Source organism: Muntiacus reevesi, chromosome 17 (genome assembly GCF_963930625.1).
Source record: "Muntiacus reevesi chromosome 17, mMunRee1.1, whole genome shotgun sequence".
Classification (NCBI taxonomy): domain Eukaryota; kingdom Metazoa; phylum Chordata; class Mammalia; order Artiodactyla; family Cervidae; genus Muntiacus; species Muntiacus reevesi.
Genome location: NC_089265.1, coordinates 10,339,180 through 10,481,558, shown reverse-complemented (window position 1 = coordinate 10,481,558; position 142,379 = coordinate 10,339,180). Strand labels below are relative to the sequence as shown.

Genomic DNA, 142,379 nt, shown 5'->3' with positions numbered 1-142,379 from the left:
CAGAGGGAGAGTTCTGTTTCTCGTCTTGGAAGGCTGCAGGCCTATCGGACTAGGGCCTCCCTCATTTAACCTTCACTGGGCTTCCCAGGGGGCTTCCCTGGTGGCTCAGACGGTAAAGAATCTGCTGCAATGCAGATCAATCCCTGGGTCAGGAAGATGTCCTGAAGAAGGAAACCGCAACCCACTCCAGTATTCTTGCCTGGAGAATCCCATGGACAGAGGAGCCTGGAGGGCTACAGTTGATGGGGTTGCAAGGAGTCGGACATGACTGAACACACATGTTCACGTGCGAACCTTCATTACATCCTAAGACCCTCACCCTAAGTACGGTCACAGTGAGGGTCAGGGTCTCCATAATCCTTTGCAGGGACACAATTCAGTGCCAGGTGCCCAGCGATGGTTACCATCCCATAAACACCAGGCAAACTCATGCTGGTGTTTATCCTACAGACTCAGGCTTTCTGAAGGACAGCATTACTCACCACTTCCCTCTGCAGATGAGCGGCCAGAACATGAGCTCCCACACACACACACCCACCCACCTTCCCTGCATGATTAGAGCCAGGAACGAGCTGGTGACTCACTTGGCTCCAAACACTTTGCTATTCAAGTCAGAAACCAACGGCTGAGAAGGGCCTGAGGGGCTTGTTGCCCAACAGGGATCAGAACTCTGGTGTCTGGGTTCCTGGGCAATGCAATTTCTCATGTCTCGGGTTTTTCAGCAACCTGGCTATTTGTTAGAACCACCAGGCAGCAAATGATGTACATCACCCAGAAAGTGCCCCCCCTACATACACACACACACACACACACACACACACACACACACACACACACACACACACACACACACACACACTCCCTCTCTCTGTCTAACACAGCCCTTCAGGGCATCTCATTTCAGCTTCAGTCAGTTCAGTTCAGCCACTCAGTTGTGTCTGACTCTTTGCTACTCCATGGACTTCAGCATGCCAGGCTTCCCTGTCCATCACCAACTCCTGGAACTTGCTTAGAGTCATGTCCATCAAGTCGGTGATGCCATCCAACCATCTCATCCCTTCTGCTGCCTTCAATTTTTCCCAGCATCAGGGTCTTTTCCGATGAGTCAGTTCTTCACATCAGGTGGCCAAAGTAGTGGAGTTTAAGCTTCAACATCAGTCCTTCCAATGAATGTGCAGGGCTGACTTCCTTTAGGATGGACTGGTTGGATCTCCTTGCAGTCCAAGAGACTCTCAAGGGTCTCCTCCAACACCACAGTTCAAAAGTATCAATTCTTTGGTGCTCAGCTTTCTTTATAGTACAACTCTCACATCCATACATGACTACTGGAAAAACCATAGCTTTGATTAGATGGACCTTTGTTGGCAAAGAAATGTCTCTGCTTTTTAATATGCTGTCTAGGTTGATCATAGCTTTTCTTTCAAGAAGCAAGTGTCTTAATTTCATGGCTGCAATCACCACCTGCAGTGATTTTGGAGCCCCCCAAAATAAAGTCTGTCACTGTTTCCATTGTTTCCCCATCTATTTGCCATGAAGTGATTGGACCGGATGTCATGATCTTAGTCTTCTGAATGCTGAGTTGTAAGCCAACTTTTTCACTCTCCTCAGGGCATCTGGACCATTGTAAATATTGCTAAAAATCCTAAGAGCTGACCACAGGGTCTGGTGGGGCCAGCAGTCAGAATCATAAAGGTTTGCTACAACCACTGTGAATCAATATGTTGTTCTGTGTGTAAACTTTGGAAAATGGATCTACCCACATGTAGTGGGGTGGTGAGGGGGTGGTGCTTCATGATGGAGTCCCTCAGTGAACGTGGAATGGAAGTGGGTTGTGGTTGTTCTCTGCTGGGTCCTCCATGTATCAGGGGACTGTCAGCCCAGCACTGCCTTCTCTGACCTCCAGTTTCTTGATCTGGAAATCAAGAGGGCATCCTGGGCTTGACTCCATCTGGCAGTCACCAGATATGGCCCGATTCCTGTCCTACAACTCTGACCAAGGGTTCCTCCTCCTGCCCTGCATGGTTGCTCTCCTGAGATAAGCCAAGTCCAAGGCCAAAGCAGGAAAATCTGAATCCAGACTTGGAGGTGATGGCAGTGGGGTGCAGTCAGTGGGCTAGAGTCATGGCCTTCACCATTGAGTTGCTTTCATCGCCACCAGATATACAAAACCTTGAAGAGCTCTGGGCCTTTTTCTAAGCAGAACAAGAGCCTTTCTGGAGGTCACAGGCCTGGGACACATCCCTGAGCACCTCTAAAAACCCCAGACTGGCCCACCTTTCCCCCAGGCAGGTGCCCCTCCAGCTGGGGTAGCACAGGGGTCTGGGCAGAACCCTGGGGCCTTCCTCCTGCTCCTTCTCCCCGGCCAGGGCTGAGCTGGCAACATCTCCCATGCCAGTCCTGGACACACCTGTCAAAACAGAGCCACAGGAGAGGAGAGCGGAGAGTGGAAAGCTGACAAAACACGATCTGACCATACCGTGTTTTCCAGCAGGGCGGGCCCAGCTAGCAAGGAGCTGCCTGGACACATAGGCGGGTGGTGCGCTGAGCAGACTCCCTGGGCATTTATTTTCCTTGCCTGCACCTGTTCAGTCCTTTTATTTTCTCTTGAATGCTTCAAAGGGCAAGGCTCTGTGTCTGATGGCATGGGAGAGACACAAATGCTGATGCCGTGCGCTCAGTGGGGACAACCACCTGGGAGCCAGTGAAAATGCAGACTGTGGGTCTGCACCCCAGACCCATTGCTTCAAGACCACAGAGATGGGGTGGGATAGGAGGAATGAGGGGGAGAAGTCTCTAGGGCATTCTGATGCCCCCATATAAAATTTGAGAACCAGGAATGTAAGAAATAAAGAAAGGGAAAAAATGTTTTTATTTATGCATATGTTGCTATTCAGCCAGCAAGTCGTGTCTGACTCTTTGCAACCTCATGGACTGCAGCATGCCAGGCTTCCCTGTCCTTTGTCCTAGGTCAACTCTATTGTTTCTGAAGTTGTTCCTTGTGACAAGGCAGAGCTCCCTTAAATGAAAGGAAGAAAGAATCTGCACATGATAATTGTATCCAGATTTATAACCTGACAGTAGCTTCTTTTTCTACCATCTCCCAGAATTTTCTCAAACTCATGTCCATTGAGTCGGTGATGCTCTCCAACCATCTCATCCTCTGTTGCTTCCTTCTCCTCCTGCCCCAATCTTTCCCAGCATCAGAGTCTTTTCCAATGAGTTGACCACAGTATCTCATTTAATCCTCAGGAACTAAATGTATTAACATTTAATAGGTCAGAAAACCAGCCTCAAAAATGTAAGTTGCTCAATGCCACAGAGATGTAATATGAATCCTAACCCAGGATTAATGGAAGCCAGCTATGCTGAGCTGATATCAACCAAGGTTCTTGGCTTTTCCCAAGCAATAGAAATAGACAAGAGGCCAGACAAGAAATTCAGCCAAGACTTTATTATGGCCCCTGCTGCCGCAGCAGCAGGGAGCAAAAACAGACAACAGTTTGCCCTGCTCATTCCCCAAGGTGGAGGGTGAGCTGGTTCCTCATATGGAGCAAGGATAGAGATGTGTCCAGGGGTCAGGCCAGAGGGTGGCTTAGGTGGTTTGTCCACCCCTCAAGTGATGTTGAGTGCCGGGGACATTTGCAATGACTGGCTTTTGCTCCCAAAACCCTGTTTTTGCTCCTGGCTCTTCAGAAGTGGCATGCATGAATGCTAAGTTGCTTCAGTCATGTCTGATTCCTTACAACCTCGTGGACTGTAGCCCACCAGAGTCCTCTATCCATGAAATTCTCCAGGAAAGAATACTGGAGTGGGTAGCCATTCCCTTCTCCAGGGTATCTTCCCAATCCAGGGACTGAACCAATGTCTCCTGCAGCTCTTGCATTGCAGGCAAATTCTTTACTGCTGAGCCACTGGAAAAGCAAGTTGGATAGCTTTCATCTTTTTGTATCTTTTTGTCCAGAATTTGCTCTAACGGTACATGCATGAAGTAATTTTTAGTCTCTTATAATTTCTTTATACTTTTTTCCTTTAGAAGATGTTTGTCCACATACAAGGACTGTAGCAAAGGGAGCCAGGTCCCAGCCTATCTCGGAGCTACTTCTTACAGAATGGTGAAATTGGGGATTCAGTGGGGCCTGAAAAAGCAGAGATCCACAGAAACCTCCCTATGGCCTTTTCCCTAAATCCAAGGTCTCCAAAATGGGAGCCCAGCCAAATCCTCCCGGGGGAGAGGAACAAACTTTTAAATATTAAACCATCTTCTTCTTGTGTTTTATTCATTCAAGGTCACACTTTGTTTTCACACGATCAGATTTGACCAAAAAAAGTATGAAATGATCAAAAATATAACTTGAAAATAAATTTAACTTTATTATCCTTGATGATAAACATCATTCTAAGTGCAAGTTTACTTTGAGACATTAACCAATAATAGAAACATGGAAAATAATTCATAAATAAATTTACATTTATTAGGAGATCAAAGAAATGATCCTCCAATTTTTTTTTTATTAATGGTGGGTGTGATCAAAACACTTGAACACCACTACCCTAAGCCAACGCTATTGTTTCTGAAGTTCTTCTTTGCAATGAGGCAGAGCTCCCTTAAATGAAAGGAGGAAAGAATCTGCACATGATAATTGTATTCAGATTTATAACCTGACAATTGTTTCTTTTTCTAAACTGTCAAAACCTATGCCCCCAAAGTTTATAATCTGGAACTTCCTTGCTCCCCATCATCCATCTTGTTCTTACTTCAGCTTCACAGAGCAACCTTCTTCCAGACATAGAAACATTTAGAAACTGAATTGGCAAAGTGGGCATCCCACTGAATTTGTTCACTCATTCAACATTTCCAAGCTGCTGCTAGCTGGCTGTACTTGCTAGCACTTACTTACTTGCACGTACTGTGCTCAGTACAGGAGGATGAGCTGCAGACTCACTGAGGCTTCCTGCCCAGAACGCTTCCAAACCACCCCCCAGAGAAGAGGGCCTGAACGGGCAGCAGTGGTCCCACAGGGTGGAAGAAACAGACGTCAGGGTTTGGGGTTGTCAGGGCAGCTTGGAGCCTGGTAGCAGACAGGAGTGCTGGGCAGGAGGCAGCTGAGCAGAGAAGGAGCCCTGGAAACCTGCACAGAGTTCCCCCTGAGTGGTTGGTTGGAATATACATGGCAATAATCCATGGGCATCTGTAGGTCGACTGTAAGCTCACTTTAGAGCCACAGCATCAAAGCCTAAAAGAATAAGTTCTTATTCTTATTCTTATCTCTTTTAGCACTCCTTAACGAATAAGCAGAAAAGCAGTAAGAATATATAAGATTTGAACGATACTACTTACAGCTCAGTTGGTAAAGAATCCACCTGCAATGCACGAGACTCTGGCTGGATTCCTGGGTTGGGAATGTCCCCTGGAGAAGGGATAGGCTATCCACTCCAGTGTTCTTGGGCTTCCCTTGTGGCTCAGCTGGTAAAGAATCTGCCTGCAATGCGGGAGACCTGGGTTTGATCCCTGAGTTGGGAAGCTCCCCTGGAGAAGGGAAAGGCTATCCACTCTAGTATTCTGGCCTGGAGAATTCCATGGGCTGTGTAGTCCCTGGGGTCCCAAAGAGTTGGACATGACTGAGTGACCTTCATTTTCACTTTTCATTCACCAGTTGGACCCAATGACATGAGAACACTGCAGCCAACAACCGGTGAATATTCATCCTGAACTGATATTATAATCACAAACATACCAACATTTGTTGGATGCAGATAAAGTGGTGCTTAGAAGGAAATTCAGAGCTTTAAATGACTATATTAAGATAGAAAAAAAGCTTTTTAAATCATTGATTTATGTCTCTGGCTTAAGAGCCTAGAAAAAGAAATGTAAAAGCATAGGACATTTCAGGAAAACAATGAAGCTTAAAGTCAAAATCAATAAAATAGGAAACAAACAATAAGGAAAATCAACATGGTCAAAAGTTGGTTCTTTGAAATATAAATAAAATTGATAAACTCTTAGTTAAACTGATGAAGAGTTTTAGGAATGAAAGAGGGGCTGTACTATGGATCCTACAGACAGTGAAGGAAATAAAGGAATATTTTGAGCGTGGTTATACCACTAAATTCAACAGTCTAGGTGAAATGCAAGAATCCTTTGAAAGACAAAAACCATAGAAACTAATATAAAATAATAATAAAAAATCTCCATAGCACTATAAATATTTTTAAAAATTGGATTCGTAGTTTAAATTTTTATCTAAAGAAAACTCTGGGCTTAGATGATTTCTTCTGTATTTATTTCAAACATTTAAAGAATAAATATCAATCTTACACAGACTTTTTCAAAAGAGGAGGGAAGCAACAAAGTATTGTAAGAAGAGATGAAATCATAGACCAATAATTCTCATTTATATAATGAATTTAAATGCAAAAAATTTTAAATTGAACTAGCAGTATTAGAAAATCAAATCTAGGCATATATAAAGAAGGTAATTTATCATGACTAAGTGGGGTTTATCACAGTAATGCTAGTAAGTTCAACATTTGAAAAGGTCACCATACATACAGAATAAAGGAGGAAAAATCATTTGATCATCTCAGTGGATGCAAAAACAATTGTTGAAATCCAAAAACAATTTAAAATTAAAACCCTTCGCAGAATAGGACTCAAAGGAAACTTCAAACTTTGATTAAGTCTTACAGAAATCCTTCAACTAACAACACACATAAAGGTGAAAGACCAAATGCTTCCTCTCTAAAATCAAAAACAAGACATGAGTGTAGACCTTCACCACTTGCATTCAACATTTAATTGAATGTCCTAGCCAGTGAAATAAGATAAGCAAAGGAAATATAAAGATTAGAAAAGAAGCAAAATTGTCTCTGTTTATAAGCATAACAATGCTATCTGTAGAAATGCCTAAGGAATTTACAAAAAAAAAAAAACTTTACTTTTACTAAAAAAAAACAAGCTTATCAGGGCAGAGTATACAAGATCAATATATAAAAATCAGCTGTATCTCTGTAGACTAGTTACAAAAAATTGAAAAGTGATATTTAACAAATCTCTTATGAGAGCACCAAAGAACACAAAATATTTGGGAATAAACTTAACAAAATATGTATAAAATATCTACATATAAAATTATAAAATGTTGCTCACAGAAATTTTAAAAGACCAGAATAAATGTAGAGATTACATGTTCACAGATTGGAAGACTCAATATCATACATTCTTCCTGAATTGATACACAGTCAATGCAATCCCAAACAAATTAGCAGCTGATGCTAAAAGATACAAGGAAATATAAATAACATAGAATAAATTATTGAAAAAAAACTAATTTGGAGGGCTTACATTGCCTGATTTCAGTGGTTACTATGAACATATAGTAATCAAAACAGTATGGTATTGTCACAAAGATAGACAGACAAATGGAACAAGAGTAGTCAGAAAAAAGTTCAATATTAAATGGTCAACTGAGTTGTTTTTTTTTGCAAAGGAACCAAAAGAAACCAATGAAAAAAGAAAGATTCTTCAACAATGGTACTGGAACAGTTGAATATCTAAATGGAAAAAAATATGTATCTTCACCCCTACTTCATATTATATACAAAATTAATTCAAGAGGATCAAGATCTAAAGATCAAAACTAAAATTATAGAGCTTCTAGAATAAAATGTAGGAAAATAAACTTCATGATCTTAGAGTGCCAAAGAATTACATTAACCATAAAAGAAAAATCTAATAAAGTAAGTTTCATAAAATTAAAATCTCACATTAAGAGAGCCAGTTAAGTAAATAATAAGGCATGTTACACATTGGAAGAAAATATTTGACAAATAATTTATAAATATATGCATATCTCTTGTAACTCAGTAACAAGAAGATAAACAACCCATAAAAATAGGTGAAATGCTTGCACAGACACTTCACAAAAGACATTAGTGCAAGAAATGATGATCAGCATGACTGCTGCTGCTACTAAGTCGCTTCAGTCGTGTCCGACTCTGGGCGACCCCATAGACGGCAGCCCACCAGGCTCCACTGTCCCTGGGATTCTCCAGGCAAGAACACTGGAGTGGGTTGCCATTTCCTTCTCCAATGCATGAAAGTGAAGTCATTCAGTCATGTCCGACTCTTAGCGACCCCATGGATTGCAGCCTACCAGACTCCTCCATCCATGGGATTTTCCAGGCGAGAGTACTGGAGTGGGGTGCCATGTAAAACCACCATGAGATATCACTACATGCCTGTTAGAATAGCTAAAATTAAAAAGACAGAACATGTCAAGTGTTAGGATGGCAATGCAAAATGATACAATCTCTTTGAAATACAGTTTGGTAGTTCCTTAAAAGGTTAAACATATACCTATTGTATGGTGCAGTCATTCCACTCCTAGGAATTTATCCAAGAGAAATAAAAACATATATCCAAAAAACATTTGCACAAGAACATTCATAAGAGGGTTTATTCATGATGGGCAAAAGGTAAAAACAAACCAAATATCCACTCTCAGGAGACTGGATAAACAAGCTGTGGTTCATCCATACAATGGAATACCATTCAGCAATAAAAAATGAAAACAATCATGCTGGGTCAAAGAAGCCATATCAAAGAAGAGAGGGAGAGTATCTCATGTGTGAGTCCCATTTATATGAAATTCTGGAATTGGCAAAACAAATCAAAAGTGGTAGGAATAAGCTTGGGGCTTCCCTGGTGGCTCAGATGGTAAAGGATTTGCCTGCAAATCAGGAGACCCTGGTTAGATCCCTGGGTGGGGAAGATCTCCTGGAGAAGGGAATGGCTACCCACTCCAGGATTCTTGCCTGGAGAATTCCACGGACAGAGGAGCCTGGCGGGCTGCAGGAATCACTGTAGTGTTATCTGGAGCAGAAATAGAGTGTAATTGGCTGAAAAGGAGCATGAAGGAATTTTGTGAGGTGATGGAAATATTGTATACCTTAGTTAGGGTTGGTGGTGATACAGTTGTAGACATTTGTCAAAACTCATCAAATTATATACTTTAAAATGTATGCATTTTATTGTATGCAAATCACACATCAGTAAAACTGATTTAAAAAAACAACTAGAATAGCACACTTTGCTCACTAAAGTAATTAAAATTAAAAAGCCTGGGACTTCCCTGACAGTACAGTGGATAAGAATCGGCCTGCCAATGCAGGAGACATGGGTTCAATCCCCGGTCTGGGAAGATTCCACGTGCTGCACTTAGCCGCAGCTAAGCCATGTCCCACAACTACTCAGCGCTCGCACCCTAGAGCCGTGATGGGCGAAGACAATCCACTGCAATGAGAAGCCCAAGCCCCACAGCAGAGAGTGGCCCCGGCTCGCTACAACCAGAGAAAGCCTGCACGCAGCAACAAAGGCCCAGCGCCACCAAGCATATAAATAAACAAATACATTTTTTAAAATACAAAGACTTAGAGCATCCAGTGTTAGTGAGGATGTTCCTGGTGGGAGTGTGAACATGGAAGAACATCTCTGGGAAACTGGCAGTTTCCTGTAAGGGCAAACAAGCACTTACTCTATGACTCAACACCTCCATGCCTAGATATTTGCCCAAGAGAAATAAAAACATATTCCACAAAAAGACTTACACAAAAACATTCATAGCAGCCTTCATCATAATTGCTGAAAACTGGAAACAGCCCAAATATCCACCGACAGGGGAATGGATAAATAAATTGTGGTATTTTCATGCAATGGAATATGAACCATTCAAAAGAAGGAGTGGAGAGAGGGCGTGGGATGAGGATTAAGACAAGGAGGAAAGGAAAGCAAAACAAAAAAAACTACAAGCAACATCATAGGAACACTAAAAAAAACTATATTGAAGCAAAAAGCTAGACACCAAAAAACCCATACAGTGTGATTCCATTTATAGTCAATTTTAGAAGAGGTAAAGCTGCTGCATGATGCTAAAAGATGAGAAGGGTTGCTGCCTTATGTTGTGTAGAGAAAAAGCATGTATTGATGCGAAAAGCATAAGGCAAATTTCTGCTGCCGTGGCCATGGTCTGTATATTGATAGATGTGTAATCTATACAGATTTATGCATTTGGTAAAACGTATATACACATGGTCTGTGCTTTTCACCAAATGCAAATTAACACCCATTTTTTAAAAAATCACAAAAAAGTAGAAATTCACTTCCAAAACCTCACGAGTCAAAAAAGAAGTTATAATAAAGATTGGGCTGAAATAAAGAAACTATTTTAAAATTATTTTATAATGATAAAGATTAAGTCACAGAAGTTGAGGGTGTAGCTGAGGCATACTTGGGGGGAAAATGAAGCGTCTTAAACATATATTAAATATGGAAAAAAAGACAGGCTAAAATTAACGAGTCAGTTGTCCAATTTAAAAAGTTTGAAGATGTACACAGAAATACAGATAAAGAGTGTGCTATGTGCTCAGTTGTGTCCAACTTTTTGCAACCCCAAGAACTGTAGCCAGCCAGGCTCCTCTGTCCATGGGATTCTCCAGGCAAGAATACTGGAGTGGGTTGCCCGTTTCTTCCTCCAGAGGATTCTCCCAACCCAGGGATCGAACCCGTATCTCTTGTGTCTCCTGCATTGGCAGGTGGGTTCTTTATCACTTTTGCCACCTGAAAGAAAGAAATAATAAAGGGCAATAATTAATGAAATTGCAAAAAGACAGTTGAATAGTGAAGATCTTTTAAAAGACTAATTAAATTGATAGACCCTAGGCAATATTGATCAAGGAAAATGGAAGAAGACATAAATAAAGAATATTAGGAATGAAGAAGGTGACATAAAGAGGAGGTATTATGAACATTTGATGCCAAAAAATCTGAAAACTTAGATGGAACAAATTCATAGAAAAGTGCAACTCACCAAAACTGACTTATGAAGTCAAAAGCCTGAATATTCAGAAACCATAAAGAAACTGAATCAGTGGTTTAAAATACCCTCCCCAAAGAAAACACTCAGCCCACGCAGGAAGACTTAGAGGCAAATTCAACGGAAACATTCAAAGAACATGCAATTCTATCCAACACAAACTCTTACAGAGAACAGAAAAAATAGGGAGAATTCCCCAATTTATCCTAGGAGGAGAGAAAATCTTGTTACCAAAACCAGAAAAGAACATAGATAAACAGATGCAGAAAAAGCATTTAGTAAATTAAGCATCCATTCCTGACTTAAGAAACCTTACCAAACTAGGAATAAAAGGGAACTTTTACACCTAAAATATAGTATCTACCCCAAAAAGTCTACAGCAAAATCTTTCACAAAGATTGCATTGAAATTATTCCCTTTAATATACGTTCAACTTGGAGAAGCAAATGGCAACCCACTCCAGTATTCTTGCCTGGAAAATCCCATGGACAGAGGAGCCTGGCTGGCTACAGTCCATGGGGTCTCAAAACAGTTGGACACGACTTAGCTACTAAACGACAACCATCCATCCATAGTCCCACCTATGTTAGAGGTAATTTGTGTTACTCTTTTGGAGTGATGCTAAATAACCTGTTTGTTAGCAAGTGAATTCAAAGCACTAACTGATTTGCTCTTGGAGCATCTGAAGCTTCCAGTCTGAGGAATTCTCAGGTTTCTCTAGGAAGAGGCATGATATATGAATCTGGAATGACAACAGCCAAGTCAAGAGGTCCCCCACGGGCCAAGGTCAGAGGGGTCAGAACCACAAGAAGGGGATCCTTGAGCAGATGCCCAGGATGGAGAGAGAGTCAAAGGGTGGACAGTACCCCTCCCCCAGCTGTGGCCACTGCAGGAAGGTTCCTGAGAGTCACAGGTCCACTAGCCTCCTGCCCATCCAAGTGACTGCTCTCAGCTGCTTTCTGCGAGAACAGTCTTAAATGGAGTCTCTGTTTCATAAACGATGGAATTCTGTAAAAAAAAAAAAAAATATATATATATATATATATATATATATACACGTTCAACTGATTCGCTGTGCTGTATGCTTGAAACAAACACAACAGTGTAAATCAACTATACTCCAATAAAAATTTTAATAAAGGAAATTATTCCTTTTAAGAGAATCAGATATTACATAACTCCTGATATGAGGCAACAGAAAGTACATAGTTCCACCTATAAAGCAAAGTTGCCAAAAAAAAAGAGAGAGAGAGAGAACAAGAAAGGAAGGAAGAAAGGGGAAAAATTGACCCTTACTAAAATCAAGCCTTTAGGTCCATCTCCCACATTACATACAATAGCTCTAAAGACACATGTTAATATTATCTACATCATCTTGAGATCCAGTCAAAGCCAGAATGACTCAGCTTCTTCAACAAATGGCTCAAGAAAAGTAAAACAAAGAGAAAATGTTACAGATTTTAAAAGACTTAAAATTCATCTTCAAGTCAAAGTGTAATGAAAAGAGAAACTCAAGAGACATATCAACTAATGCAATGTGTGGACTTCAGATTTTAGTTCAAACTAACCAACTTATAAAGACTTTTTTTTTAATCATAGAAATTTGAACACAGATTTATGATTAGACCATTGAAGAAATCATTACTTGTGATAATATATTGTAATTATGGTTTTCTTCAGGGGTACACATCTGAAATATTTAGAGGTGAAACGATCTGATGTCTGGGATTTGCTTTAAGATACTCCATGTGAGGGCCTTCCCTTTGGTCCAGTAGCTAAGACTCTGTGCTCCCAAGGCAGGGGGCCTGGGTTCGATCCCTGGTTGGGGAACTGGATCCCACATGCTGCAACAAAGAGTCTTATGTCCCAGTGAAGACTGAAGATGTTGTGTGCTGCAACTAAGACCTGGAGCAGCCAAACAAATAGATAAATAAGTTTTAAAAATACTCCATGGGATATGACAAATCAAACACTATTGGGAAAACACAGGATAATTGGAAAACTGGGTGATGCGAACATGGAGTTCACTGTTCAGTCACTTTACCTTTGTGTATGTTGGAAATTTTCTCTTTTTTTAATTTTTAAAAATTTTTTCTTGAAATAGCATTGATTTCCAATGTTGCGTTAGTTTCAGGTTTATAGCAAAGTGATTCAGTTAAAATTATACATGCATATAAACCTTTTTTAAGATTCTTTTCCATCATAGTAACTAGTACAAGATATTGAGTATAGTTCCCTACGCTGCACAGTAGGCCCTTGTTGATTATCTATTTTATATACAGGAATGTGCAGATTTTAACCTCAGACTCCTAATTTATGCCTCTCCCTATGCCAGTTCCTCTCCAGGAACCATGAGTTTGCTTTCTATGTCTATGAGTCTATTTGTATTTTGTAAATAAGTTCATCTGTATCATATTTTTGAATTCCATATATAAGAATACCATATGATATTTGTCTTTCTCTGTCTGACTTACTTTACGTGGGTGTGATAATCTCTAGGTCCATCCATGTTGCTGCCAATGGCATTATTTCCTTCTTTTTTTACAGCTGAGTAATAGAAAATCTTTGCTAATAAAAACTTAAAAGACAAATAATGGTGATGATGATAATGATGAAAATGTTATTTTAAAACAAACACAGAGGGCAAGAGGCCCTTCTCCTCCTTGGACATCGTGGGGCCTCATGAGCCATCATGGAGGCCCAGCCTGCTAGATAAACTGTCTCCAGTCCACCTCCAAGGCTGAAGCTTTTACCATCTCTTTCTCCCAGAATTCCTTTCCTGCTGGTCTCTGCAGGCTTCAACCTGCAGATTCAGCACCCCTGCTGCCTAGAGCACATAGCTGTTATGTTAGTTTACCGAGCACCCACTGCCTCTTGTTCAGGTAACAACACCCCTATCTTTCTTTGGATAAACACCTTTAATCACTCCATGTGGTTCAAATAGGGTTGACCACACCAACCGCATTCCCCCAGAGTGGACCAATGACTCAGGTGTGACCAGTGAGAATACCACTACTCTGGACACACCCTCTGCAGGAATGGACATGTTACCCAGGCAAGACTTATTCACCAAACAGCATCAGTACCCAGACTTTTGCTGGACATATGAGAAAAGAGGCACTTTCTCTTTATGGGGTAGCAAGGTCAGAAGACTGAAGAGCCTGGAGTGGCTGGGGCCATTTGCCTGAAAATGCAAGAAGATCCTGCCTAGGAAAGAAGCCATCATAAGACAGCAGAGACTCAGAGCCTGATCTCAAAGTCATAATCCCTGAATAGAGCCACACTCCCTCTCTGCAAAGCAGTTTCCCCCACAATTTTCCTGCACAGTAATCAACAAAACACCTTTTTTCTGGGAAGGGAGGAAGAAAAAGAGAAAGAAAGAATGGGGTGGGGGAGAGGGCAAGAGACTGCAATACGGGAGGCCTAGATTCATTCCCTGGGTTGGGAAGAGCCTCTGGGGGAAGGAATTGCAACCCACTCCAGCATTCTTGCCTGGGAAATCCCATGGACAGAGGAGCCTAGCAGGCTATAGTCCACGGGGTCGCAAAGAGTCCAACATGACTGAGTAACTAAATCATCACACAGTGGTCTCAGGGAAGTCCCTTCTGAGTTTCCTGTCAGAACTACTGGGTCAGTTATTAAGCTGTTGTCTTTTTGTTTCAAACTCTGCACTCTGCTCAACGCCTGCTGTGTAATGCTAGGACTCGCTTCCTCACCTGACTTCCAGTTATACTCTGCCCAGAGAGAGGGGCCACCAGACAGAGATGGAAGTCTGGAGAAGGAGAAAAGACTCTGTCTTCCCCATCTGCTTCCTGTGAGTTTTCGTTCTTGAATCTCCCTTCTTCACCAGTAACAGCAGCTGAATCCAGTTCAAAGTTTGTCCAACACAGAAACAGCCTGATTGCATTCCCCTCGCCTCTCCTGTTGGAAACACTGGTACCAAATGACTGGTAACCCTTCTCACAGATCTTGATCCTTTTCTCTGAGCTTGGAGATACCAGGTCAGCCGAACCAAGCCTCCTGCCCTCTCTTCAGACATCTATCTGCGTTTCAGCCTCATGGGCCCTTCCTCTAAGTTTCTGAGTTTCAGTAATTCAGTCTGACCCTTTGTTCCACCAGCCCTGCTTTCTGAAGTTGCTGCCTCGTGACACCTTTGGGTTCCCTCCTTGCCTTTTCTCTGATGGACCACTTTATACCAGTCCACACTTCCTTATATTAAATTCTATCTGAATAACCTGTGTGATTTCTGCTTCTGAGTGCATCCCCAGTGATACAGCAACTCAGGAAAATTTCATTCATTTAAAAATATTTATTGAATGCCCCTATCCTTCAGGAATTCTAACTAAAAATGATGGCCAGACCTGGATTCTGTGACCAGTCACTGTGTCTGTAATCAGTTACCTATGTGTGGTTTGCACTCTAAAATTATTTCCATCTACGAGAGTGGATGTTGTGTTGTGCTCCTGACGGCTGATGGTCGGTGATGACATATGACGAGGAAGGAGGGAAGGAAAGGGAGAGAAAAGACACAGGATAAAGGGAAAAAAGCTATAAAAGTCTCCAATAGTGGCCAAGAACAAATCAATCAATCAAAAATATTTTCCAAAAAAAAAAAAAAAATGCAAGGGGAAGATTTACCATAGAAAACCACTTCTCCCTCACCACACATTCTATTTGTGAAGCTTTTTTTTTTTTTTTTCTTACCTACAAACACTTCTTCCTAACACATCCGTGGACTAGCGGTCAAGGTCGGATGCGGGTTAAGTTCTGGAGTTTCAACATCTCGCGAGAAGATGTTGTGATTGGATGCTGCGAGTGTGGGGGGCGGGGCATTCTGGAAAAACAACATGTCGGTGTTTCTCAGGCTGGTTTAGGAGGAAAGGGCTTAGCTGAATTTCCACACGTGATATAGATAAGGGGGCGCCACAAGGGCGGCTTCTGGAGCACTGGCAATATTGTATACCTGTGCCTGGTGAAGGTTCCATGGGTGCTGGTTTTAATTTTAGTTTCAAGCTGTACATATATGTTTTTGTACTTGTCTGAACGTATGGTATAGTTAACAAGTTTTTCAAAAGGGGTGTGGGGAACTCTGTAGTTTAAGAGGCTTTCCTTGGCAGCCCCGAGGCCCTTCCTTAGAACCTGGAATTCCATGGGGAAATACTCTGAAAACTTTAGGACCAAACTGGCCAGTCAGAAAAGACTGAAATCAGAAACAGTGTCTAAAAGCAGTGTGCCCAGGCAACTAGAAATTTCTGAGTGAGAAATGTGGTAAATGAGTTCTGACAGTGTCAAGAGGAGACACTCTCTGAACTTGGGGTGCCTTCAGACATCCCCAGTTCCAGGCAAGGGGTTGACGTGGGGAGACACTGGGAACAGCTTTTGTTTCGTCAAAGTCTGGAAAGCTAATAGGTAAAGGGCTGTAAGCCAGGCTAGGGGTAGAAACTCCCTAAGAACACGGAAGTGAAACGGGGCTGCCCATTAAAAGTGTGATTATTCCCGTGGTGGTTCCTAACCAAACCAAGTGACCCAAAGCAATGAACCGCATCTTGTCTGTAACTCATCTTCCCACACTGCAGAGGAGGGGTTCTCCTGGCGAGGGCAGACTTCTAAGATCCCATTTCAGAACAAAAGTTCTCATCCAAAAAAGAGGGGATATATGTATATGTATAGCTGATTCACTTTGCTGTAGAGTGGAAACTAACAGCACTGTAAAGCAACTATACTCCAATAAAAAAAAAAGAACAAAAGTCCTCTTGCATTTGGATGTGGGTGTTTGGGCACTTAAAAGACACCCAAATGCTCTAGAATCTGGGGAATCCTGTGTTTGGGAGTGACCCAACCTTGAGGTCATCTCAGGACCCCAAGACATCACAGAACCTGGTGGGGTGGGAGCAGGCCCAGTGTGCTATCTTAGCTTTGCTCAAGCTGAGCTGGAACCTGCAGATGACCCCCACCCATGCCTAAGACCAGTCTGGACCAGAAAGCTGATTTAGGTTATCATGAAGGATGCACAGTTCTAAAGCCCTAGTAGCTCTATCCTTTCTCCAGAGACTTGCAACCTTTCCCAGTGCTAGGGTACCTGAGAGACTTATCTGAAGTTACTGGGTTACTATGGGATTGCTGGCACCTTGCTGAGCTCCACTTTCTTGGACAAAATACAGGAACGACTTGCCTCTGCACCTCACAGGATTGTTGAAAGAGCTGAAACAAAGGGCATGGATTCATATAATGGTATCTCTGATCGGTTTTCTCCCATCAGTCAGATGGCTTCACAAGTGAGCAGCCAGCATGCATCTCAAGAAGGGAGCAAACATTCTCTGTATTTCAAAACGTACATATCCTTTGATCTTGCACCTCCACTTCTAGGTCCTGCCTGTTCCCTCACACGCACACCAGACATACATATCAGACATGCACACACATATATGCACACACACAGGGTGATGTATGTTCAAGGATATTTACTGCCCAGTATGCAGTATACAATAGCAAAAGATTGGAAATTAACCTGAATTCCCAATAATAGGAAACTAGTTAAACTATGATACATCTAGAAGATAGACAACTATGTGGCTTTTAAGAAGTAATAAGGCAGTTCTCTATGAACTGGTAAGTAATTTCCAGGGACTTCCCCGGTGGTCCAGTGGCTAAGACTCCACACTCCCATTGCAGAGGGCCTGGTCAGGGACTAGGTCCCACATGCTGCAACTAAGGAATAATTTTTTTTTAAAATAAAAAAGTTAAAATTTGTAAAAAGCAAAGTTAAAAAAAACATGTACAGTGTGCTATTGCTTGTATGAAAAATATCAATATTTACATAGCAGTTTTTAAAACGCTGCAAATCTCTTTGGAAGGATCCAAAGAAGTCTGATAATAGGAGTTCCTCTGAAAAAAGGGCTGGGGAAGGGGGTGACAGAGGTAGTCAGGAGACCTATGTTTCTTTTGCACCTATATTCTTTTGCACCTTTTGGATCTTCTGCATGGGTTAAGCAATTATTTTTAATTTAAAATATGAAAAAATAAAGATGTTAGGCTGCCTTTCCAAAGTGAGGAGTATTTACATTTAATTGAGACTGGGGTTTTTGTTCGGTCGCTTAGTCATGTCCGACTCTTTGTGAGCCCATGGACTGCAGCATGCCAGGCTTCCCTATCCTTCACCATCTCCCAGAGTTTGCTCAAACTCATGTCCATTGAGTCGGTAATGCTCTCCAATCATCTCATCCACTCCAGGAGAGGGAGCCTGGGAAGAGCTTAGCAAATCACCAAGACTCGTCAGAATGCAGCTTTCTAGCCACCGTATGTTCGAACCTCCCAGTTTAGGCTCCCTTGACCAGAACAGCAGAATATCTGAGATATTCTTACTTTACTTTAGTTTCTTCTCTTTTTCAAACTCTCTAACTCCTTCCCTTCTTCTTGCACTCATCAGGACATTATGCTTCATTTCCTTAGACTTTCACAACATGCTAACATTTCTAACTAGTCCTCTTGTTTTATCCTGATTATAAATGATACTGGCACCCTTGCCAAGACCAGGAAAGACTGGTTCCACTCATCCAGTTCCTGTCTGTCCACGTGTGAGTGACTTCTGGGAAGGCTGTCTGCCTGCTCCATTAATCCCGCCCCCATGGATTCCTGTAAATTTCAGTATCGGATGACCTTTTGGTCACCCAAGGTTCTGTTCTCCTTCTGACCTCATCCTCAATCCCTTCTCCTCTTAGATTTTGGACCCATTTCCAAAATGTGAGTCCTATGATTCCTTTTCTGCAGTTTTCCATTACTTAAATCTCTGATTTCCTCAGCTAAATTCTCCCACCCTCCTTGCTCTCCTGTGTCTGATCACAAACCCTCAAAGATCACTGAGGTTCCAGTGGGAGATTATTAGAGAGGACTCCTAAATTCTGACCATTTCCATCAGGGCAATGCTGGACCACAAGTCTATTCCCTGTACGTCTTCCCTTCATTCCATCCCCAGGGGTCAGGGAACCATATACGCCCTTTGATCACTTAAGGCATCTTTCTAAATTAAAAAATTATTTATTTATCCTTTTGGTGGTGCTGGGTCTTCGTTGCTATGTGGGCTTTGCTCTAGTTGCGGAGAGTGGGGCTACTGACTAGTTGCGGTGCATGGACCGCTCCCATGCTTAGCTGCTCCAGGGGCATGTGAGATTTTTCTGGATCAGGGATTGAACCTGTGTCTCCTGCATTGGCAGGTGGATTCTTTACCATTGAGCCATCAGGGAAGTCCTTGAGACATCTTTCTAGGGAGAAAGTATTGTATAGGGAAAAGAACCCAGATTTGAGCCAGAGAGATGTTGCTTTGAATCCTTGCTCTGTTGATTGCCAGTTGCATCTTGGGGCAAGTTAAATTTACCTCATTGAGCTCCAGCTTTCCTTTGGAAAAATAAGTATTACGAATACTTACTTCATAGAGTAGTAATGAGGTTTAAATGAACTTTGTACGTAAAGGGTCTATTTTAGTGCTTTGACTCAGAGTCAGTGCTTAGTAAATAATAGTTCACTGCCTTTGGATGTTCTCCAACCTCACTTTGCCAACTTCATTCCTCAGAAATTATGCCACACAGGTTCTTACTGACAGAAACACAAACATCTCCCATCACATGTGTGTAAATCATATATAGGTATATGAATTTATTTATATAAGTACATGGAAATTGATTTAAACAAAGATATATAGATATTCATATAACCCAAGAAAAGAAAAAATATTTAATAAGAAATAGAGAACCTAGAGACTGTCATACAGAATAAAGTGTCAGAAAGAGAAAAACAAATATCATATAATATTGCTTATATGTGGAATCTAGAAAAATGATACAGATGAATTTATTTGCAAAACAGAAATAGAGACACAGACATAGAGAACAGACATATAGATCCCCGGGGGTGGAAGAGGGGTTTGGATGAACCGGGAGATTGAGATTGACATATCATTATATATACTGTGCTGGGCTTAGTCGCTCAGTTGTGTCCGACTCTTTGTGACCCCCTGGACTGTAGCCTGCCAGTCTCCTCTGTCCATGGGGATTCTCCAGGGAAGAATACCGGAGTGGCTTTCCTCCTCCAGGGGGTCTTCCCAAGCCAGGGATCAAACCTAGGTCTTCCGCATTGCAGGCGGATTCTTTACTGTCTGAGCCACGAGGGAAGCCCAGATATACATGCTACCATCTATGAGATAGATGAGTAGAGAGGACCTCCCATAGAGCGCAAGGAGCTCTACTCAGCGCTCTGTGGTGACCTCAGTGGAAGGGAACTCCGACAGAGTGGGGATGGATGTGTGCGTGGAGCTGATTCACTTTGCTGTACGACAGAAACCAACACAAGACTAAAGCAACTACATACAATGAAAATTAACCTAAAAAAGAAAGAGAGAGTGGGAAAACACGTACAGAATAAGAAAGGCATGAGCAGATGGCTGAGAAAATGAACAGCTCAGGAGAAAGGGAGGGGCGTGTGGGAATAAGAAGTAAATGGAGCCTCCATCAATAAGAAGCTTAGCTCCCTAATATGGCCAGTACAGGTTACTCGTTATCTAATTTGTGAATTCAACATGTAGGAGTAATGCAAGATTGTCTCAAAGAGAGAGATTTGTGCCTATTTATGAACTGCCAGGAGGTAATGCTGACCCAAAGGAATTAAACACATCTGTTTGTCACCTCAGGTTCCAGCAGGATCAGATCACCGGAGGCCAAGGCTATAACTGGAGCTCTCCTCCAGGTGGACTTCGTGATGTAGGGATGGAGCCCAGGCCTTCTGCATTGCAGACAGATCCTTTACCATCCAAGCCACCAGGGAAGCCGAAGGCCTATCATAGTTCCACCCTCAAAAACAAAAATACTAAAGCCAAGCTCTAAAAAATATCTAAGAGATAGGAGTTCAGAGGTTAAGGCCTATGAAGTTAGAGGACTTACACCTCTATTCAAATAAAAAGATAAATATTAGAAACAGAAATGTAAAAGTTGTCTTTACTCATAAACAGCATGGTTGCTTATGTAGAAAATCCTAGGGAATCAAATGAAAACAATTATTAATAATTGGATTTATCAGTGTCAAAATATAGAAGGCCAATGTATAGTCATTGCATTTCTATAATGAGGAGCAAAATAATTGGAAAAACAAAAATTTAAAAATGATTCAGTAACAGTATGAAGTCATAATATACATCGGAGAAATGTACAAAAGATGTGTATGATATTTGTGTTGAAAATTACAAAACATTGCTGAGAGAAATTTTATAGGATCTTTACAAGTGGATATATATATTATGTTCATATATAAGAAGACTCAATATTATTAAGATGTCCATTCTCCCTCTGATTCTATAGATTCTATACATTCCCAACAAAATTCCAGCACATATTTTGGTAGACATTGACAAACCAATGCTTAAAAATGTGTGTATAAATTGCAAAGGACCTAAAAAGCCAAAAGAATTTTGAAGAAGACTGAAGTTGTAGTCTTGATTTCAAGACTAAAGTAACAGTAATCAAGACAGTGTGATAACGGTGTAAAGATAAATATATACATTAAATGAACCAAATAGAGAATGCAGAAATAGAGCCACTTATATATTATCAATTGATTTTCCTCAAAGGCACCAAAGAATTACAATAAATAAAGAAAAGTCTTTTCAACAAATGATTGTTTTCCACAAAAATTTATCTGATACTGATCAAAAAGCTAAATGTTGGAACGAAATCTATAAAACTTCTAAAAGAAAACATGAGAGATAATTTTCACGACCTTGTGGCAAGCAAAGATTTCTTAATATAAAAATTAAAGCCCTGTCTTCTTCAAAATAAACCTTATAGAAAAAATAAAAAGGCAAACCACAGACAAGGAGGTAGTATTTGCAATAGATGTATCAGACAAAGGATTTGCACTCAGGATATATAAATAACTACAATTCCATTTTTAAAAGACTTACAGCCTGGTTTGAAAAGGGATAAAAGACTTGAACAGACATTTTGCAAAATAAAATAGATGAATGACATGGATGTACATGAAAAGTACTCAACTTCACTAATCACCAGAGAAATGCACATTAAACTATGATGAGATATTGCTAGAATGGCTAAAAATTTTTAAACTTACAAAACCAAATGTTGGTTGTGTAGCAACTGGGACTCTCAGATGTTGATGGTGTGAATGTAAAATAGTACAATAACTTTGGAGAAGTTGGAAGAATTTCTATAGATAGGAACATGCACTTAACAAATGATCCAGCCGTTCTACTTGTAGGTATTTACCCAAGAGACACAAAGACTTGTATGTATTATTCATAATGGCATTATTCGTCATAACAAAAAAACTAGAAACGATTCGGATGTTCATCAATTAGTAAATGGATAAACAAATTGTGGTATATCCATTGAGTGAAGCTCAAAAACATGATATTGAACAAAGGAAGTCAGACTTTAGAGTGTGACTCCTGGGACTTCCTGGCAGTCCAGTGGTTAAGACTCCAAGCACTCCACTGCAGCGGAAGCAGGTTCAATCCCTGGTCGGGGAACTAAGATCCCACATGCTGCTCAGCACAGCAAAAAAACAAAAACAATAAAGAGAGTGACTCCTTTTATACAAAGTTCTAGAACAGGTAAAACTAATCCGTGGGTAGGAGTCAGATAAATGCTCACCTGAGATGGGATGGAAAGAATGGGATTGACTGCAAAGGAGCACCAGGGAAATTTCTGGAGCGATGTAAATATCTGACAGATGTCACAGTTACATGGATTTATATATGGATAGGGCTTTCCTTGTGGCTCAGGTGGTAAGGAATTTGCCTGCAATTCAGGGGACTCGGGTTCGATCTCTGGGTTGGAAAGATCCCCTGGAGAAGGGAATGGCTGCCCACTCCAGTATTCTTGCCTGGAGAACCTACAGAGGAGCCTGGCGGGCTACAGTCCGCCAGGTTGCAAAAGAGCTGGACACAACTAAGCAACTAACACTTACTATTTGGATATAGCCCATCAGGCTTCTCTGTCCGTGGATTCTCCAGGCAAGAATACTGGAGTGGGTTACCATGCCCTCCTCAGAGGATCTTCCTGATCCAGGGATCCATCCCAATGTCTCCTGCATTGCAGGCAGATTCTCTACCTGCTGAGCCATCAAGGAAGCCCAAATATATATGGATATAGATATGGATATATAAATATATGGATACATATGTTATATATATGTGTGTGTGTGTTTAAAATATATATATGTTAAAAATATATGTATTTGTTAAAACTGCTCGAACTGTACATTGAAGTATGTACCTTGTGTTGTGTATAAATCATACCTCAATACAGTTTATTAAAAAAAGAAGTCCACCCATAGCTCCTAATTGCTCACAGCTGTCATCATGGTAAAATTTCCCAACTCTGGTCCTAAGAAGTAGCCTGTGCCTCCGCCGAGTTTCGTGCCTTCGTATGTCCTTCCTTTGGCCCCTCATGACATGCTATCATACAACTGTCGTTTCCAAGTCATGAGCTGCTTGAGGTGTGGGGCTAGCCCGACCAAGCCTCCAGGTATTCAGTACTAAAACTGAGAGTCCCAGGCAAACCAGGTCTCTTGATCACTTTACCTGGGACCTTGGGTTTAGCTTTATGCCAGGCATAAGGGTGTACACTCAGAAAACTTTCGCTGAACACCTAGAATGTTTGGGTTGAGGGGATCTCAAGGTTCTTCTTCTTCTTTTTAATATTTGTTTTTATTTATTTATTTGGCTGTGCTGGGTCTTCGTTGCAGCAAGCAGGATCTTCAGCTGTGGCATGTCAGATCTAGTTCCCTGACCGGGGATCAAACCCAGACCCCCTGCATTTGGAGCTTAGAGTCTTAGCCACTGGACCACCAGCGAAGTCCCTCAAGGTTTTTCAACTTGGTGCCCTCATGCAAACGGAGGCCCCGAGAGGTGAAGCCAGAGGCAGTGGATACGGGCCCAGATGCCGGGTTCACTTGCATCCTGCCCACAGTTCTGGCCTCTCTGCCATGCTGTGGGGTGTTCTGGAAGGCAGATAAACAAGCCTTATTTAAGTTTTAAGGAGCCTCGAGAGTCTCCCAGGGCCCCATCTCCAGGAAGCTCCCCTCCCCGCTCCGGTGAAGTCATCTGACCCCAAGTGGCCTGCGGTTTCCTCTCTCCCCACACCTCCCAAATCCGCCCTGAGTCCCAGGCTGCCTGGGATGAGGGCTGACCTTTCAGGGAGCAGTTTGCTCAGAAAGCGCTTTTATGTCAACAAAAACAGCTTTCAGGTCTTCCAGAGGCAGCCTTGTTTTGCTCCTTAAGTCCCAGGGGAGAAAAAACAACCAGCGGTAGGGAGGAGGGAGACCGAGAGAGTGACCCGCCTCCCCAGACCTTGGGCTCTGCTCTCCCAGGCCCTTGCTCAGGGCCTCCTTTGTCAGAACTCGGCTCTCAGTGGAGGGGAGAAGGGGTGTGAGCAGGGGATGGAAACAATGCCACCCTCTCTGGCAGCGGGAGCTGGACGCTTGACCTGATTAGGCTCAGCGAGAAGGAGACTGCAAAGGCAGGCTTGAAAATCCCCACCCGGGAGACGTTCCCTCCCCGCGTCTCTGCCAAGGCCGCTTCTTCAGTGAAGAGGCTCTCATTTCCCACTGGTCTCTGTCCTCTTCGCCTGGACAAACGCTTTGCCTCTCCGTCCCTCCTTCCCACCAATCGACTCCCAAACACAAAGTGTTTTTCTCGCTGCAGCTCTCCCTCCTCCGGGCCCCGCCAGGGCTCAGGAGTCCAGCTGGCATCCACATGAAAGCTCTTCCTGTCCAGAACCCACGTGGAACCCAAGGCTGCCCACACCCACAGGCCTGGCCCCTGGTCCCCACACGCAGGGCCATGGAAACTTGGCTGTAACACGCCAGGGAGCAGACAGCCCCAAGCCACCCAAAGAGGAGCCTCCCGGGGGCACTTGGTCCATGGGGCAGCTGGGCCTGGCAGAGGATGCTGAGCACGTGGACACAGCGCTGGGCCAGCACTTTCCGCCTGTTGGTGCAGGTGGAGGGAACACAGGAGCCCTGCTGTTGCCAAGGGCTTGGCAGAAAGAGCGAAAGCCCAGAAGTCAGGGTGGCTCAAGGGGATCAGAGGAGGTGTGTGGCCACGCCAGGAATCTGGGTCTGATCCTCGGGATGGTGGCTAAAGGAACAGGCTGGAGCTTTCTTGAGAGAATATCTGGTCTCTCGACCTGGGTATGATACCAACGGGCAGGGCCAGTCCTCTTCCTGAGATGACGGTACAGCCTGGGGACACTGAGCCCCCAACAGAAGGCCAGGGGGCTGCAAGTCACTCAAGGCCAGCTTCAGCTGCAGACTCCTCACTTCTAAAGAATCTCCTAGTAGATCTGGAAGGGTTCATTCTTACAGTGGGCTTCTCAGGTGTCGCAAATAGTAAAGAATCCATCTGGCAATGCAGGAGACACAAGAGATGAGGATTCGATCCCTGGGTTGGGAAAGTCCTCTGGAGGAGGAAATGGCAACCCACTCCAGTATTCTTCCCTGGAGAATCCCAAGGACAGAGGAGCCTGGTGGGCTACAGTCCATGGGCTTGCGAAGAGTCAGACACGACTGTGTGCACACACATACACACACACGTTCTTACAGCAAAGTCTGGGAGAACATACACCACCATGTCAAAGACGTGATTATGGAGGGGAACTTTAAGTTTTTGTTGTTGCTTTTTGTTTGGTTTTAGTCTCCCTGCACTTTCTTTCTTTCTTTCTTCTTCTTCTTTTTTTTTTTTTTTTTTTACAACAAGCAAGGATTACTCTTGTAAAACATTTAAAGAAAAAAAACTTTTGTTAAATGACACATTACCCATAAGGTGTTTAGCAAAATGAGAGGCTGGCCCCTCCTCACAGATAAATAAATGTTAGATGTTACTAGTTTAACATGAGAAGGAGATGAGAAGAAGAAGCCGAGGAAAAGAAAAAGGATGAAGAGGAATATACAGAATGAGGAAAGAATCAAAGGAAAAAGAGGAGTGAATGAAGGAAGAAAGGGAAAATGTGTGGCCATGCTCCTCTGCACTAGGGATTTCCCAGACAAGAATACTAGTGCAGGTTGCATTTCCTCCTCCAGGGGATTCTTCTCGACCCAGGGATCAGAACCTGCATCTCTTGCATCTTCTGCATTGGCAAGCGGATTCTTTACCGCTCACACCACCTGCAAAACCCCAAAATGTGTGGACATGAAGAGTTCACATTCCCCTCGCAGATTCCTGGGGCTCCGTGCTAGGTTCCCAAAGAGTAAGGCATTAGGGGAGCAGAAGAAATATTAGAGGAGGGCCGCTTCCCTTTCTGGGTCAGCAGTAAAGAGCCTGGGCTGAGCTGGGCTAGGGGGAAGCTTCCTGAACTGGCTGTGGCTATAGCTGCAGGGATTGCTCATCAATGCCTTTCACAGCCCCTGTGTGGGGTTTGTTTCCCGTCTCTGGTTTCCGGGCCTCTCTCTCACTCTCTCTCTCTCTCTCTTACACACACACACACACACAAACACCGGGCCAACTCCCTTCAGAAGCTCCATTCCTGCTTTGAAATGAATGTTTTTGTCTCCCCACTGAGGGAAGACGTGCTGGACATGGGAGTGGGATGTCTTTGCTGCCAGCACCCTACAGGCTAATCAAGCCATCTTGGGTGACATCATATGTTCTGAGTGGATGTTTGCTGCAAAAGCTGCAAAATAATCTGAACTTTCAGCCCCAGACTGTTCCCCAGAGGGCGGTATCCTCTGAATTGAGCCAAAATGGAACCCACACCTCCGCTCCTTAAGGGAGCGGTTAGTGAGGGTGCCAGGGGGCTGCCTCCCTCCTGCTTCCCAATTGCACATTCCACCCTTCACCTCACTCCCCACCAACTGCCACGAAAATCCTCATGGTCTGAGTCCCTCGGGGTACCAGAGGTAGAGAAAATGAGTGCTGAGGTGGGTTGAGGAGGGAAGGAAGGTGGGTCTAAGGAGCCTGGGACCGAACGAGGATGACCCCAACTGCCTCCTTCTGGGGCTGTTGTCATTTATCACAGGCACTTGGCTGCTGGGAGGCCACAGCAGGACCTTGTCAGACCCAGGCAGGAGCAACTGAGATGAGTGCTGGTGGTAATACAGAGAAGGGGAAAGAAAGCAGGGAAGTGTGAGAGGTCATGAGGGGAAGAAGCAGCAGAACTGGGGGACTGAATGGATCTTGCAGGAGAAGAGGAGGCTTGGATGCTGAGAGGTGTGGTAACTATTTTAGCACCAAGGAGGAGGAGAAATGTTCTAGTTGAGAATCTATGAGAAAAGAGCCAGTTTATTTCATAGGCCCTGGAGAAGCTCAGAACTTGAAGGAGGGTAAGGTGAGGTATGGGAGGAAAGGGGGGACATAAGTAGAAAACCTACCTACATGCAGAACACGAGCGGGCAGATTCTTACTCCTTAGGCATGAGACAGGATTTATTCTTAGGAGAAAGAGAACAGAAGAGGTTATGAACTTGGGGACTCCAGGCACCAAATTGTAGGGCTGAGATTCAGGGCTCAAAAGGAAGTATCAATTGACAGTCTGATGGGAATCTTTTCTCCAGGTGGAACAGTGGTAAAGAATCTGCTGCCAATGCAGGAGATGTAAGGGATGTGGGTTTGATCCCTGGGTTGGGAAGATCTCCTGCAGTAGGAAATGGTAACCCATTCCAGTATTTTGCCTGGAAAATTCCAAGCACAGAGGAATCTGGCGGGCTAGAGTCCATGGGGTCACAGTTGAACATGACTGAGTATACAAACACACACACCCACACACACACACACACACACACACACGAAAACAGGATTCTTTAGAGAAACTGAATAGTCCTCAAGAAAAGAGCCTCCAGATACTAATATTCAGAGGGAGCAGTCTTCCAAAGAAATAGCAAAGTCTCAACCCAGTCACTTTAAAGTGATAAGCAACACAGAGTTTCCAACCAACTTTTATAGTTTTTCATTGTTAAATATGAACAACCAATCTCATAAGTTCATAGAAACATGAAAGGCCATAAAATAAGAACAAGGTGCTATGAGAAAGGAATGATTATTTAACAGGAATGAGCTCTTGGAAATTAACAGATAAAATAAAACGTTCAATTAAAGGGTTAGAAGATAATATTGAGGACATTCCCCAGAAAACAGAACATAGGAGTAAGAAATAAGAGAGAAAAGATAAGAAAATCAGGGGATCAACCTAAGAGGTTCAAAGGCAAACAGAAATTCCAGAAAGAGATAGAGAAAATGAAAAAGAAGAAATTATCAAACAAATAATATAGAAAATGTTCCAAAAATTAAGGAGTATATTCATAGGATTAAAAGAACCTGCCAAGGGACAAGAACAAAAAATTTGAAAGACCTAAACCTAGGTCTTTGATCCAAAAATTCCAGAACGCCAAGTATAAAGCCAAGAATTTTAAAGCTTCTAGAGACAGAATAAAGTAAAAAATTACACACAAAGGAATAAGAATGACATTCGACTTCTCCTGATCAAATGTATTGACACCTTAAAATTATGACATAAGATTATTTTCAATCTATGTTTCTGTACCCAGTTAATTGATCAGCCAAGTGTGAGAGCAGAAATGTTTTCTAAACATGCAAAGACTCAGAAAATTCAGTTCCATTCACATTGTCTTGGGAAACTATGGGAGAATAGGTATCTGCAAAACAAAAAGGTAAACTCAGACAGAATCAGCACAAGTTCCCAGAAATGAAGTTGCAACTCAGAGGAGTATTGAAGAGACATCTAAAAGGATACTTTAACAGCACACCTAGGGAGTCACCTGTCCAGACTGGAGAAGGATGAAGGACTCTGAAAAGGAGCTCTCTAAAAAATACCTAGATTCAATAACATAAACAATATTGTTGATTATATGATGGAGCTCTTAGAAGTATGGAAGGACTTCCTGGGTGGCCCAGTGGTTAACACTCTATGCCTCCAGTGCAGGGGGCCCAGGTTCAATCCCTAGTAGGGAACTAGATCCCATGTGCTGCAACTGAGACCCAGCATAGTCAAATAAAAAAAGAAGGAAGTATGGAAAATTATGCTAGTAAAAGAAGAGCAATTATTAACTCCAGGGGAAAAAAAAAAAAACCTATATTGGAAAAAGAATGCAATCACAGTGTGCCACTTGACTTTGTCATAAACAAGATTTATAAAGTCTTAATGATGTAAACCCTGATTACTGCCATAAAATAAAAAATAGTGATTCATCTATATTGAGAGAATGGGGAGGGAACAGGTAGGTGGTGGGAGGAAAGCTCATATTCATATACTATCATAACAGAAAAATCAATAAATATGTCTAAAACTGAGAGAAAGCAGTATAAACATGTAATCTTCATATTATAGAGATAAATGCCAAAAGAAAGATAAAGGTGGTTATGTGGGTGATGGGTAGGGGGACAATTTTAGGAATGTGGTGAGAGGTAAACTCTCACTATTTTTCATTTACACACTTTAAAAACACACACAGATATTCCTTTTATACATTGTTTTAGCTTTAAAAAGTTAAATGTAAACAAAGAAGCCAAAAAAAAAAGTAAGTTCCCATCTCATCTCCCTCTCTTAGAGTGTGGGGAGTTCCCTATCAGAGTGGCCCTTGCATTTCAGAGTCAGGAAAAGGGAGAAAGGCAAGTTACTTGAAAGTTCATCTATAGTCCAGAGTTGTCTTCTGGGCAGGCCACACAGAGGTGACCTTGGTCAAGCACCCAGTATAGACTACCTCCTCAAGAAGTATCAGTTTTCCTTTCTTCCCCTACTTGAATATGCACTTCCCATATATATGGGTTTTTTGCCTTTTTTTTTTTTTTAAGTTAAATTAACACAGTTCAGAGAAAAGCAGAAGATCAGGCAGGAACAGACTCCAAAAACCAAAGTGAGACGATTTAGTGACCATTTGGAGGAGTATGTGGTTGGTTTCTCTTTTTAAAAAAAACATTTATGTATTTATTTGACTGTGCCAGGTCTTAGTAATAGTTGAGAAACTCAGGATCTGTGATCTTCACTGTGGCATGTGAGACTTTTAGTTTCACCATGTGAACTCTTAGCTGTGGCACATGGCTTGTTTTTGTTGTTATTTAGTTGCTAAATCACGTCTGACTCTTGTGCGACCTCATGGACTGCAGCACGCCAGTCTCCTCTGTCCAATTTCTAAGGCAAGAATACTGGAGTGGGTTGCCATTTCCCTTCCAGGGGATCTTCCTAATCCAAGCACATGAGATCTTTTTTTTTTTTTTTTTAGGTTTTGGCGTGTGGGATCTTTAATTGTGGCATGCGAAATGCTAGCTGCTGCATATGGAATCTGGCTCCCTGACTAGGGATTGAACCTGGGCCCCCTGCATTGGGAGCGTGGAGTCAGTCACTGGATCACCAGTGTAGCCTCAAGTGCATGGTTTCTAACCTGTATGATCAGCAGAGTCATTGAGAAGATTTCACAAAAGGTTTCTGGGCCCAACTCAAGACCTAGAGTCCCTGGGGCCCAGGGAGAAGTAAGTGACCAGGCCAGGAAGAAGCGTGACTGGTCGAGGCCCCAGCCCCCTGGCCACAGTACTGTGGCCTCCACACACCCCCTTGGGCCACTCAGGTTTTCTCTTTGATGTACCTACCCCACTTGGTCCAGGAAGCTCCAAGCAGGTATCTCGTTGGACAGGTTGAGATTCAGGGCTGGGGCAGCGGGTGCTTCAAGTCCCACGGAGTCCAGCTCAGACTCCCCTGCCCGCCCTAGGATTCCCCCAGACCCAGAGGAGTGGTGGAGGTCTGTGTGTGTCAGGTGGGCAGCTGCCTGGCTTCCCAAAATGCCCTCCAAAATGTGCCCAGAGGCATGGGATGTTGGCACAGGACTGGAGCCAGACAACTCAGCTGGCAATTGGGCGGCCAACCTAGTGTTGATGCCTGGTTCCAGCCAGCTCTGACTCATACACTTCATCGCCTGGACAAGATCCCATCCCCAACCTCTCCTTCCCTCCCTCCAGACCGCTCTCCCTGCTGGCGGTTGATGGACTGGTCCAGGCAGTCCACCCTAGGACACAGATATCAAGATCCCTGGGTCAGCAAGTTCAGTGGGTATGTGGCTGCAGAAAATCAAAGAGAGACTTCTCTTAGGCTTGAGTAATCCCATCATACTCGTTTTTCCTATATTATAGCTTGGGGCCAAGAAAAATTCTGTTTAGGAGAAGGGTTTGAAAATAAAAACAATCTTGCCTTACATTTGCATATCATTTTCTACATACAGGCTCTTTCGTATATATTTTCTCAGACATTTGAGCCTCACAAGTACTCTTTATTTATTGGGCTGTGCTACGCTAAGTCACTTCAGTCCTGTCTGACTCTGTGACCCCATGGACTGTAGCCCACCAGTCTCCTCTGTCCATGGGGATTCTCCAGACAAGAATATTGGAGTTGGGTAGCCATTCCATATAGTTTTAACTGTACAGACTTTTGTCTGCCAAGTGACGTCTCTGCTTTTTAATATACTGTCTAAGTTTGTCATAGCTTTCCTTCCAAGGAGCAAGTGTCTTTCAATTTCATGGCTGCAGTCACTGTCCACAGTCATTTGGAGCCCAAGAAAATAAATTCTGTCACTGCTTCCACTTTTTCCCCTTCTGTTTGCCATGAAGTGAGTTCTTTTTATCCTAAGGTATTTCCCACTAAGGGTGTACAGTCAAATTACTGTGTTAGTAATTAGGTAGTTTAAAGTAATTACTTTCAGTGTGGTTAAACCTCCAACTCAAAATGCAGTTGTATGCTATGCTTGTTAGTTAGTTGTTTTTTTTTTTTTTTTTTTTTTTTTTTGCATCTTAGGGATAATTAGAGGGAGAAATGGAAATGACAACCCACTCCTGTATGCTTGCCTGGAGAATTCTGTGGACAAAGGAGCCTGGTGGGCTATAGTCCATGAAGTCGCAAAGAGTTGGACACGACTGAGCGATTAAAACCCTTCTAGAAGGAAAAAAGAGATTTCAGTTGGTAATAATTTTTGGCAGAAAGAACAGGATGGGTGGAAGATAGAGGAGAGAGGTCCCAAAAGTTAGTCCTTTTCATAGAAAAAGATTGAAAAGCCACAAAAACCATACAATGTCTTTGGAAAGGAACTAACCAATATCTATCAATATGTGTTTATAAATTTAAGAAATGATTTGATTGGTTTATTTATTTTTGGCTGTCCTGGGTCCTTGTTGCTGTACAGGCTCTTCTCTAGTTGGGGTGAGCAGGGGCTACTCTCCAGTTGCATTATGAGTGTCCTCAGTGTGGAGGCTTCTCTGGTTGCAGAGCACAGGCTCTAGGAGCTTGGGATTCAGCAGCTGTGGCCCACGGGTTCAGTAGTCACAGTTCCTGGGCTCCAGAGCACAGCCTCAGTAGTTGTGGTGCGCAGGCTTAGTTGCTCGGAGGCATGTGGGATCTTAATTCCCTGACCAGGGATCAAATCTGTGTCTCCTACATTGGCAGGCAGAATCCTAATGACTAAGCCTCGAGGGAAGCTGTCCCAATATATATTGGATATTTCACCATTATGTAACACTTATCACCTACTGTAGACCCAAGTCTGTATGTAAAAAGACTTATTGAGCAAGATATACATGCTCCATCTGAGCATGGGCCATCTCAGAAAGTGAAAATGGCCCCAAAACATAGGTTGGTTAGTTTTTATGGGCTGCGTAATTTCATAGGCTAACAAGTGGGAGGCTAACTCCAACCACCTTGGAGAAGGGATGAGGATCTCCAGGAACTGGGCCACCACCCACTTTTTGGCCTTTTATTGTCAGTCTTGTAACTATCATAGCACCCTTGGGTGTGCCACTTAGCATATGCTAATATATTGCAATGAGTATATAATGAGGCTCAAGGTCTCCTGGAAGTTGAATCTTCCAGCACCTTGGGCCTCAGTGGTTCTCACCAGTTTATGTCACATCCTCAGGACTACATCATTCTTTTATAAGTTGTGCCCTGCCCAGTTCCCTCCTGTTTTAATCCCAGCACTAGTCAGGGCCTGCCCCTTCCTGGATCTCTCTAGCAATGCCAAAGGTTGTCACCCCTTCCTCTGGGAAGAAGAGAGATTTCTGCCCCCCCAAACAGGCCTATTTTCAACCTCTCCAGTCAAGTCCTTGCAGGTCCTTTCTACGCTGTGGTTGGAAATCTTGTGTTGTTCTCCAAGTGTAGGGCCTGGTAGGCCTGGGAGGCAGCTCAATCATGTATGGATGTGTGTATGGGGGAGGAGTGGGGGATGAGCATAGGCCATTCTGTCTGTGCCTACAACTGGTAGATCTCAGTTTGAGGCAGTCTGAAGCTGATACCATTTGCCAGGAGGAAGAACATAACCTTACAAATGCAAAAATTGACACAGACCTTGGAAGGGGCTCTGTGCAAGCGAGGTGACCCTACACAACATTGGTTTCATGGTGAGCTTTTCTCTGCTAAGACACACGCCACATCCTCCCCTCACTGTGGGCTGGGGCAGGGGGGTGGGGGGAGGGGAGGTGGGTGTGAGTTGCAGAAAAGAATAAGTATAAGCTTAGGACCCTGATTCTAGTCCAGTCTCTGCCCTGAATAGTCCAATCAGGGCATATCTCTATTCTGGCTGATCTCTAAGGTAATTTCCAGCTTCATTCCTTTATCATTTCAGGAAAAAGACAATTGAAAAATCAACCAAGCCCTTGTTCTCTTCTTTGGAAACTCTAGTCCATCTCACATTAAATAAATGTATTTAATTAAACATGCTGGTGGCAGCGGTTTAATTGCTAAGTCATGTCTGACTCTTGTGACTCTATGGACTGTAGCTCACCAGGCTCCTCTGTCCACGGGATTTCCCAGGCAAGAATATTGGAGTGAGTTGCTGTTTCATACTCCCAGGTATCTTCCTGACCCAGGAATCCAACATGGGTCTCCTGCATTGCATGCAAATTCTTTAGCGAGTGAGCCACCAGAGAAGCCCATTTAACTGGACATAAACCCATTAAATATATATTTGGCTGTGTAAATTTGGAAGTTGTTTTTACAAAGTGAAGTGTTTTCTTCACTTCAGGAAATGTCATTCATTAAGCATACATGTATTGCGAGGCCATGAGGATTCAGGCACTGTTCTAGATATGAGGGTACAGAGTTAACAAAAACCCCTGACTCTATGGCACCTATGTGGAATGGAGCCCAACAAGCAGATACAAAAATTAGATATTGTGGCACATGGTGGTAAGTGCTATGGAGAAAAATAAAGCAAGCGATTTAAAAGAAAAAAAAAAGGAAAAAAATTTAAAAATAAAGCAAAGATGGGGATGGGTACATGCCAAGTCACTTCAGTCGTGTCACTCTTTGTGACCTTCTGGACTGTAGCCCACCAGGCTCTTTGTTCATGGGATTTTCCAGGCAAGAATACTGGAGTGGGTAGTCATTTCCTACACTGGAAGATCTTCCCAACCTAGGGATGGAATCCATGTCTCTTGTGTCTCCTACAATGGCAAGCAGATTCTTTACCACTAGCAGCATCTGGGAAGCCCCCAAAGATGGGGCTGGGGCTGCAGCTGGTTCATTGCATATAAAGGCCCTGGGGTTTGGCAGTCAGTTTTGACCTTTGGTAATGACAGATGAAAGACAGCTGGATCAGCAGTGGCCTCTAATGATAAAAGTCAGGAAGACTGGGGGTCTTGCCAGCACACTCAGGACTCTGGAGCTCAAATCTCAATTCAGGCATGATTCAGATGCTCTTTGGCTTTGATTAACTCAAATAGTTTGCAGCTGAGTGTGATTTCTCAGTAATCAATGCACACTGCTAATTTAGGAGTTTGAAATGAAAAGCTTATATGCTATATCTAAGCATAAGGATGGCAACTAGTATTACATTTGTAGACATCAGTTAAACATGTATTCGTGTACTGGTTTCTATTTGAATTTGGGAGCCCATCCATGCTTTTTATTTTTTTTAAGACTTTTTTTGATGTGAACCATTTTTTCCCCCTAAAATCTTTATTGAATTTGTTGTAACACTGCTTCTGTTTTCTGTTTTGGTATTTCGGCCGCTGGGTATGTGGGATCTTAGCTCCCAAATCAGAGCTTGAAGCCGGCCCCTGCACTGGAAGGCGGTCTTTTTTTTTTTTTTTTGCATGTATTTTTATTAGTTGAAGGCTAATTACTTTACAATACTGTAGTGGTTTTTACCATACATTGACATGAATCAGCCATGGATTTACATGTGTTCCCCATCCTGAACCCACCTCCCATGGAAGGCGAAGTCTTAACCACTGGACCACTAGGGAAGTCCCACCCATCCATGCTTTCAAAGGCCTCATGCATTTTTGTCTGCTCTGGAAAAGTTGGCAGAATTGTGCTGAATGAGTGACCTTCCCTGATAATGACCTCCACCCATTGAGGCAGGTGCTCTGTGGACATGAAATTGAATGAAGACCCAGACAGGCCCTGGGGGCAGAGCCTTCACTGTTTTTTCTCACATCTACCCTGGGTTTCCACGTCTCTAGAAGGAAGATCCTATTTGTGGACTACCCCATAGGGGAGTTTCAGGCTTTAGCAACATCACTCCTGGTCCTCACACAGACCCCGCAACTTTTGATGCCTTCATGGATACTATCCAGAGTTCTTGGGGAAAAAACCCACCAGCTGCACTGTCACAGCCTGCAACTCACCGATGGGCCCCACCCCACTCCTAAAAAGCTGACTCCCAGAGCTGCTGTCAACAAGCGTGGCCTTCCGGCTTTGCCACCCAGAATGAGTTTTTGTTCACTCTCAAATCCTTCCTCTCCTTCGCCCTCCTCCTTAGCCAAAGTGGCTCTCCCCTGCCCGCTGGGGGCTTCTCCCACTCCCGTCCCTCTCCAGGGCCGTGTAGGGAACTCGGCCTCCACCCGTACGGCAGCCTCCAGGCCCATCACCGTCCTCTGCTCCTTCTCTGAAGTTCCCGCCATCTATTTCTGTCCTTCACTCTTTACGTCCAGCGGCTCTGGCACCTAACATGGGCCATGTGCCCTGACCTAGCCCACGATGCTCACCTGCCTGGGGAGGCCTCACCTGAGCCTGCTCCGGCCCTCCTGACGTCACTCCCTGGGGTGAACCTCAGCAAGAAGCACCCCTTTCGCGGACCGAAGCACCCCTTCCGCGGACGGAAGCACCCCTCCCGCGGACGGAAGCACCCCTCCCGCGGACGGAAGCACCCCTTCCGCGAACCGAAGCACCCCTTCCGCGGGCCACCTCACCACCCTACTCACTGTGTCCATCCGCCTGGGCCCTCGGGGGCTTCCCTGTCCTACCATAACCACAACCTGCTCACCTCTCCTCAGACCCCTGGTCATACCACCTGTCCCATCTCCCCACGTCCCCCGACCCAGCCACACCGCCTTCAGGCCATCTGATTTCCTTCCCCGGGGGGCTGGAACCTTTTGGATGGTGTCAGCCTTTTGGATGGTGTCAGCCTTTTGGATGGAGTCCTTGCCAATGGCCTTAACTCCTCTCAATTTGCCCCTCAGCCCCAAACTGTCCTCTCTTCTTTCTCTCCTCTCCTGGCCCTTGACTGATGAAGAAAGCTATCATTCCATGCTAAATGGACCAGCTACAAAATCATTTTAACTCTGCCACTTCCTTTCCGCAATCTGATCCCTTTCCCGCAAAAACACGCTTTTCATTACCCTGGGGCTAATCTCAACCTTGGCCTTCCACCCTCAAATTCTTAATACCTCTCCTACTGCCAATTTCTTAAAATTACTTCACCTACCACTTTCTGGAAGCCAGTCTTTAAGAGCTTTGTCTTCTTTCCTTCTTTGCAGTAAACATGCCTTTCTTATCTCTGGGGATCAGCTGCCTCTGAGTCCCTCCAAGTCTAACTTCCTGGTCCAGGTCAAAGGCGCTCCGGGTAATGAAAATGTGTGAAGCGAGGTCTCCTGGTGCAGTTTGTGGACTTCGAGAAATCATGGAAAGCAACAGATCAGAAAGCATACTTCTGGCTTTTCAAAGGTCGAAGGCAATTTCCCACAAGTATAGGCTTGGTGACCTTGCCCTCAACCTCATCAGTTCAGTTCAGTTCAGTCGCTCAGTCGTGTCTGACGCTTTGCAACCTGATGGACTGCGGCATGCCAGGCCTCCTTGTCCATCACCAGCTCCCAGAGTTTATTCAAACTCATGTCCATTGAATTGGTGATGCCATCCAACCATCTCATTCTCTGTTGTCCCCTTCTCCTCCCGCCTTCAATCTTTCCCAGCATCAGGGTCTTTTCAACTGAGTAAGTTCTTCGCATGAGGTGGCCAAAGTATTGGAATTTCAGCTTCAACATCAGTCCTTCCAGTGAATATTCAGGACTGATTTCCTTTAGGATTCACTGGTTGAATCTCCTTGCAATCCAAGGGACTCTCAAGAGTCTTCTCCAACACCACAGTTCAAAAACATCAATTCTTCAGCGTTCAGCTTTCTTTATAGTCCAATTCTCACATCCATACATGACCACTGGAAAAACCATAGCCTTGACTAGATGGACCTTTGTTGGCAAAGTAATGCCTCTGCTTTTAAATATGCTGTCTAGGTTCGTCATAACTTTCCTTCCAAGTCTTTTAATTTCATGGCTGCAGTGATTTTGGAGCAACCCCCAAGAAAGTTTGTCACTGTTTCCACTGTTTCCCCATCTATTTGCCATGAAGTGATAGGACCAGATACCATGATCTTAGTTTTCTGAATGTTGAGTTTTAAGCCAACTTTGTCCCTCTCTTCTTTCACTTTCATCAAGAGGCTCTTTAGTTCTTCTTTGCTTTCTGCCATAAGGGTGGTGTCATCTGCATATCTGAGGTTATTGATATTTCTCCCGGGAATCTTGATTCCAGCTTGTGCTTCATCCAGCCCAGCGTTTCTCATGATGTACTCTGCATATAAGTTAAATAAGCAGGGTAGCAATATACAGCCTTGACATACTCCTTTTCCTATTTGGAAACAGTCTGTTGTTCCATGTCCAGTTCTAACTGTTGCTTCATGACCTGCATAGGAGATATCTCAATCTCATACAAAAACATAAAAATCAAGACTGTTTTATGCCATTTAGAAAGCAGTAGAGCAATTACTCGTAACGAATACACATTTTGATGAGGTTGCTGAACTGGTAGATCAGGAAAATGCCATAAATATAGTTTATCTGGATTACAAGCAAGTTTTTTTTTAAACGAAGATCTAAGATATAGTTGATTTACAATGTTGTATTAGTTTCACTATGTGAAAGTAGTGAAACACACTTCACTGTGTACAGCAAAATCATTCAGCCATATATATATATATATATATATATATATATATATATATATATTCTTTCCCAGAATATAGCTTCCTGTGCTTTATAGTAGGTCCTTGTTGTTTACTTTATATATAGTAGCAAGGTGTTTTTTGATAATCATCTGAGCAAGTAGAAAAATAAAGTCTGAATTAAAGTAAAACTAGGAGAATTCATCACTGGGTGAGTATACTCAAAGAGTATTAAATAATGGATTCATCTCAGTCAGAAAGTATGTTTCTAGAAGTTTGCTGAAGGTACTACCCTGAGACTTACCCATTCAATATTGCCCCAGATTTTTTGGATGATAATATAGAAGGAATATTTACAAATACGTATATAATATTTACAAAGGGAATTATGTTAGAGGAAATAATTAAAGCCAGAATTAACTGGACTGTAACAAGATATCTGTAATTGGGAAAATTAAACACATAATATTGAGTGAAATAAGCAGTCATAGAAAAAAAATCACAATAAGATTCCATCTATATATAGTTGAAAATAGGTGGAACTTACCGATGTATTGTTTTGGGGAATACATGTAGGAGATAAAAACCATGAAGAAAAGCAATGGAATGATCATCAGAGAAGCCAGGAAAATTGGAAGGGAAGAAGGGATGTGATCAGGGAAAGGAACTAAGGGTCTGTAGGGGATACTCTGTAATTTCTTACCTTGGGAGATGGAGTGTTAAGTTGATTTGGTCGTGTCTGACTCTTTGCAGCCCAATGGACTGTAGCCCACCAGCCTCCTCTGTTCATGGGATTCTCCAGGCTAGAACTGGAGTGGGTTGCCATACCCTCCTCTAGGGGATCTTTCCAACCCAGGGATCAAACCCGTGTCTGTTATGTCTCTTGCATTGGCAAATGGGTTCTTTACCACTAGTGCCAGCTGGGAAGACCTTGGTGATGAAACACAGTATTTATATTATCTTTGCAAATGAATGCATTCTTTTGGGTGTTTGTTACATTTTACAGTAAAAAAATTTTTTTGAAAGGAATAAATCTGCAGTCCTCTGGCCTAAAAAACTACCCCAAAGTTCTAACAGTCTAATCAATGTGATGTATGGAAGAGTTAGGTGGCTTAGTTGATAATGGAAGTCAAAGACTCAGGTAATCGAGAGCCACTGACTGGGGTCCTGGCCAAGGACCATGCAGAGTCGAGGAGTTGCTCTTTCCCTGGGAGGAAGGGAATTTGACCCAGGAGATGTGAAGAGTCATCATCTCTCCTCAGATGCCTGCTTTTCCTGCAAATAGGAGTTTAGGAGGAGTCATGGGAATAGTTGACAGCTGCCTTCAAACCTTTCAAGCTGTTACATAGAAGAGGAATTCAATTTGCCCAGGTAGGCTCCAGAAGACAAAATGATGTAGAAGCCACTGGGAGGCTCCATCACGTAACTTTCTAACAGCCAGATGACTTTGAGAGGTCATGAACTTCCCATCTCTGGAGGCATTCATGCGGAGCCTGGGGGAGTTCTGTTAACAGGTGGTTGGAAAGGACATAGAAGAGGGTGATTGGTTTAAATGACCTTTCAGGTTCCTTGCAACTGCCGCAAGCTATGACTCTATGCAGTTCCATGATTCTGTGAGACTTGTGCATTATGCCTGGGAAGGTAAGCGAGAGGCTGATTCTAAACAAGAGAGATTTGTTTTCAAATATAAGCCCTGTGTTTTGACAACCACTCCCTTTTTATTTCTTTTATTCCATGACTTTTTAACCTTTTTGTTTTGTATTGGGGTATAGCTTATTAACAACGCTGTGACAGTTTCAGGGGGACCCCACAAGGACTCAGCCATTCGTATGCAGGTGTCCATTCTCCCCCAGACTCCCCTCCCATCCAGGCTGCCACATAACACAGCTGAGTTCCCTGTGCTATACAGTAGGCCCTGGTTGACAGACACTATCTTTTAAAATCAATAAATGGTATTGGTACCTTGCATTTCTCAGATTTCAGTGGCTAAGGGCATTGAGATCCTATCCCCACCAACAGAAACATCACTTTTCCAGATGTGCTTCAAGATTCTTGGTGTTGGAGAGATTCCTGAGGTCCTATGTCAACCTCCCATCCAGCTGCAAGAACACAACAGGGGTTCAGAGCGACCCCCGGAATCACACCTGATGGATGGAAGCTGGGCCTTGTGCTATTCTCTCCTGCCACCTGCTGGCTCTTCCCTTCACCTCCTGGAAGTGTCCATGTGACACCCAGAATTCCTTCCGGGAAGGGACCCTTCCTGTAAGGGGAAAAGCTTGGATGACTTCCAGTGCCTCTTACTAAATCTAGGAAAAGCATAAATTCACAGATGATGAGGGCTGGAAGAGACCTTAGAACTCTTCTAACCCAAAGCCTTCAAACTGATAGCCCATGGGTGATGGAAAGGCCTGATTGGATCCAGCAGTGGTGAATAATTTTGAGCTCTCATATACACATCTGGAAATTTGACTGAAAATGAGATTTGTAATGCCATTTGCTATTGGATATTCATGAAGTCTCAAAACTGAGAGCAGTAGGTAGTTGAGTACATCCACCTTCTAGATGCAAGACACTCCAGTAGCCAGTTTACAGTGGTGTTTATCCCCAAAGACCCTTCCCCTTGGCTGCTACAGAGGAAGCCCAAGCGCTAAGAAAGCCTCCTAAAATCTGTCTTTCTAACTTCGGCCCCACCCCTAGAGGAGCTGGCTGCTGGTGGCAAGGGGAGCATGGAGAAGCTGGAAGAGGCAGAGGGGAGAATCAGACGTGAACCAGAAGGTGGGCTGAAGTTTGGAATCTTATTTGTAATTAAAGTTTGGATTTAAATGAGACTGGAATTAAAAAAAATTTTTTTTATTGAAGTAGAGTTGAATTACAATGTGTTAATTACTGCTTGCAGCAAAGAGAGTCAGTTATATATATCTATACATCCTTTTTCATATTTTTTCATATTATGGTTTAATCACAGGATATTGAATATAGTTCCCTGTGCTATGTGGTAGAACCTTGCTGTTTATCCAGTCTATGCGAGACTGGAGTTTTTAATACATAAAAGGAAACTGCCATTTAAAGATGGAACTGTTCCTATCCTGGGAAGTAGGAAATCACAGAATCTGGCCTATTCATCCAAAGTAGAGACCAACAGTAGGGAAATCAAACCATTGTTGAAAATGGTGAACATAAAAAACCCTGGGACTTCCCTGGTGGGGGGGTTAAGCAGCTAAGACTCCACCTTCCAATGTAGGGGGGGCAGGGGTGAGGGTGGGGTTCATTTCCTAGTTGGAGAGCTAAGATCCTACATGGCTCATGGCCAAAAAACCAAATCATAGAACAGAAGCACTATTGTAACAAATTCAATAGAGATTTTAAAAATGGGCCACATCAAAAAAACACCAAAATCTTGTGGGGAAGGAAAATGCCCTTTCTTTTCCCTACACTGTCAAGTTCAACCCCTTCAATGAATCAGTTATTCATTGGCTTATCTTGTGGAACTCAATTTCCCCGTGACAACTCCCAGGTGGGGCTGAGCAGCAGCCCCACATTTAGAAGGGCTACCCACATGTACTGTGCACACACTTGCCCACCCCATCCCAGACGCCCAGAGTCCCATCACTTGCCTGCCCCCCACAGTGCTAGGATTGAGATTCCTTCCTTTGGTCCCATTTCTTTTCCCCTGGGCACCATAAAGCCCAGAGGGGACATGGGACTTGTCTAAGTCACACAGAAAAGGAACTGAGTTATGTCCTAGGACCCACACTCCTAAAGGTAAGATCTGGGATGGAAAGAGTGAATGGCTCCCCCTCCTTCACCCACACTAGATCTTCCCCGCCATCCTTTCTGCAGCAGCAAGCGGAGGCACTGGGGCGCCGGGTGGCTAAGGTATTAAGCTGAGGGCAGGACAGAGAACCAAAGTGGGGGCTGGGGCGCTGATATCACAAGACGCCTGAGGTCAGTCCTGTTCCCACCTCCTCCCCACCTCCAAGCATAAACCGAGACGAAGAAGCTTTCTTCATTTGTTTGTGCTCCACCAAGGGCAGACTTTAATTAGAACATGGGAGTTCACTGAGAGAGAACCTGTCCTGAACCTCCTTGTCCTGGCAGAGGTTGTTTCATGGGGGAGGGCACCAGGACACTGCCCACCCTCTGGTTCCTCTCCATTGCCAAGTTCCTGACCATTCCCTTGGCCCCAGCCAGGGGCGACCCTGGGAAGGGGTTGGGCATTTTCATTTGGATTAAATGCCCCAGGAGGCTAAGGCATAGAGAAGCACCCCCGCCCACACACACCCCTACACATACACACCAGACACACACACCATCTTTCTCTGAGCCCCCTGCTGCATCCAGTCAAGAAGCAGGCAGACTGAGCTAAGTCCAGGTCTAGACATTTGCTGTTAATTAAAAAAACAAAAAACAACAACAAAAAAACTGGTGCTACTGGTTGCCTCCAAGAAGGGGAACTGGGAACATTTATCACTGTATACCCTTTTCTTCTTTTAAATAGACTTTAGTTTTTAGAGCAGTTTCAGGTTCACTGCAAAATTGAGAAAATACAGAGATTTCCCATGTATTTCCTGCCCCAACACATACACAAAGCCTCCCCCACCATCAACACCCTCCCACACCAGAGGGTACATTTGCTACAGTTGATGGGCCTACAGGACTTGTCATTATCACCCACAGTCTACAGTTTACAGTTGGGTTCACTCTGGGGTGCACTAGGGGCTGGACATTCTGAGTTTGGACAAACGTATAAAGAGGTGTATCCACCATTAGAGGACTATCCAAAGAGTATTTCACAGCCCTAAAACACCTGTGCCCTTCTTTTCCTTTTAAATTCTGAATTTCTACTCATATCAAAGAAAACATTTTAAATATTCTTCCCAACTCAGAATCCTGGGAGATCCATGGAGTTCACAGTTGCTTGGAGGGACGAGAGGGCATGCTGAAGTGAGGGAGGGTCTGTATGTTTCCTTTACCCTCTTTGTTGTTGTTGCTCAGTCATGTCTAACTCTTTGCAATCCCATGGATTGCAGCATGCCGAACTTCCCTGTCCTTCACTAGCTCCTGGAGCTTGCTCAAACTCATGTCCATTGAGTCAGTGATGCCATCCAACCATCTCACCTCTGTCGCCCCCTCTCCTCCTGCCTTCAATTTTGCCCAGCATCAGGGGCTTTTCCAATGAGTTGGCTCTTCACATCAGGTGGCCCAACTACTGGAGCTTCAGCATCAGTCCTTCCAATATTCAGGGTTGATTTCCTTTAGGAATGACTGGTTTGATCTCCTTGCACTGCAAGGGTCTCTCGAGAGCCTTCTCCAGCACCACAATTTGAAAGCATCAGTCCTTCAGTTCTCAGCCTTCTTTATGTCCAGCTCTCACATTTGTACATGACTACTAGAAAAACCATAGTTTTGACTACACAGACTTTCGTTGGCAGAGTGATGTCTTGGCTTCTTAACATGCTGTCTACATTTGTCATAGCTTTTCTTCCAATGATAAGTGTCTTTTAATTTCCTTCTTTAATCCTTGATATATGAGTGGCTGTCTGAACAGATGTGAGGAAGAAAAAAAGTCCAGGTAACAGATGTTTTGTTCACCAAGGTTTTAATACTACAAAATCCTAATCAATAACTGGATTTAACCATGGCAGCTGAACCCTTTTCCCCAAGGCAGGAGGGCAGGACCATGCAGGGTCTCACCTAGTGGGTTGGAAGCAAGAATGGACTGCCAGCTCTCTTCTCGTTGAAAAAGGAAACATTTTCCAACCATCAGCACCAGTACAGCTTAAAAAAGAAAAAATGATTCCATAGCTCTAAATTTATTTTTATTTCTTGGCTATGCCACATGGCATGCAGAATCTTAGTTCCCAGACCAGGTTTCAAACCTGGACACCCTGCATTGGGAGCATGGAGTCTTAACCACTGGACCACCAGGGAAATCCCAGTACAGCTTTTTTTGTGATTAAATTTACGCCATCTATTTCAGACCTTTTCCAAAGACTTTTCAGATACTTTGCCAAAGACTCTTCTAAGGTCGGTGCTAGTTTTGAAATAAGTTCAGTCAGTTCAGTCGCTCAGTCATGTCCAACTCTTTGTGACCCCATGGACTGCAGCATGCCAGGCCTCCCTGTCCATCACCAACTCCCAGAGTTTACTCAAACTCATGTCCATTGAGTTGGTGATGCCTTCCAACCATCTCATCCTCTGTTTGTACCCTTTTCCTCCCACCTTCAATCTTTCTTAGCATCAGGGTTTTTTCAAATAAGTCAGTTCTTCACATCAGATGGCCAAAGTATTGAAGTTTCAGCTTCAGCCTCAGTCCTTCCAATGAATATTCAGGACTGATTTCCTTTAGGATGGACTGGTTGGATTTCCTTGCAGTCTAAGGGACTCTCAAGAGTCTTTTCCAACACCACAGTTCAAAAGCATCAGTTCTTCGGCGCTCAGCTTTCTTTATAGTCCAACTCTCACATTTATATATGACTACTGGAAAAACCATAGCTTTGACTAGGTGGACCTTTGTTGGCAAACTTTGTTGGTCTCTGCTTTTTAATATGCTGTCTAGGTTGGTCATAACTTTCTTCCAAGAAGTAAGTGTCTTTTAATTTCATGGCTGCAATCACCATCTGCAGTGATTTTGGAGCCTAAAAAAATAAAGTCTGTCACTGTTTCCGCTGTTACTTATTTATTTGCCATGAAGTGATGGGACCAGAAGCCATGATCTTAATTTTCTGAATGTTGAGTTTTAAGTGAACTTTTTCACTCTTTCACTTTCATGAAGAGGTTTTTTAGTTCCTCTTCACTTTCTGCCATAAAGGGTGGTGTCATCTGCATATCTGAGGTTATTGATATTTCTCCTGGCAATCTTGATCCCAGTTTGTGCTTCATCCAGCCCAGCATTTCTCATGATGTACTCTGCATATAAGTTAAATAAGCAGGGTGACAATATACAGCCTTGATGTACTCCTTTCCCTATTTGGAACCAGTCTGTTGCTCCATGTCCAGTTCTAACTGTTGCTTCCTGACCTGCATAGTTTTCTCAAGAGACAGGTCAGGTGGTCTGGTATTCCCATCTCTTTAAGAACTTTCCAGTTTGTTGTGATCCACACAGTCAAAGGCTTTGGCATAGTCAATAAGGCAGAAATAGATGTTTTTCTGGAACTCTATTGCTTTTTTGATAATCCAACGGATGTTGGCAATTTGATCTCTGGTTCCACTGCCTTTTCTAAATCCAGCTTGAACATCTGGAAGTTCATGGTTCACATATTGCTGAAGCCTGACTTGGAGAATTTGAGCATTACTTTACTAGCGTGTGAGATGAGTGCAATTGTGCAGTAGTTTGAGCATTCCTTGGAATTGCCTTTCTTTGGGATTGGAATGAAAACTGACCTTTTCCAGTCCTGTGGCCACTGTTGAGTTTTCCAAATTTGCTGGCATATTGAGTGCAGCACTTTCACAGCATCATCATTTAGGATGTGAAATAGCTCAACTGGAATTCCATCACCTCCACTAGCTTTGTTTGTAGTGAAGCTTCCAAAGGCCCACTTGACTTCGCATTCCAGAATGTCTGGCTCCAGGTGAATGATCATACCATCGTGATTATCTGGCTCATGAAGATCTTTTTTGTACAGTTCTTCTGTGTATTCTTGCCATCTCTTCTTATTATTTTTTGTTTCTGTTAGGTCCAGACCATTTCTGTCCTTTATTGTGCCCATTTGTGCATGAAAAGTTCCCTTGGTATCTCTAATTTTCTGGAAGAGATCTCTAGCCTTTCCCATTCTATTATTGAAATAAGTTATGTAAACCTTATTGGGTTCTGAGTATATTAACAAAAGAACAAAAATTTCAGAGTTCTGAAGGGATGTATTGAATAATATAATGAAGCAATGGGCATCATAACTGAAGACAATTCTGGTAAGGCTGAGCTGGATAAAAGACCGTTGCCTCGAATAATATTTCCCTTTATATTTCTCAGTCTGTAATTTTAACCTGTTGACCCTGCATTTTTACTAAGAGCTAAAATGATTCAAGATCAACAGACTAGCCCTCAACACCTGGAAAATCCTGTTCTCATAAGCACATCCCAGAAATCATAAGCAAATGTTGACCTTCCTTTTACAAGGCAAATTGCTGAGGCAGAAACCAAAATACCAGCAAGTATGCAGACAGCTAAGGCTTCATCTAAGCAGGATGTAAAATGTCAGGCCATTAATCTTATATTTTTAATGCAGTGGTTACAAAGGATGGGGTTGATGTGGGATTGAAAAACAATACTGAATTTAGAGAATTCCTTCCCCCTGCCACCGCCCCCTCCCCCTGCCTTTTTTAAGCCTTCAATACTGATACCTACTCACCAGGGTTGGGAACTAGCAAAAGCTACATGGGATTCCAGGGTGAGCATTCATTTCCCAGCCTTCATTCCTTGGCTGTCAACAAAGGCAGAAAATGCCCAGTCAGGGCCCATTGGCGCTTGCCAACACAGAGACCTGTTTCTTATTTCATTCGGCAGAGTGTAGAGCTGTAGTTACCATCACTAAAGTGGAGAGCTTGGCATCCCTCCAACAACTGATACTGTGAATTCAGCAAGACAAAATGAGGCAATCCCAGTTGTGAGACAGAAAAACAGGGGTGTGTATATTCTAATGGTAAGCCATGGTTAATATACAGTGTTAGACAGGTATTGGTATTTTGTGTACTCTTGAGTCCAGTAAGAATATAAATGAATCTCTACATTTTTCTATCTGAAAATTCTGATTCTACATTCCCCAGATAGGTTTACTGACTCAAAAACTGAAGCCCCAGAATTCTAGTAGCTAAGGCAGTTAAAACCAGAAGAATGAAGGTTTGCCTTGCCTAGTGAGAAACAGAACCCAGTATCCTCTAATATAGCGGTCCTTGACCTTTTTTGGCACTAGGGACTGGTTTCATGGAAGACAATTTTTCCTTGGACTGGGGTGGGGTGGGGTTGGGGGATAGTTTTGGGATGACTCAAGCACATTACATTTATTGTGCAGTTTATTTACAGTTCATGGAATTCTCCAAGCCAGAATACTGGAGTGGGTAGCCTTTCCCTTCTCCAGGGAATCTTCCCAACCCAGGGATCGAACCCAGGTCTCCCACATTGCAGGCAGATTCTTTACCAGCTGAGTCACAAGGGAAACCCCTCACTTATTTCTATATCAGCTCTACCTCAGATCACCAGGCATTTCATCCCAGGGGTTGGGGGCTGTTGAGTCCTGCGCCAAGGACACAGGTGCAAGGCTTTGCACCAAGGCCAGAGAAGTGGAGCCCAGAACCAAGGTCACCTCCAAAGCTGACTAAGCTCCTTTGTAATTATTGCCAAAAGCCCCTGTGATCACTAGCAGGCTTCCTGACTCCAAATTAAGCAAAAATGCCCATGCCGGTAGTCACCCTACAGCTCCTTAACCAACCAACTAATGCCATCCTTCCAGCAGGAATTTTGTAGAGGCTATAAAAATTGGTTACTAACCCATGAAAAGTGACGGCTCTCCCTGGTCTGTCAGGAGGTCAGCCTACTGCACTCACGGAGCCCACATTACCCCTGCTCTTTGTTCTAATAAACTCACTCCCTCCTGAAATGCTGTGTGTCTGGAAATTCTTTTCCAGTCTGTGCTTGGACTTCCTCATCGGGGGCCCCTACTTTAATAAACATTTAAGAAGTCACAGTTGGGAGAGAAGTCTGTTTCTGTGGTTCCTTCTATCCTGACACCTCTGCCAAAACACTGGGTAATGTGCGTTGTCAGTAGTGACAACACAGGATCCCAGAAGGGGTGGCTCTGTGAACAGAACACTGGCCCTGAGTTGCCACATTCATCAGGGATACCATTCCAGCAAGCCTGCGTGTTCACACCTCATCCAGGGGTCAGGGTCTCAGGCAGACCCCTAGGAACTCTAGTGGGGTGGGGAACTGAGTTGTAGACTTCACACTCTGGTGCACAGAGATCACGGCCCTGAGACTACGAGGTCTTCAGTTCTCTCCCTGAAATCCCTGGGCATCTCCCCTTTGCTCTAAGCTGTTCTTTTCTTCCTGCTAAAAGAGCAAAACTGATTGTTCGAAGGGCATCATCCCATGTAACCAAGAACATCCTTCCTACTTGCCTAAAGTAAGTTCACACAGCCCATCAATGAGACAGCGTCATGAAGCAGGAAATGAAAGCCCACACGCACACTTGGTTCTTCTCAAACTATAAGCTTTTATTCTATTTTATATGTCATTCATCCAGAACATGACGAGTATATGGGTGGCATCGTTCATACTCAATGTGAAATGACGCAATGCACTCAAGTCACTTGCCCTTTGCTGGGCCCACGTGCGCCAGGCAGGAAAGAGCGCTCACGAAGCCCACCTTGAACGGTGGCCTGCTGGGGTACTGGATGTGCTGTCCTCATTTCCCAGCTCTCACACGCTTCCTGGAGTTAGATGGGTCGAGATGGACATTTGGCTTGGAACTGAAGTTTCTAATTTTACACTGCTGAGTACAGCTGGACTGTTTCCCAGCCTACTTCAGAATCAAGATGCTGCCCACTCTCTCTACTGTGATCATTCTGTGTGGGATTTATTATTCACCACGCTGTCCTTCAAATCAAATAGAGAAAAGCAGGCCTCAAGACCACAAGTCAGGAAAAATTGGAAAGTGTTCCCTTTTTCCATCCTGCTGAGTTTTTCCCATAACCTGTTCCGGCCTGGAAGACGAGAGCTTCCCGTCTCTGATGGATACAAATGTGGGAGGAACAGCTTTGGTCTTAAACAAGAGGCCAGAGCCTTCTTCCTTCTCTAATCTTGCTACCTGTGTGCCTCACACCTTCCTTCCCAAACTGGGGGACCACTGGCAGTAAACAGTTCAAAGGTTCACCAAAATCGGGGCTTTAGACGATGTTCAACACAGCACAGCAGCAAAAAGATACTGAAGGGGCTCCACCACAGCTGAGCGCCTACTTTGCAAAGGTCAAAACCGTCCCTATTTTGGTAAACTTCCTAAAGTCTGCTCTACTCCACGCACTGTGACAAACATCCCTTGCCCAAAAGACTGTGACTCCGGGTCAAAAAAGGTGGATAAGAAGTAAATTCTCAAGCTACAGGAATACGATAGTTTGTTAAGTAAACCATCACGTGACCCTCACCTGCACACAGATCAGAGTGGGGAAACTGGAGGCGGAATGGGAAAGAGAAACGCTCATGCTGTGTGATTTGATCAAGGGCACAGCTCATAAAAATGCCAACAATCTGGAATTTCCCTATAAAAAGTTGAAGAAACATGCCAATAGTCAGAAATGAGATGACTTAAATGCCAACAGTTTGACCTGTTGGCACTGAGCCAATGTTCTCAGAAGAAAAGGAGGACACTTCCTCTGGGGCCAGAGGAGCTGGTCAAAAACCCCGCCTATCACACAGAAAGAGAGGGAATGGGGGCGATCAGCAAAGAGCAGCTGCAAAGGGTCGAGGGCCAGGGATTTGAAACCAGTGTCAGCTAAGAGTTTACCATGTGGGCCCCAGGATCTCTCACACTACAGTAAAAACAGCTGTATTCTTCCAAAGTTCTCCCTGTATGTGCTGCAACGTGGGGCTGAGATGAGGTTACACAGGCAATACCAGAGGTGGTCTCCCCACTCTAGACATCTGCAGTTCATTTACAGTAACCAGGTGGGAGGGCTATCTGACTGAAGAAGCACAGTTGCTGAATTACACTCAATCAAGAAGGTATCTGAGAAAGGTCATCCACTCTGGACCCCATGGGCATCTGGGACAGACACATCTGTCAGTGAGGGAGGAAGATCACCCCTGTAGAACCTGTCAGATTAAGCCCACATGACAGAGAAGGTTTTCATAGCCTGATCACCCTAAGAACCAGCTTGGGGAGGGAACTAACAAGCATATTCTAAGAAGTTATAGATTAGTGTCCTCCCAAATAAAACATGAGTCTTTATTGTTACATTTCCAACTCACAGAATTCCAGGCTATCATGAGACATATATACACAGATAATCACTAATCTATGCAGTCATCTTCTGCACCCTCTCTCAAAATTTGGCCCAAGACGTTTTCCAGTTCAACCCCACACACCAACTCGGAATAAACAGAAACGCTGAAGTCTTGTGGTTTAACCCTCTGTTCGAAAGTACTATTAGAGGTGGAATATCTGTTGGAGGAGGCGCTTTTGCTGGGTTGGAACAGAGCTGAAGACTTCTGGGTGTGGTTAAAGTGTGAACCTCTCTGCCTTCTGACCCACAGACTTCGTGTCTTTCCTCTTTGTTTTGTCTCTTTCCATAGCGGTTGGCTTACAGGTTGTCATAGAGATCGCTCTTCTATTCAGAATCACCCTGGAAGGCAGGTGGTTCAGATGAGCAGGACTGTTACCTATTAAGTTACTGAGTCAACAACTGAGGAATCTGAACTCTGGGATTACCACTCAAAATAAATATTATTTCAAAGTAAATAACAAACTACTTGGCTAGCAAGTGAAATGCCTAAGTCTTTCTAAACCATAGACTTGGGCTTTATGCTACATCCCAAGACAGAAATCAGGTAACCTACATCTTCAGAGGAATTCACAAAGCACTCCTTCCTGTTTCTTCCTTCAATGCTGAGAAATGACTCTGGAGCCGGAAGCAGTAATATACAACTTGGGACTCGGGTGAAAACTGCCCTAAGGCCCAACCCTGATTAACACCGACTATTCCTTTTCTTAAGTCTAATGGTGCCTGCGTGGAGGCTCTCAATGGGAAAAGGAAGGATGTAGCAGGTGGAAGCTTGGAGAAGCTGAGAGATGAGGGCAGATCCATTAACAAACTCGGATGGCACTATGGGACATGACCACTGAAGCCAGTTATCTTCTGAAAATATCACGATCACTTTCAAAACCCATATCTTTTTTTTTTTTCCTTAATCAGGAAGTCAGGGGTGAGAGGAACATTTGCTTATATTGCTCATCAACACATTCTTCTTAACAGAACTGAGACTATTTTAAGAATATTAGGAGCTTTTCAAGACATCTGTTTTCAGGACAGACTGCAGTAATAGAAATACTTTCCAGAGTTGGTTCGTTCTAGAGTCTATTCCAAGAACAGGGGCGGCCAACTTTCGTGAGGTTCCAAGGCATGTTCTGGCAAAAATATTTTCACTTTCCTAAAGTTATATGCTGTCTTAAAGTCCAACTATACTGTATACACATTTATATATACATATATATATATATATTCATCTGATCCTTTTCTGGCAGCAAAAAAGGGAACACTTTTTTTAAACTCCAAAGTTGGTAATATTTGTAGAATATTATGAAGGCAGAATTTTGGTTGGTTGTTTTTTTATGACTCAGAACATAGATGAAATGAAAACTTCTGCACACTGCCCCAAATTCACATCTTTAAAAGGTCCTTTTCTCCATTCACATGAATTCGTCTGAATCATTGCCATCCTGTAGGAGACAAAACAGTGAAACCATAAAAGCCTCCAAAATAAGTAACTCAGTATAAAAACTTTCATGTCAGTATTAAGGAACAAGCTTCCTTACGATGAACCATAGAATTCAATTAAAAAGTAAAATAATTAACTTCAGTCACTTCTCCTCCATGTTAAATTGTTAGTTGTTTAGAATGGCGACAGGAGCAGTTGTGTTCTCTAAGGTGTCATCACTACATGGCCTGGATTGCCCGGCAATGAGAGACCAGTGGGTCCCACACTGTGAAGTGAGGCCCAGCGACTTACCATAGGGTGTGGAAAACAGGACTCCTTCAACAAACAGACCACAGCATGAAACAAAACAAATACTGACTCGATGCTTTAATGCCAACAAAGCTATAAGTAGGCACAAATATTTTTGATCTAAATTCCATTATTTTGAGATTCGGGGGTATTATGTATTTATTATTTCACAAGGTGGCTTCTTTTTTTTTAATAGAAAAAGTCATCCAGAAGCTACAGGCTAGTTACCAAGTTAGCTGGCTTGCCAAGTTTTTGATTAGGAAAAAAAAAATCCTCACATGGCAGTGGTATCTGTGTAAGGACTGACTTTATTGTGTATAAACAAGCCCGGAGACCAAGCACAGAAGCGATCCCCGAAGCTCCTTTCTGGGCTTACCTGGTGGCTCAGATGGGAAAGAATCTGCCTGCAATAATGCAGGAGGCCCGGGTTGGAAGAGAGTCAGGAAGATCCCTTGGAGAAGGGAATGGCAATCCACCCCAGTGTTCTCGCCTGGGGAATTCTATGGACAGAGAAGTCTGATGGCTCCATAAAGTCCAGAGCATCACAAAGAGTTGGATACAGCCAAGCAACTTTCACTGTGAAGTTCCCTCCTGAGCTACTGCATACCCTAAGACAACTGCTCTGGATGCCAACATTCAATAATACTGTGAGTTCTGGTACATTTGCCTGAAAATGTCGTAAACTGAACACAACATTGTTCTGGCTTCTCTCTCTTTCCCATGCTTTATACCTGCCTTGATAGAGAGGGAGGGGACTTCGGCTTACAGGTATGTGACATGCTTTTCTCCTTAATAGCTTGTGTTAAAGATGGGCAGGGAAGCAGGGGAGAAAGTAGAAAACAGTGCTTTCTGGGAAGTCTGGCTTGATTTCCATTCAGCGGGCTTCTCTGTGCTTCTCTTCAATTAGCACAACGAATTGAGGCCACAGTGGAAATGCCTTGGATAATTGTACAAAACACAAACTACTGTTTGTAGTCTATCTATGCATGCGAACTCTGACTGCCCAAGAGTTCTACACTGGAATAATAGTGTCAGAGATGTTCAAAGAGTCATCCTATACTTCTGAAGGTCAGCTTGAGATCCCAAACACTGAGGATGTTTGTGTCCCCAAAACTCACTAAGATAATGTGGCTTGGTGCCAATCAAAGTGAATTACTCCCTACAAAACCTATGAGTTAGATCTGCAAGTTCCCATGTGTCTGGGGAACTGTGCTTTTTTGGGATTACAGTAACTTTTAAACGTATAACTGCAATCCAAGACTTGATTTGGACAATTTCTGTATTTTAGATTCCCTTTAAGAGTCAAAATATTTTTGGGGCAGATTCCCTGGAGAAGGGAATGGCCACCTACTCCAGCATTCTTACCTGGGAAATGACATAGGCAGAGCAGCCTGGTGGACTATAGTCCATGGGGTCACAAAAGGGTCAGACACGATTTAGCAACTAAACAAGAGTCAACATGCTTTTCAGTGCAGCAAAGCAGGTTTCTCGTCATCCACTTAGAAAGTGATAAGCGAATAAAATGTCACAAGAAATGGTTCATGGTTCCTGATACCAAATTTAGAAATTAGAAAGAAATGATAGATGGAAGAAAATTATTCTAAACAGGAGAGCAAAAATTCAAAATTAAACCCAACCTCAGGGTGGAAGACTAGTATTTTCCCTGATGAACTTGTGTAAGACACTAAGTTAAAACTTAAGTTGTGTCTCAGGTAAACACCAGTCTTTGGCTGAAAATAACTGACCAAGCTGTGGATTCAAAAATTTCTGTGTCCCCTTAATAGAAGATGGTTACAAGGAGAATGAAAGTCCATTCTTTAGAAGAAGGAGGAAGAGCTATGTGAGTCCTTGCACTGTGAGAGAAGAGAAACACCCAGCACAGAACTTCCTCGGAAATTTACACCTGGTTCCAACACGGGCCTTGGGAACAGCAGCAGCAGTGACAGAGGGAGAGGAAAGGCAGGAAGGTTAATAATCCTTTGGTCTACAAACCTGACTTTCTAATCCTGGAACTTTTAACATGTCACTAATTGGGTAGTGTCTGTACACAGATGTATATTTGTGTGTGTATATGGCCTGTTTCTTAATTCCAAAACAACATCCAAACTTTGAAAATCCATAATGAAAATGCCTAAGGTCATAACACAATATACATGCCAGATTTCTGCTGGGAAGTTGTCTCTAAATAACAGAAAACTTCAATAGCAACAACAACCACAGCAAAGACATCAGACCTGGGTTATGTTAACAACTTCTGCTCAACTGTTAAACTGTTTTCTCAGAGTAGTTTCCAGGAGGGATTAAATACACCTCATCTCTTGATACAGATGCTCTGTGGATAAATAACAACCAAAGACTATATGGATAAGAAATAATAATGACCATTTATATTCATAGTGTCTAAATCAAGGAGGAACTTTCACACACATGACTTTGTTTAAATTTTAGAACAACCCCATGAGATAACATGTCTCTCTTTACTGCTGATGAATTGTCCCTCGGAGAGGTTAAGTAACTTTATTAGTCCTATCCAATTAAACAGATGGTTTAAGTCTCAGAACTTCAAAGTCAAGGCTCTATTTAATTACCGAATACTACTCTGGAATTTTTCACGAATAAATTATAAAGGTACATCTCTGACTCATAAAGGAGCCCCGTAACTTTAGTTCTCCAAAGGGAAAGGAATAAGAATACTGTTCTTATCAATTTTTAGAAGGACATTTACAGATGAACAAGGTGCAAAATCCTACTAACAATTACAATTCACACACTGAATATGGGGTTTGGCGAGGTGACCTTTAAGGAAACTTAAGTTCTGTTACTTCTAAGCATCTAAAGCAGTGTTGCTTAACAGTATTTTTGCTGTGATGGAAATGACCTACCTCTGCACCATCCAATAGCACAGCCACTAGACACATGTGGCTAGTGTGACTGAGACACTGAATTTTTAAACTAAATCAAATTAAATGTAATTTTTTTAAAAAATGTAATTTAAATAGCCACATGCAAAGAGTGCCCAGTGCACTGGACAACACATCTAAAGCATCATATGCTATACTATAAACATGCAACATAGCAGCAAATACACATGTCTAATTTCGTTTTTTTTTTTGCACAGACTGTTTAATAATGGCCTAATTACGCTATCTCCAGCCACTTCAAAATAAATTTTGGGCAAGATAGCACTTGTGGACAGTAAGTCCCTGCCACGGTTTCAATAAAATAATGATGTGCTTGCTGATGCTAAGATGACCCCTTCTACACTATAACGTGAATCACCATCTCTCTTTATCTTAGGGCCTCAGGAACATGAAGACAATCAATGCTTGGTACTTAAACTACAGTTAAGATCTTTCATTTAATTTAACTGAAGGTGATAATTTTGTCCTCGCTCAATTAAAACATAGAATCTGCAGTCACATTACTATAGAACATTAATAAATAAAGGCACTTTTGGCATGCCTGCCGGAAAAGAGGGAAACAGGGAATGAAAAAGTTTTTGAAAACAAACATGGGGCAAAGACCACAGGGAAGGTGGGCAGTGTCTAATACAATCCACCTGAGTGTTCAGTCATTGCCAAACCGCTGTCAAGCCATCCGCGAGATGTCAACCAACACTGGCCAGAAACTCAATCGTTACAAACTTAGTGAGTTATTTCAAGGCACAAAATTAGAGTGAATAACTTGAATGTACCTGATTTGAAGACATATTCTCAACTTTCATTAGTGACGAATAGCTCCTAGAAGAAGAAAAACAAACAAACAAACAAAAAAACATTTTAATTAAGATTTTCTGGCTGGCAAGTATTTCATGAACATTTACCAAGTATCTAGCAATGCTGAGGGCCTTCTGAAGAAAACAGCATCTCTGCTGTGACTTGTCATCTCACCCGGATCTTGTTCTTTTCTAACTTCAATCACCTGAACCGTGGGCTTCAACTCTGATCTCTGACGCTGCCAACTCTGAAACATCCCCACCTTAGGTAGACTGAGGTCCTACCCTTGGTCTTTTCTGATCTGTTACACACTTCTCCTCTATTGACTCCTTTTCTGATTTCTGCTTATTCCTTCCAGTTTCAATGTTTACACTGTGAGCCAGATTTCAATGTTAATCACTACAAACAAAGCTAGTGGAGGTGATGGAATTTCAGCTGACCTATTTCAAACCCTGAAAGATGATGCTGTGAAAGTGCTGCACTCAACATGCCAGCAAATTTGGAAAACTCAGCAATGGCCACAGGACTGGAAAAGGTCAGTTTTCATTCCAATCCCAAAGAATGCTCAAACTACTGCACAACTGCACTCATCTCATACGCTAGTAAAGTAATGCTCAAAATTCTCCAAGCCACGCTTCAGCAATACACGAACCGTGAACTTCCAGATGTTCAAGCTAGTTTTAGAAAAGGCAGAGAAACCAGAGATCAAATTGCCAACATCTGCTGTATCATCGAAAAAGCAAGAGTTCCAGAAAAACATCTATTTCTGCTTTATTGACTATGCCAAAGCCTTTGACTGTGTGGATCACAATAAACTGTGGGAAATTCTGAAAGAGATGGGCATACCAGACCACCTGACCCACCTCTTGAGAAACCTATATGCAGGTCAGGAAGCAACAGTTAGAACTGGACATGGAACAACAGACTGGTTCCAAATAGGGAAAGGAGTATGTTAAGGCTGTATATTGTCACCCTGCTTATTTAACTTATATGCAGAGTACATCATGAGAAATGCTGGGCCGGAAGAAGCACAAACCAGAATCAAGATTGCAGGGAGAAATATCAATAACCTCAGATATGCAGATGACACCACCCTTATGGCAGAAAGTGAAGAGGAACTAAAGAGCCTCTTGATGAAAGTGAAAGAGGAGAGTGAAAAAGTTGGCTTAAAGCTCAACATTCAGAAAACTAAGATCATGGCATCTGGTCCCATCACTTCATGGGAAATAGATGAGGAAACAGTGGAAGCAGTGTCCGACTTTATTTTTTGGGGCTCCAAAATCACTGCAGATGGTGATTGCAGTCATGAAATTAAAAGATGGTTACTCCTTGGAAGGAAACTTATGACCAATTTAGACAGCATATTAAAAAGCAGAGACATTACTTTGCCAACAAAGGTCCATCTAGTCAAGGCTATGGTTTTTCCAGTGGTCATGTATGGATGTGAGAGTTGGACTGTGAAGAAAGCTGAGTGCCGAAAAATTGATGCTTTTGAACTGTGGTGTTGGAGAAGACTCTTGAGAGTCCCTTGGACTGCAAGGAGATCCAACCAGTCCATCCTAAAGGAGATCAGTCCTGGGTGTTCACTGGAAGGACTGATGTTGAAGCTGAAACTCCAATACTTTGGCCACCTCATGCGAAGAGTTGACTCACTGGAAAAGACCCTGATGCTGGGAGGGATTGGGGGCAGGAGGAGAAGGGGACAACAGAGGATGAGATGGCTGGATGGCATCACTGACTCAATGGACATGAGTTTGAGTAAACTCCAGGAGTTTGTGATGGACAGGGAGGCCTGGCGTGCTTTGACTCATGGGGTTGCAAAGAGTTGGACACGGCTGAGCAACTGAACTGAACTCAACTGAAAAGTTTGTTACAATATCACAAAAGCCAAGTTAGTTATGCAATGTTCTAACAGAGCAAGTGGGCAGGCTATGAGGAGGAATCCAACTACGGAGATGAAACTGACTCGGACACACTGCGGGGGAACTGCAGACACTCCTCTCCAGTGTGTCAATAAACGATGGTGTCCCCTGGGAGACTCACAGGTACCTGTTTGAAGGCCCTCTCCAAAATCCACATAAAATTGAGCAAGAGCTGTTCTGCTTCTCTCACTTTCCAAGCAAGGTCATTTCTAGGGCTCCGACTACTTTCAGAACCTCTGCTGTTTCTTCTGCCGCATCCTTGCTCTAAGTGTGGCTTACAGCACAGCAGGTGGAAGGAACATGTCACTCAAGGCTTCCTCTCTACAGGTAACCCTACACAAAGGTTCTCTACACAACAATCCCATTAGATGCTAAGCTACAGGGCAAGTGTCAGCAAAAAAGCTGTGTAAAGAGCTAATGAAGAAGATGGTAAGTGAGAATTAATATGTGGAGACTAAATAAGGGGAATTTTTCATTATCATGTAAATGAATAAAATGGCTAATAGAAGGACTGATGCTGAAGCTCTGATACTTTGGCCACCTGAAGCAAAGAGCCGACTCACTGGAAAAGACCCTGATGCTGGGAAAGACTGAAGGCAGGAGGAGAAGGTGACAACAGAAGATGAGATGGTTGGATGGCATCACCGATTCTATGGACATGAGTTTGAGTAAACTCTGGGAGTTGGTGATGGACAGGGAGGCCTGAAATGCTGCAGTCCATGGGGTTGCAAAGAGTTGGACACAACTGAGTGACTGAACTGAACTAAAGTATATATTTAAAACTTCATGGGAATAGATACTGGGAAAGATTGAGGGCAGGAGAAGGGGATGACAAAGGATGAGATGGTTGGATGGCATCCTTGACTCAATGGACATGAGTCTGAGTAAACTCTGGGAGTTAGTGATGGACAGGAGGCCTGGTGTGCTGCAGTCCATAGGGTCGCAGAGAGATGACTTACCGAATTATCAACAATAAAATATACTGCTACCGCTTAGCCTTCACAGTTCGGCATTCTCCCAACAATCTAAATATTTCTTTAAGAAAACCACCTCAAAGGATGATCTTTACGTAGACCTATTCCAAGTATCAGATCACTAGAATTTCTGCACACTGAGGACAGGGTAGGTAAAGCACTTATTTGCAAGAACAAGATGGAGCTCTGTCTTCAGGGACTGCTGCTCTTTTCATCTGAGAAGGAAGCTGGTGCCTTCTGGGTCATGGGTTTTGCTGTGTTCTGAGCTAGAGGCTGATGGATAGACTCCTGACTAGAGCTTAAAGAACCTGGACTATACGATGGCAATTCCATCCTTTTTATTCTCCTGATAGAAATTAGAAATGAAAAGCTGATTGCCATTCTTGTTCAGAAAGTTAAAAAAGGGAGTTTAGAGTCTAAAGAATGGCAATAGAATTGGGAAGAAGTTGGGCATCACCAAGATATGAGGCTATGAAGGACTTCCTCCCTGAAACTGTTTGGAAGTACTGTGGGTACTGTCCAAGGTGAGAATGTCTTCTCACTCTATCTGTAGAATTCCCCAAAGATTCAAACATCAGTTTCTTCAGCGATCACAGCAATTAAACTAGACGTTTCTTAGCAGATGGTCCAAATAAATGAATCGACCACTGGTGAAATTTATTGGTATTTTCCATGTCAGAAAGGCAAGTGAAAGGCTTTAGAATGAGAAGATTTTGTAGGCATAGCATTCAATCTCTTGGGTCAGAGTCAAAGACAGAAATTAAAGTGATACTAGCACCAACAGGTTATAAAACAAATCTGAGCTTAGAGGTTGTTGTTGGAGTTTCACTAAAACTCTGAAACGGGCTGAACAGAGGGCAAAAGAGAGTGGAAACAGTGTGTGTGAGATTGAGAAGCAGACTGAGATGAGCTGCATGTCTCGGGGAGTTACTCAGTCTCTCATTTTCTTCTTCTACAAAATACAGATGCTAAAAAATATTTGCCTCACATGGCATTGTTAGGATTAAATGAGATAATGCAGTAAAGCACAATAGAGTGTTGGGAAGATGATAAGTATCCAAAGATGTTAGTTAACCTTTCTTATTAAATATTATAAGTAAATTAAGTGACATTATCAAGGGAGCTTCCCTGGTTGCTCAGATGGTAAACAATCTGCCTGCAATGCAGGAGACTCAGGTTTGATCCCTGGGTTGGGAAGATCCCCTGGAGAAGGGAATGGCAAGCCACTTCAGTATTCTTGCTTGGATACTCCATGGGGTCCCTACAGTCCATAGGGTGGCAAAGAGTCGGAAACAACTGAGCGACTAACACTTTCACTTTTTTTTTCATATTTCTAACATATAGTGTTATGTTTCTAAACAAAATTATGGTAGATTTGTAAAAGCACAAAAAAGTATGTTATTTTTACCCCACTGCACAATGAAAACAAAAAGAATAAACTAGTCTAAATCATGCATCACTCAAAATTCCACACAATTTTGAAACCGATGGTGTTGCTAATTGTTCTTTCGTTCACAACACAAAAGAGACTCACAATTCTACAGCAAATTGAATGTTTAAGTCTCTGCAATAATCTGTCTCACGCTGGTTATAACTTGGGGTAACACTTCCAGAGTTCTCCACTGGAATACTGTATTGTAAATGAGACCATGCAACAACCTACTTTTAGCAGAACTCCCAACAGGGACACATGCATGTCGATAAAAAATAAATAGCAGCGCTTGACCATAATACCTCCATTCTGGCCAAACAATCTTGCTAACAATCCAGAGTATTCCAAGGAAACCAGGTCAGGACAGGGCAAGACAGCTCATGTGGATCCTATTCCCTTCCCAAAGGAATCAGTAACTTTTCTGGTACACGTATCACAAATTAAATCTACCATTCCTAAGGGTTAATTCCCAATTAAGTCAGCAGTGAGGACTTGTCCAAGGTCAAGGCAAGTGTCTTAGCTCCAGCATACCTAAGTTCGTCCATCTCCCTCTTCTTTTTCATCTCTTCCTTTTCTCTCCTTTTCATTTCCTGAATCTGGGCTTTCTTCTCATTTCTCTCTTCACGGTCTCTGCATTCTTTCTCTGCCTCTAGGTCTGGGAACCGCTCCATTTTGGTCTTTTCTAATCGGTTCAGGATCTCATTCACTTTCTTCTCTACTGTCACAATTTTCACCTTTGAGGGAGATGTAGGAAAAAAGATACTTAATCTTTATGGTTTTCCCCTCCCCCTCAGAATAGGGCAGACGCTTTCCTCTGCCACCCAGGTGGAGTCCCTTTAGGAAACAGACATGTGGATCCCTCAACAGCAGAGACAGAGACCCCTCAGCACCAAGGCACCCCTCAGCAGGAGGGCGCCGCCTCTTCCGGTGACATCACACTCACATCCTTCTGCCTGTGAAAGCCAATCTGGCCCACGTCCATGTCAGCTGTCTTCTTCAGGTTAGACCACGGGGTGTACACCACATTAACATTGTTCATCTTGCAGCCTGCCAAGAGAAACTGTCCTCAGCATGTGGGCAGGAGGACACTGAGCAATGCGTGCCCACACCCATGATTAAGTCACCATAATCCAACAGGGGAAAAGGGTGAGAATGAACGAGCCACTGAGCGTTTCAAACCACAAAATATTTTGTCTTTTTAAAAAAGCAGCTCCCTACAAAGACAAATGGTAAAGCCCACAAACAGTTCAAGCTAAAGTATTCCAAAGGAGAGCAGGGTCTAGAGATCAGCTTCAGGGACTCTGAGGCTTTCTAAAGTTGAACAACATTTACTGTATGTGTTTTTAAAGAGAAAAGGGCCGCACAGGTTTTCTCAGATTCTCAAAGGAGCCCTTGACCTAATGAAGATTAAGCAGCAAGATAAAGGAATTCGGGAGACAGGATCCTACCCGGAATTACCACAAACCAGCTGGTTCACTTTGGGAAAGTCCCCATGGCCCCTGGAATCTTGTCTGAAATATGAGGAAGCTGGACCCATTTAGTAGTGTTCCTGTTGTTTGTTTCTTTTAGCAGTGGAACGTCTTTCACCAAAGAAAACATGTCAAAGCAATCGAAGCAAAGATGCTCTGGATAAAACGGGTGCCAGGAAACCTGTTCATGCCTCCTATGCCCTCACCGCCCCCGCTTCATGTGCCCCTCCGTGCCAACAGCCTCCCAGGCAGCTCTAAGAATCCCAGTTTAGTCACTGGTCCAGTGCTCCCTAAGGCCCTTCTGAATTTGATGGCGATACGTGTCAGTGTTTACAGTCAATGATCACACACAATGGGGAAGTCTGGGGAACACAACCCTATTTAAATGATCAATGTTAACATCACCAAAAATGAGGTAAACTGGCAGCAGGTACCTCCTGACCTAATGCACAAGGTTTCACTTGCATAGTAGTCCTGCCAGAAAATTTGATCATACTGAACAGGAAGCATCACACCAACCCAAAGTGGCCTCCACTCTAAAAGTGTCAAAGTCCTGAAATATGGCTGATTCATGTCAATGTATGACAAAACCCACTGAAATGCTGTGAAGTAATTAGCCTCCAACTAATAAAATAAAATTAAAAAAAAAAAAAAAAAAAAGTCCTGAAATACAAAGAAGTGTCCAGATTAAAGGCGACCAGAGAGACATGACAAGTGAATAGAAAACAGGATCCTGGATCAGGAAAGAGATGCTATAAAGTGACAGAAGTGGGACTACTGACAAAACTTACATATGGTCTCTCTATCAGGTAACGGTATTCTCCCCATGCTACATTTCCTGAATTTAATCACTGTAACACAGTTACTTTAGGCAATGTCCTTCTGAGGACACCCTGAATGGTCATGATGGCTATGATTTTCCTTCAAATGGTTCAGCTAAAAAAAAAAACAAGAAAAAAACCATTGAGTATATCATAGGGAGAGAGCAAACAAATATGGAAAAACTCTTGACTCTAAATGAAAGGCAGATGAGAGCTGTATTTTTCTTGCAACTTTTCTGCAGGTTTGAAATTTTTTTCAAAATTAAGTTAAAAAAAAATCTCCATATGCAAGGCACTGTGGGAGATAGAAACATGGCTCGCACAGTGGATCCTGTCCTCTAAGATTAAAAGAGGACAGACACATACATTTGTTTTTTGTTAAGCCACTAAGTTGTGTCCGAGTCTTTGCAACTCCATGGACGGCAGCATCCAGGTTTCCCTGTCCTTCACGACCTCCTGGAGTTTGCTCAAACCCATTTCTGTTGAGTCAGATAAATAAGCTCAAGTAAAATGAGATGCTGTCAGGTGATATTGGAAAGATATCGGTAAAGCGCTAAGCAATTCAGAGAGGGCAGAGGTCACTCAAAGATGGAAAAAGAGAAAGATTCCACAGGAGAGGTTAAGTTCCTTAATTCTTCATTGTTTAATCTCGGCTTCCTCATCTATAAAATGAAAATAACTTTCTTAATTCAGTAGAATTGACAAATGAATAATGTGTAACGTTTCTGGCACAGTGCCAGACATGTAATTAACATTCAACGTTAGCTGCTTTTACTATTATAACTGCTGTGTCCACCCTCAGCCTTAGCTCAGATCTAGACATGTGATGACTGAGCAGGAGTATAACAGTGAGGGCAGAGGGAACAATGTAAGCAAAGGCACAAGGTGGGAAAACAGCAGATACTTGCTTTGGCTGGAGTGTGAGATACACGAAGGGAAATAGAGTCTGTGGTCAGATCCGAGATGCTTAAATGCCAGCTTAGGAAGTCTGGACTTAACTGTATAGACAAGGTGTGGGGTGTCATGGAAAGTGTCCAGGCTTTGAGACAGTTTAATCTGGCAAGAGATTATAAAGTGAATAAAGAAGAGGCTGACCAGATTCCGTGAGGACAAACAGCATGGGAGGTGGTTAGTCAGGGAGGAAAATATTTTAAGGACTCAGTGACACAGAGGGAGTGCACTCAGCAGATCTCACAGCAAAGACAGTCTTCGGCAGCCCTCAGCATCCACTGCTCTTAACTCCTGACAGTGCAACGCCTGGGCTCATTCCTCTGCTGAGTGAGCCATCCCCGTGGCAGGCTGAAGGGGGAGGTTAAGGACTCAGTGATCCAACTGACTTCTCTTTTCTGTTTTCTCTAGAACTAGTAAACTACAAAGGGACTAAGGAGAAAGAGGCTCAGCCAAGAGTAACAAGGCCAGGGCAAAGAGCTCTTGTAACAAAGTTGTGTCTGCCAGCCAGAGGCATGGGAAGGGGACAAGAACAGTGAAAGGTTGCAACACACAAGGAAAGAGGACGATGACAGTCTCGATTTTTATTATCTTTATTTCAGTAACCAGAGATCTTAACTGGGAATCTTAGGAGCTTGGTTCTACTCATAAAAATGGAATGTCCTAAAATCAACTGCAATTTAATGATTTATGGAGCTGAAGATGAGTGGGTCTACAGGACAAGGACAAGACTTCCGGTTTCTTTGGCTAGGCCCCTGACCCAGGAAAGCTGCCTGTGTGAGATCTGCAGGCTAAAAGGTGGGGGAGGGGCTCATTTCCAGCTCTTCTCAGTAATCACCGACCTCTGCAACCTGCTGTCAGCTCTGTGTCTGCCCCATGCTTATCTTCTATGTAAACCATATTTTTTCTCAACACTCTGGATCGGCCCTCAACTTCAAATGAACCCAAACTTACCTCAACCCTATCTAGGTCCATGTCCTACAACTAAAATCCAGTCTATCAGCTCAATTCTTCTTAGCAGAACTGCCACCTCCACTCCATTAATTGTCCTTCTTGACCTACACTGACCATTGAAAAGTTAAATTTGGTACAGTAGAACTCAACAGGCATCAAGCCCAGTATTACAGGTCCTACTTAAAATCCGGAGGCCAAGGGTCCCAACACTCTGCACGCTGGAAACATCTGGAGAGCACTATAAAAATACTGACTCTAACATATCATCCCAGACCAATTATTTAAGATTCTCTGGGAGATAACAAGAGTGGATTTGATATGCATAGGGAGAAGAAAGTCTGTAAGGAGAGAAGAAAGAAAACGCAGGAAAGAGCAAGTGGGAGACTTGAATTCTAGAATGTATTGAGTTGGCCAAAAAGTTCGTTTGGATTTTTCTATAACATCTTAATGGAAAACCCCAAAAGAACTTTTTGGCCAACAGAACAGTAACAAATAACAAAAATAAAGTTATGCAACAGCATTACAAATAAAGACCTGAGACACATTTATCGCCTGGCTTTTAATATAACCTAATTTCCAAATGTCTTTTCACAAATAACCTTAATGGTAGGCAAGTCTAGACAACTTTCTATTCAAAAGAAAGAGAACAGGGTTAAAAAAAAAAAAAGACTTAAGATGGGCCATGAACATTAGAGGGGTGGGGAGATTCGTCTTCAGTTCTCCAACAGGCAGCGAGATTGCCATCTTAACAAAACAGGGGAAAGGCATATTATATACATGTTATTCTCTACACTCAAGCCAAAGTCAGTAACATGTTCTCTAAGATGTAATCCATTTCAGACACAAAGTGTGTGAGTTCTGAAAACACCTCTAGGAAAACTGACCTTGAATGCTATTGGCCTTCACAAGATGGGCACAGTCCATCAGCACCTCCTTTGGAATATCTTCTATTTTCTCTCCCTGAAACACAAAGATAAACCAAATGGCTCATCACCTTGTTTCTGAGCAATACTGGAGCACTTTTATAGGGCTTTGCTACTTTACTACGCACAATTTTATTAAAAGCAAGGGGCTCTTCAACTGTATTTTAAGACACTGAAAAATAAAGACAGTTATGGAAATGTTTAAGAGAAGGCAGTAATATGGAAAATACTGATACTTAATAGGTAAATAAAAAACAGGGTATGAAAAGAAAACCACCAAAACCACCACTCAGACATGTAATTTTTACCTCTTTCTTCTCATTCATACTTTTAGAAACCTTGTGGGAAAGTGATGTCTGTTTTTGATAACGGGAAGATTTCTTAGCTGAGGTCCCTATGCCCTCCCTCTCAAGAGACATCCCTCTCAAGGGCTTCCCCGATGGCTCAGACAGTAAAGAACCCGTCTGCAATCCAGAAGACCTGGGTTCAATCCCTGGGTTGGGAAGATTCCTGGAGAAGAGAACAGCAACCCACTCCAGTATTCTTGCCTGGAGAATCCCATGGACAGAGGAGCCTGGTATGCTACAGTCCATGGAGTCACAAAGACTCAGACACGACTGAGCGACTAAAACACACACACACACACACACACACACACACACACACACACACACACACACGAGGCATCTTACAGTTGTGGGTCTCAATCATCTGATAGGTTATGTACCCTCAGCTTTAGTCAGGAACCAAGCTCCTGGTGTGTGACATATAAACTTCCACCATAAGGGAGAAAAAAATATCGATTCATTCACTTTATAGATACAGTTATCAAAGTCAAAGCTGAATAAGCGAAGCCATTCCAAAGGAGCAAAAGCATGTCAGAGGCAAGAGCTGGTGGAAATCAGCTCAGCACTGGCTGTCAGGCATGGGATTACAGAAGCACTTGTCTAGGAGTGAAATGTTTTATCTACATAAATATTTGAAAAATTAAGTTTATTCTGTTTTTATTTTTTTTTCCTCTTAATGTTTCAAAATGGGACTCTCTCAAATATCTAAATTTTGACCAGAAAGTACTTAAACCCTATCTCATCCTGTGAATAGACTTATTCACTTAAATACAGGATTCTGAATTTACCAACTTGATTAACACAATGTTATCATCATGAATATCAACCACAACACTAGGCTACAATATAGTGATGATGATGCCTTCAGGGGCTTCTAACATTCATAGAAGTTGACTGACCCTATACTAAATACATCAAATGAATACTAAAGAACAAATTAGGAACCACTTTAGGAATATTCACTTTTTGAATGCTAGGAACACTCAGTAAATAGCCATATGAAATGGATAGTAATATTATGCTCGCCTTACCCATGAAGAAAATGAAGCTTAATGAGGTTTAGTAACTGGGCCAAGATCCTCCATGTCTTGTAAATGTCAGAGCTCAGAGATGAACCCAGGACTAAAGTCAAGCTCTAACAACTGGCCCCAGAGTACAGTGCTTATGGAGTTTTTGTGGAAATGCTGTCTTGGCCCTTAATATCAGGTTATGTACCAACAGTCCTCCTTCCTACCTAGAGCTACTGCTATTCCTGAAGCAATCCCCTCTTCTTGTTTTGCTATTTCTAATAAAATGAGCAGACCAAATAAAATAAAATCATTTGGCTTAGTATTACACATTAAGTCAAAGTAAACAAAATGCATGGAGAGTCTAAGGTAAAGGCCAAAATTTTGACTGTAGGCTTTGCGCCATCTGTGTTAATGAGATAAGAAACCTCTTGATAAGTGAGATTTTTCTATAGGTTTTCAACAAATCAAAGAAGCATAGAGAAAAAACCAAACACTTGATGAATATCCATAAAGTCTGGGTTGAATTCACCTGAATTTGACGAAAAAAAAAATAATGAATAAACACACATAGCACTTAACAAGTGCCAGGCACTATTAGAAATGCTTTGGTTGGGACCTCCCTGGTGGTCCAGTGGTTAAGACTCTGAGCTCTGAATGCAGGGAGCAAGGGTTCAATCCCTGATCAGGGAACTAAGATCTTGCCTGGTGAAGCCAAAAACAAAAAAAACAACAACAACAAAAAACAACTTCAGTCATGCTAGGTCATTTAATCCTTACAGTGACCTAGTAAGTCAGGGGCTGTGAGCTCCCTTTTACAGCTAAATAACTTGCTCAGAGATGCACAGCTGGTATGAGCAGAGCCAGGATTTGAAGCCAGCAGTCCAGCTCCCGAGTCTAGGTTCTGAATTACTTAGTCTCACTGCATCTCCAACGCTTACTTGATACCTACTAATTAATACGAAGGGCTATGGCCTTTACTTTTATGACCAGTAGTCATGTATGGAAGTTGAGAGTTGGACTATAAAGAGAGCTGAGTGCTGAAGAACTGATGCTTTTGAACTGTGGTGTTGGAGAAAACTCTTGAAGAGTCCCTTGGACTGCAAGGAGATCCAACCAGTCCATCCTAAAGGAAATCAGTCCTGAATGTTAATTGGAATGACTGATGTTGAAGCAGAAACTCCAATACTTTGGCCACCTGATGCGAAGAACTGACTCACTGGAAAAGACCCTGATGCTGGGAAGCAGTGAAGGCAGGAGGAGAAGGGGATGACAGAGGATGAGATGGTTGGATGACATCACTGATTCAATGAACATGAGTTTGAGTAAACTCCGGGAGTTGGTGATAGACAGGGAGGCCTGGCATGTTGTAGTCCATGGGGTCGCAAAGAGTCGGACGTGACTGAGCGACTGAACTGAACTGATAGCCTTTAATGCAGGAGGTCAACCAGGTAGAATTTCCTTTAGGAGCACAGATTTTTATCAAGCACAATTATGGGCTTCCAAAAGAAAATGAAACGGAACTCCTGTTCAGATAAGTACTAACTGGCGGTAAGGTGAACTTGGGACTATCACCATTATTTCCATTTTCTGACACAGCAGAATCCAAAGGAAAAAACTTAATCTGAACCAAAAGGAAAGCTCGGAACACCATTCTTTATTTTTCTAAACTTAAAATAGTTTCAGAATGGCAAGAAGTTGCCTTGGAAAATTCAGAATTTTGTTCCAGCACAGAGTTCACAAACGTCTTATTTTTTTTTCTTTTTTACAATATTGTTCTTAAAAACACAAGCAGAATAAGTAAAGATTGGCTAGCATGTTTTATCTTGTTAGTACACTAAGAAGTAAATACTATCAGCATAATGAATATCATTTTTTATTTATTAAAAATAGTCAAAAGGTTGCTCTTAAGTTATAAAACCCCAAAATGTTTTTGGAAAAACCTATACATATCAGGTAGCATTTTAAACCAGCACAATATTTTCAAAGGGCAATCTGGCATAAAAGGAGTTACTAAAATATTTATATCTTTTGATCCAATAATATGCTTAAAAAAAAATCAAAAGAAAAAAAAGTAGTTCATAAAAAATATTTCTTGTTGGGGTTTCATAATACTGAATGCTGTAAACAACTTATATTCTGACAGGGAGCTTTTAAATTAACTGTGGCATACTGTCAACTCGAAGCAGCCAGTCAAAACAATAAATATAAAAATTATATGGTCACGTAATACAAACAACGAGGGGATGCCAAGGAGGAATGCAAACTGAGATGAAAGAATCTAAGTGCATGACAAATATCAATGAAAGGCATGGGGGAGAAAGCAGCTTACAAATAACTTTGAAAAACAGCATTTTGAATGGAAACTGTAAGGCAGAAACCAAAAATAACTGCACATAAACACTGTACTTTAGCTGACAAAGTTGTTTCTTATGAGTTTACAAGTCACCAAATCTGAAACCACTTCCACATAGATTGGATTCAAATAAGCAAATGATGGTGGATGGTGGGAGCCGGGTCTGCTTTCCCATGGTCTAAGAAGGAAGCAATAATAGAGAAGCAAGGAAGGAAGGAGAGAAAGGCCCCCACAGTAATGGATTCACCAGAGACATCAGTAAGAGCTCATGTTTTGCTTGCTATAGGTACAGAAACAATTATTCACACAAATTACTAACATGGGTTAATATATATGTATACATATTTCCTAGCTCTGTCACGTGAGAGGGCCTAGAAGCAATGACACTTCAGTAGCAATGAGCCTCCCAGAGTCCAGGTCTTGGTTTCTAAATACCATTTCTCAGTAAAAGGAACCAAGGTTCTTTGGAGAAATGACTGATTTCAGGGCTGGAGCAGGGAAAATACATGAACCTGAAGCATCTAGCAGTATCAGAAAGTAAGGAAGGGCTCCAAAACCAAAATGACAGGAGCATGTCAGAGGAACACAGGAGCAGAGGTGGGAGAGTCAAAGCAGGCACAATTTTAGCCACAAAATGCCACAGTCCATACTGACATAATTAAATGACTAAATCAAACACATGGGGGGAAGAGACGAACCTTTACAGAAGAATTCCAAACAATACATGCAGATACTCCTGACTCTAGGACGTGGGACTTAATTCCATCCTCTCCCTGCCTCACTACAGGACGGGCTCAGTGACTTGCTTCCAAATAATGAAGTATGGAAACGGGGAGAAATGCAACTCTCTGGTGGAAAAACCCAGCAAACATTACCCTGGCCAGGAGAACAAGGTTGACAGCATTAGTGCTAAATCCTGTGAATAGACATACCCCTGACATGATGGGATGAGAGCACTCCACCCCTGTGCTGTTCTATCCCTAAACCCGTAACTCCAGTCTAGTCATGAGAAAAGCCCACAGAGCGCCATTCCATAAACGACCTGAGCGGTATTTCCCAAACCGTCAAGGTCGTGACAAACAGAGAAAGAGTGAGAAACTGTCGCAGGCCAGAGACCAGGCAGACGCGACAACCAGAACGCAGTGTGGGATCCTGGACCAGGTACTGCAACAGAAAAAGCACGTGAATGGAAACACTGTAGAAATGGAGACAGAGTCCCGAGGTCACTGAACAGAGCTGTACCGTGGTTCCTGAGTTCCGGCAGATCCACCATGGCCATGGGAGATGTGGGCAATGGGGAAAGCTGGACATGCGTGGACGGGAGCTTGTGCTACCTCTGCGACTTTTCTGTACATCTAAAATCATCCCCAAACACATATATGAAAAAGCAACACACACAACAATTATCTGTACCCTGTGATTCAACAGTACAAAATATATGGATATAAAGACAGATTAGCAAAACGGTTTTATGTGACTGGGGAGCATGGAATCTTTTCCCTTTACTATGATAATGCTGTTTTAAACCTCCTGAACGAGCCCCGGCTAACAGGGACATGTGCCCTTGGTGAGACAGAAGAATCACCAGTCTGAGAAAAAGGAACCACAATGTGATCTCCCCAGAAGAAGACAGGAAGTCCAGCAGTGTCAACTGAAAGGACAGGGAGAGACAGCAGGGGTGACATACAGCCACCTCAGCTGGCAGGACAAGACAGTGCTTCTAGCCGGAAAGTATGTGCTGTGTTCCCCTTCCAAACCTCCTTACCAGACTTGCCCTTAGTGATTTCCTAGGTGAGGGGAAGACATCTCTTCATCTGCTAGTTTGTAGACTTTTGTACAGATTTATTACTCTAAGCAATTTATTTAAAAAAAAAAAAAGAGGAAAGACAGGATGCTCATCACTAAAAAATCTTGAATCCATGTTTAAATCCAATTACCTTATGCAATCGAAGGTACACATGAGCCGAAGAGAGTTTGTCCACATGAAACCTACAAAGAATGAAAACCACTTTTAGCAAGAGGTACAAGATAACCATCTCCTCAGGTCACCTGCATTGAAAGCACTCCAATCCAAAAATATGAATTCAGTTGCCTATTGCATGCTGAGCACCACGGTGAGCAGAAAACACAGCCAACCACCTCTGAAGGCCTCACTCTCAACTGGGAGAGGTGAGAAAAACATGGAGAGTTCTGCAGCTGTGCAAGGCTAAGTGCCAAGATGAGCACCGGAGGTGACGAACATGAAATGCCCAGGGAAGTGTGACTTTTCAAGTGAGAAAGAGCTATCAGTGACCCAAGGATTCACTGGTGAACTGAGATCTGGAGGGTCCCAGGCTGAGGCATGGGATGTACAGCAAACAAGGGAAAGGAATTTTAAGAGGGAAGAGAAGGGAATGAAAGAAGTCATCAAGACTCCAGGGCGGCAAGCCTGGGCAACCTGCACGACCACTGACAGACACACCTCACAGCTGGAGAGGGAGCCTCATCCTTACAGCGGATGAGGGAGCCCACTCATCAGCCTGGGAAGGATGAGAGGTCTGGTTTGGGACATCCTGAGTTTCAAGCAATAGCAAAACAATCCAAAGAGAATGTCAATCAGAGGCAGAAGAGTCAGGTAAGGACTGAAGCAGTAAGTGGGCCACCTTCCATTAGGGGTCAGAGTAGCAATTCATCCAGCAACTATACTCCTGTAAAAATTAATTTAAAAAAAAAAAACACAACCAAGAAAACTCCAAAACCCAATTCATCCAGCCTTACATCTAACAATGACACTAATACTCAATTCCTGGGAAAGCATGGCTACTGCCCTTTATGATGTCGTCCTAAAAATATCAGAATGCCCTCTCACTCCCTACGTCCTGCATTTACCTTTCATTAAGACTCTATCATTCATTAATTTAATTAAATCCTTTAAAAATGTCCTTTTTTCATGTAACCCAACATTTGGGAATTTTAAGTTATTCACCTTTAGAAATCACCAAGTGAGGTGGATCTCTCTTCCCAACACCCAAAGATGACTTCAGAATGCTAGCAAATGATGGTAACACACAGCTGTCACTCCTGATTCTGTTAACTTCAGTTTTCTGTTCCTTAGTCCTTTCCTTTCAAGACTTAAGAATGTTCAGTAAAATTTTAAGGGGGCAACATCATAGCCCCTTATGTATTTCTCTAGATATTAGCATTAAATGATTTTTTAGAACTGAAAATGCCTACACATTTATACCCAGTCCAAGATGTAGACAGTGTGATTCTATATAAAGGTCAAGATTATGCTGTTTGTAATGCCCTCTTTAAAAAGATTAAGCATCTTGCTAGTGACTTTGACTACAAAAGTTTTACACATTTTTTGACAGACTCTGATGACTCTAGGTCTTACTCCTCACAAATACTGACAGCCAGAAATGAACACAACATCTTGGTTTATTTTTCCTCTTCAGGTTCACTTACTCATTTGCATTCTCATGTAAGAGATTCCTACTGATTCTCTTCTTCTGCTCGGCACTGTCCAGCCAGAAAATAAGCTTCTTGAAAACCTAGAAATGATATCTCACTACCCTGTTTCAGGATATTAGAAAAATACCCCATTCGTAAGCAAGCCCAATTGAGAAAACTTCTCCCATTCCAATTTAAAGTTCTCTACTTACAACAACTCTTTTCTACATACCCACAGTAGCTTGACTATATTCTGACTTCCCTTAAACGTCCCTGATGTGGAATTTTATCAAGAGAAATACATAAATAGTTCAACATACATAAATACTGGGTTCAAATATAGGCAGTCAAAGTACTAAAACACACAGAGGAATACCACTGCTGATCTACATGAACTTCAGGCTTGTAGGTACACCGCTGCAAAGGGCAGGGGAAATGTATGGATATTCAGGGCTTTGGCTGAAGTGTAAAACAAACAAAAAGTCAGCTCTGTAGACTATTTGGAGCAAGCTTCCTTAACAAACGTCCCAAATGCTCACTCCAAGTTTAAACTATGCCCAACTAGTTCCCGAGTTCTCTCTCTTCGGTTACTTTCCTCTCCCTGGTTAATCACTATCACCCTTCACTGAATACGGAGCCGAGACACTTGACTATGTGAGCATCCCTAACCTGAGGCTGGAGACAGGCAGAGCACCCGAGACTGGGTGATTTTACTTCTCCAAGTGGGGTCTCTGGATACATTACTCATTAGGGAGTCTGGAGGCAGTAAACACACGCTTTATTTTCCTTTGTTTAAAAAGAATTTAGGGACTTTCATGATGGCCCAGTGGTTAAGACTCTGCATTTCCAATACAGGGGGTACAGGTTTGATTCCTGGTTGGGGAGCTAGATCCCACAGGCCTCATGGCCAGAAAAACCAAAAACATAAAACAGAAGCAATATTTCAACAAATTCAATAAAGACTTTAAAAATGGTCCACATCAGAAAAGAAAAAAGAAAAAAAATCTTAAAAAAAAATGAGTTCAGTCCCATTCTCATTTAATCCTAGAAAAATTCTTTGCTTCCAAGTGCTGTAGGAGATTTCCTAGTATAAACTCAGATGTTGACATTCCCAGAGGTTCAGTTCCAGAGTCTACGTCAAGGTGACCCAGGCTGAAAATCTGCCCTGGAATGCAGATCAACTCATTCATTTTTCACATGCCTCAGAATGTTTCCAGAATTGACGGTTTATGAACTGGAACAGGTCTTGAAATTTAGGGCTATGCCAGCTCATATCAGACTTCAAATAGCTTCTGGAAGTACTAGTCGATCACTTCCAACAAGACATTAAATCTCAAGATTATTAATATTAAGAGTGTTGAAATGGGTATTGAGCATCTGTAGACACCAGTTCGGTAAGTGCATTCCAGGAGAGAGTCAACCTTAATGAAATGAAAAACCCAAGTCATAATACATGAGATGTAGGCTGAATGTTGGAAATTTCTCTTCCACTTACTTTTTTTCTTTTAATGTCAGGTAAAAGGCTGTTGTGAATTGCCTTTCATAGTGCATCTGAATATGTAATCATTTCTCTGCAGGTATGTCTGCCCCAAACCTTACAGCAGGTAACTACATAACAGATATAATCATTCTTATCTCTTGCATGACAGATCTGGAGATCTCTGGGGCTTCAGTGTGGTGGTCTCAGCCACCTACTCTGAGGAGACACACAGGCGGTAAAAGCAAGCCTATGTTCCGAAGACCTTTGCAGTCAGGCCTGAGGTCCATCTCTGAGACCTCCTTCCCAGTTAACGTGGTACTTATAAGTGAAGGGAGCTGGTGGTCAGCATTTTACCACTGAACAGTCATAAACAAATGGCAAACCATGAGTTCTAGTTTTAATCACAGGAGTCAGGCGGTTGGCCAAGTCTCAGAAAGTAAATAATGATCTGTAAAGAGCAGAACCAAAATTTGTTACCTACCAAATATCTTCAGGCCAGCCATACTTGATCAGATCTTCATCTGCAGAGACAAAAGAGAACAAAGAAAAGGAAACAAATAAGAAACACGATATAGGGTTCAGCACAGAGAGATACAGCCGTAATAACTTTAAATTTTATTACTATGTAAGAATTTTAAATGCAGTACAATCTATAAAAATACCTAATCACTATGTTGTACATATGAAACTAATATAATATTTATTCTTAAAAATTTAATAAAGTTTTTAAATTATTCTTTGGTTCTTTGTTTTTTTTTTTTTTTTTGGCTATGCCATACAGCTTGCAGGATCTTAGTTCCTCAACCAGCAACTGAACCCAGGCTCTGGCAATGAAAGTGCTGAGTCCTAACCCTGGACTGTCAGGGAATTCCCTAAAGTAATATTTTAAATCAACTATATGTCAATAAAAAATAAATAATTTTTAAATAAAACAAAATTGTTCAAAAAAATTTTTTTTGAATTTTCCATCATCAAAGCCTCTCTGAATTACTCTTTTCTTCATTAAGAGAGAGAAAAAGTTCTGTAGAAAAGACTGGTATTTTTTTCCCTTCCCAACTTACAGTAAACTTTAGCATATTTCACTTAACCTTCTTTTTTTAAAAAACACTTTTAATAGTTTTTACAACTGGACAATTATAATCATGAAGTATTTGTTCAAAAGGTGAAGTGAACAAAGGTTAAGTATTTGTTTAAATTGTAAGTTTTTTTTATTGCTTTAATTTTAGCCATACCACATGGCTTGTGGGATCTCAGTTCCCCACCACGGACTGGGCCACGGGCCACGACAGTCAAAGTGCAGAGACCTAACCAATGGACTGCCAGGGAATTCCCGTGTGTACATATTTTATTTCAATATATACCTCCAATGACTCATATCAATAATTAGTAACTAATTATGTTTAGTACAGAAGCATTACTTGGTATTGATAGTAGACATAAAGATAAAAAAAGGTAAACAAAGTGATTCACATATGATGATTCAAAATGTACTCAAGTAAAAAAAATAAAATAAAATAAAATGTACTCAAGTATAATCTATCTAACTTGAATGAGGTATTTATTGTCCAGAAAAGCAAAAAGATGATAGAGTACCCTCTCTGATGAGGGCACTTTAAACAAATGCATACACCTTGAGTTTTATGAAGAGTTTTCTGTAAGTACAAGTAGAATGTTGAGCAAACCTCCAACAAGCAATCAGAAAGATGAGAAAAAGGAAATTATAAAAACCTCTTTCATCTGGGCAATGTCTGGCTCTCTGGTGACACCTGCTGGCTAATAAGGAACATATCCGAAAGCTTTTTTTAGTGAAAGTAAACTGTCCAACTTAAAATTCCTTTTTGTTCTATCCAGTCTTTTGTCAGAAGTCGTCAAGACTATTAGAAGTAAATGTGAAGAGCTAGGCACAGTAGAGAACATAGCACCTGAAAAATGTAATACCATTTTAACAGCAGACTAGGAGAGTGGATGACTCTAAAAGTACCTGGGGAAAAAATGTTCTACACAACAGATTTTTTTTCCCTACATATACTTTAACAATAGTGAAACACCACTCCAATGAGGTCCAGGTAGAATCTAAATTTACATCTGTAGTCATAAACTCTATATCTAGATTTATATCTATAGAAAGAAATTCCTACAACGGAGGTTTAAAGGATTCCACAATCTAGCCAGTCCACTTTAACCCACTCCTCCAAGAAGCCTTCTGGGCTCTCCCTAATCACATTTACTCTCTGTATGTCTGCTGTTAATATTATCTCATTTTGCACTGTTTTTGTTTAACAGACTTTATTTTTCAGAGCAGAAAACTGACCCCTATTCTGGTCCCATCACTTCAAGGCAAACAGATGGGAAAAAGGTGGAAACAGTAACAGATATTATTTTCTTGGGCTCCAAAATCACAGTGGACAGTGACTGCAGTCATGAAATTAAAAGATGCTTGCTCCTTGGAAGAAAAGCTACGACAAACTTAGTATATTAAAAAACAGACACATCACTTCGCCAACAAAGGTCTGTATAATCAAAGCTGTGGTTTTTTCAGTAGTCACGTACGGATGTGAGAGTTGGACCATAAAGACTGAGTGCCAAAGAATTGATGCTTTCAAACTGTGGTGCTGGAGAAGACTCTTGCAGAGTCCCTTGGACTGCAAGGAAATCAAACCAGTCAATTCTAAAGGAAATCAACCCTGAATAATCATTGGAAGGACAGATGCTGAAGCTGAAGCTCCAATACTTCGGCCACCTGATGTGAAGAGTCAACTTATTAGAAAAGACCCTGATGCTGGGAAAGCTTGAGGGCAGGAGGAGAAGAAGACAACAGAGGATGAGATGGTTGGATGGCATCACTCACTTGGGGAACATGAGTTTCAGCAAACTCCAGGAGATATAACTGTGCCTTATTGCTCAATGTAATACAGGGAGGTATCAGCAGCATCCTCAGTTATGTTCATCAGGAGGATGCTATGAGAAAATTTACCCAGGACATTCATGGATTACAAGGAGAAATATAAAACTCAAGTTTTAATACACTGCACACTGCTTCTCCATCAAGTCACACCCAGAGTCAATGACATAAACTCATTATAAGGAAAAAAACTATTATTAAAAATGAGTTATGTTATGGTTTTTTTCTCTTGGCTAGGATATGACAGTCTTGCTTATACTGGGTCTACTTACGATTATAGCAGGGTTCAAAACTGTTGTATAGATCTGATTTATAATATAGTTATATAACTATCACACCATATTTATAATGTTATATACATTTTATGTGATATATGTCTGTGTGTGTGTATATATATATATAGATAGATAAAGATACATATGTGAGAGTGGTCAAGAAAGCTTCAAAACACTGTTCACATTTCAACTCAAAAAGAACCATCTTCTGCCTCAAAAAAACCAAGATATGTTTCTCAGATGAGGTAAAAATAGACAGAAAAGGATCTTTGCAAAAGTCCAAGCCACAGATTATTTTTATTTGATGAAAACTAGCAAAGGTTAACTTCTGATTCCTATCACCCCTAAATCAAGTGATACCACAAAACTATGTAAGTTCCTAATCACCAACAAATGGTCTAATTCTCTCAATTATCACTTGATACAACTACATGATAAGAAAATTAACCATTTGGAATTCCTTCTAATGGGTTACAGTAGTTAACTGAAAACCCATCCAACAAACCATGGAGAGAAAAAGCAATTAACACTTACCTGCTGGAAATTTCAAAATCAAATGCTTTTGAAAACTTACTTTCATATTTATCCTTTCCCATGTAAATAGTGTAAGCAGACGAGTTAACTAAGGCAAAACAAAAATAAGACATAGTTAGATAACATCATTACAGACACACCTATTTGGTGGGAAAAACAAGGGACAAATGTTTATGACAGGTTGGCAAAACATGGCTGGTAGGCCAAATCCAGCCTTGTTTTTGGAGAGCCCTTGAGCTCAGAATGATTCTTACATTTTTAAAGGGTTGAAAGAAGCAAAACAAAGAAGAATAAGCTAGAAAGACTGTATGTGGCTTACAAAGTCTAAAATACTGACCATCTGCAAAACGTTGACCAACCCTCTTAAAAATGGCTGCTTTCCTACTTTCTCAGGGAGGTAGCACAATGCAATTCCAGTTCCATCATCTACTTTTGCTTTCTCAAAAAAAAAAAAAATATATATATATATATATATATATATGTATATATTTCCCCCCCCCCCAAAAAAAACCACCCAAACTCATCACCTCAACCATTTAAAAATAGGTTCCTATACTTAGGTAAGGTTTATCTTTCATGATTTGATTTAGTTGCATTCCAGGGGTGCTGCAAATCATACCTGGCTCCCTACCACATTCAGGGGAAACATGGCTCTCAAACTTCTCATCAGTGATCCTGAACCCTGTTTACAGAATCACCTAATTTTACCCCAGCTCCACTTAAAACCAATCAAATCCAAATCTCTGGGGATTTTTTTTTTTTTTTAAGATCTCTTTTTATAATGATTTCTAATGTGAAGTCAGTGTTAGGAACTCCTACCCTAAATCAAACTGGATATTCTGGGTATGGCTTACCTTAGAAATGACATTGGCTTTCCTGAGCTAGTATGTTTTGCTGTGGGCTCCTCCATCTGCAATCAGTTAGGTTTTGTAATTGAAATCCTAACTGGGTCCTGAGTTTCTGAGCAAGTCTACCAAAATCTTTTAGACCCCATTTGGATCTAGACTCCTGAATTAACAGCCACTGGGTCTCTGTCTATAAAGCCTGGCTGACAGGTGTTAAGGCTGGGCTAGGTGGTCTGCTGGCTGTCGCTCCAGAGCTCGAACTACTCTATTAAGTGGACCTCTGAACTCTTTCATTTGTAGATTCATAAATTCAGGGTTGCCTGTACTTTCTGAATGAAAAGCTCCTTAAATGATCAAACACAGTTACCCTTCTTGGGAACAGAAGACTCCCAATTCCTTCAGTGAGTAGTTATGATGACTACCATCCATATTACTTGGAAGTAGTTGAGAGAAGTTTGAAAGGAGAGAATGTTTGTATTGACTAATTGATAGAGAGATCTGTCTATAATTAAGTATTGTATTATCCTGATAAACCCTTTGCACAGCACTGGACAAACACCAACTGCAGGAATACAACTAAAAAGTGTTTCAGATGTTCACTTGGGGCGCTATTGTATTTGTACACTCTCTTGATCCTATAATGTCACCACTAAGAGTACATACCCTACTAATTAACACTTCTTCAAGCAATGAAGCTCTTCATACAAACTAACAGGCGTTAATTAAGAACTATAGAACACACAAACAAAATGCCACGGATCCATTAAAAAGAAAGAGTAGGTGAATAACTAGCAGAACAGTATTTCTGTGTTATCTATAAACAGTAAGATTCAATCGGTTAAAAAAAATTGTACATATAAACATGCTTACATATATGTTTCTAATATACACACCCATTTTCTTTATACTATGGAAGGATATATATATATGTTTAACTGTTAACAGTGACCTTACCTACTTGCTTACAAAACGTTTAGATGGTTTTTGTAATCAGAAAAAAGGTGTGGTTTTTTTTTAGATGACTGAAGTAAACAAAGCTGTCTCTGCAGGGCAAACTAGCTAAACTCCTGCCAAGAGAATGACAGATGATGGATGGCGGACCTATAAAATGAGGTGGTTAATAACATAACTGCTACAACCCCAAACTGAGAGGCATTCTACAGAATAATTTTTCAACAGACAGTGTCATGAGAGACAAAGACTGAGCAATTGCTCCAGATCAGAAGACTCCAGAGAGCAATGAATGACAAGAGAATGCAACAACTGATTTGCAGCTTTCTTTTGTGATAAATTCATTACTAGGACACTGATGAAAACTGGATAAAAGTTGCTGATTAGGTAATAGTATTGCTGCAATGTTAATTTCCTAATTTGGATAATGAACAGTGCCTTTTGATAACAGAATATCCTTGATTTTAAGAAAAATACCCTGAGGTATTTAGGGGTAAGACACAACTTAAAGATGGTTCAGAAAAAAAAACAACCTGTGAGTGTGTGTGTGTGCGCGCGCGCACAGAGAGAGAGAGAGTGGGGTAAGGGGAGATGGAAAAAGTAGAAAAAGGAAAAGAAGAAAGGGAAAAGGAGATAAGGCATATGTGGTAAAATGTTAGAATTTGGGGAATCTAAGAGAAGGCTATAAAGGAAATCTTTTATATTCCTGTAACTTTTCTGAAAGACTGAAATGTCAAAATAGAAAATAAAATTTTTTTTAAAAAGGAGCATGACTTCTGAGTAAGAAGTCTGAATTAAGTTCTCCTCCACGGCTTCCCTGATAGCTCAGTTGGTAAAGAATCCACCTGTAATGCAGGAGACCCTGGTTCAATTCTTGGGTCGAGAAGACATCCCCCCCCCCCCCGGCCCCCCCGCCCCGGAAAAGGGATAGGCTACCCACTCCAGTATTCTTGGGCTTCCCTTGTGGCTCAACTGGTAAAGGATCCGCTTGCACTTCAGGAGACCTGGGTTCGATCCCTGGGTTTGGAGGATCCCCTTAAGAAGGGAAAGGCTACCCACTCCAGTATTCTGGCCTGGAGACTTCCGTGGACTGTAGAGTCCATGGGGTCACAAAGAGTCGGACACCAGTGAGCGACTTTCCTTTTCCATGTTAGAGGGATAAAGGAAGAGTAAACTGAATTATTCTAGTACTCCTGTAACTCACCCAAATAATGTGATTAGTATGAGAACTAGTTGTCTTGAAGACTCCTGACTCACATGTAGCAATCAATTAACCCAACTTTTGAGGCGCTGTGATAATTTCATAATTTACAGAACCATCTATATTGAGATGGACACTGGTAAAAGGTACTAAAAACATAAGTGAACTTAATGTGCTTAATGCACTAACATGTGCAGGAATCCATAAATCAGAGGGTCTTGAATGTGACACTGAAAATACAGCCAAGTTAATGTTTCCTTAATCTATTATGGGAACATGAAAGAATAAGCAGATTTTGGTCAGAGATACTAATTTTAAAAGAGAAGGCAAAAATTTTCTATTGCGATTTCCAGCCCATTTTTTTTTAAGGTTTTATTTATTTATTTATTTATTTTTGCAGTAAACCATCAGTTGATTGAAAAGCTTGGCTATCTATACAAAGTCATTTCCTTAAGATTCTGTATGTTCGAACTGTTTTCTGTACTGGAATATGTAAAAAATTTTACTACTATATTACTCTGCAATTTTAAAAGTTGCACAATTGTAGATTTATTAGATGTAAGAGGCCAAATATTTTTCCGACAAGAAGCAGTTCTGATGCTGCCATGGAAGCCAATGAGAAAAAAATAACCCACAAATCAGCTGAAGCCCTCTGCTCTATTAGGGGCATCTCCGTGTATATGACTGGCTCTCAAAGAATTTAGAATTGCTTTAAGGAGAATAATGTAGTCTGTGTAAAATACATTTAGTACCTATATGTCCTGCCTCGGGCTTCCCAGGTGGCTCACTAAAGAACCCACTTGCCAGTGCAGGAGTCAGGGGAGATTCTGGGTCAGGGAAGATCCCCTGGAGAAGGAAACGGCAACCTACCCCAGTATTCTTGCCTGGGAAGAGGAGCCTGGCAGGCTATAGTCCATAGAGTCTCAAAGAGTCAGACATGAGTTAGCAACTAAAGGAAGACAAAACATGCCTTGCCTATATTTGTCATTCCATTGTTGGACTTGTATGGATAACTATGTTGTCAAGGACTCCCGTGAGTGGAGAAGCTACAAAAAGATGCTTAGGTTACATTATGACAGAGGGGCAGAACAGGACAGACAGCAGATAAAAATGCAATTAGGAGCTTATAATGATTTTCAAGCTAGTTTGAATTTTGTTTCTAGCAATTTTAATAATATGGATAAGAAAAAACCAAGCACACAGAAACAGAGAAATAGCTTATAGCACACTGTGGAAGCCTAAACTATTGAGAAAAATGAGATGTGACAATGTGATGGAGTAGCAGAGGAGGGGCTCTGTGAGTTACAACTTTCCTGGGCTTCAACTTTCTCAAATCTAAAGAGCAAGTACCACCCTGTTCAAACCACATAACCACCATGTTGTTAGTTTCACTTAAATCTCACCTTTACCAAGGAGGCAGAGAGTAGCAATAGAATAGAGTCTTGCTATTAGTCAAAAAAATAGCATTCATTTATTCAGTATTTATTGAGTTACTATTAAGAGCCAGGCATTATGCTAGTGGAACAAGGAGGTCCTGTACCTGCCCTCAACGGGCTTACACTCTATCTCATGTAGACAAAAGCTTAACATCATATGATAAGTGCAATGCTGAAAGTATGCATTGTGTTAAGGGGATTCCTCCAAGAGATATACCTAAGCAATCCTGGGGTGGGAACAAGGAAAGAAAGGCATTTGGAAAAGATAGGCGAGAGCTGTCTCTGGGGAGAAGCAGCTAACTGGGGGATTGATTTAAGGCAAAGAGAAAAATATTGGCAGAGAAACGAAGACACTGCAGTTTCTGGGAACTAAACACACCCTTTTCTTGCCTGCCAAAGACAAATCAGAAACTATCGTGTCACTTTTCAAAATCTGGGACATTAACTCTGCCCAATGAGTGGCTGTCTCGCCACTCCAGAGTCTTTCGGTAGCATCCAAACCCAATAACCCTTTCCGGGAAGGGTAAAGCGCACTTTCTGTAAGGTAGAGTTGTTGAGGTGTCTCCCTTCTTACCAGAGAGCAGCAAGATTAAATGTTACGGGGGTGGGTGGGGAAGAGAAGACTTCACGATGGTAGTGAATAAGTCCACAAACTGCCTAATGCCAGGTAGCGACAGGTCTTTCTGATTGAGGGAAAAGAAGATCGCCCGGAGGCAAAGAGAGCACAGGGGATGGTCCCTCTACGCTCCCTCCCCGCCAACCAGGCACTGACGAGGAGGCACACTGGGAGGACTGGGACGGACACGGTGGAGAGACCATCAGGACGAGCGAAGAAGCACCCACTGCCGAGAAGGCACTTAAGGGCCAGGCTAGCGGTGGCCTCGAGGTCTCGGCTTCGGAGCCCCACAGTCGAGGTAGGGACCCGGAAGGTTTCGGCGACCACTCACCGCTACTACTGGTGAAGTAGAACACCATGATCCCAGCGGCGGTGGGACAATTAGAGCGCCCAGCAGCAGGATTCAAACCTGGAAGCTCAGGATGCCGGAAGCGCGGAGGCCGCGTTTCCCGGAACTGCTCCACGCACTTCCGGCTGACGTCGGGTCGCGTCATAACGCCGGTCGCCGGCGCCATCTTCAATTCGGCCGTGGAGGAGGTGTCTGCGCGCTCAAAACTCTACTTACTTGGGGGTCAAAGGAAAGAGGATGGAGGAAGGAGGATTGGTGGGTGGAAAACGAAGCGGGGAAACTAAAGAGAAAAATGCCATTGCCTGGCTTTATTTTTAGTACCTACACCCTGTGGGCCATCAAGTTGGTTGCCTTTGCCCCTTTTCACCCGCATCTGGGCTCCTCAAAAGTAGAAACCTGCCTTCTTCACGGCTGCGCTTTCACTGAACTAATCACGGTACTTGGAACTTAGTATAGAAGCTCATTAAATTTTGAATGAACCCAAATTCCTCCACTATTCTCATTCTAGCTCCATCACTTGTTGGGCATTTTAGGTTGCTGCACTTAGCTGCAAAATGAGGATGAATGGAGCGGTTAATTACAGGTTATTTTGCCAGGGTTTAGTAAGTTAATAGGTGTGAAAGGTTTAGGACGTGGTGAACACGCTAGAATAAGTGAGTTTCACCGGAGGCAATATGCCTCTCTGCGTTTGGACTTGTACTGTTCTACCTTTAAATCCAAGATCTGCCATCTGTTACCTACTAGACTGAGGGAACCTCAGATCTTCCGGCTGTAAAGTGGGAATGATCTGACTCAGTTCGCAACAGCACTTCGCTTTAACCTGATTATTTATATTATCTTATTATGTGAAGTTAAGTGCATCACTTAACTAAATTTTTTTAGAACTAAGAAATGTGCCAGGGAGTATACTAGGAGCTGGTATACAAAGAACAGTAGCTAATAACAAAATTCTCCAAGCCAGGCTTCAGCAATACATGAACCAAGAACTTCCAGATGTTCAAGCTGGTTTTAGAAAAGGCAGAGGAACCAGAGGTCAAATTGCCAATATCTGCTGGATCATCGAAAAAGCAAGAGAGTTCCAGAAAAACATCTATTTCTGCTTTATTGACTACACTAAAGCCTTCGACTGTGTTGATCACAATAAACTGTGGAAAATTCTGAAAGAGATGGGAATACCAGACTACCTGACCTGCTTCTTGAGAAACCTATATGCAGGTCAGGAAGCAACAGTTAGAACTGGACATGGAGCAACAGACTGGTTCCAAATAGGAAAAGGAGTACGTCAAGGCTATATATTGTCACCATGCTTATTTAACTTATATGCAGAGTACATCATGAGAAACGCTGGGCTGGAAGAAGCACAAGCTGGAATCAAGATTGCCGGGAGAAATATCAATAACCTCAGATATGCAGATGACATCACCCTTATGGCAGAAAGTGAAGAGGAACTGAAAAGCCTCTTGATGAAAGTGAAAGAGGAGAGTGGAAAAGTTAGCTTAAACCTTAACATTCAGAAAACTAAGGTCATGGCATCTGGTCCCATCACCTCATGGGAAATAGATGGGGAGACAGTGGAAATAGTGTCAGACTTTATTTTGGGGGGCTCCAAAATCACTGCAGATGGTGACTGCAGCCATGAAATTAAAAGACACTTACTCCTTGGAAGGAAAGTGATGACCAACCTAGATAGCATATTAAAAAGCAGAGACATTACTTTGCCAACAAAGGTCCGTTTAGTCAAGGCTATTGTTTTTCCAGTGGTCATGTATGGATGTGAGTTGGACTGTGAAGAAAGCTGAGTGCTGAAAAATTGATGGTTTTGAACTGTGGTGTTGGAGAAGACTCTTAAGAGTCCCTTGAACTGCAAGGAGATCCAACCAGTCCATCCTGAAGGAGATAAGTCCTGGGTGTTCATTGGAAGGACTGATGCTGAAGCTGAAACTCCAATACTTTGGCCACCTCATGCAAAGAGTTGACTAGTTGGAAAAGACCCTGATGCTGGGAGGGATTGGGGGCAGGAGGAGAAGGGGACGACAGAGGCTGAGATGGCTAGATGGCATCACCAGCTTCATGGCCATGAGTTTGAGTAAACTCCGGGAGTTGGTGATGGACATGGAGGCCTGGTATGCTGCGATTCATGAGGTCACAAAGAGTCAGACACGACTGAGCTACTGAACTGAACTGAATAACAAACAAGTGCTTTAGGAACTTTTGGGCTTTCCAAAGCAAGAATCTACACTATCCTATGAAAAGTAATTGTTTTCAGGCCCTCAGTTTTATTTTCTATAAAATGGGAATGATGGTACATATCCCGTAGACTGTGGTGAGTGAAATAAAACACTAAAACGTGCATGAATGCCTGGAACGTAGATGTTACTGCCGTGATTTAATTTTTTATTTAACTTGAAAAAAAGATTGCTTCACCTAACATCTCTAGGAAAAAAGAGTAACCGTACCGCAGTCGGTAAAGAATCTGCCTGCAATGAAGGAGACCTGGGTTGGATTCCTGGGTCGGGAAGATCCCCTGGAGAAGGAAATGGTAACCCACTCCAGTATTCTTGCCTGGAAAAATCCCATGGACAGAGAAGTCTGGCAGGCTACAGTCCATCGAGTCGTAAGAGTCGGATACGACTTAGCGACCAGATCACCAACATTATAGCGCCAAATGTGAAAAATAACTTGAGACTCTTACGCTGCTATAAAAAAAAAAAATCTTAACAGCAAGTGACCTCAATATATCGAGTAACAGGGAACGCCGTCGTTCTGCGGAAAACTACAACTCCCAGAATGCACCTAGGTAAGGCCTCCAGAAAGGAGCCCGGCGCTGCCGCAAGGGGTTCTGGAAGACGTGGTTTCCACGAGGGGAGAGGCTTCAGCCTTGCAAGGGCGGGAGACTCTTGGAGACCGCCTCCTGCGAGGCGGGGCAAGCGCTGGTGCACAACCAATCGTCGAGTCTGCCCTTGGACACGCTGGGAAGCGGCGAATCGAAACGCAGCGGTTTCCGCCTGGACTGGCGCGCGAGAATTTGAATACAGTGGGGGACTACGGGCTCGGCTGAGGAGAGGTCGTTTGTCTGAGGTGCCAGCAGGTAAGTGCTGCCTGGGGCCGAGGCGAGATCTGGAAGAACCAGGAGACCAGGAGGTTCTGTGGAACGTGGGGGTGAATGTCAAAAAAACAGAACTTTTGCTCGGTGTTTGGTGCATTCTAGGCTGGAGACCAGAGCTAGCGACCTGGTGTCCGCGCTTCCAGGTCTCCGGGTTTCCATCTTTCTGACGCTGAGTTTTCTCGCCTTTTTGCCCTGACAGCGTGTGGGGACAGGGTCGCTTTTCTCTCCTGTCTTTCCTCATTCAGCCTCAGAAAGGTCTTTAAAGCTGCAGCTCGGCACGAATTTCCAGAGACTGAGGTCTTTATGTTTAACTTGAAAGTTATGCTTGTGTATTAAAAATACTCTTGATCCGAGAGGAAGGGGAAGGGAAAATTTATTGAGCAACATACCATCTGCTCGAGAGTTAACATGCGTGATTGTGTTTATTACTCGCAGCCTTAGGCGGTCAGAGTATTTTGTAAATAAGAAAACAAGCGGCTCCTCAGCTAATAAAATGGGAGAGAATTATGCTTCCCCGTTTTCTTGCTGGCTTTTGATGAAAAAGTTATAGATGGTTTCTGCCTTCATTGTACCTGCAGGCTGTAGGGAAAGACCGTCAAGCCAAAGACTAGAAAATACGCAAAATGGATACCAAGGCAGTGCAGGGTGGATTGGAAGCCTAGGGCAAGAGCATCTAACAGCAGGAGAGCTGTTGGGATTTGGGGGGAGGCGGGTGGTGAAGGTTACGGGAAGGAAAGCTGCCCAGGATATAGAGTGATTTAACTTGAGATGAATTCATCAGGCTGTTGAAGTCGGGAAAGTGTGTCCTGAAATGGGGTAAAATCCTCCTTTGGTAGGACCATTGAAATTTGTACTGTTCTCTGCTTAATTTAAATTGTACTGTCTCTGCTCAATTAGTGGGGGGTGGGGGATGGAGGTTGGAGGGGAGGGGGTTGGGCGGGGGGCAGCTTCCCTGTTTGCTGAGACGGTAAAGCGTCTGCCTAAAATACGGGAGACCCGGATTCAATCCCTGGGTCGGGAAGAGCTCCTGGAGAAGGAAATGGTAACCCACTCCAGTATTCTTACCTCTAAAATCACATGGATGGAGGAACCTGATAGGCTACAGTCCATGGGGTCGCAAAGAGTTGGACACGACTGAGTGACTTCACTTTCTTTGTGAGGTAGTGTTTTTAAATTTTCTTTTTTTTTTTACCTTCATACTTTATCAAAGTAATTTGCTTTTTTAAAAAAATCTTTTTTTAAAATCTTAATGAACCATCACCCATCTGAGAACTTTCTCAGTATTTTAAATCGTAGTTTTGATGTAGCGATTTTTATACACATTGGATTTATTTGGTTATTATATTCTGTTGCTTTTAGGAGTTAGGATGTCAGCTTTAACGCCAACAAAAAGGAAGCAGTGCTCTTTGAACCATGACACGTAAGTCTCATCCTGAGTGGGAATTCTTAAAAATATCTACCGTCTTAAATTTTTTTAATCTTCTCTCTCCTATGTCTAAATATTTCCATTCTTTCATTTACCTACTCCTTGTAGTTACAGTAATACTTTATATTCTAATTCTAGTCTGGAAATACTATTTAAGCTTTTATAATTAATTCTTTAGTGCCTTTGGAGGGAATCAGATAAAGGGCTGTTATCTATGGCTTGGAAATGTGTGTCAGATCTTTTATTACCTTCTTTCTGCTCTCTTATGTAATATTTAGCATACTGTTTTGCATATAATAGGTGCTCATCCTATTATGCACAGCGATCCTAGAAAGCTGTGTACTCTGTGTATGTTATACCAGAGATATAAATTACAGGCCCTAAGTGGTCAGTTTATTGTGTATAGTTAATCATTTTAGGGAACTTGCTTCAGAGTATATGGCCAAAACTTAGAAATAGGTTTTAAAACACACATACGAGGGTGGGATGTTTCGAAAGAACAGCATGTATATTATCTATGGTGAAACAGATCACCAGCTCAGGTGGGATGCATGAGACAAGTGCTCGGGCCTGGTGCATTGGGAGGACCCAGAGGAATCCGGTGGAGAGGGAGGTGGGAGGGGGGATCGGGATGGGGAATACGTGTAACTCTATGGCTGATTCATGTCAATGTATGACAAAACCCACTGAAATGTTGTGAAGTATTTAGCCTCCAATTAATAAAAAAAATTAAAAAAAAAACACATACACACACACACACATATCTCAAAGCTTCTTTGTAAAATGTTTTCACAAACATTATCAGGGTCTTAGTTTTGAAAAATACTCAAATACTTCATAGACAGAATTTGAGAATTCCAACTGCTAATCTAATAGTGTATGTAGATAGATGCTTTTGGAGATATATTTTTAATATGCCTTCCAGGTGAAGTTGTTTATTGCTTAGTAGTAAATTGACATAAAAACTGAAGCAAAATAACTATCAATGGACTGTGTTTCTTTTCATAGCCCATTATCAGAAATTCCATCAAAGAAATTAATTTTGGACTTCACTGAAAATGTATTTCCATCACCTGATAAAAAGCACATTTGCCAAACCACTATTAAAAATGAAGGAAAGATTCATTGCTCTCAACAGGGCCATTTGATTTCAAGTCCACTCAAAACGACTAAAAATAGATTGCCATCTGCAAATCAAGGTTCACCATTTAAATCTGCTGTGTCTGCTGTATCCTTTTACAACAAAGATAAGTGGTACCTCAATCCATTGGAGAGAAAGCTGATAAAAGAGAGTAGATCCATTGGTCTAAAAACAAATATTGAGGATAAATCATATTCCTATATGACAGAAAAAATGCAAGGAAAACCAGTCTGCTCCAAGAGGATGAACAAAAAACCACAGAAGAGTTTGACTGCTAAGTGTCAAGCAGGATATAAATGCATCAAGCCTGTATCAAAGAATTCTAAAAATTCCAAGCAGAACCGAGTGACCTATAAGCCAGCTGTGGAGAATAATTGTTACTCAGCTGAAAATAATCTGAATGCTCCTCGAGTTCTAAGCCAGAAAGTCAAACCACAAGCTACTCTCCAGGGTGGAGCAGCTTTTTTTGTTAGTAAGAAAAAGCCCTCATTGAGAAAATCATCCTTGGAAGATAAGCCATTACTGGGACTCACCCAGAAAAATAAATCAGAAGTTATTGAAGAGTCTGATGGAGAGACTGTCAATGAAAGAAGCTTTGAGAAAAGGCAAGCGCCAAAGTGTGTGTTAGTAGAAAAAGAACTGAACATTGAGCTGTTGAGTGAAAGAAGTAAAAGTGAAGAGAAATTAATAAAGGTAAAGGGAAATATACAGCTTCTAAAACTAAGTTGGTTTTCTCTGTATATGGTAGTGGTGGTGGTGGTGGTGGTTTAGTCGCTAAGTCGTGTCTTACTCGTGACCCCATGGACTGTAGCCTGCCAGGCTCTTCCATCCATAGTATTTCCCAGGCAAGAATACTAGAGTGGGTTGCCATTTCCTTCTCCAAGGAATCTTCCCAATCCAGGGATCGTACCCCTGTCTCCTGCATTGCAGGCAGATTCTTTACTAACTGAGCTACCAGGGAAAACCGTATCTGTATGTATGTATGTAGGTAGGTATGTGTGTGTGTAGCTAGTCCCTTAAAATGAAGCTTGGAAAAGAAAGAAATGTTGCAGAGAAATCATCATGTCATTTTAATAAGACTGTGTCTTTATGAAATAGACATGGAGAAGGCTAATAAGAAGATGAATAGGTAGAAATGCAGAGGGACCCTCCCCAATACACACACACTTATTTTGATGGATTGAGAATTTTAGCCTGAGCTGTGCCCCATATTTTTTTAAATTGACATGTATTATATACAGTGAATTGTACAGATATATAGTCTGAATTTTGATAAACTCATAGCATGTAATCCAACAATATAAAGAATTAGTAGAATTGCTCTTATGGCTTAGGCAAGCAAGAACATGTTCCATTTAGGAATATACTTGGCAATACTTTAGATAGACAGGAAGAAACATTGCCAGTGGGAACTGCAAACTTAAATGTGTACAAGGTAAGTAAAATTAGCAGCAAAACTGGTCTGATCTAGTTGTTTCCATACATTGATTTAGTGGAAGGAAATGAGGAGCCGAGACCTGTCAAGTGGTAGCCTGATACTTTGTTCCCGGAGATTACTGTCATACAGGAACAAAATTTTGTTCAGTCTGGAGGAATGCTTTTATGAAGCCAGATACTATCATCATTATAAAGAATTTTGAGGCAGAGTAGAAAAATAGGATTTTCCTCCCTCTTTTGGCTTAATGAAGCCTACCATCATTTTTTGGTAATATGGTTTTATGGTATTATGGTTTTGGTATTATTGAGGTAGCTCTTTAAGTTCCTTCATGACTGTGGTCTAGAGAAACTTAACTTTTATTTGATAGTCAGTGTTTTTAGGGGGTTCCCAGGTGACACTAGCAGTAAAGAACCTGGCTGCTAGTGCAGGAGACAGAAGAGACATGGATTTGATCCCTGGTTTGAGAAGATCCCCCGGAGGATGGCATGGCAACCCACTCCAGTATTCCTGCCTGGAGAATCCCAGGGACAGAGGAGCCTGGCAGGCTACAGTTCATGGAGTTGCAGAGAGTCCCAACACGACTGAGCAACTAAGCACAGCTTAGCTAAGGGTAAATGCTGTTTTCATTAGAGAGTGCATAACCTTTTCCCAACTCTGTGGAGCCTTGAGAAGCGGCAAACTGATGGCTTGTCCCCACTTCTTAGGAGATAGTTATGATCTTGAATAGGAGTTCTTCTTTAATCAAAAGTTTTTTCCTTTTCCCCCAAGCTGTATGTTCTCTTAAGTCTCATCAAATAAGTAGTATTTACTGAAATTTATCAGAAGTTTGTCTACTTTGTTTTTCCCACCTCCCTGCTACTATCCAAAAAGTGGGAGTTAGAAGCCTCTCCAACTACTCCAGAATGTTTTTCTCTCCTTTGCTCCCTGTTTTTAAAGCTTGTGACAAAGGGTTAGTTCTTTTCAGTTTGGTGGCTCCTAGGGAGATTTTTGGCATTTTTACTGATTTTTCTGTTGTTGTTCAATTTATTTTTGTAGATGGGATGTTCTATGATTTTCATTCTGTCATCTTTATCAGGAAATAATTCATTTTTGACAGGATGACAAATTATAAACTTAAATATGCACACTCTTCTAAAAATATTACATTTAGTAAATATAGAGGAAATTTTCCTTAAAACAGACTGAAAATTGAGGATTTAAAGTCATTATGAAATGTAATTCATGATAAGCTACATATTTTGTTTTGTTTTAGAAACAGATCTCTTGGGATGCATTGACTAAATGTGCGATGATTAAGAATTATAGATTTCTTTAATTTTACTCATTATTTTCAGGATGCATCAGATGAAGTCATTTCTTCAAGGGAGTGTAAAACTAATGAAAATAAGAGTTGTCCTTCAGAGGAGTCTTTCAGTGAGAACAAGGCAGGTAAGTAAGAGAACTTTTCTTCTCAAAATGAGTTTTTTTCTTGTAATAATGCTTCATTACATGTGTCAATATGAAAGTATATACAATACTATTTTGTCTTTTTAAAATATTCAGTATCCGTGACTGTATGTTTGTGTTGCTCTTGGTAACACTGTTGAGGAGACAAGGAGAACTTATGTGAGAACTTAAGACAAAATGCTCTGATTACTTGGTCTGTGAGATATGGCCCAGTTACTTAAGCTATCTAGAGCCGAGTGTTCTCATCATACCTACCCTTTTACCCCAAATGATAGGAGGGAGTGAAAAATATATATATCTGTGATCAAAGCAGAATTGTAAGCAGAATTCACTAAGCCATAAGAGGTCACTGGATTTGGCATCAGGAGTCTTGGGTTTTGTCTGGGTCTGCCAGTGATTAACTGTGATCTAGGGAAGAGATCTTTCAAGTAAGAGGTTGGACCCAGGGAATGAACATGGCAATGAAAGCACTGAATTGTAACCACTGGACCACCAGGGAACTCCTACTTCTTTTCATTTTTTTTAAATAAGCTTTTCATTTTGTAGTGATTTTAGATTTACAGAGAAGCGTAAGGATAGTACAAAGAGTACATATCTTAACCCCATTTACCCTATTGTTGTTCAGTCACTAAGTCATGTCCAACTCTTTTGGGACCCCATGGACTGCAGCACTCCAGGCTTCCCTTTCTTTCACTGTCTCCTGAAGTTTGCTCAAACTCATGTCCTTTGAGTCAGTGATGCCATCCAACCATCTCATCCTCTGTCTCCCCTTCTCCTCCTGTCCTCAACCTTTCCCAGCATCAGGGTCTTATTTTCCACTGAGTCTGTTCTTTGCATCAGGTGGCCAAAGTATTGGAGCTTCAGCATCAGTCCTTCCAATGAATATTCAGGGTTGATTTATTTTAGGATTGGCTGGTTTGATCTCTTTGCAATCATAAGGACTCTCATGAGTCTTCGAAAGCATCAGTTCTTCAGTGGTCAGCCTTCATGGTCCAACTCTCACATTCATACATGACTACTGGAAAAACAATATTTTTAACCATACAGACCTTTGTTGGCAAAGTGATATCTCTGCTTTTTAATCCACTGTCTAGTTTCATCATATCTTTCCTTCCAAGGAGCATGTGTCTTAATTTCATGGCTGCAGTCATCATCTGTAGTGATTTTGGAGTCCAAGAAAATAACATCTGTCACTCCTTCCACTTTTTCCTCTTTTATTTGCCCTAAGGTGATGGGACCAGATGCTGTGATCTTAATTTTTGAATGTTGAGTGTAAAGTCTGCTTTTTCACTCTCCTCTTTGACCCTCATCAAGAGGCTGGTTTCTTCCTCTATACTTTCTGCCATTGGAGTGGTATTATCTGCATATCTGAGGTTGTTGATATTTCTCCTGGCAGTCTTGATTCCAGCTTGTGATTCATCCAGCCCAGCATTTTACATGATGTACACTGCATAGAAGTTAAATAAGTAGTGTGATAGTACACAGCCTTGTCTTACTCCTTTCCCATTTTGAATAAGTCCTTTGTTCTATGTCCTGTTCTAACTGTTGCTTCTTGATCTGTATACAGGTTTCTCAGAGACAGGTAAGGTGGTGTTACCATCTTATACTACTATTGTACTTTTGTCAAAACAAAGAAACTAATCACTGGTATATTACGATTAAATAAGCTCTAGGCTGTATCTGGAATCGACTGGTTTTTTCATTAACATCCCCTTTTTGTTGTAGGACCCAGCCTAGGGATCACATTGTATTTAGTTGCCGTGTCTCCATAGTCTCCTCTTGTCTGTGACATTTTCTCAGTCTTTTCTTCGTTTTCATGACCTTGAGGAGTACTGGCCAGATATCTTATAGGATGTTCCTGCACCTGGGTTTGTCTGATGTTTTTCTCATCATTAGACCGGGGTTATGAATTTGGAGGAAGAAATGCCGTTCTCACCACTTTGGGTGCAATGTCCACATGACATTATAGATGATGTTAACTTACCTCTATCACTTGGTTGGTCAGGTTTGCCCAATTTCTCCACTGTAGAAGTTACCCTTTTTCCTTTGCCAAACTCTGTTCTTTGGAAGTAAGTCACTAAGTCTAGCCTACCCTTTCAGGGAGGGATGGGGATTAAGCTTCATCTCTTGGAAGGGGAAATTTTCACATACATTATTTGGAATCCTTCTGTTAGGAAGAGTTATCTCTTCTCTCCCATTTATTTACTCAATTTTTAAATAAATAAATAGACTCCTGAATATTCACCAGTATGCACTCATGAATATTTTATATTTGGGGTTAAAATCTAATACTACATGATTTAGTCTGTCATTCATATTGTTCCAGCTTTGACCATTGGGTCAGTTCTCTTTGACATGTCCCTTCTTTTGCTTTTTGAGCATTTCCTTATTACTTTCTGGCACTACAAAAGGCTATAGGCTCATCTTGCACTTTCCCTAACCTAGTCCTAGACTCAGCCATTTCTCCAAGGAACCATGGTCCCTTCTGTTGGGGAATATTATTTGGAAACCACGTTCTGGACTTGATGTGGTTATTGCTACTGGAGTACTTTTGGTGTTGTATGTAAAAACTTATTATGAAACCCAAGTTCATGTGGAATTTTCTTCTAGAAGTTTTATAGTTTTACATTTTGCATTTAGATCTGTGATCCATTTTGAGTTAATTTTTATGTGAGTGTTGTCATTGTTTTTGTATGTGGATGTCAAATTGTTCCAGCATAATTTGATAGCTATCTTTTTGCCATTGAAAAATCAATTGCCCACTGAAATGTTGTGAAGTAATTAGCCTCCAACTAATAAAAATAAATAATTAATTAATTAATTTAAAAAAATAAAGAGTAGGAATAGGAACAATGTGTTATTTTTAAGGCAAAATTTTAGCAATTCAGTCATTACAACTTTATTGTTTAAATGACAACATTGTAAATCAACAATACTTCAATTTTAAAAGAGTTAAAATGAAATACTGAACAATCAGCATTTTTCAAGGCCACTAAAGAGCATTCTGTTTCCCCAAAACATACAGAAAAATAAAATAATACTGAGTATACATCTTTTAAAAACAAAAAAGAAAATTGACTGTATGTGCATGGGTGGTGGGTGTTTTGGGGCTCTATTTTGTTCCATTGATCTGTTTGTCAATACCATACTGTCTTAATTAGTGTTGTCTTGAAATCAAATATTGTGAGTATTTTGGTTTATTAATCTTTAAAATCTTATGCTTTAAAGCTTTAAGTTTATTCTGTGATACAAATTATTGTTCACTTTTTTCCCTTACCAGTTTCTCCTGAGTCCATTGTCTATCCCATCTTCACTATGTGTTCAGTCAACACAAAAAGGTAAGGGTTGCTCTTATTTTAATGTTCAAGGTTTAATTATGAGTCCACTGGGTCTCTTTTTTTCTTATACTATTTAACTTGGAGAGCATTTTTCTCTTTCCCATTGAGATATTTAGAACAGGAGATGGAATCAGGCCCTCTCATAGAAACTTCATAGGAACTTGAAGCATTAAGAAAGGAAAAGACCTTTGTGGGCCGGAAAAATAGTAATTTCTTCCATTTTTGTGTAATACCTGACCCATAATAATTTATATTCACTATTTCACTTATCCCCACAACAGCCCAGAAGCTTGATATTGTTATTACCCTTTTCAGCGGAGAAAACTTTGTAATTCAGCCACAGTTGCACAGCTCTTTGGTGACAAAGCCAGGACTAGAATCCATATTTAATCAAAGCCCATTAGGCTGTATTGCCTCTTCTGTGTGATAACATACTGATAATAGTTCATGTTTAATGGGCACTCGGCATGTCATGGTGTGGATACCATCATTACCCCATTTTACAGATGAGGAGACTGGCCAGAGGAGTAAGTAACTTGCAGCAACACACTCTCCTGCTCAAAACTAAAATGGAACTGGGGGAGGCATGGGTGCTTATGAGTATACACAAAAAAGCTCTGAGGACGAAGTTTCTTACAGTTTGAGCATCTCGATAAGCAGTCCGTATGTTACGTCACTTCAGTTGTGTCCGACTCTTTGCGACCATATGGGCTATAGCCCACAGGCTCCTCTGTCCATGGGATTCTCCAGGCAGGAATCCTGGAGTGGGTTACAATTTCCTTCTCTAGGGAGCTGCTCACTAAGCGGCTTTGTTTCTTTTTTCCCTGTTTGATGATAAACATCTGAAGATACTGAGCAGAGTACTTACTAGTAAAGTTTTCCTGCTCTTAGGGCATCTCACCCTGAATTGTCTTGGAGATTGGTTGGGTGGGTAGTTTTTCCCCTTCAAAGACCATATTCCTAATTTCTTTCACCTTTCCCTTTTCTCATCTGTCTTCTATTTATTGAGGATCAAAACCTATCACAATTAGCTAACAGTTTGTAAACTAACCTAGCATAGGGAGATGTTAGGAAACTGTTGGTTGAATCATTTGAAATTTGCTCATTAGGTAGGACCCAAAAAGTTTCTGTGGTTTAATCTGACTTTTACTTTAGGTAGATCACAGATTGTCTGGATTTGTACTCTTACATTTGGCGAACATTTATAGAATACCATGTGGTATTGAACTACACTGAATTTTAGAGATGTGAAGATAAGTACAACATGGCTCTGCTGTCAAGGAAGTCATGGTTAGAAGAGGACAAGACATTTAAACAAATTGTGTATAATAAAGTGTTAACATTGCTAGGCTAGAAGTAAAAATGCCTGCAAGGATGGGAAGTGCTGAGTTACTTAGCAAAGGTTGTATGAGGTATAGAGGAGTCAGTGACCTAGACAAGTGTTTTTTATATTATTGGCATTATTAGTATTGATAGTTTGTCACATCAATAAAAATTTAAAGGCATCACATCTAGCATTTTTTCTTAATTGAATAATACATCTCTCACATAGTATATTTAGTGACCAGTTATGTATGTGTATTTGTATTGGTCATGATGTGAAATATATTTCTCACCATAGGTTTGTCAAGTCATTATAAAAGCCATTTTCTAGTCAGATGATAAGAGGACAGATTGGGTTAGCATAAAGTATTACATAGGGTATTTTTCCAGTGTTTTTTTATTTATCAATGTGAGTTTCTGTTTGAACTTCTTGCTTTGGGTACTTGTCCCCCCCCCCCCCCCCCACTCCCCCCACCCCCCTCCTGCCACTACTCTCTAGAGATTTCTATTTCTTTGATCCTTGGGAGACCTACAGAGACTGCAGCCAATTGGAGAAGCACACCCCATCTAAAAGAGCCTGTGCCAGTAGCTCCAACTCTTAGATTCCTTGATGAAACAGGTCTAATGATCTTCCAGTGTCTCTTGCAATATTGGAAATACACATTTTTAAGTGAAATCTCTAGATTTTAAAACATTGGTAGCTAATCCAAACTCTATGTGAGCCAATCAAAATATCTGCTAGCTAAATTTGGCCTATGGGCTCCAGTTTGCAACCTCTATAAGCCAGCCCCAGCATTGTCTTCTAAAGGAAAAAGATTGCCTCAACATCTATCCAGCTAAATTTTTTTTTTGTATAAGTATTTGAGAATAGTAGGATGCTGCTTTAGCCATGTATTAGCCTCACTCACTGCCTCATGCCTCAGTAAAAAGTTGTTGGATCATAATATGCTGGTTGCTGGTGACTGACTTCTCCTGTATTAGAGTATACTTATTTGCTGTGGCATTCCATGAATTTCTTTATGCCTGCATGGGTAAATATTGTCTTAAAATTTGAAAAGCAAGAAAAGATTAATTTTTAAAGGTGACATCAACTTACGAAGAAATCCTATGTATATGCATCTGATTTGTTGTTGTTTAGTCACTAAGTCATGTCTGATGCTTTGTGACCCCATGAACTATAGCCCACCAGGCTCCTCTGTTCATGGGATTTCCCAGGCAATACTGGAGTGGATTGCCATTTCCTTCAGAGGATCTTCCTGACCCAGGGATCAAACCTGCATCTTCTGCTTAGCAGGTGGATTCTTTACCCCTCAGCCACCTGGGAAACCCATATACATCTGATATTGTAGATGAAATCCTTTGAACTTGGAGTTAGAAGACAGGAATTTGAGTCTTTCCATCATTCTTCCCTAGTTACTTTACCTTGAGTCGACTACCTATCCTGTCTGAATGGGCCTTGGGCTTCTAATTGTTTCTAGCCCTGTTCATTAAGTTATTGCCGATAGAAAGCACTAAAAATTGCAAAGTCCTCTGCAAATGTTACATACATATGTTTTATTTTCATTATAATTTATCAAACGTGTTAAAATTATTAAATAACACTTACCACCTTTCTATTTCAAGATCTCTAGTTGAAGAACAGTCTTCTGTGGGATCCACCACATCTACTAACTTCTTAAAACAAATCAACGTACAGAAGAGTACTAATACGAAAGATTCAAACAAAGAAACAAAAGACCAGCTCATCATTGTGAGTAAATTTATAACAAAGCTCCTCCAGTATGTAGGTCTCACGTATAGAACCTGAAGTCTGATGTGTGGTCTTAGCCTAGTTACCAGGAGTTACAGATGTTCTGAGTTAGTAAATGCTACCTTTGCTGTTGTGGCAGCATTTAAAACTAGTCAAGAATATTTTTGAACCAATGGTGTTGGGGAGTGCTGGCAGTTTAGTAGAATGCTGATGAATGAGTTGTCTCCAAATCAGGAAGATTATAGTCAGTCTATAAAAGACTAAATGAGAAGAGCTACACTGCATTAGACCTGGGCTTGGCAGTTGATACCTGTGGGCCAAAGTTGGACCATGGCCTTTGGGCTAAAGTAGCGTTTATATTCTTAAAAGGTTGGTGAAAAAAGGAGAGGAATATGTGTGGCCTGCAAAGCCTAAAATGTTTACTATCTGGCCCTTGGCAAAAAATTTGCAAACACCTATATAGACAGTTCATAATTTGGTGTTTTCAGTAGCCTTAAGCAATGCCTTGTGAGATAGAATAGGAATTAATGAGCCTTGACATTGAATGTCCCTGAATTCTCTATATTCATTAATTTATCTATGCTTTTCTTAAACTTTTACTATGTATTATACTTTTTATCAGCTCTTGAAGAAAAGAATTTTAATATTTAATTTTTAATTTTATTAATATTTAATTAAAATTAATTTTTCCTAACCATTTAAGGAAAAACTGCTATCTAATGAATATATAAGTCCTAAAATTTTGCCCTGCTTCTTCGAAATAAGGCTTTTTTAGGCCTCTCATAAAAGAGCTTAATAAGGATGTTCCATTTTTCATCTTCGCTATAATATTTATGATTTCATCTTATTCCTTCTTAGAACTATGGGTCCAGCTAAAGAATCTTGGTGTGTTTTTTTTCTGCTGTCCATTCAAAGAGGCAGTTTCACTTCTATTATCATGATGGCATGTTAGGCTCTTCTCATTCTGTTTTGTTGGTGGGTAGAGAGAAAGAGTAACCAAACTTTCATTTATGTTTCACCTGTACCAGCATAAAAGAAAAATAAGGACAAATTTGAATGAATGGACAAATTTACTAAATGTAGAGCTATCTGTAATGTGTTTAGATGGGCTATTTTTTCTCTTCCAACTGTAGGATGCAGGTCAGAAACATTTCGGAGCCACCATGTGTAAGTCCTGTGGCATGATTTACACTGCTTCCAACCCTGAGGACGAACTGCAGCATGTTCAGCATCACCACCGATTTGTGGAAGGAATCAAATATACAGTAAGTATAAAAAAAAAAAAGGTTGTTTCCGTTTGTTCTAAAAGTGAAACTGCTTTAAAAGAGACATTCTTTTTGCCTAAATATAAAGGAAGATTTACATATGCAGAAATATTTTATCATCTGTAATTTTGTTGTGTGTTTAATATTTGAGACTGATGGTATTTTAGTTTTAATAGATATGCCATTTCAAACTTCATGTGCTAATATAAGAGAAGTTACTGCTCTTGGTTGAATGAACACCCTGCATCCTTATCTCTAGCTTTTGGAGCAGAACTGGGCAGTCAAGGTAGAAAACTCAAAGACTTGAGGAGTTTTCCCTTTCCTCACTCCAGTTTCTTCTTTCTAGATAACCTCAGAAAAACTGCTTTCTTTGACTCCTCCAGGGTATTTCTTTGCTCTTCATGAAGCACCTTCATGAAATACCTTCTGAGTTCAAATACAGCCTGTTGTTGGACTTATCTTTATGATTGCACCTGCTACTCAAATGCATCTCTGTTTTTCATGTTTTTATTGCTGTAGTTCATGCCTTCTTAATACTTTTAGCCTGATTTATTAAAATTCTTCTTATCCTGCCCCTCCCCCACTTTCAGACTCCTAACTTGTGGGGTTTTTTTCTGTATTCCTACAAAGGACTCTTATTTGACTTCGCCTTATTTTGTAATGGGCTTCCCTTGTGGCTCAGCTGGTAAAGAATCAGCCTGCAATGCAGGAGACCTGGGTTTGATCCCCGGGTTAGGAATGTCCCCTGGGGAAAGGAAAGGCTACCCACTCCAGTATTCTGGCCTAGAGAATTCCATGGACTATGGGTTTGCAAAGAGTTAGACAGACGTGACTGAGCAACTTTCAGTTTCTTTTACAATAGATTGTTTACGTGTCTCCCAACAGGATGTCAGCCCCTTGAGGGCAGGAGCTTTGTTTCAGTCATCTTTCATTTCCCTTACCACATCCATGTAGTTGAGTTTTATCTTTTTTATATCATTCATTTATTCATCTTTTTTGTCTTCTCCAGACCACATTATTTATTTTTTTTTTCCACTTTAAATCAAATGTGATTTCTTCCCCCTCTTTGACAGGGCTGGAAAAAAGAACGTGTTGTAGCTGAGTTTTGGGATGGGAAAATTGTGTTGGTCCTGCCACGTGATCCGAGTTATGCTATCAGAAAGGTATGAGACAATAGTTTTTCTTTTTAAATTGAAGTATAGTTGCTTTACAATATTAGTTTTTTAGTCTTTGTTTTCCTTCTGCTCTCCCCATTCTCCACCAAAAAATCGACCTATATTGAAGTATTATATAAAACACTTTTGCTTATAGATAATCACTGTACATCGGTACAGGTGTTAGGATGACTTTCAAAGTAGTTCATACAAAATCAAACTTACAATTACCAAACAAGTAAAGGTGTGTCAAGAAGAGATTAAAGAAAACAGATAAGAGTCCATAGTGTATTGCTTGCCTACATCTTCCATTTGTGAAAAATAAACTAAACTTATAAGGTTGAGAAATCAATGGCTCCAGGGTCTAATTCTTAGGTTGGTATTGCCTTTGTTTCTTGGGCTGGATGTTTCGCCCCAGTGGACAAGGGATAATGCTGAAACAGAATCTTCCTACTCCCTGTTCGGCTCAAGGGTGCTGAAAATGATCTTTAAAATACTTTCTTAAAACCCTGTTTCTAAAGTGGCAGAACCATGCCTCAGTAGTGGAATAATTTGGGGGTTGTGAAAATTTAAGAAATAGAGACAAAAGAGGTTAAACTGATAAGCATACTTTTGTGTGTGTAAATATATATATATTCTGTTATATTTTAAAAAACAAATTCATCTCTTTCGGTTTTTTACATTATTAGGTTGAAGATGTCCAGGAACTTGTTGATAATGAATTGGGCTTCCAGCAAGTTGTTCCCAAATATCCACACAAAACCAAAACCTTGCTGTTTATCTCTGATGAAAAGAAAGTAGTTGGGTGTTTAATTGCAGAGCCCATCAAACAGGTATGGTATGCTGTCTTACAAATTACTGGAGTAACTTTTGAGCAAAATGAAGTAGTCGGGAGAAATCTCAAGCATTTAAGAAGGCTACCATTAATGATCTTTTTCCTTCTAAAATACCCTTGACCATCTGGATAACTGAAGTCATTTATTTCTATTGTGTCTGGTATTTTGCCTTATATAATCAGGATTAGTCAGTCTTAAGCTCATATAGTCTTTTATATACTTGGACTATAAAGTATAGTATTTTAAACAAGCTCAGTTGTTTAACATGTGGCTTAGTGCAGGTTAATATATTTGGCAAAATGGTTGTTCAGTTCAGTCACTCAGTCGTGTCTGACTCTTTATGACCACCTGGACTGGCTTCCCTGCCAGGCTTCCCTGTCCATCACCAACTCCCGGAGCTTGCTCAAACTCATGTCCGTTTAGTTGGTGATGCCATACAACCATCTCATCCTCTGTCATCCCCTTCTCCTACCTTCAATCTTTCCCAGCATCAGGGTCTTTTCCAGTGAGTCAGTTCTTCCCATCAGGTGGCCAAAGTATAGGAGTTTCAGCTTCAACATCAGTCCTTCCAATGAATATTCAGGACTGATTTCCTTTAGGATTAAATGGTTTGATCTCCTTGCAGTCAAGGGGACTCTCAAGAGTCTTCTCTAACACCACAGTTCAAAAGCATCAATTCTTCAGCGCTCAGCTTTCTACATAGTCCAACTCTCACATCCATATATGACCTCTGGAAGAACCATAGCTTTGACTAGATGGACCTTTGCTGGAAAAGTAATGTCTTTGCTTTTTAATATGCCGTCTAGGTTGGCCATAACTTTTCTTCCAAGGAGCAAGCATCTTTTAATTTCATGGCTGCAGTCACCATCTGCAGTGATTTTTTGGAGCCCCCCCAAAATAAAAGTCTGCCACTGTTTGCATTGTTTCCTCTTCCTCATCTTTTTGCCATGAAGTGATGAGACTGGTTGCCATGATCTTGTTTTCTGAATGTTGAGTTTTAACTCAGTTTTTTCACTCTCCTCTTTCACTTTTATCAAGAGGTTCTTTAGTTCTTCCCTGCTTTCTGCCTTGGGTGGTTTCATCTCTGTATCTGAGGTTATTGATATTTCTCCCGGCAATCTTGATCCCAGCTTGTGCTTTATCCAGCCCGGCATTTTGCATGATGTACTCTACATAGAAGTTAAATAAGCAGGGTGACGATATACAACCTTGACATATTCCTTTCCCTCTTTGGAACCAGTCTGTTATTCCATGTCCAGTTCTAACTGTTACATCTCGACCTGCATACAGATTTCTCAGGAACAGGTTAGTTGGTTTGGTATTCCCATCTCTTGAAGAATTTTCCACAATTTGTTGTGATCCATACAGTCAAACACTTTGGCATAGTCAATAAAGCAGCAGCAGATGTTTTTCTGGAACTCTATTGGTTTTTCTGTGATCCAGCAGATGTTGGCAATTTGATCTCTGGTTCCTCTGCCTTTTCTAAATCCAGCTTAACCATCTGGAATTTTATGGTTCATGTACTGTTGAAGCCTGGCTTAAAGGATTTTGAGCATTACTTTGCTAGTGTGTGAGGTGAGTGCAATTGTGCAATAATGTGAACATTCTTTGGCATTGCCTTTCTTTGGGATTGGAATGAAAACTGACCTTTTCCAGTCCTGTGACCACTGCTGTTTTCCAGATTTGCTGGCATATTGAGTTCAGCACTTTCACAGCATCATCTTTTAGGATTTGATATAGCTTACCTGGGATTCCATCTCCACTAGCTTTGTTCATAGTGATGCTTCCTAAGACCCACTTGACTTCACATTCCAGAATGTCTGGCTCTAGGTGAGTGATCACACCATCGTGGTTATCTGGGGACATGAGATCTTTTTTTAATAGTTCTGTGTATTCTTGCCACCTCTTCTTAATATCTTCTGCTTCTGTTAGGTGCCTACCATTTCTGTCCTTTATTGTGCCCATCTTTGCATGCAATGTTCCCTTGGTATCTCTTAATTTTCTTGAAGAGATCTCTAGTCTTTCTCATTGTATTGTTTTTCTCTATTTCTTTACATTGATCACTGAGGAAGGCTTTCTCATCTCTCCTTGCTGTTCTTTGGAACAGCATTCAAATGTATATATCTTTCCTTTTCTCCCTTGCCTTTAGCGTCTCTTCTTTTTTCAACTATTTTTAAAGCCTCCTCAGACAACCATTTTATCTTTTTGCATTTCTTTTTCTTGGGGATGGTCTTGATCACTGCCTCCTATACAATGTCTTGAACCTCCATCCATAGTTCTTTCGGCACTCTGTTTTTCAGATGTAATCTCTTGAATCTATTTGTCACTCCCACTGTATAATCGTAAGGGATTTAATTTAGGTCATACCTGAATGGTCTAGTGGTTTTCCCTACTTTCCTCAATTTAAGTCTGAATTTGGCAATAAGGAGCGCATGATCTGAGCCACAGTCAGCTCCCGGTCTTGTTTTTGCTGACTGTATAGAGCTTTTCCATTTTTGGCTGCAAAGAATATAATCAATCTGATTTCAGTATGGACCATCTGATGATGTCCACGTGTAGAGTCTTCTCTTGTGTTGTTGGAACAGGGTGTTTGCTTTGAGCAGTGCGTTCTCTTGGCAAAACGCTGTTAACCTGTGCCCTGCTTCATTCTGTACTCCAAGGCCAAATTTGCCTGTTACTCCAGGTAGCTCTTGACTTCCTATTTTTGCATTCCAGTCCCCTGTGATGAAAAGGACATCTTTTTGGGGTGTTAGTTCTAGAAGGCCTTGTAGGTCTTCATAGAACTGTTCAGCTTCTTCAGCATTACTGGTTGGGGCATAGACTTGGATTACTGTGATATTGAATGGTTTGCCTCGAAAACGAATAGAGTTCATTCTGTTGTTTTTGAGATTGTACCCAAATGCTGCATTTCAGACTCTTTTGTTGACTGTGAGGGCTACTCCATTTCTTATAAGGGATTCTCCCCCATCAGTAATCAGTCAGTTCAGTCACTCAGTCGTGTCCAACCCTTTGCGACCCTGTGAACCGCAGCATGCCAGGCCTCCCTGTCCATAGTAGTAGATAAAATGGTCATCTGAATTAAATTCTCCCATTCCAGTCCATTTTAGTTCACTGATTCCTAAAATGTTGATGTTCACTCTTGCCATTTCCTGTTTGACCATTTCCAATTTACCTTGATTCATGGAGCTAACATTCCAGGTTCCTATGCAACATTGCTCTTTACAGCATCGGACTTTACTTCCATTACCAGTCACATCCACAACTGGGTGTTGTTTTCGCTTTGGCTCTGTCTCTTCATTCTTTTTGGAGTTATTTCTCCACGCTTCTCTATTAGCATATTGGGCACTTACCAACCTGGGGAGTTCAGTATCATATCTTTCATTGTCGTATCTTTTTGCCTTTTCATGCTGTTCATGGGGTTTTCAAGGCAGGAATGCTGAAGTGGTTTGCCATTCCCTTCTCCAGTGGACCATGTTTTGTCAGGACCCTCCACCAGGACCCGTCCATCTTGGGTAGCCCTACATGGCATAGCTCATAGTTTCATTGGGTTAGACAAGGCTGTGGTCCATGTTATCAGTTTGATTCGTTTTCTTTGATTGTGGTTTTCATTCTGTCTGCCTTCTGATGGATAGGGATAAGAGACTTTTGGAAGCTTTCTGACAGGAGAGTCTGACTGTTGGCAAACTGGGGCTTGTTCTGATGGGTGGGGCCTTGCTTAGTAAAGATGGCAGAGTAGAAGGACGTGCCCTTATCTCCGCGAGAACTCCAGAATTACAACTTGCTGCTGAACAACCATCGACAGGAGAATTTTGGATCCCACCAAAAAAGGATACCCCATGTCCAAGGGCAAAGGAGAAGCCCCAGCAAGACGGTGGGAGGGGTGAAATTGTGTTTAGAAACAAACCCCATACTGACCGGAGACGCTATGAGGGCTCAAACAAAACTGTGTACCAGGACCCAGAGACCCCACAGAGACTGAGCCAGACCTGCCCTTGAGTGTGTGAGTGTCTCCTGTGGAGGTACGGGTCAGCAGGGGCTTGCCACAGAGGCAAGGGGCTCTGCGTGCAGCAGACCTGGGTCACACAGCCTGTGGCATAAGCCCTCTTGGAGGAGGTCGCCATTAACCCCACCATAGAGCCGCTGAGCAGACGCCCCACAAACTGCAGAAGAATTACACCAAAGAAATTCTCTCTGTTAAAGTTCTAGGACCCACAGCAGATTTCCCTACCTGGGGATCTGGCAAAGGGAATGAGAAGCCCCAGGGATTTTGACTTTGGAGACCAGTGGGATTTGATTACAGAACTTAAACAGGACTGGGCAAACAAACTGTTGTTTGCACAAAACCTCGTGCGCACCAGGATCCAGGGTAAAGGAGCAGTGATCCCATAAGAGACTGACCCAGAGCTGCCTGTGAGTGTTCAGGAGTCCCCGGCAGAGGCGTGCATTGGTGGTGGTCTGCAGTCGGGGGCACTGAGTGCAGCAGTGCGTGCCTGGGTCCTTTTGAAGGGTCGCTGTTATCTTTATTACCTCCACAGCAGTTTGGTCTCAGGTCAAATAACAGGGAGGGAACACAGCCCCACCCATCAACAGAAAACTGGAAAGTGGTTGTTACTTGTCCTGTGATTATAATCTGCTTTGGATACTAATTAACAGTGTTCTGGCAGAGGAGTTAGCAAATAATAACCCATGGGCTAAGTGTGGTCTTCCTCTTTTTTGTAAATAAAGCTTTATTGGCCCAGAGCCATGCTCATTTGTCTTCATATTAACTGTAGTTGGTTTTGTGCAACCACAGGGTGGTTCAGTAGGTGTAGCAGAGCCCACATGGCCCAAAGATCCTAAAGTGTTTACAGTTTGGTCCCATACAGAAGAAGTTTGCCAGCCCTTGTTCTCAAATAGAGAATAATTTTTGCCCTTCAAGGATCTTACCAGGGTAGTCATAAGCTAGAGAGAATTATAGCTCAAATGTGTTCTTTTAACCTGACATTATATCATACACTTATGTCCCTTTACTTTTAAAAATACTTAATTGTTTTAAGACATCTTGAAATGATGCTAGCATAAATTCGTCTTACTCATTTTTATAGTGCCTCCCTTTTCCCTGTTCCCCCTTCATATGAGTAGAGAAAGAAAAGCAGTTGGTTTTATTTGTTACTTCTGTAAAAGTAATCAATTTGGCCTTTTCTTTCTTTGATCTTAAGTACACTGTTTATGTAGTAATAATAGGCAATACAGATTGTCTCTGATTTACAACTTTTCAGCTCTGCAATGCTGTGAACCCATAGGCATTCAGCAGAAACTGCTTCAAGTTTTCATATTTTCCTGGGCTAGCCGTATGCACTTTTGTGATGCTGGGCAGCAGCAGAGAATGGCAGCTCTAGTCTACTAGGCGATCACAAGTATAAACAAACAGTATATTTAACAACCGTTCTCTACATACAGCCTTTTTGTTTTTCATTTTTCATACAGTATCCAGTAAATTACATGAGATATTCAACGCTTTTTTTTCCCCTTATATTATCGATTTTATTTTTATTTATTTGGCTGTGTCAGCTCTTAGTTGCAGCATGAGGGATCTTTAGTGCAGCATGTGAACTCTCAGTTGCAGCATGTGGGATCTAGTTCCCTGACCAGGGATCCGACCCTGGCCCTTACTTTGGGAGCTCAGAGTCTCAGACACTGGACCACCAGGGAAGTTCCAGCACTTTATTATAAATTAGGCTTTGTGTTAGATGATTGTTCCAAACTGTAGTCTAATGTAAATATTCTTAGCATATTTACGGTAAGCTAGGCTAAACTATGAGGTTTCGCAGGTTAGGTGTATTAAATGCACTTCTTTTCAATGTACAGTGTTTTCAGCTTATCACCTATGTTTATTAGGATGTAACTATAAGTTTAGGAAGATCTGTATAGCCAAGTGACTTGTACATGTACTCTTTTATTCATTCTCATTTCAGAAACAAAGTGTTCTTGATGGAAGTTAAAGCTTCACATGCACCTAAGAACAACTACAGTGTAAAACTGACGATAGCAAATGCTGGTGTGGGTGCAGGGAAAGGAGGTTTTTTCACTCTTTGAGGGAATGTAAAATAGTACAGCCACTCTGGGGACAGCTTGGCAGTTTCTTAAAAACTTAATCATACATTTACCATATGACTCAGCAATCATAGTCCTGGGCATTTATTCCAGAAATGAAAACTTATGTCTACACAAAAACCCATAGCTGAATGCTTATAGCAGCTTTATTTGTAATAGCCAAAAGCTGGAAACAGCCAAAGTGTCCTTCAGTAAGTGAGTAATTAAATACACTGGTATATCCATACAGTGGAATATTACTTGGCAATAAAAAAAGAACAAATTGTTGATATATGCAACAACTTGGACAGGTTATCAAGAGCATATTGCTGAGTGAAAAAGAGCCATTCTCAAAAGATCACATGCTGTATGAGTCCATTTATATGATATCCTCAAAATATCAGAATTTTAGAGACAGAGAACAGATTGTTACACAGCTTAGCAATGGTGGAGGGGAGAAAATGGGTGTGATTATAGAGAGGTGGCAAGAGGAAGAGCTTCATGATAATACAGTAGCTTTGTATTTTGATTGTAGTTATGGTTAAATCAGTATTCAGATATGATGAATTGTCACAGAACTGTCCCACCCACATTGTTCCCATGTTAATTTCTCAGTTTTGGTATTGTACTACAATTAGGGAAGATGTAACCATTGGGGGAAATAGGGTGAAGGATACACATCCTCTCTGTACCATTTGTCAGCTTCCTCTGAATCTAGAATTATTTCAAAATAAGAATTAGAAAAAACTTAAAACACCAATTTCATAGTTTATATGCAAAAACCTTTAGTGTTTTTTTTAGGATATCATATATACACTTTAGGATGGAAAGAATGAGAGAAGCTTATGTGCTTTATTAAGAGCCTGAATTTTATCATTTTTTTAAAATCAGTAAAAGAAGGGAGTTTCACATTGGTATAATACACCAATTGGTGTATAATTGGTATAATGTGGGAATATCTCAACACCACTATCATTTTTCTGCATTAAGTGACTATAATTGGGCAAGAATTCAAGAAATAGCAAAGAACTAAACATTTTTGTGAAGGTGGAGTAAGATTCATTTTAGATACATAAGTTTTGTTTTAAAAGAAGTGTGAACTCAGCTGTACCATTAACTCTAATGCCTCTGTGCGTCATTGCAGGCCTTCCGTGTCGTGTCTGAACCAACTGGCCCAGAAACCCCAAGCTCTAAAGAATGTCAGAGGGCTTGGCAATGTTCAGATGTACCAGAACCTGCAGTGTGTGGGATAAGTAGAATCTGGGTCTTCAGACTTAAAAGAAGAAAGCGCATTGCACGACGACTGGTAGACACGCTCAGGTAAGAAGTAAAATTGGTTAGACCCAGGTTAGCGCTCCCAGAAGCTTTCCTGGCTCATGAGCCAAAGGGAATGACGTTGGTCTGTGTTAATACTACCAAAGTCAGGCTAACGCAATGCTGACACTGAAAAAAAATACTAGGTGTACTCAGTTTTGCACACAGTATTCCAAGTGTGAAATGTTCTAGACCAGTGCTTTTCAAACTACCTGTAGTCAAAGACTGGATTTGTTTATAGACCAACACATTAATAAGATAAAGATAAATTGCTAGGAAATGAAAGAGAAAAAGAAGGCAAACAAATGGAAAATACAAGCCCAACTTTTTATTAGATTCAACAGATGTAAAATTAAATAAATATGACCTGTAAAAACAAAAGAGAGGTTTAAAAAAGAATTGTAGAAATTGTATGTTTATTGATGTGTGACTAGATGATTAATAGAGACTTACTGTAACACAAATGTAACTAAATATAAAAGTGAATTAGCAGACAACCTAGAGAATATTTACAAATCATTTATCTAATTAGTAAAAGTCTAGTATATCTAACATATATAAGAGAACTCTAACCCACACATACCTTACAAAGGGGAGCAGTGAGAAAAGTTGGTGTCTATGAAGATTTTTATTTGTAGTTAATTGTGAAATAACCTCCATTTTCTTTATTTTTTATTGAGATACATAAATTTGGTATGGAGGATGTGTGTGTGTATGTTAGCCACTCAGTTTTGTCTGACTCTTAGCGACCCCATGGACTATAGCCTGCCAGACTCCTCTGTCCATGGGATTCTCCAGGCAAGAATACTGGAGTGGGTTAGCCATTCCCTTCTCCAGGGGATCTTCCTGACCCAGGGATCAAACCCAGGTATCCTGCATTGCAGAACATTCTTTACCATCTGAGCCACCAGGGAAGGCCATGGAGAATACCAGTATTTAACCTGGTTCTACCAGGCAGTGGTCCAGTGCTTCTCTAATGTGAAAGTGCCTATGAACAACTTGGGGATCTTGCTCAAATGCAGGCGTGATTCAGTAGATTGGGGTGGGCCTGAGATGCTGCATTTCTAACAAGCTCTTGACTGATGCTGAATGTTGCTGGTATGTAGGTAATACTTTGAATACTAAGGCAATAGATTGTAAGCAGTGATAAAAATAAAGTTGCAAAGGAGAAATATAAAACAATCATTTGAGAACATATCTTCTCACACATTTGGGTTGGAGATAACAGGTAACATAATTGGCAGCTCTCCTGTATATGAGGAGCCTAATCCTCTCTGTATAGGCAATGTATGTTTTAAGTCCTCACAAGTGAACAGTATTATTCCTAATTGTTTTGCATCAGAAGCAGCTGAGGCTCAGATAGGATTATTAGTACAGATTACACTGGTGGAGCTAATAAAAGGAGAGTTAGGACTCAAAGCCACAGATCTAATAGTACTCTTTGAGTAGCTCATACCATTCATGAAGACAAAGACAACTGCTTAATCAATATTTTGCTTTGGAGTCTAGTATATATAGCAATACACTTTTTATTCAATTAGGTAGTGAGTGTACTTGAAGCTGATACCTTTACTTCTCATTGAATCCAATTGTTTTTTATTTTGAAGTAATTTCACATATGAAAGAATAGGAAGAATAGTAAAAAGAACACCCTCAGTATCTTTGTTCAGATTCTTTTTTATTTTCTTCCTGAATTATTTTAAAGTAAGTTACATATAATATGCCTCTTTACCCTCTTAGTACTTCAGCATGTTCAAGTATATTGTCTTACATAAGAACAGCTCAGTTACCAAATTTGGGATATTTAATATCTAATGTATAGTCCATATTTCAGTTTTGTTATTTGTCTCAAATGCCCTTCATAGCATTTTTTTTTCCTCTTCAGGATTACATATTGCTTTTAGTCATAATATCTCTTTAGTTTTCATCTTCCTTAACCTGTAAGTTACTTAGCCTTTCTCTGTCTTTTAGGATTTGATGAATTTGAAGACTAAGGCCAATTATTTCATAGACTGTCCCTCAGTTTTGTTGAATCATTTCAGCTATTTCACTTTATTGCTTTTAATCCCAGTTGAGCTGGATCAAGGAGAGTTGTAGTCAAAATGCAGTCAAAATGTAGTCAAAAGGCAAAATTAGGTTTTGCCTTCTTAAGAAGCTCTGAATGTGTGATGTGGTTGAAAGGAAGATAGTTATTGGTTAAAATTGTTGTTTTTTATTGTAATTATCTGTGGCTTTTAATTAGCAATATTATTTCATATCAGTAGCTTATTACCACAGATCACCTACAGTCAACTGGATGGTTTGTATGGTTCTCTTTGCCTCTCAGCAGAACTTTTTATGGGCCTTAGTTTTCTCACCTGTGAAATGATACCATTAAACTTCCACCCCCTAAAATTTAAGACATTGAGTCATTTTACCACGTAATAAAATGATTTTAACTAAGAATATTTTAAAAGATTGAGGGACTTCCCAGGTGACTCAGTAGTTTTTTAAAAAAACAAAAAGCCCATTCCTGCCAATGCAGAAGACAGGAGTTCGATACCTGGGTCAGGAAGATCCCCTGGAGTAGGAATGGGAACCCACTTCAGGATTGCCTGGCAAATCCCAAGGACAGAGGAGTGTGGAGGGCTACAGTCCATGGGATCGCAAAGAAGTTGGACACGACTTAGTGACTGAAAAACAAAGAGATTGAAGTTTTTTTAACTAGATTGCTTTAAAATATTGTGCTCATGTTTAATCAAACTTTAAAGTTGGTTCCATTGTTTAATTGTCTTTTCCTCTTTTTTAGGAACTGCTTCATGTTTGGCTATTTTCTCAGGACTGATGAAATAGCATTTTCTGACCCAACACCAGATGGCAAGTTATTTGCAACCAAGTACTGCAACACACCTAATTTCCTTGTATACAATTTTAATAGTTGAAACCAATTTCAACTATAGAACAGTTACGTGTGAATGAGTTCTGACAGCCCATTATCATAAAATACAAACTATTTAACAAATAGCAATTATCTAGGGATACAAAGAAAGGAAAAATCTTTAAAGTATACTGACTAGCACTCTGAATCCTTAATTATGAAACTTTGTCGCTATAGCTGGAAAATTATTTCTCTTCTATGTAAGAACATTGGTTTTTCACAGAAATTTGACCAGTTATTTATAAAGTACACTTTGAGGCCAGAATTACTTCATGCCTGATCAGAAAGTTTAAAGATAGGCAAATTTCCATCCCCATTTTTTAAAAGTAACTCCTGATTTCACACACAAAATTCTCATTTTATAGGTACTTGGCTGTAGCAACTCAGTTTGAGTATAGTTAAAGTATTTTGAATTTCCAATTTGTACCAGGGAAAGATGTAAGGAATAATGTCCTTTTGTATAGAACAGAATTTATAGCTAAATATTTTTTCATTTTAAAAATCGTTACTCAGAAGGCACACTTCAGATTTAATTAAAATTAAACTTTGTAATTGCACTATTGTCATTTCATTAGTTTTTGGTGTTTGTGCTACTTTTCTTTAGTGAACTTATTACTAGTGATTGGTGTCTAACAAAACAATACCCAGTTGGATTAAATGATTCATATGGTTAGATTTTAAATGTATACTAACAGAACCAAGGTTAATAAATATATCTAGGCTGATGGGCCACAGAACATGATGAGTTTATGTAAATATACCTAAATATGGATACATTTTTCTAATATAATTCATGGATACTTACTTTGAGAAATTCAGCTTTTTTTATTATTATAAAGTCATGTAGCTTCAATCTAGCAGTAAGACTCTAGGGAAGTAGTGTCCAGGACGTAACTCTATAGAATCTGTTCCTCTACATTCTTTATTTGCCTTTAAGTTAGTAGTTCTAAAATTTAAAAGTTTGGGTTCTAAAAAGACTGTGAAAGTGTTAAAATGTGTGTAAATTTTCCAAACATTTTAATGCTAGTTTCTGTACTGCTGTATTTAAAAATTGTCTGAAATATTTTATTTGAAAACTTTTATTAACATTATTTTGCTCAATGCCTTTATGATGAATCAATTAAAATTCTTTTCTGTATTATTTTTCTCTTCTCTTATTCAGTTGAATGTACTGATTTTCATTTTAGTTTGTGGTTGTAAAAAAACAATCATTGAAAACTATATCTACACAACAACCTCCACAGATACTTAGAGCTAAAACAAATAGACCTAAAACAAATAGACTGCCACTTATCTTTCTAGCGAAAATGGGTTTATTCAAGATCAGCAAAGAATTACAATTCAGGGTCTGCAGCCATATTGACCATGTTCAAGTCCTCAGCAAAAACATGGAGAGAACTCTTAAGGAGAGAAAGAGGAAGTTGGGAGGGCAATAGTAAACAATTCTGCACTTGGCATTGGGTGAGTTGTGACTGTCTCTCATTGGCCGAGCTGTCGCTAGGTAAGAAAGTCCGCTTCTTTTTGGGCTCTGCTGTCTTCATAGGGCGTGCACGAGAGCTCCCCCTTCTAATCTGGCGACTTTATTTAATAGTAATTTTGATTAGAAATTTGTTTCCAAAAAAATTTTTATTTAATTTGTCACACAAAAGTATATGAAAATTCTAAAATAATCTACACATTGATAGTGTCATTACTTTTTATTAAATCTTTTTTCCCATTTTATTTTGCCAAAGTATACTTAATTTTGGGCTTCCCTGATAGCTCAGTTGGTAATGAATCCACCTGCAATGCAGGAGACCCTGGTGCAATTCCTGGGTCGAGAAGATCCACTGGAGAAGGGATAGGCTACCCATTCCAGTATTCTGGGGCTTCCCTTGTGGTTCAGCTGGTAAAGAATCCAGCTGCAATGTGGGAGACCTGGGTTGGGAAGATCCCTGGAGAAGCGAAAGGCTACCCACTCCAGTATTCTGGTCTGGAGAATTCCATGGACTATATAGCTCATGGGGTCACAAAGTCACATGACTGAGCAACTTTCACATACTTTTTTTTACAGTGTTTCGGGTATATAGCAAAGTGATTCAGTTGTATATTTTTTTCAGATTCTTTTGCATTACAGACTACAAGACATTGAATATAGTTCCCTGTTGGTTATCTATTTTATATATAGGAGTATATATCTGTTACTCTATTTATTTATCCCCTTTCCTTTCCCCTGTTGGTAAATATAAATCTGTATTCTGTGTAAATGTTTCTGTTTTTTAAATAAGTTCACTTGTTTCATTTTTAGGATTCCACATATAAGTGATATATTTTTTCCTTCTTTGACATAGTATGATAATCTCTAGGTCCACCCATGTTGCTGCCAATGGCATTATTTCAATTTTTTATGACTAATATTCATATATATGAATATATACCATAAAATGATATCTATATATACTTTATCCATTCATTTGTTGATGGACATTTATGTCGCTTCCATGTCTTCACTATTGTAAATAGTGCTGCAGTGACCACTAGGGTGCTTGTCTTTAAGTAGTTTTTGTCCTCTGGATATATGCCTAGGCGTGAGATTTCTGGATCGGGTGGTAAATTTTTTTTTTTTTAAGAACTTCCATACTGTTCTACATAGAGGGCTCCCATTTGTCTATACCCTCTCCATTTATTTGTGGATTATTGATGCATTATTTATGCATTAATGTAATTATTGAGCATTTATTATCTGTAGATTTTTGATGATAGCCATTCTGAACTGTATGAGATGATACCTTATTGTAGTTTTGAGTTTCTCTAATTAGGGATGTTGATCACCTTTTCATGTGCCTGTTAGCCATCTTTATGTCTTGGCAGGTATTTCTGCTGATAGAGAGGTTTGGTCAATACATAATGCAGGTACATAGTGCATAGGGGAACGGAGAGGAAGCCAAAGAACAGAGAACATTGTTTTTGTTGGTTTTTGTTTTGCCATAAAATATGAATTTTATTTCACATCTCTTTTATAGGGGCACTAATCCCATTTGTGAGGGCTTCACCCTCTTGCAGTCGCCTTCCAAAGGCCCCACTTCCAGATACAAACACGTTGGGGATTAGGTGTCAACATATGACTTTCAGTGGAATGTTCACTTCCAATCCATAGCTACTGTAAAATGATGTTTACCACAGATTTTGTTAGATATGGACACCTTTTCTTATATTAAGGAAGTTCCTTTCTATTCCCAAGTTTCTAAGACTCCTTTAAACTTCTTGAAGAAATACTGAACTTTATCAAAACTTGTATTCCATCCTTTGATTTTTCCTATATTAATATGGTTGTTTAAATGTTAAACCAACCTAGCCTTCCTGAAATAGATCCAACTTGGTCTTGATGAAGTTTTTCTTTTTTATATTATCAGTTTGGGTTTGTTTGGGATTTTTCACATGTTTATGAATGAAATTGGGTATGTATAGGATCTGCAGTGATGTTTCTGTCTTGACGTCTTTTTTGCTCTCTGGATGAGATCTGATAGGGGCTTATCAATCTTTCAGATTTTGGAAGACCCAACTTTTGGCATTGTTGACCCTATTATGTTTGTTTTCTATTTTCTATGATAGGTATTGTTTTAAAATTTCTGCTCATTTATTTGCTATTGGAAAGGAGTCTTGGTTTTTCCTAGACTCACCAATTTTTCAGCCTTTTCTCATGTAGCATTTGAGACTATAACATAAGCACAACTTCAGCAGCATGCTTTTTATATATAGTTTTCCATCCACTTTCTTGACACTTTAATGATGTTTTAACAGAAGATAAACCATTAATGATGTGTATAGTATTGCTTGATACAATTCATACTAAAAGGAACCTTCTGTTGAATTCCAGAATTTTTTAAAGCCCAGAGTGCAGTGGTTCTTAATCTAAGATCCCCCACATGACAGTAATTTTTACCCTAGATTGAGAAGCACAATTCAGTACTTGAAAAATCTCAGGGAGATGTGGCTCACAGGTAGAAAATAAGGATTCAAATCACTCTCATTTTACAGATTAACATAAGGCCAAGAAAGAGGAAAAAACCTACTAACGTTCACTCAATAAGTTTAATGACAACACTCAATACAATGGAGTACAAAATAAGATAACACACCTTTGGGTAACTGACATGTCCTTTATTCTATATTGTCCTATTAGAATTTTATTTACACCAATACTGTGATATGCTTAAGATATAGATCAGTAAATAAAAATATTAAAGATACCAGTACAGAAAATGCATTCAACAAAGCAAAAACCAAAGCTCTGGAACAAGACAAGCCTTAACCAAAAATGTTTGGATATACCCAGGGAACTCCTCTTATGAGCCATATCCCAGGTCTCTGGTCTCAGTGATCCTATTTAGTAAGAACATCAACCAAGAAAGGCCAGTAAAAGGTTTTAAGAGGTAAGCAAATGTAGACTTATTTTGTAATATACAAAGTGCTAATTTCAGTAGATCCATTAAAATAGAGAACATCTGAGAAAGATCATCAATAAAAGTCACTCAACCCAAATTAATGTTAGACCTCAGTTTTACAGCACTATTTTAAATCTATATAAACAAGTTCAAATTTTTTAGTAGTTTCTTAAACTTTATAGAAAACCCTCTACAATTTTAAATGCTTATTAACATAAGCATACATGAACTACCTTTATAACAAACAGTTGTTCAAATGTTAATAAGGTGCTATCTATGGTCCTAAAATAGGCCCCTTCCATCTAATAATTATGGATCGTCATAATAACTACATAAATGTATCATGGTAAACAGAACAGCTATATACATGAGCCATACTTGAGGCTCCAGCAGTCATGGGTATGAGGTGATCACTGGACATCCACTTCTAAAGCCTCAACAATGCGCGCGGCAGAAGGACGGTCTTTAGGATCTTCATTAGTGCATACGGAGAAGAGCTCAATTACTTTCTGGTACGTTTCATCCAGTTCCTCCATGTTAATAGGTGGTCTAGTTCCCAAAGCTGCATAGTATGCATCATCATCAAAGTCACTTTCATCAAAAGTTTTATCTGCTCATGAAGGAGTTAAACAATTAAAATCACTTTAAATCATGGAAAAGTTTAACAACTGCTCAAGCTCACTGTCCTGAAATAATTCATCATCCAATATGCTTTTCATTTTACAGAGACAGTCTCTTCAACTGTCCTGCCACGGTGTAGATTAATTATTGTCAGGGAATTAAAGGTTAGCAACCCCAACCCCCTTACTAGGGTAGCTTTCTAATCATTGTCTCAGGCAAGAGGAGTTTTTAAGGTAACTTCTTGCTCCTCTGGATTTTCTCAATTTATCTCCCTGTTCTCTATACATCTCATTTGTATGAGGTTAAACCAGTGTCTGACCCTGCAACCCCAAGAACTAGCCCACCAGGCTCCTCTGTTCATGGAATTCTCCAGGAAAGAATACCGGGATGGGTAGCCATTCCCTTCTCCAGAGGATCTTCCCTGGAGGGGAAGAACCCAGGTCTCCCACACTGCAGGCGGATTCTTTACCTGGGATCAAACCCAGGTCTCCCACATTGCAGGCAGATTCTTTACCATCTGAGCTACCAGGGAAGCCCCAATTTATAAATTATTCCTTAGTTCAAACTGAGAGATTGGGATTTATGTTAAAAACATGTAGTTATACCTTCATCATCATCATCATCTGGAAGATTAATGTGTGGAATAGATAAAGTCATCATTTCCCACAGAGTAAGACCAAAGGCAAATATGTCTGCCTTGTCAGTAATAATACCATCCTCCTCCAGAGCTTCCTTAGGTTTCCAAGGCTCAGTGCCGATGTAACAGGCCTCGGGGTCAGTCACTGAAAACAAGATATAGGCAAACTGATCAAAAGGGCAAGCACCAGAAACCACTAAGAAAGGCAAACAACCCAAAGAAAAGTGGGCAAGTTATCTAACAGGTAGTTTAAAGGTTAATAAATATAGCCAGTAAACATGAAAATACATTCAACCTTGTAAAAAGAGGTTTTCTCTATCAGATTGTTAAATATTCAAAAAGCTAGTCAGTAGGAAGGGTGTAGAGAAACAATTCTCTTAGAATGGGGCACAAACGTAGATTGTGGATGTCTGGAGCACAGACTTGAGCCAGACTGCCTCACCCAGGTTCAAAGACCCGTGCAAGCTCTGTGACCCCGAGCGCATCACCTACTCTCTGTTTGTTTCTTCCTTTTTCAAACTGTGCTGTCTCAGCTGAGAGATGACCACTTCCCTGCGTCTAGGATTGCTAGATCAGGAAAGAGGGAATGGGTGGAATTACACAGAGGCTTTTAAAGCTTCTCTGCCCAGGAATGACACAGGTCCACTCGTGTTTCCATTTAAATGTCAGAGGCAACTTCTCAATTGTCATGAGACGGCCAGCTTTCTAGCTGAAACTGGGATTAGACTGAATCACTAGATCAATCTGGGAAGAATTAACATCTTAACAGTATTGTTGGTCCATAATCATGATCTCTCACTTACTTAACGTCTTAATGCTCTCAGTGAAGTTTTATGGTGTTCAATAAAAAGGTCGGACTTTTGGTTCGACTTATTCAATTATTTTATGCTTTTTGGTGTAGCGCCCCCCCTCCTCTCGTTTATCCCTGGGGGATACATTTCTGGATCCCCAGCGGATGCCTGAAACTAAGGACAGTACCAAACCATATATATATATAGTATTTTTTCCCTATACATGCACATCTTTAATAAAGTTTAATTTATAAATTAGGCACTGTAAGAGTAACAACAAAAATAATAAGATAGAACAATAACAATATACTCTCATAAAAGTTATGAGAATGTATTCACTATCAAAATTATCTTACTGTGCAAATGTGTGCCTTCTTCTTAACCATGCACTTACAACACACAGTGGCCATAACTTTTAAGGTTTGAGGTGTAATAGCAAAACTAGTATGAATATTTTTCCTACTTCAAAATTTCACAGATACAAGTTGCAGCAGATCTCAGCAAACTCAGCATCCAATTTTTTTTTCTTTCCTTATTAAGTCTAGAGCTTTCACCTTTTCACTTAAAGGAAGCACTTTATGGCTTTTCTTTGGCACATCTGAATCGCCAGCATCACTATACACTTTGGCAACATTATTAAGTAAAATAAGCGTTACCTGAACTTAAGCACTGCCATACCGGCAACAGTCATCTGACAACAAGGTGGCTGCTGAGGTACCTTCCATCTAGATTAGGAATCCTTAAAGGGGAAGGACTGTGTCCTTTTTTCCTCTATATAGTGCCTAGCACAGTACCTGACTATACATACTAATAAAAATATTTGGTAAATAATCAACCCAGAAATTACCATCATTAACATATGGACTTTTCATCAGGAAAAGACTGAAGGCAAAAGGACAAGGGGGCACCAGGGGATGAGATGGATAAATAGCACCACTGACTCAATGGACATGAATCTGAGCAAACTCCAGGAGACAGTGAAGGACAGAGGAGCCTGGTGTGCTGCGGTCCGTGGGGTAGCAGAGTCAGACATGACCTACCGACTGAACAACAATAGCAATGTATCCTCGTAGCTTATTTATTTCATACATAGTAGTGTGTGTCTCTTAATTCCCTATCCTTTTCTTGTTACTTCCCTCTTCCCACTAGTAATCACCAGTTTGTTCTCCACATCTTTTTTGTGATATTCACTTGTTTATTTTTTAGATTTCCTAAGTGTATGCTCAGTTGCTCAGTCCTGTCGACTCTTTGTGACCCCATGGACTGTAGCCCACCAATCTACAGGCAAGAATAGTGGAATGGGTTGCCATTTCCTTCTTCAGGGGATCTTCCAAACCCAGGGATTGAACTCGTGTCTCCTGTGTCTCCTGCATTGGCAGGCGAATTCTTTACCACTGAGTCACTGGGGAAGACTCCACATTTAAGTGACAGGGGAATTTTTAATTTAGCTTTTTATTTATTGACAGTAAATGCCATCATAGTTACCTTCAAGGAAGCACAAACACAGGGTTCACAGCTGTACAGGACTGATGCTGCCTGGCAGTGAAAATCTAAGGTGTTAGCATGTTTACTAGAATTCTTGCTGTTTTTAGTATGCTTTGTTTTCAAGGGTGCATGGGTTTTGATTCTTCTGTTACAACTCTTCTGTAAGCCTAGTCCTAGCTTCTGACTTTTGCAGAAATTAATATAACAGATTAATGTAAAAAATACCCATACTGCCCAATTTTTTTTATAATGTGTTCTTGGGAATGGAATTACAGGACTAAAGGGCATAAACATTTTTAAGGGTTGTTTTTCAGAGAAAATACATATATCTAAACTGCCCTGTGAAAAGGCTACACACTGTGGTAATTACTATTGCTATTCCCCACCATCTGCGTACACAGGACTACCTTCTAGACACATAGGAGGACCACACTTTCTGGCCTGTCATGTTCTTGGGTGAAGCCATTTGACTAGTTCAGGGCAGTGACTTGTCAAAGAAGTGACTTAGGTCATTTCTGAACTGGGGCATTTCATTGTCAGGGCAAGACTTTCTAGGGTGGCACTGTACAACAGAACTTTGGTGATGATAAAAATGTTCTTCATCTGTATTGTCCTGTATGGTAGTCACTAACCACATATAGCTACTGAGCACTTGAAATGTGGCTAAAGTGGCTGAGAAAATGAATTTAAAGACTTTTTAATATATTAATTAATTTAAATAGCCATACATAGCTAGTGGCTACTGTAGTAGACAGGCTTCCTGGTACCTCAGTAGTAAAGACTCAGCCTGCAATGCAGCAGATGTGGGTTCAATTCCTGGTTCAGGAAGATCCCCTGGAGAAGGAAATGGTAACCCACTCCAGTATTCTCACCTGGGAAGTCCCACGGACAGAGGAACCTGGCAGGCTACAGTCCACAGGGTCACAAAGAGTCAGACACGACTGAGTGACTAAACAACAACCAAAAAAACTGCAGTGGACAGTGCAGTTCTAGAATTTTTTACCTTCCACAGTGATGGACACAGTGACAGCAGTATTCCATACAACAGACACCCTAGTGTGTTAGGTCCTGATGTGAGAATGACATGGAACACAGGCCTAGTGGACATGCAGCTTGAAAAATGAGCCTTGCTTATTTTAAGGTACTGAGGTTTTTGAGGGTTTATGTTACCATAGCAAAACTGATCTTAACCTGAATGATAAATTATGACTTCTATGCAGTGCATGAGAGTATGTTAACCTAAACTCTTGCTCATACTAGAATGGGGAAATTTTTCAATGACTTTTTTAGTAGTCATGACTTCTTTTAAAAAGTGGTTTCTGCCTCTCATATCCTTCTTAAGCCCAACATTAAGGAAATATTTACCAACAATTTTTTCTGTTACTTTTTAAAAAATCTTCAATCTACAGAGATTAGAGTGTGAGAACAGAAAACAACTTTCTCTAAAATAAAGATACCATCATTTACTAATTTAACTACCTCTTTTCCCACTAATACAAAAATGTCACCTTTATCATATAACAAATCTCATATATTTGGGAACTATCTTTTGACTCTTATGTTGAAATTTTCTGTCTAGTTTGGCATTAGTGTCACTTACTACAGTTTCATAATACTTAACATCTCATCAAGAAAATTCCTACTCAACACTTTTTCACAGAATTTTCCTGGCTGTGTTTGAACATGTATCCTCAAGGATAATCTCTATATTCTCTTTGACATGTTCTATAATAACATAGATTATATTGGGATATTGCAAAATTTGTAGATTTTTAATTCATTTCTGCTTTCTTCTTCTGGGGTTTCATTTTTTTTTTTTTTCTAATTTCAGCTGAAAACTCAGTTTCATAAAGGTTAAATAATGACAGTGTTTTCCTTTGAGTACTTTTGGACCATATCAAATAGGTTTTGATTTGCTCTTACATTCTCATTATTCTCTAAATAGTGTGTAACTGGAATTTCACTTCTTCTCAGCTAAGGACTATTTACAAATATTTTAGATTCCTGAAAAAACTGAGTTTTTATTTCCAACTGTACATGAATTTCTGTATTTATAGCTCTGAGGATAATGAATGTTAATCTTTAATCTATTCCTACTTTTGTAACTTGAGGTTTTCTTTTGTAACCTAACCAGTATATGGTCAATTTTAATAAATATTCTAATGCATAGAAAATGAACTTATTATTTACTTAGATCTTCTACATCTTAGTTTTTCTATTAGATCTATTAATGATTGAGACAATTAGGCTAAAATCTTATTTTTATTCTTTTTGATAATTTCTCCCTTTATTTACTAAAGTTACAACCTCGTACCAGTTATTTGGCCTAAGGGTTCATGCCAGTTCTACCTTTATTGACTACAGACATCATTATGAGGTCAATTTATTTATCTTGGTGCTTTCCTTCAATTCAACTTGTAGACTTTAACTGGAAATTAAGAGGTACGTAAGTTATAAACAGTATTAGCCTCCCCTATACCTTATATTTTGGAGACAGGAACAGCAACCCACTCCAGTATTCTTGCCGGGAGAATCCCATGGACAGAGGAGACTGTCAGGCTATGGTCCATGAGGTCACAAAGAATCGGGCATGACCGCGCGACTCACACACACACACCCTTTCTGTTTATATAAAGAGGCAAATTTAAATGTCATTTATTAAACAATATGTTGAAAGCAGTGGCTTTCTTTGAGGCTTCTGGATTTTGGCTCTGTTCCTCATCAAGAACATATCTTAAATTCCCTGCAGTTTCTCCAACAAGTGGTGCTAGGCAAGTTGTACAGCCCTATGAAGTTACAACATACCCCCTCACCATCCACAAAACTCAAAATGCCGTAAAGACTTAACATAAGACACCATAAACTCTTTAGAAGAGATCATAGGCAAAATGTTCTCTGACATAAATCATACCAATGTTTTCTTAGGTCAGTCTCCCAAGGTGATAAAAATAAAAACAAAAATAAACAAATGGGAACTAATCAAACTTACAAGCTTTTGCACAGCAAAAATCATAAGCAAAATGAAAAGACAACCCACAGAATGGAAGAAAATATTTACAAACAATGCAATTCACAAGGGATTAATTTCCAAAACACACACACAGCTCATACAACTCAACAACAACAAAAACAAACCCAATAGAAAAACGGGCAGAAGATCTAAACAGACCAACATTTCTCCAAATAAAAAATACACATGGCCAACAGGCATGTGGAAAGATGATCAACATCACTATTAAGAGAAATGAAAATCAAAGCTACAACGAGGTACCACCTTCACACGGGTCAGAGTGGCCATTATTAAAAAGCCTACAAATAACAAATGCTAGAGAGGATGTGAAAAAAAGGGAACCCTCTACACTGTTGGTGGGAATGCAAGTTGGTACAGTCACTGTGGAAAACAGTATGGGGGTTTCTCAGGAAAACTAAAAACATGACCCAGTAATCCCACTCCTGGGCGTGTATCCAGACCAAAATAGATTCAAAGAGACACATACACCACTAGGCTCACAGCCGCACCGTTCACAATAGCCATGATGTGGAAACAACCGAAATGGCCACTGACAGATGAATGGGTAAGAAGACATGGTACATATATGCAATGGAATACTACTCAGTCATAAAACAGGATGAAATAACGCCATCTGTAGCAACATGGACGCAACTAGAGATTATCACACTAAGTGAGGTAAGAGAAAAAGACAAATACCATATGATATCACTTATATGTGGAATCTAAAATATGAGACAAATGTACCTGCCGATGAAACAGAATCATTGGTACAGAAGACACACCAGTGGTTGCCAAGGGGAAGGGGGCTGGGGAAGGGATGGAGTGGGACACAGGGGTTAGCAAATGTAAACTTTTATATAAAGAATGGATAAACAACAAGGTCCTACTGTACAGCAGAAAACTGTACTCAATATCCTATGATAAGCCATAATGGAAAAGAATATTTTAGAAAAAGAATGTATTTAAAAAAAAAAGAAAGAAAGAAAGAACATACCTTAAATTCCCTAAGAAGAGAATGGTTAGTATTCACAATAAAGAGAAGAATGAGGTGGGGTGGGCTAAGGGGCAAAGCGCAGAAGACTGGCCTTAGTTAGTAATCCTCTTCTACTCCCATTCCAGTTTTTTCTAGCAGTTTCCCAAATCTTGTCATTATGCTGATGCTAAATGAATTTCTTTATAAAACATAAAAATTTTATTTTCTATTCCCAGATCTTTTACCACTTAAAATCCCAATCCAGGTTAGAAACACTTCTCCATGTTTCTTCAATTAAAATATATACTAATGAGAAACCAATAATTTATATTGTATATGTGGTAAGGGAAGGGGCTGGAGGCTGAGTAGAACAGAGACAGAAAAGAAGAGAGATTTTTTATTACACACTTTATTAATAGTTTTTGATTTTTGAAGAATGTGAAGTTATTATTTTTAAATATGTAATTAATAAAAACTTAAAAACTGTACAGAAACCAGTTTAAAATAGAATTCTGCTTACCAGTCATATTTTCATCCAATGGAAGAGAGACTCCTACATCACAGATTTTAATTGTTTCAAAATCACCTTTAATAACAACATTTGAAGACTTTATATCTCCATGGAGCAGTTTCTTATCTTGGTGCAGATACTAAAATAGTGAAAAATTTAAAACATCTGAGCAAAAATACAAACTAATAAAAAAGTGTATAACTTTCAAACAAAAACAACAACCTGAACTCCCTGCCTAACATACAGACTTCTATCTGTCTATCATTTCAAACTATTTGATGCTAGAAAAGGGACCATCCCATGCCATCTCTTAGTCTACCATACTCACCAGAAATCTAAAAGATTCTTTGGAAATTGATGTCTATTTACAGATAAGCCAACTTTTAATTTTCAAGCCAAACTCACATACTTATACATCAAAGACTGATACTGCAGATTTCAAAATGTACTACAATTTTACAAAATGTACAATTATTTTAGAAATAATTTTGTAACCTTCACAATGACAGTTTCTGCAAACAAATTATTGAGATAATGCTACACATACTTCACAAGGAAAAGAGGAAGCAGTAATGTAATCTAAGGCTATATACTTTAACCGTTTCTTAGAAATGACAAGTGATAATATTCATCCATAATCAAAAACATCCTACAAAACAGTTATTTTTTCATTCATCAGCATTTAGGCATCTACACTCCATGACTTGGCCCTGCAAAAGATGCAGAAACAATTCTTGGTATTGAACTTGGAACACTTACTGTGCTTACTTAAATGCTGTTAACCTAAATTGAATATGCTCAAATATATTTATAATGTAATTTATTAAATCTATTATACACACACATTTAAAATAATTATACACATTTAAAATAATTATTAAATGATTAAAATTATTAGCTTATCTGACCTATTTAAAATAGGTTTTTCTATAGCATATTAAAATATATATTTAAAAATACATATATATATTTAGAAATACTGCCTTTTTCCATTTTCACATTTCATGAATCAACTTTATTTGAACTCAACATGCAACTCTTGACATCACTACATTACATAATCTGTTTTTTGAGTCATCCAACAATTTTCTGGAGCCGTGATTACTTAAGTTATTCAGGATACAGAATTTTTATTTTTAACAGTATGTCTAACTCAAAGATACAATAATTTATTTGTACAACCCTGAAAGGGTTTTTTCACTTGACCTATAGATGTATATTCACAATGTCTAATAACATCCCACAAAGCAGTCTTTGAAAGGCTTGTTTACAGCAACAGAGGGTTAGAATATACCCCCAGGAATAATGACTAAACAACAGTCCAATTAACTAAATCTAACATGTAATCTCTATAAGCAAAACTTCCTGACATGGGTTATTTCAGGCCATGTGAAAGTGTGAAGGCCTCTAACAATACTTGGTTGATCAAAACAGTATACTCTTCAGTATGAAAGATTCTATAAAGATTTAAGGCAACTCCCTCTCTTGGAAAAAAAATTTTCACCTTGTAACTAGGTGTATTAGTATCTGTCCATCATAGATGAATAGATAAAGAAAATGTGGTATACACACACATTCACAATGGAGTATTACTCAGCCATTAAAAAGAATGAAACAATGTCATTTCTAGCAACATGGATGGACTTAGTCATACTAAGTCAGAAAGACAAATACTATATGATATTGCTTATATGTGGAATATAAAACACACAAATGAACTTATTTACAAAGCAGAAACAGACTCACAAATATAGAGAACAGAGCTGGAGCTGACAAGGGGGAGGCTGGGTGAGAGAGGGAAAGATTGGGAGTTTGGGATTAGCAAAGGCAAACTACCAAATATAGGACGGATATACAACAATGTCCTGCTGTAAAGAACAGGAAATTAAATTTCATATCCTGTGATAAACTACAATGGAAAAGAATATGAAAAAAGAGATATAACTGAGTCACTTTGCTGTACAGCAAAAATTAAACACAACATTGTAAATAATTTCATTTTTTTAGGTTTCACAAAACTCATTCAAAACATAATAGCATAGTTACCTTTAACCCTCTTGCCATGTTCAAAGCAACTTTTAAAATTATGGCTGCTGGAAAAGGATCCTGGCTATCTTTATTTCGTTCTTCTATTAAGTCATTCAGAGACTTTTCACCTCCATATTCCATAGCAAGACACAGACTGCCATCGCTAGCTTTAGTGAAAGCACGGTAACCTTAAAGAAAACACGTCATTTTCTTACTGGAGTACGGAAAAACAAAAGTATTAATTCTTTTACAGTAATGTGACTAAAAACAGATCTGGATTAACACTGTCAAATACAAAATGAAACAGCTAGTGCTTACAAAACCTGTTTAGTAGATCTAATTTTAAATTCCTTCAGTGTTTGCCAACAGTATCACAAATTGAAATATTTTTTAATACTCTATGCCTTCCTCAGAGAAGGCGATGGCACCCCACTCCAGTACTCTTGCCTGGAAAATCCCATGGATGGAGGAGCCTGGTAGGCTGCAGTCCATGGGGTCGTGAAGAGTTGGACACGACTGAGCGACTTCCCTTTCACTTTTCACTTTCATGCACTGGAGAAGGAAATGGCAACCCACTCCAGTGTTCTTGCCTGGAGAATCCCAGGGACGGGGGAGGGGTGGGCTGCCGTCTGTGGGGCCGCACAGAAATGGACATGACTAAAGCGATTTAGCAGCAGCAGCAGCAAGCCTTCCTAAATATAATGGTTTCACCAGCCTTACTTATATTAAAAATGAAAAAAGGAAATTACATAAATGAAGATTTTACATTCCTGAATTCTCCATGGTACCAATACCATAATGACTATATCTATTCCATGAAGTTTTAAATATATACTTCAGTTCAGTCGCTCAGTCATGTCCAAGTCTTTGCGACCCCATGGACTGCAGCACTCCAGGCCTCCCTGTCCATCACCAACTCCCAGAGTTTACTCAAACTCATGTCCATTGAGTCAGTGATGCCATCTAACCATCTCATTCTCCATTGTCCCCTTCTCCTCCCACCTTCAATCTTTCCCAGCATCAGGGTCTTTTCAAATGAGTCAGTTCTTCATTTCAGGTGGTCAAAGTATTAGAGTTTCAACTTCAGCATCAGTCCTTCCAGTGAATATTTAGGACTGATTTTCTTGAGGATGGACTGGTTGGATCTCTTTGCAGTCCAAGGGACTCTCAAAAGTCTTCTCCCAACACCACAGTTCAAAAGCATCAATTCTTTGGCACTCAGCTTTCGTTATGGCCCAACTCTCACATACATGACTACTGGAAAAACCATAGCTTTGAATAGATGGACCTTTGTTGGCAAAGTAATGTCTCTGCTTTTTAATATACTGTCTAGGTTGCAAGCGTCTTTTAATTTCATGGCTGCAGTCACCATCTGCAGTGATTTTGGAGCCCAAAAAAATAAAGTCTGTCATTATTTCCCTATCTATTTACCATGAAGTAATGGAACTGGATGCCATGATCTTAGTTTTCTGAATGTTGAGTTTTAAGCCAACTTTTTCACTCCTCTTTCACTTTCATCAAGAGGCTCTAATGTAGTTCCTCTTCACTTTCTGCCATAAGGGTGGTGTCATCTGCATATCTGAGGTTGTTGATATTTCTCCCGGCAATCCTGATTCCAGCTTGTGCTTCATCCAGCCCAGCATTTCTCATGATGTACTTTGCATATTCAAATTGCCAACATCCACTGGATCATTGAAAAAGGAAGAGAATTCCAGAAAAACATCTACTTCTGCTTCATTGACTATGCCAAAGCCTTTGACTGTGTGGATCACAATAAACTGTGGAAAATTCTGAAAGAGATGGGAGTACCAGACCACCTGACCCACCTCTTGAGAAACCTATATGCAGGTCAGGAAGCAACAGTTAGAACTGGACATGGAACAACAGACTGGTTCCAAATAGGGAAAGGAGTACGTCAAGCCTATATATTGTCACCCTGCTTATTTAACTTATACGCAGAGTACATCATGAGAAACGCTGGGCTGGAAGAAGCACAAGCTGGAATCAAGATTGCTGGGAGAAATATCAATAACCTCAGATATGCAGATGACTTCACCCTTATGGCAGAAAGTGAAGAGGAACTGAAAAGCCTCTTGATGAAAGTGAAAGAGGAGAGTGAAAAAGTTGGCTTAAAGCTCAACATTCAGAAAACTAAGATCATGGCATCTGGTCCCATCACTTCATGGGAAATAGATGAGGAAACAGTGGAAGCAGTGTCCGACTATTTTTTGGGGCTCCAAAATCACTGCAGATGGTGATTGCAGCCATGAAATTAAAAGACGCTTGCAACCTAGATAGCATATTAAAAAGCAGAGACATTACTTTGCCAACAAAGGTCCATCTAGTCAAGGCTATGGTTTTTCCAGTGGTCATGTATGGATGTGAGAGTTGGACTGTGAAGAAAGCTGAGTGCCGAAAAATTGATGCTTTTGAACTGTGGTGTTGGAGAAGACTCTTGAGAGTCCCTTGGACTGCAAGGAGATCCAACCAGTCCATCCTAAAGGAAATCAACCCTGAGTGTTCATTGGAAGGACTGATGCTGAAGCTGAAACTCCCAATACTTTGGCCACCTCATGAGAAGAGTTGACTCATTGGAAAAGACCCTGATGCTGGGAGGGATTGGGGGCAGGAGGAGAAGGGGATGACAGAGGATGAGATGGTTGAATGGCATCACCAACTCGATGGACATGAGTTTGAGTAAACTCCAGGAGTTTGTGATGGACAGGGAGGCCTGGCGTGCTGTGATTCATGGGGTCGCAAAGAGTCAGACATGACTGAGCGACTGAACTGACTGACTGACTCTGCATATAAATTAAATAAGCAGGGTGACAATATACAGCGTTGACATATTCCTTTCCCAATTTGGAACCAGTCTGTTGTTCCATGTTCAGTTCTAACTGTTGCTTCCTGACCTGCATACAGGTTTCTCAGGAGGCAGGTCAGGTGGTGTGGTATTCCCATCTCCAAGAATTTTCCAGTTTGTTGTGATCCACAGTCAAAGGCTCTGGCGTAGTCAATAAAGCAGAAATAGATGTTTTTCTGGAACTCTCTTTCTTTTTCAATGATCCAATGGATGTTGGCAATTTGATCTCTGGTTCCTGCTCCTTTTCTAAATCCAGCTTGAATTTCTGGAAGATCATGGTTCACGTACTGTTGAAGCCTGGAGAATTTTGAGCATCACTTTGCTAGCATGTGAGATAAGTGCAATTGTGTGGTACTCTGAGCATTCTATGGCATTGCCTTTCTTTGGGATTGGAATGAAAACTGACCTTTTCCAGTCCTGTGGCCCCTGCTGAGTTTTCCAAATTTGCTGCATCTAAAAATATACTTTTTTTTTTTTTTCCTGGCCAAGCCACACAGCTTATAGGATCTTAGGTCCCTGACCAGGAATCAAACTGACACTCCCCAGCAGCTGAAACACAGAGTACTAATCACTAGATTACCAGGGAAGTCCCACTAATTTTTATTTCAGAATGTTTACATTAATTTGATTCTTGCCAAACTTCATCACGCCCTTCATTTTTTATTAGTGTAAGCAGTTAAAATATGTAAACCATTTCTGGATAAACAAGATACTATACCAGATAACTGTTATTAAGTAAATGTGAACTTACCTATAATGTTTGGGTGGTTGAGGCTTTTCAAAATCTTAGCTTCATCAGTTAGTCTCTTTTGATACATACTCTGATAATCATCATTACATCTAGGATTAATCTTTTTCACAGCCCAAGGAGAATGAGACAAACCTCTTGGAGATCTTAAAAAATAAGTAACCAAAAATGTCCAGAAAGATTAATACATAATACAGTTCAAATGACTAATAAGAACTTTCACATTTTGAAAAAGACTTGAGTATTTTAGGTTTTTTTTTAACTTTTAAAGTTTTAGACTAGCAACATTTCTGTTATACATCCTTTTTAACTGTGTACATACAACTGATAAATCTACTGATTACAAGAGAAGTCTGATATTGGAAGGGAAGGGTTAAAAAGAGAAAAGTAGAAGGAAAAAGATGAAATGTTATAGATTTTAAACTTCAAAATTTCTATAGTATTTTCTAATTTTTCATTCAATCATGTCAAACTACCAACTACTTAAAAAGCATTTAACTATATGTACCAGATATAAATTATAGAATGTTAAAGTAATAAACATTAATGTCTAAGAAACAATTTAAAGAAGAGATGTACAAAATACATTTGGCTCCTGTGTTATCATGCAAATAACAGACTGTTTTTTACCAACAAATATTGTGGCTCTAACAGACAAACCAATTTATCTGATATACTTCTCACCATATACATGTGTTTAGGGAGAAAATAATAAACGTATGAATAGGGAAAAAATGTAAACTGTCTGTTTTCTAGGAAGATGCAGCTGTTTAAGAACATGTAAGGTATATATGTTTTGAGGTCTAAATAAACAAACAGGTAAAATGAAGTCAGGGAAAGGTTTGTTCACCCCATAAGGTAGGCATTTATGAGTATGGCCAATTACAAAGAACACAATGTAGGCAACATTTGGGCACAAAAGTCAAAGAGCCTCAAAAGTTAAAGATTGAAAGTTCAACCATAAGAACATAAAACGAGATGGAACCAAGAATCCGTTTAGCTCTGTACTACCTCATGAGCACAGCTCTGTGACTGGAGGACCTTTTTTTTAACATCAGAAAACATGTATTCAAAGGATCATTAGATTTCTCAATTCATATACACCTATCATGTGTAAGTGTACTTAAACTATTCTTAAACCTCCAGTTTTAGTTAACAATAGCATTTGGGAATAACCTCTTCCATGTTCTTTTAATATAAAGATTTATTTTTCAAGTTTCAAGGGGTACCCCATAGCTCTTGATTATTTATAATTCAGTAAGCAAGTCCATCTTCAGTTTTTCCGTATATCTTAACCTACCTATATCCTATCCTAACCCTGTAGGTTACAGAATGAAAAGGATATTATTTACGTAATCTGAATAAAATGTTGCCAAGTTAAAAGATGGTTCACGGAAAATACTAATACAACAGGCAAATTTCTGTTGAGATTGCACAAGGAAAAAAACAAAAGGAGACACAAACAATACTGCCAACAAAAATGGGGACATATTCAGCAGAGATTTAAAGAATATTCAAGTGAATACTAAAACGTTTAAGCCAATAAAAAGGTAAAATGGACAAATTCTTTAAAAAAGTTAAGAAAACTGATGAAAGAAGAAACATAATCAAGAGTTTAAAAATCTTCCCACAAGAAATACAAAACATAGATAATTTTAGAGTTGAGTTTACTAAACTACAAAGAAACACTCCATTTCATACAAACCATTCCAGGGATTAGAATGAAAAGGGACTATGAGTCTAGCATAACTTTAATTAAAAAAACAAAAATCAAACAGGGACAACAGAAAAAGAAAAATCACAAGGCAATTTCATTTAGAGATGTAAAAATTCTAAACAATAGCAAAATGATTCTATCAGTTTATTAAAAAATAATAATATATCACAGCTATGTTGGGTTTAATCCAGCAGTGCAAATTTAACAGTCAATAATATATACTCTGAATTAAAATGAACATACACATACAAATTTGATCCCTCTCAGGTACCACTGAAATAAAAACTTCAGTTTGAAGACTAAAGACTTGACTTTGAAAGGGAAAAAGCAGAAGGTATTTAGCCTGAGGTAGACTGACACAGTTGAGAACCTGTGGTCTATGCAGGAACAGAGTAATTCATGACCAAATGTGCCTGAAGTGCTCAGTGAGTTTTCACACATGAACATACCTGTGTTCAAGATATACATGTCTAGCATCCCCACAAGATATGGGATGCCATCTTAAAAAGGAAAACTTTTTAAGATAATAATAGTTAAAAACAAGATAATAATTTAAAACAAAATAATTAAAAACAAGATAGACAAAAATGAAAAGCGAAATAGGAGTATCAGAAAGTGAAGTTGGGAAAATTTCCGAGAAAATATTAATAGAACAAAAAGAGAAAACAGAAAAACAGACCAAATAAAATAAAGGTAGATCAAAGATTTGAGAGAGTCAACTCCTAGGCAGGTTGATAAGAAGTCTAGGGGTCCCCATGGAGAGAGGGGTCTGGAATTCTCAAGGAGGAAGAAAGGACAAACTTTTTTTTCTCCTCTACATTCCTTAGGATTATATAACGATAATGTATCCTGCTTGAGGACAGTCTCTGGAAAAAACCTTCTGGCTAATTCTGTTAAATCATGGGAGTAGGTCTGGTGAGGTCTTTACAACCTCCAGGCATTCCTTTGATTCACTGTAATAACTAATTGGAGAGTATATAATTCCAGTGCTAAGGCTAGCAAGTGGGTACTCTTTCTACCCCCTTCTGATGTCTATGTCAGAAGCTTTCTCTATCTCCTTTATACTTTAATAAAACTTTATCACACAAAAGTTCTGAACAATCCAGCCTCGTCTCTGGCCCTAGATTGAATTCTCCTCTGGAGGCCAAGAACCGGGCGTCTTTGCGTGATTCAGAAACAACCTTTCAGATTGGGCCAGTAAATCCCACATCCAAACAATAGGAGTTCCAAGACAGAGAACAGAAAAGTAGGGGTGAAAATGATCAACAAAGTAATTTTAAAAAATAACCTCTCAAAAATTCAATAGCAATTTTCAGGTTCCAAGAGGCCCATACCCATGCATGTCACTGTGAACTTCAGAACAGTGGTGACAAACAGGAGACCATGTAAGGTTCCAAGAGAGCAGGAGGAAGAGATAACATAGAACAGAGACATTAAGACTCAGCAGTCAGAGAGGCTTCAGAATTCTCAACAGCAGCAGTTGAACAATGTTCTCAAAATCCTAGGGAAAACATACTTCTGAATGAGAATTCTGACCTAGAAAAACAAAAAGGCCACTCAAGTACAAGTATAAAGTGAAAACATTTTTAGAAAAGTAAATTCTCAAAAATGTATCTTCTGTGCATCTTTTCATGGGGCACTTAACAAATGTCTTCAATCACATGAGATGTAAACCAAGAAATACTAAGAGACGAAATAAGAAAAACAGAGGATCCAATTCACCAGAGATGTCAAGGAAATCTCTAGGCTACTATAAAGGAAAATCCCAAGCTAACAGAGCCACATGGAGGACTGGGAGGGTCAGGCGGGAACTGCTACTGCCAATGAAGCTTTCTAATTAAGTCACATACAGTGTAACTTTGTTAACAACACACTCCACATTCTAAAAAAAACTTTTTTAAGGAAAAAAAATGAGACTAGCCACGAAACTGTGATAAGTTTTTCTTTCAAAATAACTTAAAACAAGAGTTTTAGACATTAAAAAAATGGAAGTTCACAAAACTAACAGTAGACAAACACACAAAAGGGGGTGTTTAAGCTCCAAAGATGCTTCAAGAAGACCCACTTATATATAACCGCTATACTAGTCTCAATTCACCAACTTTTTATTCAAATAAGTATTTCAATTTGGAAACAACATAAACCTAAAGAAGCTAATGATATGCTGCCCTGGACTAATCAGGCTAATTCCTAGGGAGCACTAAACAGTACATAACTGTTTGCCACTTCATAAACATGAAACTAGGTACAGAGTAATGAATAAAAGAAACAACTCTGTCAAAATGTGTTTGCTGTCATATGTAATATTATTGGCTATTAGCATCTATTCTAGTATTCCATTTTTCTTTTAATAATACAATTTTCCTACTTTAGAATCAGGTATTTGCCCTTCTCACTTAACAATGATGACATAAATAAAATAAAAATATTTATTTCTTTAGAAGAGAATATCCTGAGAAGGCAACTCTCCAGATAGAAGGGATTAATAGTCACTGGTACCTCCCAACACTGGTGTCCTCTTTGAAGTTTTCTTATTGAGAATCCTGTGTTATTACCACACAGGAATCCCTTTCCTCTGTCATTTCCCCCTCCTACACAAGCCAAGGAAAATTGACAAACTACCTCTCCTTTAATAATCCATTAAGAGGAAGCTAGGAGAAAGATGTACCAGGTAGAGCTCTGGCAAAAATATGAACATACTCCAGATCTAAATATTTGAATTTTCACATTCCTTTTTGTCTCTAAGTACAGTATAACTATGGTTCCATGTAAAAATGTTAACGTGAAATCTTATACTCACCTTTGCATAAGGTAGACATTTACTCCAGTACCAAAGCCAAGCTTCTGCATAAATGGAGAGGCAGGAATATTTATACATGGAGTTAAACATAATGCTAAATGTCAGAAAGAGAAATAAAAGATAAAATTAGTATTTGAAAAGACCTCCACAGATGTACCCTAACATTCTCAACAAATCATTGTTAAGAGAATTAACTGGCAAAGTCTTGCAAAGCAATCTGACACTATGTGTCCTAACTTTCAATGGATACCCTTTGACCAAGTCTACTTTTGGAGCTCTATTCTACAGTAACACTTAAACAGGGGTCAGCAAAACAGCCTGTTTTTATATGACCCATAAGCTAAGAATTGATTTTTACATTTTAAAAAGGTTATTAAAAAATAGATCAAGAAGGTCTCTTGGTTGAATCCTTAGACTTCATGACTCTCTTCCAACATGGCCCAAGACAACCCTCCAGACAACACCATGGCAACAAAGTATAGAGAGAAGCTATACCAAATTCACAGATCAATTGAAAACCCTCATCAGCACTTTTAACCAAAAACCTTATCCAGATTATGCTACCAAATGAAGACTTGCCTTTAATAACACTGAAGAGCCTAGAATCCAGATTTGGTTTCAGAATCAAAGAGCTAGAACTGATTCCAGAAAAGATCAGAACCTGAGGATGACTTCGAATCAAGCCAACACCAAGATCACCCTGAAGAGCAGATTCAAAGTAGAAAAGACAAGACAGAGTCAAACCAGCTACCCTCTCAATTACACACCCTCATCAAGGCATTTATGCACAACTCTTATCATGGAATGGATTCCAGAGAGCAACTTGCTAAAGAAGCCAGGGTTACAGAGTCAAGAATTTAAATCTGGTTTCAAAACAGAAGAACTAGATTCCATGTCCAGAAAAGAAAAGAACCCGAGGCGGCCTTAGAACAAAGACAATTAGGGACAAGATCCTGGAGATGCGAGAATCCAAGGTATAGACACCACACAGAATGACAGCAGTCTCACCAGGGACTGTCTTATTCCTCTGGAGTCAGGGGACACAAAGACAGATTCAGTGTACTTGATAACATTAGTCTGGACTCTAAACTTCTAACTCTTCCTGGCACATACCCTTCTAAACACACCTTCAGCTTCTCCAGGAGCTGAGCCTTCTGGAGACAATAAACAGGACTTCAGGAGACAGAGACACATACAAAGCACCACAAAGAAAATAAATTTATTAATATTTTTCAGCAATCACAGTAATGACTAATTTAGGCAAAAAGCAAGGAAAGAAGGGAGGAAGGGAGGGAGGCAGGCAAGGAAGAAAGAAGAAAGGAAGAACACTATGCCAAAAGGGTTCCTATATGACCCACAAAGCCTAAACCATTTACTATCTGCCATTTACAAAAAGTGTGCTAATGCCTGCACTACAGCATGCAGTCAAAGACACCATATACACACGTGAATGCATGCATGCATGTGAATAGTGGGATCTGCTTTTGTGGCTACAAAAAAAAAAAAAAGAAAAGCCTAAAAGTAATCATCATTAGAGTCATAATTATAGCATATCTATATTACAAAGTAGTATAAGGTTATTAAAGGGGATGAGATAAAGTAGTCCTACTTTTGCTCATGAACAATTAACTGCTCTTGGATTGCCCTTTTGCCATGAACAACTAGAAAATCTGACAAAGTATAATGGTTTTCACATACTTGACAATAGGCAGGGCAGGACTATAAACTCTGAAAGGAGAGAAACTAATGAGATGAGTCCTATCACTGCCCTAACCTACTGCTTAGAGACACTTTCCAGGCTGCAGCACAAAAAAAGGAAGCTCAAAGGTCTTGTCAAATTGAAGTGACAGATTACCCTCTGTCTACTGAATTGCCTTGGAAAATACCCTTCCCATATATAGAGGGGGAAAGATAAAGTAGTTCCTTTGAGGTTCAAGTTAAGTTGCTTCTTCACCAGGGAAAACCGACAATTCTGCTAGAATGTCAATAAAATTAGATCACAGATGACCAAACTTTGACCTATAAAAGAAGTCTTATTTCTTAAGATCAACATTATAAAGATGACTTATACTAAAATTGTTCCTGTGTGATAGATAACAATGAAAGGATTAAACTATAATACTATGAAGACATTTCTGATATCAGTAACAATGAAGAAAGGTTTTATATCTTACCAGATTTCCTTTTTTCAGATAATCTGCTTGGTGTCTTGAAATTATTGGTTTCTTCCATTGTAATAATCACTTAAAGTCCTATGATAAAAATAAATAGAAAGGTACACTGCAGTTATAAAGAATACATCTTTCATTCATGAAGAAAAAATTCCTATAATACTGTCACTCATTTACAAAAAATTTGAGAACTGAAAAAGACCATAACAAATGTTTAGTCCAATTGTATTTACAATGAGAAAACTGAAACCCAGAGAGGTAGAAAGATAAAGTAAAAGTAAAACTACATACCCAAGGTCATGCTATTAATGATTGTAGGTCTTTATTTAAAAAATAATATATGCCCTTGGTTAAAAAAAGAAAAAATGACCTAGCACCCTCCCACACTTCCCAGGAGTAATTATTAACAGATTTTTTATATGCTTTTAAGAGCTTGGCTTTGTAAGCAGTATTATTCATAACAGTCAAAAAAAGGAAACAGAAATAGCTATCAGATGATGAATGGATAAAGAAAATATGGCATACACTACACACAATAAAATATTATTTAACAGAGTATATATTCTACATAGGGAATATTATTTAGTCATAAAAAGAAATGAAGTACTCATATATACTACAACATGAAAGAATCTTGCAAACCTTATGCCAAGTGAAAGAAAGCAGACACAAGAGGCCACATATATGATTCTTTTTCCACACAATATCCAGAAGAGGCAAATCCACGCACAAAATAAATGAGTAGTTGCTGTGGGCTGAAGGGAAGAGAGAATGTGGAGTGACTGCTACTGGGTGTATGCCTTCTTTTTTGGGGTGATGAAAATGTTCTGAACTTAGGTAGTGGTTTAATATATTCAACTCCATTCCAAAAACCACTTAATTGTACACTTTCAAAAGAGTGAATTTCATGATATGTTAATTACATCTCAATAAACTATTCGTTTAAAATTATCTATGAAAATACAATGTACATACACAAGCAAGTTAATCCAGGCTTTTTTTTTCTTTCGTAAGATATTTCTTAAAAAATTCTTTTTTATTAAAAAAAACTTACTTTTCTTTTGAAAAAAGGTTTGGTGTTGTATTAGATTTACTGTAAAGCAAACTGTTCCTGTCTGTAAGCTCGTCTGGACTGTCTATAAAAAACTAGGAGGGAGAGAGAACATTTTGCTTAAATGCTGCATTGAGCCATTTAATATGCCTTAATAAAGAGCACCTGGGCTTCCCATGTGGCATTAGTGGTAAAGAATCTGCCTGCCAATACAGGAGGTTCGATCCCTGGGTCAAGAGAATCCCCTGGAGGAGAAAACAGCAACCAACTCCAGTATTCTTGCCTGAAGAATCCCACGGACAGAGGAGCCTGGCGGGCTACTGAGGCGCTTCCGTAAAAGTACAGAGTGTCAAGCTCTGATTTGAGAAAAGAGCGATTTCTTACTTCGAATCCCCACCCTACCCCTTAAGTCTGATGCGCACCCGGGTCTCCAAGATGCTTCTTAAGATAATTCCCAGTTTAATGCCATATTCCCAACGTCTTCCACCTTCCTTTAAGGCCCCAAGTTGTCAAAAAAGCAAAGAGGCCGCGGCTCGAAGGCGCGGGACCCCGGGCCAGGCCCACTCGCGGCAGGACCCCTAAAAGCTCTCTCCTTACCAGAGACACGAGGTGGGACGACGAGACGTCCAGGGAAAGGCTGTCTTGAAAACTGGTCCCGAGCGGCCCCCAACACTCCGCGGTCGCCAGGGGTGAGGGTGAGGGGTCCGACCAGCCAACACAAGGACTCGGCTACCGTTGTTCCAAAGGGAACCCGCCGGGCTTTCAAAATCGCGCACGCACCGCCCCTACGTCGATCGCGAACTACGGGGCGGCGCAAAGGACACACCAAGCCGGATTCGCCGTTCCTGTTCTTTTTCAGTCGTTTCACTCTGTTCATCGATCCCACCTTACTACCCAATAGGGATAGTAAGCCAAATAAAAGGTAGCGAAGCGCAGCAAAGGACGAACTGACTTTTACAGCCACTGTCAGCCTTTCAGAGGGACAACTTCAGTTAAAAAGAAAATATATGCCTGTATTTAGGTTGAAATCCTTTCCCAATTAGCGAACGCTGTGCCCAGAATGTGTGATGGTTCTTTTGTCATTTTTATTACAAATATGGCCTTGAAACACTATAACTAAAAATGCACTTGTCTTGAGTAGCAACATACTCAGAAATTTTGCTGCCTCTTGTAATCACTACGTTCAGTTCAAGTGAAAGTGCAAGTCGCTCAGTCGTGTCCTACTCTTTACGACCCCATACAGTCCATGGAATTCTCCAGGCCAGAATACTAGAGTGGGTAGCCTTTCCCTTATCCAGGGGATCTTCCCAACCCAGGTCTCCCGCATTGCAGGCGGATTCTTTACCTGCTGCGCCACAAAGGGATATGTTCATTTATTCAACAAATATTTAGAGAGCATCTTCCCCCTTCTCCGGGGGATCTTCCCCACCCAGGAATCGAACTCAAGTCTCCTGCATTGCAAGCAGATTCTTTACTGTCTGAGCCACCAGGAAAGCCCAGAGAGCACCTACTATGTGTGGGATGTGCATCGAATGCCCACTGCAGAAGATACACTATAGCAGTCACTCAAAGGGACACAAAGATGATTAAGTCACAGAGCCCCCTCCTGCTCAGAAGGAGCTTAGGCAGAGGGGGATGAGGGAAGGGTAGAGAAGTGTCCAAAGAAAGAAACACACACCAACACAATACAAAGGAGACTATAATGTAGGTAACTATAGTTGTAAGGCCCATTTCTTGCAAATGAGGAAACTCAAATGGCACAGAGAGGTTAAGTAATTTTCCTAAAGTCACAGAGCCTATAAACGGTAGAGTCAGGATTTGAACTCAAGCTTAGTTTAGAGTTCCTCTTTAATAAACGCGTTCAAAACCTCTTCCCTCTTATACACACACACACACACACACACACACACACACACACACACACACACACACACACACATCTCCACCTTCAGGGCCCTCCCATTTTTGGCCACCCTCTCCTAAGCAGAGATGGTCTCTTTCTGTGTGTGTGTGTTCAGTTGCTCAGCCATGTCCCACTCTTTGCCACCCCATGGACTGTACCCCCACCAGGCTCCTCTGTCCATGGGATGTTCCAGACAAGAATACTGAAGTGCATTGCCATTTCCTCCTTCAAGGGATCTTCCCAACCCAGGGATCAAACTGCATCTCCTGAATTTGCAAGTGGATTCTTTATCATTTAAGCCACCTGGGAAGTACCTTCCCTCTATTTTCATTCTGCTATTTTTTGCGGAGGCATAATATATACTTCATCATCTTTTAAAAAAAAAACCTATAATTTGCTATGCTTTTTATTAAGTTCTACAATTTTACAAGCTCTCTGTTTTCTATTCTTATGGCTAATAAAGCCAGAGCCTGACAGCGTCTTAATTAAGCACTGCCTGTGCAAAGAAACCCTGGGGAGATGAGGATATTGACACAGGTGTCAGATGAAGCAGAAAATAGTCACAGGAATGAAGGCCCTTGGGTAAAGACTTATAACCATCCTGTTCCCCATCTTGTAACTATAAAACCACCTCTAGAGATTATCGGAAGAAACATCTGAACTTCACAAGCTTAATGTTATTGCTTGTGAAGTGTAATCATTAATCTCAAAATTTTGCACCCTAGTCAGTTGTCATAGGAAACAGTTTCCAACCTGAATGGGTAATTTCTCCCAGAGTATAAGTGGCCTGGATTCCTCGGCTTAGGCAAAAGAGACCCAAACTCTGTATTTGATTCTTGGTTGGTTATGCCCAAAGGAGCATTTGCATCCTCATCTTTTTATGGCATAAACTTCAACTTCTGCTCCTTTCATTGCCTCCCCTTTTTGAGCTTAGTTTAAATGGGGGGGGGGGAGGATATTAATTTTTTTCCCTCTTTTCTACTGCTATTGCATTTCAATTTTCTTTGAGGCCATATGGATACTGCTGATTGGCTAGAAGAATGATGAGAACATTTAGGGAAAAGGAAGGAAAAAAAAAGAAAATTTCAAAATGTGTTCTTCTTCTATCTGTGTATCCAACCAGTCAACATGTCCCTAGGGTGCCAAATGGCATCCTGAAGCCATTGGGTCCACAGCTGAGGCCACTTGAGTCCCCACCCCAGGCCCCATCTTGGTGCTGCTCCTCTGCATCCCAGTTTTAGTGAGTGGCTCCTCCATCTATCCCCAGGACCTGAGCCAGGAGCTTCTCTTCTCCTTTATCCATCCAGGTTCTGACAACCCTTCCCTATGGATCTCTTAAATCCCTGTCCTCCTCCCCATTCCACCTTGGGCTATAAACTCTCACTTCTCTCTGTTGGTGACTCCTAATTTGCCCCCTTCTTCCTGTCACTCCTGTCTTCCAGGTGATTTTCATACTGCGTGCATGCTAAGTCAATTTAGTCGTGACCAACTCTTTTCGATCCCATGGACTATAGCCCACCAAGTTCCTCTTTCCATGGGATTCTCCAGGCAAGAATACAGGAGTGGGTTGCCATTTTCTCCTCCAGGGGATCTTCCCTGACCCAGAGATCAAACCTGCATCTCCAGCATCTGTTGCATTGGCAGGCGTTTGCTTTAACACTGTGCCACCTAGGAATCCCTGATTTCCACTTTGCTGCCTCATTAATCTTCCTGAAATGTAAATCTGGTCATGGCACTCCCCTGTTTGCAATCCTCCAGGGTTCCTCATTAAGTCCAGGGTGAAAAACAAGCCCCCTTAGCATCTGACTGAGTGTCTCTAGCTTGGGTTACTCTAGCTCTGAATCTGGTCTCCTCTTACACTGAGTTAAGGTAGTTCCTGGAACACAAGTGTTTTCTCATGTCTCCACCACGTGCACATGAATTCCTCTCTGCCAGGAAAACCCTCCCCCCTTTCCGACTGGCTCAGCATCTACTCATCCTTCAGCTCTCAGCTTAAGTGCTGCCTGCCCCAGGACACACTCTCTAAGGGCCCCAGTCTATGTGATTTCTCCTCTATGCTCCCAGAATGCCTTCCAGTTCTCTCTAGCCCAACACGTACCCCAGTACATTGGAATTTTCTCTCTACTTCTGTCTTCCTCCCCTAGAACGTCAGCTACCTGCATAGATGATTGCTCAGAAATGTTCAGTGAATACCCGAGTGAATAACAAGATGGATAAACACTGTTGCACAGAGAATTGATCTTTCCCTCAGTGACACGGAATGCCAATTTGTCTGGGAATCTGGTCCGAGCTGGCAACTTAAATGTCTTAGCCATGGCCCCTGAATCAATGTTTGCTGGCTGTTATGGACTGAATGTTTGTGTCCCCCTAAAACTCCCATATGTTGGAGCCTGTACAGTGGACACAGTGAGAGAGCTCTGGTGGTAAATTGGAAATTTTCAGTGAGATGTACTGGGTGTGATTTGGAACGCAGAAGTGAGATGGAATCCCTTTCGTGTCCTCTCACCTACATCATCTGGCAAGCAGAGTCATGGAGTTTGAGGTTTCAGTAGCTGTGTTCTGGTACCTGGTCGCTCACTCTGTGGCCTTTGAAAGATGTCTGCAGTGACAGTGGTGGTCTCTTGACCCCTGGATCAGAGTTACAGTGGAAATTCTTGAACATGACATTCCTAGTTTCCTGCCTGGCAATGGGAACAGCTATAGAAAGCTCATAAAGGGAAGATGAATAACACGAACAGTGACACAGTCCACCAGAGTATCCAAGAAAGCTTCACAACAAACAGCCAGGAAAATATGGACTTAAATGTAAAATACTAAACATAAAACTTACAGAAAAAAAATATAAAAAGTAAAGCATATGATTCTTTGGGGGCTCAGTAGTAAAGAATCCCCTTGCTATGTGGGAGATGGGTTTGATTCCTGGATTGGGAAGATCTCCTGGAGGAGGAAATGGCAACCCCTCTCCAGTATTCTTGCCTGAGAAATCCCATGGACAGAGGAGCCCCGAGGGCTACAGCCGTGGGGTTGCAAAGAGTTAGACACAGAGACTAAACAACAACAAAAATAAAACTTCTAGGGAAAAAAGTATAAAACAAAACTATAAAAAAATTTAGAAATACACTGGTAATACTTGAAGAAAAATTTCAGAACAAAGGGCTAGGTAAAGAATTTATAGACTCGACATTAAAGGCATGCTCTGTAAAAAGAAAACTTGGGACTTCTCTGGTGTTGCAGTATCTAAGACTCTGTGCTCCCAATGCAGGGGGCCAGGGTTCAATCCCTGGTCAGAGAATTAGATTCATGTGCCACAACAAAGAGCTTGCATGCTGTAGCTAAAGATCCCATTGTGCTGCAGCTAAGAAACAGGACAGTCAAATAAGTAAATAAATAGCTTTTTAAAAAAAGAAAAATCAATAAACTGAATCTCATTCAAAAC

General features: G+C 40.7%; 3 protein-coding genes across 4 annotated transcripts; 1 reads left to right on the top strand and 2 right to left on the bottom strand.

Annotated features, from left to right (window-relative positions):
- Positions 1-48,265: 48,265 nt before the first annotated feature.
- CCDC25 (coiled-coil domain containing 25) lies at positions 48,266-82,775 on the bottom strand. 2 transcript variants are annotated; one of them, XM_065907885.1, is made up of 9 exons: positions 82,664-82,775; positions 77,324-77,371; positions 74,054-74,093; positions 70,598-70,649; positions 64,912-64,987; positions 60,779-60,882; positions 60,367-60,569; positions 55,486-55,531; positions 48,266-51,504 (listed from the first exon to the last, which is right to left on the bottom strand). In XM_065907885.1, the coding sequence occupies exons 1-9, from the start codon at positions 82,689-82,691 to the stop codon at positions 51,475-51,477; spliced, it is 627 nt and encodes a 208-aa protein (XP_065763957.1). In that variant the 5' UTR covers positions 82,692-82,775; the 3' UTR covers positions 48,266-51,474. The 2 variants fall into 2 exon arrangements, with proteins under 2 accessions (XP_065763957.1, XP_065763958.1); XM_065907886.1 differs by lacking the exon at positions 70,598-70,649 and having other exon boundaries at positions 82,664-82,680.
- Positions 82,776-85,682: 2,907 nt separating this feature from the next.
- On the top strand, positions 85,683-112,345 carry ESCO2 (establishment of sister chromatid cohesion N-acetyltransferase 2). Its single transcript, XM_065907989.1, has 11 exons — positions 85,683-85,769; positions 87,147-87,207; positions 88,222-89,047; positions 91,127-91,220; positions 94,519-94,576; positions 97,523-97,649; positions 98,783-98,914; positions 99,988-100,077; positions 100,758-100,901; positions 108,121-108,296; positions 111,079-112,345. Exons 2-11 carry the CDS (start codon positions 87,155-87,157, stop codon positions 111,209-111,211), a joined length of 1,833 nt encoding a protein of 610 aa, XP_065764061.1. The 5' UTR covers positions 85,683-85,769; positions 87,147-87,154; the 3' UTR covers positions 111,212-112,345.
- A 2,919-nt stretch (positions 112,346-115,264) lies between these two features.
- Positions 115,265-137,783, bottom strand: PBK (PDZ binding kinase). Its single transcript, XM_065907899.1, has 8 exons — positions 137,638-137,783; positions 135,993-136,070; positions 133,819-133,912; positions 129,305-129,447; positions 125,709-125,878; positions 123,672-123,801; positions 116,858-117,034; positions 115,265-116,241 (listed from the first exon to the last, which is right to left on the bottom strand). The coding sequence occupies exons 2-8, from the start codon at positions 136,048-136,050 to the stop codon at positions 116,042-116,044; spliced, it is 972 nt and encodes a 323-aa protein (XP_065763971.1). The 5' UTR covers positions 136,051-136,070; positions 137,638-137,783; the 3' UTR covers positions 115,265-116,041.
- Between the last annotated feature and the right edge of the window lie 4,596 nt (positions 137,784-142,379).

Coding starts and splice junctions, on each gene's coding strand:
- CCDC25 (XM_065907885.1), bottom strand. CDS start 82,691: ATGGTGTTCTACTTCACCAGTAGTAGCG. Junction 74,094..77,323: donor GGGAAAGGATAAATATGAAA/GTAAGTTTTCAA, acceptor TTGTCTCTGCAG/ATGAAGATCTGATCAAGTAT. Junction 64,988..70,597: donor TGTACCTTCGATTGCATAAG/GTAATTGGATTT, acceptor TTTGTGTTTCAG/GGAGAGAAAATAGAAGATAT.
- ESCO2 (XM_065907989.1), top strand. CDS start 87,155: ATGTCAGCTTTAACGCCAACAAAAAGGAAGCAGTGCTCTTTGAACCAT. Junction 94,577..97,522: donor TGTTCAGTCAACACAAAAAG/GTAAGGGTTGCT, acceptor TTCTATTTCAAG/ATCTCTAGTTGAAGAACAGT. Junction 108,297..111,078: donor CGACTGGTAGACACGCTCAG/GTAAGAAGTAAA, acceptor CCTCTTTTTTAG/GAACTGCTTCATGTTTGGCT.
- PBK (XM_065907899.1), bottom strand. CDS start 136,050: ATGGAAGAAACCAATAATTTCAAGACACCAAGCAGATTATCTGAAAAA. Junction 125,879..129,304: donor CAACCACCCAAACATTATAG/GTAAGTTCACAT, acceptor GTTTTCTTTAAG/GTTACCGTGCTTTCACTAAA. Junction 123,802..125,708: donor ACATGGCAAGAGGGTTAAAG/GTAACTATGCTA, acceptor TCACTATTTTAG/TATCTGCACCAAGATAAGAA.